Below are 144,179 nucleotides of genomic sequence, written 5' to 3'. Positions count from 1 at the left end.
TTTTTGGTTACCTGAAGATTGGATCACTTGCCTGAAAATGTAAATTAGCTGGGGTGCTACCTCAGAGCGGTGGTGCTACCTCAGAGTAGTGGTGCTACCTCAGAGCAGTGGTGCTACCTCAGAGCAGTGGGGCTACCTCAGAGCAGTGGTGCTACCTCAGAGTAGTGGTGCTACCTCAGAGCAGTGGTGCTACCTCAGAGTAGTGGTGCTACCTCAGAGCGGTGGTGCTACCTCAGAGCGGTGGTGCTACCTCAGAGTAGTGGGGCTACCTCAGAGCGGTGGTGCTACCTCAGAGTAGTGGTGCTACCTCAGAGTAGTGGTGCTACCTCAGAGTAGTGGTGCTACCTCAGAGTAGTGGTGCTACCTCAGAGTAGTGGTGCTACCTCAGAGTAGTGGTGCTACCTCAGAGTAGTGGTGCTACCTCAGAGTAGTGGTGCTACCTCAGAGCGGTGGTGCTACCTCAGAGTAGTGGTGCTACCTCAGAGCGGTGGTGCTACCTCAGAGTAGTGGTGCTACCTCAGAGTAGTGGTGCTACCTCAGAGTAGTGGTGCTACCTCAGAGTAGTGGGGCTACCTCAGAGCGGTGGTGCTACCTCAGAGTAGTGGTGCTACCTCAGAGTAGTGGTGCTACCTCAGAGTAGTGGTGCTACCTCAGAGTAGTGGTGCTACCTCAGAGCGGTGGTGCTACCTCAGAGCAGTGGGGCTACCTCAGAGCGGTGGGGCTACCTCAGAGCGGTGGTGCTACCTCAGAGCGGTGGTGCTACCTCAGAGCAGTGGTGCTACCTCAGAGCAGTGGTGCTACCTCAGAGTAGTGGTGCTACCTCAGAGTAGTGGTGCTACCTCAGAGCGGTGGTGCTACCTCAGAGCGGTGGTGCTACCTCAGAGTAGTGGTGCTACCTTAGAGTAGTGGTGCTACCTCAGAGTAGTGGTGCTACCTCAGAGCGGTGGTGCTACCTCAGAGCGGTGGTGCTACCTCAGAGTAGTGGTGCTACCTCAGAGTAGTGGTGCTACCTCAGAGTAGTGGTGCTACCTCAGAGCAGTGGGGCTACCTCAGAGCAGTGGGGCTACCTCAGAGCAGTGGGGCTACCTCAGAGTAGTGGTGCTACCTTAGAGTAGTGGTGCTACCTCAGAGCAGTGGTGCTACCTCAGAGCAGTGGGGCTACCTCAGAGCAGTGGGGCTACCTCAGAGCAGTGGGGCTACCTCAGAGCAGTTGGGCTACCTCAGAGCAGTGGGGCTACCTCAGAGCAGTGGGGCTACCTCAGAGCAGTGGTGCTATCTCAGAGCAGTTGGGCTACCTCAGAGCTGTGGTGCTACCTCAGAGCAGGCTTAACTTGAGTGACTGCTCAGTTCACTTGCCCCTAAAGGCACCGTCAATCCCTACACATTTAGACATTGCTCCATCCAGTGCCCTCTGGTTTACTGGCTGTGATGCTGACTCTGTATTGAAGAAAGAGGTTGGGTACATCTTTTCAAAATGCCTTGAATCCCACATGATCATTTCTGTGATATAGTGCTTCCAACCCCTTTGAAAAAATGTGTGTTTGAGCTACATTGCATTGGTCTATTTATTCTACATCCATTGAGACCAATCATTGGCCTGTGTGATTAACGGGGGCTGAGCTAGAACAGTATTTGTGAGACCAGGGCGGATCCCGAAAACGGTTCTTCTCACAAAAATGTTTTAAAGTCTGAATGTAATTATTTGAGCTACAAATAATTACTGCTTTACTGCGTGAACAGCAGTGGACGCATAAATTCTTCCCTAGTGACAGTAGCCGAATTTGACATGAAACTTTTTGGTGTTTTGTGTAAAAGATGTGTCTTTCCACTCACCACTATTTGGAAGCTGGAAATATCTTGCAAGTGGATAAATGTGTGCGGGTGGCCTATGAAGGAGCCCTTTGAAATTATAGTTAGACAATCAGATGAAAAAATATTGATTTGTTATGTTTATTCCACAGTAAAATGTAACATATTTGTTAAACATATAAGTTAAATTAAAAATCTTTATGACTAGGCCCACAGAGATCCTTAGGGACTGTATATGTAATTCTATGATTAAGCCCATAAAAAATGTTGGTGCACGCGTTTGATCCTGTACCTGGATATAGTATATGGTAGAAATAGTATGTAGCCTTTTCTGTAGCCTACAGGCAGGAGATAAAATGTATGACACATCAGTAAACACGGATAAATGCCGACCCCTTTTGGCCATCTTTTTTTGGTCATGTCTGGACCGGCCTTGATTTCTATGTCCACGGAAGTTGGTTTTTAGTCCGGTCCAAAACCAAATCTGAACCAGTCATAGATATCTATGTTTGGTTCAGATAAAAATTACGTCAAAACATGTTATACAGTAGCTTTGATTCGACTGATCATGTCAACATCATACTTTCAAAATGTTAGCTAGCACGCTAGCTAGCTAGGAAAGCAGTCCTCATTATGAATCACATTGCCAATGTACTGGGAAATCCTTTTCAATCCTTATCATATGAAGATACATTATGAATAAAACATCTCTGTGCTCATCGGCCATTGGACATAAACATTACACAAGAAGTCGGAAATCACAAATTCAACAATGAGTGGTTTGGAAGGAATTGATGGCTAACTGCAAGTGCCGCAAAGCAACCACTATTTTGCTTCCCCTGCCTGCTATTCGGTGGAGAGGGTGTGTGGTCCAAGTCTGGGTTTAAGGTTGGAAAACATCTGTCTGAAAGGGTCTCATTATCAAGCTTAAAAGGATAAACATTCACATGCAACACTATGGGCTAGAAAAGGTTGAAATCATTGGTCATGCATCAATCCAGCATGACTTCATCCAGAGAATGCCAGACTTTGATGACCAAGTTTGATGATGACAAAGTTTGCCTACAAGAGGGACTGCCACGCCACCTTCCTTATGTAAACTGACGGTGGTGCACCTATAGCCAATAGCCAGTTTTAGAAAACTGTCATTATTGAATATTGTAAGAGCTTTTATTGTCTGCTTCTTTGCCCCTGTTATTTATCCTACTATTCTGACTTGGTGTATAGGGGGAATACAGTAAGAACGGCCCATTCTGTTTCTGTACATTTCAAAAGGGCTGAAACAAATAGGCACATCAACTAATTCCATTTAAACTCGCTGATTAATGTCATAATCAAAATGATGGCTTCCCTCTTATCCACAAATTTTTCCCTTATGCCGTATTTTGTACATCTCAATTGTTATATTGCTTATATAGGTCTATCTCATTAGTATCTTGTTCATTATTTTAGGTCATGTTGGAATGATGCATTTAATTGTTTTGCTTACTTTGTGTATTATCATTAGCTCAGGTGTTTTTCTCCATGTAATTCCAGTTGATTTTGCGAGGGTTGTTTTGTTTGCTCAATGCGCTGTCTGTGAGTCGGTATATTTCACATAAAAGTGAATCCTCGGGATTGTATTTTCCTTCCTTTTTAGACCACAAATGCCTAATAAAATATTTCAAATTTCAGACTAACTCTCTCTCTCTCTCTCTCTCTCTCTCTCTCTCTCTCTCTCTCTCTCTCTCTCTCTCTCTCTCTCTCTCTCTCTCTCAATGTGTGTCTGTGGTGATTTAATGAAGAGTAAAGTTTAGGCCTCAACACGTTGCTGAATTTATCTGAAATAACATCTTTATTTCTGTCGGTGTCCATTTTGAAAGTACTGAAGGAATAGGCCTACATCGTCGCAGCTCGTTTGCTAATGATCAGAACAAACAATATGAATTTACTGAACATAAATGTAATGTTTGTGTATGGTTCAAAAGTCTAAACTCATGTCGGCATTCACTATTATTGAAGCAGAATGTGATTCTTATCGAGTTACACAAATCCACAAGGAAACCATATTTATTTAAGCAAGTCTGCCATATCAGCTGTTTTTATAAAATGCAGTAAATGATGCCGAATGAACTGTATTGCTGCCAGACGATGCTCAGCCTGGTCTCATAAACGTAAGTCTGGGACACTCAAATTAGTATGATATGTTAGGTTTGGTATGACACATGATTACTAAAGTCTGGGTGGATGGGTGGGCGTATAACGCGTTTGAATCTCATCATGGCTAGCTTTAGCAATTTAGCTAATTAGCAACTTCAACTACTTATTATTTATTAGGTACTTCACAACTACTTAACATGTTAACTAACCCTAACCTTAAACCTTTTAGCTAACCCTTCCCCTAACCTTAACCCTTTAACCCAACTCCTAAACTTAATCCCTAACCTAGCCTATCTAACATTAGCCAGCTAGCTAACGTTAGCCACCTAAACAGAATATGTAACATATTGTAAGTTTTGCAAGTTCGTAACATATAATACAAATTATAATTTGTAACATATCGTATGAAAATGGTACTGGACATTCACAAATGAATACATCCCATTCGAAATGTAACATATCATACTAAATAGTGGTCTTGGATTTACGTACAGGATAATACTAATTTCTCTGAGACCAGGTTGCCAGGCTCCACTGATAGTCAGGTGTATTGGTGGTAAGGATTCACTCTATGGTGCAGAAAGGAAAGCTCTGCTGTCTGGATAGCTTTATGTGGGCCCTAACAGCATGTGGGCACTGTCTGTCACCTTTATACTGCAATTAATGGATTCTTTAATGCAGTGGTGTAAAGTACTTAAGTAAAAATACTTTAAAGTACTACTTAAGTATTTTTTTTGGTATCTGTACTTTACTTTACAATTTACATTTTTGCCAACTTGTACTTTTACTTCACTACATTCCTAAAAAAAAACAATGTACTTTTTACTCCATACATATTCTCTGGCACCCAAAAGTAAATGGTTCGATTCACACCCTTATCAGAGAACATCCCTGGTCATCCTTACTGCCTCTGATGTGGTGGACTCACTAAACACACATGCATCGTTTCTAAATGTTGTGTGAGTGTTAGAGTATGCCCCTAGCTGTCAGATATATGTGTATAGGTGGCAGGGAAGTCAGGCGCAGGAGAGTCAAACGGAGTGTAAAATGGAGTCTTTTAATAAATGTCCAAGTAAAATGCTCCATAACACTAAATAGAAAACTGAATATAAACAAAGATGGGTACGAAGACCCGTCGCGCACCTATACAAAAACCACTACACTGACAATAAACTATCTCTGACAAAGACATGAGGGGAAACAGAGGGTTAAATACACAACAGGTAATGAATGGGATTGAAAACAGGTGTGTGGGAAGACAAGACAAAACCAATGGAAAATGAAAATGGATCAATGATGGCTAGAAGATCGGTGACGTTGAACGCCGAGCACCGCCCAAACAAGGAGAGGCAACGACTTCGGCAGAAGTCGTGACACTAGCGAGCTGTACATTTTTTTATTGTGTTGTCTGGTTTTCTTAAAATAAGGAATTTTTACTTTTACTTTTGATACTTATCTATATTTTAGCTATTCCATTTACTTGTATTACTTAAGTATATTTCAAACCAAATACTTTTAGACTTTTAATCAAGTAGTATTTTACTTGGTGACTTTCACTTTTACTTGAGTCATTTCCTATTAAGGTATCTTTACTTTTACTCAAGTATGACAATGAAGTACTTTTTCCACCACTGGTTTAATGTTGTGTTGTGTAGTGGCTTTGCTGGAATGTATCTCAAACAATTTGTTGAGTTTGCCCCACCAAGATGTACATGCTAAAATCGTCACTGGCAGAGCAAACTAAAACCCCCTGTTCAATATGAAAACCAAGAAACACGGAAATTACAATAGCTTCAAACTGAATGCTTTATTATGATTATATAATGAGATAATAAGCATTAAAAAGGATTCCATCCATCTCTATGAATAACCTCTGAAGCAAGATCATTAAGATCAGTGATTACTATTGACAGAGATAAAGTACTGAAAAGTATAGTTAGAGTAGTAGGTTTTAGAATGAAGGATTCTTATGAACTAATGTTGGGCAATCTCAAGCAGAAGGCTGTTCCATAAAGAGAGATCAATGAGTTAGCAAGTGAACTTTAGACAGATCCCGAACGGCCATCAGATGCAGAGGAGAGGCTAAGGTGTGCACACCATGGTGACTCCAGACTTGGAGACCACCCAAAGACGGCCCAGGTCATAGGTCACGTGGCCCATGCGCATGCACATTGGGACATTGCTCCATCCGGTGCCCTCTGGTTTACTGGCTGTGATGCCGTCTCTGTGTTGAAGAAAGAGGTTCATGTTTTAAAGCTTATCTTTAAGTACATCCATTTTTGGACTGTAATAATTGAATATAGCCATAGATTTTTGAAGAATATAACTTCTGCCTCTTGAGCTTTATTCAACCACATCAGAAGCTAAAATGTAAGCTTTTCCTCAATTGTTTGTAAACAATGTTATTGTAAACAAACAATGTATAGCTTTAAAAAACATGTTACATTTTTTTTTAAACAAATAATTGATCTGTCTTTGTATGAATTTGAGAGTGGTTATATTTCTCTAACTACATTCCTGAGCTGTTTACCAAAACAAGTGGTGGGGTGTCTGGGAAGTTGTTGTTTTTATCCCAAACTGTAGCTTCACAGGACATCCCACTTTTACATATTTTATCGTACAATGTCTACACATGTCTTTATAAGTCCTATGAATTTAGATCTGATCATATTTCACTGATTTTATTTAGGTATCTACAGTATTTTAGTTGCTTCACAAAGCATGTACAGTAAGGATAATAATTATAATTAAAGGTATACCATTATTATGCACATAGTTCAGTAGTAACCTTACCTGGTATAAACTTGGCCTGCAGAGTTGACCCCAAAGACACCACCATCAGTTGCCACCTCAATCATGGAAAGCTTGCCATCAATGTGACTCCACCCATTGTTTTGGCAGTCTTGATTCAGCTGGAAACAAACAGATACAATCAGTGTTTTAGGACAATTTCAACCGTTATAATATGAAACAGTTTTAAAATAACTGACACTCTCCAACCTCTACTACTCTGCTCCAGCTCTCACACTCTTTCCCAGATCTTACACTCATTAAGTAGATATCATCATTCTTGTTGACTGCCCAGCACCCAAAGGGTCCACAGCTGTAGTACTTCACAGCTCCTGGCAATCCTGTCCATGGAAGAGGTGAGCCTGGACCCTTGTAGCCAACTGTGGCACTACGTGTCAGACAGAATGGAGTATCGTCCATGTTGGCCCCCACAATAAACTGTTCACCTCCAGCATCCAACTGTTTCAGAAGGCCTGAAGACCACAAAGACAGACAGACGGACGGACAAGCAAACAAGGAGCACATATCTGTGAGTACTGCCAAATGACATACAAGTTTACAATTTAAAATGTTTTCAACAGCCTGATGGTATCAGGAAAGCTAAGAAGCAGGTGTCCTCTGGATAAATATTGGGTAATTCTCTCCACTAACCTGCAGCTTGCACCCAGTTACCGGCCACATACTTGTAGATTGCATAGTCCTTGTTGACACCCCAGATCCCTGCTGGTCCTACAGTGATATGCTTCAGGGAACCAGGCAGGCGGATCCATTCATCACCTACCAGGTAGTAGGGGATTTGACTTGTGTCCGTAGCAACCACTTGCCCCAGTCCTGCATCGATCTGCATCAGATTCTTGATGTTTACTACCTCCTGACAGTCCCATGCTATGGAGACAAAGACATGAGTCGAGCACACAGACAACAAGGAGGATGACATTATGGAGCAAACTTCATCAATTCCAAGTGTATCAAGCATGTTTCAGATGATGGTAACTTACCACGACTGATGGTCAGGAGACAGAGGACCAATAGGACGGCTGCAGTGACTCTCATGATGTCTTTGTAGATCTACGTATACGTTTGGTTGTACACCAGACTTCAATTGTCCCCTTGCAAGACTTTGAGCTTTTATAGCCCTGCACATACCTTTCACCAATGATGGCTTCCTGTTCCACCTGTTTAACAAAGACTTGAGGGTGTCCGGTGTCCGTCAGAGAGAAGGGTTGTGTTATTGTCACCTGATGACAAAGATCATTCCTTTGTTCTTCTCATGTTTTCTGTGTTTACATTGTAGTGTGCATTTGCCATGTTTACATTTTGAAATACAGTGCCTAGAAAGTCCACACCCAACTTGGATTTCTTCACATAGTATTTACAAAGTTTATATACGCCGAATACAACAAGTCCTTAACCAACAATGCAGTTGAAATAAATAAGTATTTAGTAAAAAATTGATAAGTAAAAAATAAAAATAAAGAAATATTAAAGAGCATCAGTAAAATAACAGTAGCGAGGCTATTTCGAGGGGGTACCGGTACAGTGTCAATGTGTGTGTTTGTGTATGTGTGTGTGTGGGGGAGGGCACAGGTTAGTCGAGGTAATTGAGGTGGCAGTCCAGCGGATGATTCTGGGTTTGTCGGATGCCAGGTGAACACTACCTGCCCGAATGTATATTGCAAACTATAAAGTTTGCTGGAGGAGAAATAATGGTCTTGGGATGGTTTTTGTGGTTTAGGCTAGGCCACACTAGGTCATATAGTTTATGTAAAGTAGTTGTGGATCATGGCAAGACCGCAATTTGCAAGTGTTGCCATAGATTTTCAATCAGACTTAACTCAAAACTGTAACTTGGCCACTCAGGAACATTCACTGTCTTCTTGGTAACTGTCACGCCCTGACCTTAGTTATCTTTGTTTTCTTTATTATTTGGTTAGGTCAGGGTGTGACAAGGGTGGTTTGTTTAGTTTTTGTATTGTCTAAGGTTTTTTGTATGTCTAGGGGTTGTCTAGTCTAGGTGTTTATATGTCTATGGTTGCCTAGATTTGTTCTCAATCAGAGGCAGCTGTCTATCATTGTCTCTGATCGGGGACCATATTTAGGTAGCCATATTCCTTGGGTATTTTGTAGGTTGTTATTATATGTTTAGTTGCCTGTTCTGCACTAGCCATATTGCCTCACATTTTGTTGTTTAGTTCTGTTCAGTGTTCTCTCTTTTACTAAAGAGTTAGAGTTCACTTACCACGCTGCGCCTTGGTCTCCTCATTTTGATGACATTAACCAATCAGTGCAGATTCGTCTTAGTCCTGTTGAAAGGTGAATTCCTCTCCCGGTGGCTGGTGTGAAGCAGACTGATCAGGTTGCCCTCTAGGATTTTTCCTGTACTTAGCTTCATCCTGTTTCTTTTCATCCTGAAAAACTCCACAGTCTTTGCCAATGTCAAGCATACCCATACCTTGATGCAGCCTCCACCATGCTTTAAAATAAGGAGGCAGTTACTCAGTGATGTGTTGTTGGATTTTCCCCAAACATAAGGCTTTGTATTTAGGCCAAGACGTGTATTCTGTTGCTGTGTTCAGTTTGTTGCCTTGTTTCATACATATCCATGTTTTGTAATATTTTGTTCTGCACATTTTGTATTTTATATTTTTTGACTCTGTAATTCAGGTCATTATTGTGGAGTCACTATAATGTTGTTGATCCATCCTCAGGTTTCTCCCATCACAGCCATTGAACTCTAGCTGTTTTAAAATGACTAACCAGTTTCCTTCCTGTCCTGCAGCTCAGTTCAGAAGGACCAATGTATCTTTGTTGTGTCTGGGTGGTTTAAAACATCATCCACAGCATAATTATTAATGTGACCATGCTTCATTCTCTTCATTCAAGGACTCAATCATGGACACTCTTACTGACAGTTGTGGCTGCTTCACGTGATGTATCGTTGTCTCTACCTTCTTGCCCCTTGTGCTGTTGTCTGCCCAATAATGTTTGTACCATGCTTTGCGCTGCTATGTTGTGTTGCTAACATGTTGTCATGTTGGGTTGCTGCCATGCTGTTGTTGTCTTAGGTCTCTATATAGTGTTGTGGTGTCTCTCTTGTCGTGATGTGTGTTTTGTCCTATATTTGAATTACATTTTACTTATGTTAAATTAAAGAGATATTCAATATCTGATTTGACATTGTTACCCAATTACCAATCACTACCCTCCTTTATGAGGCTTTTGTAAAGCTCTCTGGTCTGTATAGTTGAATCTGTGCTTGAAATTCAATACTTGACTGAGGGACCTTACAGATGTCTGTATACAGGGGCAGCAGCAGTTAGGTAGGGGGGCAGCAGCAGTTAGGTAGCGGGGCAGCAGCAGTTAGGTAGCGGGGCAGCAGCAGTTAGGTAGCGGGGCAGCAGCAGTTAGGTAGGGGGGCAGCAGCAGTTAGGTAGGGGGGCAGCAGCAGTTAGGTAGGGGGCAGTATCAGTTAGGTAGCGGGGCAGTATCAGTTAGGTAGCGGGGCAGCAGCAGTTAGGTAGCGGGGCAGTAGTAGTTAGGTAGGGGGGCAGTATCAGTTAGGTAGTGGGGCTGCAGCAGTTAGGTAGTGGCGCAGCAGCAGTTAGGTAGGGGGGCAGCAGCAGTTAGGTAGTGGGGCAGCAGCAGTTAGGTAGGGGGCAGTATCAGTTAGGTAGCGGGGCAGTATCAGTTAGGTAGCGGGGCAGCAGCAGTTAGGTAGTGGGGCAGCAGCAGTTAGGTAGTGGCGCAGCAGCAGTTAGGTAGGGGCGCAGCAGCAGTTAGGTAGTGGGGCAGCAGCAGTTAGGTAGGGGGGCAGCAGCAGTTAGGTAGGGGGGCAGCAGCAGTTAGGTAGGGGGCAGTATCAGTTAGGTAGCGGGGCAGTATCAGTTAGGTAGCGGGGCAGCAGCAGTTAGGTAGCGGGGCAGTAGTAGTTAGGTAGGGGGGCAGTATCAGTTAGGTAGCGGGGCAGCAGCAGTTAGGTAGGGGGGCAGCAGCAGTTAGGTAGGGGGGCAGCAGCAGTTAGGTAGGGGGGCAGCAGCAGTTAGGTAGTGGGGCAGCAGCAGTTAGGTAGGGGGCAGTATCAGTTAGGTAGCGGGGCAGTATCAGTTAGGTAGCGGGGCAGCAGCAGTTAGGTAGTGGGGCAGCAGCAGTTAGGTAGTGGCGCAGCAGCAGTTAGGTAGGGGCGCAGCAGCAGTTAGGTAGTGGGGCAGCAGCAGTTAGGTAGGGGGGCAGCAGCAGTTAGGTAGGGGGGCAGCAGCAGTTAGGTAGGGGCAGTATCAGTTAGGTAGCGGGGCAGTATCAGTTAGGTAGCGGGGCAGCAGCAGTTAGGTAGCGGGGCAGTAGTAGTTAGGTAGGGGGGCAGTATCAGTTAGGTAGCGGGGCAGCAGCAGTTAGGTAGGGGGGCAGCAGCAGTTAGGTAGGGGGGGCAGCAGCAGTTAGGTAGGGGGGCAGTATCAGTTAGGTAGGGAGGTAGTATCAGTTAGGTAGCAGGGCATTATCAGTTAGGTCGCGGGGCTGCAGCAGTTAGGTAGCGGGGCAGTAGTAGTTAGGTAGCAGGGCAGTAGCAGTTAGGTAGCGGGGCAGCAGCAGTTAGGTAGCGGGGCAGCAGCAGTTAGGTAGCGGGGCAGCAGCAGTTAGGTAGCGGGGCAGTATCAGTTAGGTAGCGGGCAGTATCAGTTAGGTAGCAGGGCAGTATCAGTTAGGTAGGGAGGTAGTATCAGTTAGGTAGCGGGGCAGTATCAGTTAGGTAGCAGGGCAGTATCAGTTAGGTTGCGGGGCTGCAGCAGTTAGGTAGCGGGGCAGTATCAGTTAGGTAGCGGGGCAGTATCAGTTAGGTCGCGGGGCTGCAGCAGTTAGGTAGCGGGGCAGTAGCAGTTAGGTAGCGGGGCAGTAGCAGTTAGGTAGCGGGGCAGCAGCAGTTAGGTAGCGGGGCAACAGCAGTTAGGTAGCGGGGCAGCAGTTAGGTAGCGGGGCAGCAGCAGTTAGGTAGCGGGGCAGTATCAGTTAGGTAGCGGGGCAGTATCAGTTAGGTAGCGGGGCAGCAGCAGTTAGGTAGCGGGGCAGTAGTAGTTAGGTAGCGGGGCAGTAGCAGTTAGGTAGCGGGGCAGCAGCAGTTAGGTAGCGGGGCAGCAGCAGTTAGGTAGCGGGGCAGTAGCAGTTAGGTAGCGGGGCAGTAGTAGTTAGGTAGCGGGGCAGTAGCAGTTAGGTAGCGGGGCAGTAGCAGTTAGGTAGCGGGGCAGCAGCAGTTAGGTAGCGGGGCAGCAGCAGTTAGGTAGCGGGGCAGTAGCAGTTAGGTAGCGGGGCAGCAGCAGTTAGGAATCTGTGCTTGAAATTCAATACTTGACTGAGGGACCTTACAGATGTTGTCTGTATACAGTGGCGGTTCTAGCCTGTATGGCTCCCTTGGCGAACCTCCCCTTCAATGTTAAGTTCAACATTGTTTTACATTGAGCAGAAATCATTGGGTTGATGGAGTATTCCATGTCAGCTGAACAATTACCCAATTTTAATTACAGCCATATCGAAGCTCACTGGACTTTTCCCAAGTGAAATGTTTTAAAGTGTACATTTAGGTAAGGTGTTTATGTCGTGTCTGTGACTGAACTATTTGAACATTGATTGATGATTAGTTATGGGATGCCTATTATGCTGTGTCGTTATGGGATGCCTATTATGCTGTGTAGTTATGTGATGCCTATTATGCTGTGTAGTTATGTGATGCCTATTATGCTGTGTAGTTATGTGATGCCTATTATGCTGTGTAGTTATGGGATGCCTATTATGCTGTGTAGTTATGGGATGCCTATTATGCTGTGTAGTTATGGGATGCCTATTATGCTGTGTAGTTATGGGATGCCTATTATGCTGTGTAGTTATGGGATGCCTATTATGCTGTGTAGTTATGGGATGCCTATTATGCTGTGTAGTTATGGGATGCCTATTATGCTGTGTAGTTATGTGATGCCTATTATGCTGTGTAGTTATGGGATGCCTATTATGCTGTGTAGTTATGGGATGCCTATTATGCTGTGTAGTTATGGGATGCCTATTATGCTGTGTAGTTATGGGATGCCTATTATGCTGTGTAGTTATGGGATGCCTATTATGCTGTGTAGTTATGGGATGCCTATTATGCTGTGTAGTTATGGGATGCCTATTATGCTGGGTAGTTATGGGATGCTGATTGCTCATCTAACATTGAACTATGAACATTGGAACATTGACTGAGTGCCTAGTTATTGGACACTGATGGTAGATCGAGCTATGACCATGATGTATTATGAGAGATGATGAGCTGTGACAAGGATTGCATTCTCAAATGCCTTGTTCATACAGAATGATGGATGTTTCTGCCCGCTGATAATTATTATTCCAGACATGGAGACGACCCAAAGACGACCCAGATAGTAGGTCACCTGCTTCATGCACATCAGGGATTTACATTAAAGTCTGAAAGGCACATCGACACATCGGGCAAGTCAGGAATATTTTTTGGTTACCTGAAGATTGGATCACTTGCCCGAAAATGTAAATGAGCTGTTTACACTCAGAAGTGCCTTTTAACTACACATACGGGTGGACTCATGTATTTTGGTTGTGATTTAAGAACAGGCTGAACCAGCCTGACTGCCGTATATTGTCTGTCTTTCACTAAACTTAAATGTAGAGGAACCAGAAAGATTTGTTTTAGGTTAAGACTACTGGAGTTAGTTTCAGTTGGCTTGAATTCACTTTTTTATATCACCGGCCCAATGGTGCTACCTCAGAGCGGTGGGGCTACCTCAGAGCGGTGGGGCTACCTCAGAGAGGTGGGGCTACCTCAGAGCGGTGGTGCTACCTCAGAGCGGTGGTGCTACCTCAGAGCGGTGGTGCTACCTCAGAGCTGTGGGGCTACCTCAGAGCAGTGGTGCTACCTCAGAGCAGGCTTAACTTGAGTGACTGCTCAGTTCACTTGCCCCTAAAGGCACCGTCAATCCCTACACATTTAGACATTGCTCCATCCAGTGCCCTCTGGTTTACTGGCTGTGATGCTGACTCTGTATTGAAGATAGAGGTGGGGTACATCTGTTCAAAATGCCTTGAATCCCACATTATAATTTCCGTGATTTAGTGCTTCCAACCCCTGGTGTGTTTGAGCTACATTGCATTGGTCTATTTATTCTGAATCCATTGAGACCAACCATTAGCCTGTGTGATTAACGGGGGCTGAGCTAGAGCAGTGTTTGTGAGACCAGGGCGGATCCTGAAAACGATTCCTCTCACAAAAACATCATTAAAGTCTGATTGGTTTGAGCTACGAATGATTACTGCTGTATTTTTCATTAAATAAACTTCCCTCTGAATTGTGTGCTTGTCTTGATTGTGTACAGCTTTATTTTACAGCAGTCTTACCCTGTACCTACCCTCCAAGCGGGCCGGCCCGCTCATTAGGCACGATTATGCGGCCGTCTATGGAGGCATATGGACGAGGGCGGCATTTTCTGAGCTAATCTGACCAAGACCCACCTTCCCCAACAACCCATAAAACCTCACGTAATTCTGCCCAAAAACCGTTAGGTGAGCACTGATGTCGCCCTGTGATAAGGCAGGGTTACAAAATATTTTGCTTGTTCATTCCCAGCAGCACCTCTGTTGGCATCGCTGTGACGCTCCACCAACATAAATGATGTAGCAGATAGAGACAGGGTGAGACATGAGCCATTCACAAAAACTCTAGGCTATTACACAACTTTTTATGATTACTGCATGTTAGAGACATGACAAATGAATGGCGAATGAACTTGAAAAATAATGGTATAGTCTACACTCAAATACGATGTGGTTCAACGAGAACATTGACATTTTGCCAAGGCAGAGATGAGTGGCCGGCACCGAAACGCGCAGCAACAGCAGTGGACGCATAAATTCTTCCCTACTGACAGTAGCCAAATTTGACATGAAACTTTTTGGTGTTTTGTGAAAAAGATGTCTCTTTCCACTCACCACTATTTGGAAGCTGGAAATATCTTGCAAGTGGATAAATGTGTGCAGGTGGCCTATGAAGGAGCCCTTTGAAATTATAGTTTGACAATCAGATGAAAAAATATTGATTTGTTATGTTTATGCCACAGTAAAATGTAACATATTTAAACACATAAGTTAAATAAAAAATATTTTTGACTAGGCCCACAGAGATCCTTAGGGACTGTATATGTAATTCTATGATTAAGCCCATAAAAAATGTTGGTTCACGCGCTTGATCTCGTACCTGAATATAGTATATGGTAGAAATAGTATGTAGCCTTTTCTGTAGCCTACAGGCAGGAGATAAAATGTATGACACAACAGCCTGTTTTACAAACAGTGGGGCTAACACATTATTTATACATTTCCTTTGATGGCCTACATCAGGGGTGTCAAACTCAAATACCCAGTGGGCCAAAATGTAAAACCTGAACAAAGTCACGGGCCAACATTGAACAAATTAACCTTTTAATATGGACCCAAACAAGTTTTGCTTTAACATTGAATATGGAACAAGCATCGCTTATTACCATACAATATATAATTTAATAGTGGAGACATGCAAAATCGAATTTCAAATGAAAAAACACATCAATGGCATTCATTTATTAAATAAATCAAATTTAAATAAAAATTGTATGCCTCTTTTCTATTTGCAGCCTTCTGATTTAAATACCAAAATAAACTTTTTCCACTGGCTAATAATTTTACAAATAAAATGATAATAAATCAATCAACCATTCAAGCCCATGCCTTGTAGCAAGAAAAAGTGCATAAAGAAAACGTTAATTATTGCACACTGGTCTAATCTGATGTGCCCAAGCCAGATACCTGGCATCTCTTCTTGGATGCTAGTTCATCAATGTCTGGGCTCAAGCTCTGAGCTGAAGAAATCCTCAGTATCGAGCGAAGACGTTCATCAGTCAGACGTCTCCTGTGAGTTGTTTTGGTCATCTTCATCGAGGAGAAAAGTTGCTCGCATAGATAAGTGCTGCCGAACATGGAGAGCATCTGAGCAGCTTGGGTGCTGAGCTGAGGCATTGTGTCAGGGATGAACCGTGGAAACTGTGCGGCGCCCACAGCATCATACTTTGACTTCAGCGTGTCGTTGCACTGGAGTTCAATCAGCTCCATTTGGATGTTGGTTGGTGCATTTTCCACATCAACTGCGAAGGGATTACTAAGCAGTTCAAACTTGCATTTCTGGGCATCGAAGTCGGCAAATCGCCGGCTAAACTCAGCGGCGAGAACACTGAGTTTTTCAGCAAACTGTGCGCATGGGAACACGGCGGTAGAGATCTGCGCTTTTATGGATTGGCAGCAGGGAAAATGGCAAGGGTTTCCTTGCAGCATCTGATTCTCCCACAGGCACAGTTTAGTTTTGAAGGCCCTCACTGCAGCGTACATGTCTGTGATGATGCGCCCCCGCCCCTGAAGCTGCAGGTTCAGCGCATCGAGATGGCTCGAGATGTCACAGAGAAAGGCCAGCTCACACAGGAACTTTTGCTCCCGGAGCTCTGCTGTATCCTTCCCTTTGGTTTCCAGGAATTGACATATTTCCTCACGCAGCTCGAAACATCTGTTCAGTACTTTTCCTCTGCTTAGCCATCTCACCTCTGTGTGATACGGCACGTCTGCGTATTCCGAACCACACTCCTCCAGAAAAGATTTAAACTGGCGGTGATTTAGACCTTTGGCTCTTATAAAGTTAACTACCTGTGTTACTGTGGTCATAACATGTTCCATCTTTAGGGCTTTGGCACACAGTGCTTCCTGATGTATGATGCAGTGGTAAACAGTTAGCTCACCTGCACAGTTCTCTTCCCGCATCTTCTCCCGAACCATGCCCACCAGTCCACTCTTTTTACCGCACATCGCTGGCGCACCATCTGTCGTTAATCCAACGAGTTTATCCCACGGCAGCTTTATTTCAGTTACACACACCTCCTCAAAGATTTCCTTTCCTGTGGTTGTGCCATGCATTGATTTGAATCCTAATAGCTCCTCCGTAACACACAGATTTGAGTCCACTCCACGGATGAAGACTGACAGCTGAGCAGTATCAGATGCGTCGCAGCTCTCATCCACAGCGAGGGAGAACGCAACAAAATCTTTTCCCTTTTCCATCAGCTGGTCATACAGATTGGTGGCAAGATCACATGTGCGATCAGCTACTGTGTTCCTGCTCAGGCTCACGTTTGAAAATGCTTGTTTTTTCTCTGGGCATACGAGGTCACAAACCTTCATCATGCACTTTTTCATGAACTCTCCCTCATTAAAGGGCCGGGCTGATTTTGCGATCTCTGCTGCCACTATATAACTAGCCTTTACAGCAGCCTCGCTTTGTGATGTGGCTTTTTTAAACATATTCTGTTGTGAAACCAAACTTATTTTCATCTCCTCTACTTTCTGGCTCCTTTGAGTCATGTCCAGGTCCTTGTATTTGTCATGGTGTTTCGTTTCATAGTGTCGTCTAATGTTGTACTCCTTACTTACAGCCACGTTGACTCCACAAACAAGACAAACAGGTTTGTCTTTTACATATGTAAACAGATATTCTGCCTCCCACTTGTCCAGAAAGCTCCTGTTTTCTGCCTTTCTTTTCGCCATTTTTGGGAAGGGTTAGCTCGCTGACAGTAGTAGCGTCTATGTTGCTATGACTACTGTCACAGAGGAGAGAGCGTTTCTGGGTCCTGTCCTGATTGGCGCGCGAAAACAGCAGAGCATTATGGGATTCGTAGTATTAGTGGTGAATGCGCAGTATAATACCGGCGGGCCAGCTCTAGTAGTAATTTGGTATTGTCTCGCGGGCCAAATATAATTACCCCGCGGGCCAAATTTGGCCCACGGGCCAGAGTTTGACACCCATGGCCTACATGGTAGTCTACACCCCAGTGAGCACGGGCCGACGCCAATGTCCTCTGGACGTCTTTTTTTGGTCCTGTTGGACCTGATGTTCTTTTTTTGGTGTTTCGCAATGGTAGGCCTACCATATAGATGGCTATTCATAAAACGCAGTTCCAGGCGACACTGTAGGCTACACCTCAGTAAACACGGATAAATGCCGACCCCTTTTGGACATCTTTTTTTGTTCCTGTCTGGACCTTGATTTCTATGTCCACGGAAGTTGGTTTTTAGTCCGGTCCAAACCTAAATCTGAACCAGTCATAGATGTCTATGTTTGGTTCAGATAAAAATGACGTCAAAACACGTTATACCGTAGCTTCGATTCGACTGATCATGTTCAACATCATACTTTCAAAATCTTAGCTAGTTGTAGACTCCGTCTCATGCTACCACTAGAGTGAAAGCACCGCCAGCATTCAAAAGTGACCAAAACATCAGCCAGGAAGCATAGGAACTGAGAAGTGGTCTGTGGTCCCCACCTGCAGAACCACTCCTTTATTGGGGGTGTCTTGCTAAATGCCTATAATTTCCACCTGTTGTCTATTCCATTTGCACAACAGCATGTGAAATTTGTCAATCAGTGTTGCTTCCTAAGTGGACAGTTTGATTTCAGAGAAGTGTGATTGACTTGGAGTTACATTGTGTTGTTTAAGTGTTCCCTTTATTTTTTTGAGCAGTGTATATAGTGAAAACAATAGTGGTCCTAAAACGGAACCTTGAGGAACACCGAAATTTACAGTTGATTTGTCAGAGTACAAACCATTAATAGAGACAAACTGATATCTTTCCAACAGATAAGATCTAAACCAGGCCAGAACTTGTCCGTGTAGACCAATTTGGGTCTCCAATCTCTCCAAAAGAATGTGGTGATCGAAGGTTTCAAAAGCAGCACTAAGGTCTAGGAGCACAAGGACAGATCCAGAGCCTCGGTCTGATGCCATTAAAAGGTCCTTTACCACCTTCACAAGTGCAGTCTCAGTGCTATGATGGGGTCTAAAATCAGACTGAAGCATTTCGTATACATTGTTTGTCTTCAGGAAGGCAGTGAGGTGCTGCACAACAGCTTTTTCTAACAATTTTGAGAGGAACGGAAGATTCGATATAGGCTGATAGTTTTTTATATTTTCTGGGTCAAGGTTTGGCTTTTTCAAGAGAGGCTTTATTACTATCACGTTTAGTGAGTTTGGTACACATCCGGTGGATAGGGAGCCGTTTATTATGTTCAACATAGGAGGGCCAAGCACAGGAAGCAGCTCTTTCAGTAGTTTAGTTGGAATAGGGTCCTGTATGCAGCTTGAAGGTTTAGAGGCCATGATTATTTTCATCATTGTGTCAAGAGATTTTTTCCTAAAACACTTGAGTGTCTCTCTTGATCCTAGGTCCTGGCAGAGTTGTGCAGACTCAGGACAACTGAGCTTTGAAGGAATACGCAGATTTAAAGAGGAGTCCGTAATTTGTTTTCTAATAATCATGATCTTTTCCTCAAAGAAGTTCATGATTTTATTACTGCTGAAGTGAAAGCTATCCTCACTTGGGGAATGCTGCTTTTTAGTTAGGTTTGCGACATTATCAAAAATAAATTTGGGATTTTTCTTATTTTCCTCAATTAATTTGAAAAAATAGGTTGATCGAGCAGCAGTAAGGGCTCTTTGATACTGCATGGTACTGTCTTTCCAAGCTGTTCGGAGCTGTCACACAGGCTAATGGTTGATCTCAATGGATGCAGAATAAATAGACCAATACAATGTAGCTCAAACATACCATTTTTCAAATGGGTTGGAAGCACTAAATCACAGAAATAATAATGTGGGATTCAAGGCATTTTGAACAGATGTACCCCACCTCTATCTTCAGCACAGAAACGGCATCACAGCCAGTAAACCAGAGGGCACTGGATGGAGCAATGTCTCAATGTGCAGGGATTGAGGGTAAGGATTGTCCTATTGCCTCCTGGGGCAAGTGAACTGAGCAGTCACTCAAGTTAAGCCTGCTATGAGGTAGCCCCACTGGTCTGAAAAATATTCCTGACTTGCTGATGGGCAGGTGCCTTTCAGACTTCAATGTAAATTCCTGATGTGCATTAAGCACGTGACCTACGACCTGGGTTGTCTTTGGGTCGTCTCCATGTCTGGCTTCACCATTCTTCATTCACCAAACATCCATCATTCTGTATGAACAAGGAATTTGAGAATGCAATCCTTGTCACAGCTCATCATATCTCATAATACATCATGGTCATAGCTCGATCTACCATCAGTGTCCAATAACTAGGCACTCAGTCAATGTTCCAATGTTCGTAGTTCAATGTTAGATGAGCAATCAGCATCCCATAACTACACAGCATAATAGGCATCCCATAACTACACAGCATAATCAGCATCCCATAACTAGTCATTAATCAATGTTCAAATAGTTCAGTCACAGACACGACATAAACACCTTATTTAAATGTACACTTTAAAACATTTCACTTGGAAAAAGTCCAGTGAGCTTTGAAATGGCTTAAATATTGAAGTTTGCCTTTGCAACACAAATAGCTGAGTTGGTCACACAAGAGAGTATAATTTGCTGAGACTGACAACTTTACAAAACTCTGTTGGCTGAAAATACATGTCTCATTAACATATTTCCCAGTGTGCTACCACTGAAATAACAGCAAATGTTCTTCTTACCAGTAATAAACAAATTATTCACTAGATGTGAACATGGTTTTTGGCGCATATGCAGTTGATAATGTGTTAGTTAACAAATAAAACAAGTAATCAGAGTACATTAACTTTTTAACGGATCACAAACAGTTTCTGCATGTTGATTATTGATGTTTTTTATACTTATTTTTTTGTACTATACATGGAACTAATAGAAATTGTGAAAACGGGTTTACCCTGCCTACTCTTGTGAGATTGTTTTATCTGTTTATTTGGTCTGTGGCTACTCGGGGCAGATTTGATAGAGCCCACGTTCTTGTCTTGCATGGAGAAATAGTTCTAGTTCACAAATGTCTTAGCGTGTTTGGACCATGATAGTTTGTTGGTGATGTGGACACCAAGGAACTTGAAGCTCTCAACCTGCTCCACTGCAGCCCTGTCGATGAGAATAGGGGCGTGCTCAGTCCTCCCTTTCCTGCAGTCCACAATCATCTTCTTTGTCTTGATCATGTTGAGGGAGAGGTTGTTGTCCTGGCACCTCCTCCCTATAGGCTGTCTCACTGTTGTGTCATCTGCAAACTTGATGATGGTGTTGGAGTTGTGCCTGGCACTGCAGTCATGAGTGAACAGGGAGTACAGGAGGGGACTGAGCACGCACCCTTGAGGGGCGCCCGTTTTGAGGATCAGCGTGACGGATGTTTTGTTACCTACCCTTATCACCTGAGGGCGGCCCATCAGGAAGTCCAGGATCCAGTTGCAGAGGGAGGTGTTAATTGCCAGGTTCCTTAGCTAAGTGATGAGCTTTGAGGGCACCATGGTGTTGAACGCTGAGCTGTCGTAAATGAATAGCATTCTCACATAGGTATTCCTTTTGTCCAGGTGGCAAAGGGCAGTACAATAGAGATTGCATCATCAGTATGAACATCTGAGTGGTTCTAGGGTTTCTGGGATAATGGTGTTAATGTGAGCCAGACGTGAGTGCTACGGGTTGGTAGTCATTTAGACAGGTTACCTTAGTGTTCTTGGGCACAGGGACTATGGGGGTCTGCTTGAAACATGTTGATATTACAGACTCAGTCAGAAACGGGTTGAAAATGTCAGTGAAGACACTTGCCAGTTGTTCAGTGCATGCTCGGAGTACACGTCCTTGCAATCCATCTGACCCGGTGCCTTGTGAATGTTGACCTATTTAAAGGTCTTACTCACATCGGCTATGGAGTGAGTGATCACACAGTCGTGCGGAACAGCTGATGCTCTCATGCTTGTTTCAGTGTTACTTGCCTCGAAGAGAGCATAGAAGTCATTTAACTTGTCTGGTAGTGTTGTGTTACTGGGCAGCCCGTGGCTGTGCTTCCCTTTGTAGTCTGTAATAGTTTGCAAGCCCTGCAACATTCGACGAGCGTCGGAGCTGGTGTAGTACGATTCAATGTTAGTCCTGTATTGACGCTTTGCCTGTTTGATTGTTCGCTGGAGGGCGTTGCAGGATTTCTTATAAGCTTCCAGGTTGGAATCCTGCTCCTTGAAAGCGGCAGCTCTATCCTTTAGCTCAGTGCGGATGTTGCCTGTTATCCAAGGCTTCTGGTTGGGATATGTACTGGTCACTGTGGGGACGACATCATCGATGCACTTATTGATGAAAACAGTGACTGATGTGGTGTACTCCTCAAAGTGTTAATGATTTTTTTTTTTTTTTAAACACTCAACAAAAAAAAAAAATTGAAAACAAAAGTGCATAGTTCTGTCAGGTACAATTGCGAAACAGAAAACAAGATCCCACAAAACCCAAACGGAAAATAACTTATATGTGATCCCCAATCAGAGACAACGATAGACAGCTGCCTCTGATTGGAAACCAGACCAAAACAAAGAAATAGAAAACATAGACTTTCCCACCCGAGTCACACCCTGACCTAACCAAACATAGAGAATAATAGGGATCTCTAAGGTCAGGGCGTGACAAGAGGATGGAATTATGGTCAGATTTGCCAAATGGAGGGCGAGGGAGAGCTATGTACACGTCTCTGTGTGTGGAGTAAAGGTAGTTTTGCAATGGTTGCCAGGGAAGCATATCTTTGTTTGAACTATGGCCCACGTCAACTCTAGCTGACTTCTTTACAATACAACTTTGTCCATTAGTTAGAGCGAACAACCAAAATATATGTCTTCTGCTCCGTTCTCACTCCCCCAAACTGCAGACATCACACATACAGTTGAGAGGAGCACAAGTTCAATCTGCAGTGCAGCACCCCTGGATAGAAAGCATGTTGCGGGGTTATCGGGGACTTTGCTCAAGGTCCCAACGTGTTGGAATGTTTTGAGGATGTGAACCCAGCAGCCCTCCAATTGTGAAATCAATTCCGCCTGTTTATTCCAGCGACCAGCCCGGGATTCGAACAGGACACTTTTCAGGCCACAGGTCTAATTCCTTAGCCGCTGGCTACCTACCGCAAGTACAGTATGTATTGTTGCCTGACTGTTTCAGGAGAAGAAGAAAAAAGGAGGAAACAGTTATTCTACAGAAAGAGTTAATCTGACAAATGAAGACAAATGCTATGTGTACATACTGTATAAGGTTTTAGGGTGTAGTAGAACAATTTATATGCAGTGTCTGTCAGCAGCAGCCGAAAGAGAGATCCTCTGTCTCTGGTAGTTCTGGGTTACTGCCAGACTGAGCAAAACATACAGTAGCGGTGCGAAGGTAATATCACTGGGGAAGCCAGAAAAAAGCCATATTACAACCTTTGAGATAGTTGAGTTGTTTGCTCTATAGCTTGTTAGTTCATATACCTTGACACGTGACATATATGCCTAAGGCAAAGACAGTAAGAATACACCGTGTGTCACGCACGTCGTCAGGGAAATGACCGGACCAAGGTCGACCTGACTAGGGCTATACAGGCCACTAACAAAGACAACTACCCACAACTAAGGTGGCAAAACAGGCTGCCTAAGTATGATTCCTAATCAGAGACAATGATAGACAGCTGTCCCTGATTGAGAACCATACCCAGCCAAAACATAGAAACAGAAAATATAGAAATAAAAAAAACTAGAATCACCACCCTAATCACACCCTGGCCTAACCAAAATAGAGAATAAAAGCCTCTGTATGGCCAGGGCGTGACACCGTGACAGAATAAATTCAACCACACCTTTGTTTCATCACAAAACCAGATAGCAACCTCTGTCTGGTGAAGTCCACAAAGCATATTGCACGTAACAAACAGTGACATGACTTACAGTATTTTCAAAGAAGTACATTTCATGACCACTAAACAACTACTGACTTACAACCACGTTACCGCAAGTATAACAAAATAAACAGGAGCTGCCTCCATCATTCCTGCACCATTTAAACTTCAACATTTTAACATGAAATCCCTTATGCTTAGTCTAAAACAGCGACAGCTAATATACCAAAATATATAAATAACTATTTAGTCCATTCAATGTCCAATCAATGTAATCTCACTGTGTTCTCTGGGACCTTCAATGCTGCAGAAATGTGTTGGTATCCTTCCCTAGATCTGTGCCTCGCCACAATCCTGTCTCAGAGCTCTACAGACAATTCCTTTGATATCATGGCTTGGTTTTGTCTCTGACATGCACTGTCAACTGTGGGACCAGATATAGACAGGTGTATACCTTTCCAAATCATGTCACATCAATTGAATTTACAACAGGTGGATGATCAATGGAAACAGGATGCACTGTACTCAAAACGAGTCTAGTATCAAATGGTCTGTATACTTGTGTAAATAAATATTCTTATGGCTGCAATCCCGTTAACGGGATCGATATGACAACAGCCAGCGAAAGTGCAGGGCGCCAAATTCAAACAACAGAAATCTCATCTTTAAAATTCCTTAAACATACAATTATTTTATACCATTTTAAAGGTAATCTTGCTGTTAATCCCACCACAGTGTCCGATTTCTAAAAGGCTTTACAGCAAAAGCAGCACAAACTATTATGTTAGGTAACCACCAAATCACAGAAAAACACAGCCATTTTCCCAGCCAAAGACAGGAGTCACAAAAAGCAGAAAGTAGTAGCAGGCCGTTTACTCTGGGCACCTCTGGGCACCTTATTCATCCAAGCTACTCAATACTGTCCCCAGCCATAACAAGTATTTCTATTTTTTATATTCAACAACGGTGACGAAAAAAAATCTTGCTTTGTCATTATGGGGTATTGTGTGTGTAGATGTCGTTTTGTGCCGTCTGCTTTACATAATATAAGCAAAATTATTTATACTTTTCATTTTGATAGTGTATTTAGACTATTACTCAATGACTATTTTACTGGGTGACTTTCACTTGTAGGTGTGGACTCATCTAGTGGGCTGGATCCTTGACTTTTTTACCATCAGAAGCCAGAGGTTGAGGGTAAATGGGTGCCTGTCAGGGGAGCTGGCATCATCAACAGGCTCACCTCTGGGACTTCCTCTCACCATTCCAATATATCCTGTATATTCTGTCATAGCCACTACACTTCCAAAAGGGTTGTTTGGCTGTCCCCATAGACTAACCCCCTTTGACTCAAGGTAGAACCCTTTTTGGATCCAGAAATAACTATTTTGGGTTCCATGTATGATCTCCCAAAAGAGTTCTACCTGGAACCGAAAAGGGTTCTTCAAAGGGTTTTCCTATTGGGACAGCCGAAGAACCCTTTTCGGTTCTAAATCTCACCTTTTTTTCTAAGAGTGTACGAGAACAAACTCAACCTGTTGTTTGTGGACGACTCAGTAATAGTCCTTCATGCAGTTAAAACTGCTGATGATTTTGTACATTGATGTGACAGTTTATTCTTACAATTGAATTTGACAAACACTAAAGATATGTGTATTGATTTCAGGCATTAACCCCATACCCCTCAGAACACTACCATCAAGAGCCAGGTGGTAGACAGCAGGTGGTAGACATCATGTTCTAGCTGGTCTGACGAGCATGGTCTAGCTGGTTTTGCTGGTGACAAGCCTTCACTGTATTTAGGACACATACAAGCTTATAATGGTGATGCTGTTATACTGGTGACGAAGCTGGTCAAGCTGGTCTGACCACGTCCAACAGTTTGGGTCGTATTTAGTGTTATTTCTAACCCTGGCAGTCATTCTGGATGCATATTGTGAGAAGAAAAGTTAAAAACATCCCTTTTCAAGCCAGCATGACGTGACTTGATTCTGGTGACTGGCTTATGTTGGTCACCATCAAAAACACACTGAAGTCTGGTCATCACAAAAAGACAACAAAGAGACCACGGAAACACAGCAAAGGCTGGTCACCAGCATCCTCAACAGGCTCTTCCTGGTCTAGGCTGTTTTTCTCAGCAGAGGAGGCCGCCATCTTTACACACGTGAATACTCTACACCTCAATTATTGATCACACAGCGCTTGTGATGTACTGTAGGTTGACATAGCAAACATACAGGCCTAAAGAAAGTCTACACCTCCATTTTGTTGTGTTACAAAGTGGGCTTGAAATAGATTTAATTGTATTGTTTTTGTCATGGATCTACACAAAAGAATCCATGAATACTCCATCATGTCAAAGTAAAAAAACAAATCTGAAATGTTTTACAAATTAATACCAATTAATTAACTACAATATAGTTGTTGCGTAGTAGAAGTAAAATGTGGCTTAACAAATCACATAACTGATATTGCCTCACTGTGTGAAATAATAGGGGGTTGACCCTTCCTCTGTCCCCTATACATACAGAGGCGGATTTAGGTACAGGCGACATGGGCAGCCGCCTAGGCAGCACGGGGCGCCCACACAAAAAACAAAAACAATAATATTCGGAATGGTGACATTTGCGTAATGGTTTTCTATCGCTCATTTTCAAGTCACTTAACTTTGTCAGAGTGGGTTCACTGATTCTAGTTTGTGAGCTAGGCAGGCTACTGCCTGGGAAGGTAAACCTCTCAGAAGTACGAGATGGGGAGGGGGGTAGGTTGACCTCCGGTCTCCCCACTGGAAGCCCGTGGTAGGGGGAGTTGGGGAATCTATCAAATAGCGCACCTCTAACTTTGTACAGTACTAATGCAATTAGTAATGCAATTAGTGGTGACATTTAGTTTGTGTGTTTCTTGTTTGAAGTGCAATAATCCAGTTCTCTTCTTTATAAGTGTGTTATTCTATATATGTATTTGTGTGATACAGGATTTGTGCAATTTAGTTTAATTTGTGTGTTTTTTGTTAGAAATAGTTTAATAGTGTAATAATTCAAGTCTCTTTTTTTATTTGTATTTATACACTACAATTTGTTTCTATTGGTCTTTGCTACTTCTTTTTGATATGTATAGTTTTAAATGTTATGATTATTTGTTTGTGTTGTTCCAAATGTCTGAATAAAAATGACAGTTAAAAAAAAAGACAAGGACAAAAGAAAATGTAAACACAGAAAACATGAGAAGAACAAAGGAATGATCTTTGTCATCAGGTGACAATAATACAACCCTTCTCTCTGACGGACACCGGACACCCTCAAGTCTTTGTTAAACAGGTGGAACAGGAAGCCATCATTGGTGAAAGGTATGTGCAGGGCTATAAAAGCTCAAAGTCTTGCAAGGGGACAATTGAAGTCTGGTGTACAACCAAACGTATACGTAGATCTACAGAGACATCATGAGAGTCACTGCAGCCGTCCTATTGGTCCTCTGTCTCCTGACCATCAGTCATGGTAAGTTACCATCATCTGAAACATGCTTGATCAACTTGAAATTGATCATCAAGTTCGCTCCATAATGTCATCCTCCTTGTTGTCTGTGTGCTCTACTCATGTCTTTGTCTCCATAGCCTGGGACTGTCAGGAGGTAGTAAACATCAAGAATCTGATGCAGATTGATGCAGGACTGGGGCAAGTGGTTGCAACAGACACAAGTCAAATCCCCTACTACCTGGTAGGTGATAAATGGATCCGCCTGCCTGGTTCCCTGAAGCATATCACTGTAGGACCAGCAGGGATCTGGGGTATCAACAATGCAGACTCAATCTACAAGTATGTGGCCGGTAACTGGGTGCAAGCTGCAGGTTAGTGGAGAGAATTACCCAATATTTATCCAGAGGACACCTGCTTCTTAGCTTTCCTGATACCATCAGGCTGTTGAAAACATTTTAAATTGTAAACTTGTATGTCATTTGGCAGTACTCACAGATATGTGCTCCTTGTTTGCTTGTCCGTCCGTATGTCTGTCTTTGTGGTCTTCAGGCCTTCTGAAACAGTTGGATGCTGGAGGTGAACAGTTTATTGTGGGGGCTAACATGGACGATACTCCATTCTGTCTGACACGTAGTGCCACAATTGGCTACAAGGGTCCAGGCTCACCTCTTCCATGGACAGGATTGCCAGGAGCTGTGAAGTACTACAGTTGTGGACCCTTTGGGTGCTGGGCAGTCAACAAGAATGATGATATCTACTTAATGAGTGTAAGATCTGGGAAAGAGTGTGAGAGTTGGAGCAGAGTAGTAGAGGATAGAGAGTGTCAGTTATTTTAAAACTGTTTCATATTATAACTGTTGAAATTGTCCTAAAACACTGATTGTATCTGTTTGTTTTCCAGTTGAATCAAGACTGCCAAAACAACGGGTGGAGTCACATTGGCGGCAAGCTTTCCATGATTGAGGTGGCAACTGATGGTCGTGTCTTTGGGGTCAACTCTGCGGGTAGTGTTTATACCAGGTAAGGTTACTACTGAACTATGTGTATAATAATGGTATACCTTTAATTATTGTTATTATCCTTACTGTACATGCTTTGTGAAGCAACTAAAACACTGTAGATACCTAAATAAAATCAGTGAAATATGATCAGATCTAAACTTATAGGACTTATAAAGACATGTGTAGACATTGTACGATAAAATATGTAAAAGTGGGATGTCCTTTATAGCTACAGTTTGGGATAAAAACAACAACTTCCCAGACACCCCACCACTTGTTTTGGTAAACAGCTGAGGAATGTAGTTAGAGACATGTAACCACTCTCAAATTCATACATGGAGCTACGGATGCAAAGACAGATCAATTATTTTATTTTTTTTAAATATAACATGTTTTTTAAAGTTATGCATTGTTTGTTTACAATAACATTGTTTACAAACAATTGAGTAAAAGCTTACGTTTTAGCTTATTTTGTGGTTGAATAAAGCTCAAGAGGCAGAAGTTATATTCTTCAAAAATCTATGGCTATATTCAATTATTACAGTCCAAAAATGGATGTACTTAAAAAAATGCATAAGCTTTAAAACATGAACCCCAACCCTTTCTTTAACACAGAGACGGCATCACAGCCAGTAAACCAGAGGGCACCGGATGGAGCAATATCCCAATGTCCATGCACATGGGCCACGTGACCTACGACCTGGGCCATCTTTGGGTCGTATCCAAGTCTGGAGTCACCATGGTGTGCACACCTTAGTCTCTCCTCTGCATCTGATGGCCGTTCGGGATCTGTCTAAAGTGCACTTGCTAACTCATTGATCTCTCTTTATGGAACAGCCTTCTGCTTGAGAATGCCCAACATCAGTTCATAAGAATCCTTCATTCTAAAACCTACTACTCTAACTATACTTTTCAGTACTTTATCTCTGTCAATAGTAATCACTGATCTTAATGATCTTGCTTCAGAGGTTATTCATAGAGATGGATGGAATCCTTTTTAATGCTTATTATCTCATTATATAATCATAATAAAGCATTCAGTTTGAAGCTATTGTAATTTCCGTGTTTCTTGGTTTTCATATTGAACAGGGGGTTTTAGTTTGCTCTGCCAGTGACGATTTTAGCATGTACATCTTGGTGGGGCAAACTCAACAAATTGTTTGAGATACATTCCAGCAAAGACACTACACAACACAACATTAAACCAGTGGTGGAAAAAGTACTTCATTGTCATACTTGAGTAAAAGTCAAGATACCTTAATAGGAAATGACTCCAGTAAAAGTGAAAGTCACCAAGTAAAATACTACTTGATTAAAAGTCTAAAAGTATTTGGTTTGAAATATACTTAAGTAATACAAGTAAATGGAATAGCTAAAATATAGATAAGTATCAAAAGTAAAAGTTAAAATTCCTTATTTTAAGTAAACCAGACAACACAATAAACTCTACTCTAACTCTCAAGCAACATTTATAAACGATGCATGTGTGTTTAGTGAGTCCACCAGATCAGAGGCAGTAAGGATGACCAGGGATGTTCTCTGATAAGGGTGTGAATCGAACCATTTACTTTTGGGTGCCGGAGAATATGTATGGAGTAAAAAGTACATTGTTTTTTTTAGGAATGTAGTGAAGTAAAAGTACAAGTTGGCAAAAATATAAATTGTAAAGTAAAGTACAGATACCAAAAAAATGACTTAAGTATTTTTACTTAAGTACTTTACACCACTGCATTAAAGAATCCATTAATTGCAGTATAAGGGTGACAGACAGTGCCCACATACTGTTAGGGCCCACATAAAGCTATCCAGACAGCAGAGCTTTCCTTTCTGCACCATGGAGTGAATCCTTACCACCAATACACCTGACTATCAGCGGAGCCTGGCAACCTGGTCTCAGAGTAATTAGTATTATTCTGTACGTAAATCCAAGACCACTATTTAGTATGATGTGTTACATTTCGTATGAGATGTATTCATTTGTGGATGTCCATTACCATTTTCATACGATGTATAACGAATTATAAATTGTATTATATGTTACGAACATGCAAAGCTTGGTAAGGTGGCTAACGTTAGCTAGCTGACTAATGTTAGCTAGGCTAGGTTAGGGATTAAGTTTAGGTGTTAGGTTAAAGGGTTAAGGTTAGGGGAAGGGTTAGCTAAAAGGTTTAAGGTTAGGGGAAGGGTTAGCTAACATGTTAAGTAGTTGTGAAGTACCTAATAAATAGTAAGTAGTTGAAGTAGCTAATTAGCTAAATTGCTAAAGCTAGCCGTGATGAGATTCAAACGCGTTATTCGCCCACCCATCCACCCAGACTTTAGTAATCATGTGTCATACCAAACCTAACATATCATACTAATTTGAGTGTCCCAGACTTACGTTTATGAGACCAGGCTGAGCATCGTCTGGCAGCAATAGTTCATTCGGCATAATTTACTTCATTTTATAAAAACAGCTGAAATGGCAAACTTGCTTAAATATGGTTTCTACGGATTCCTTGTGGATTTGTGTAACTCGATAAGAATCACATTCTCCTTCAATAATAACATATGCCGACATGAGTTTAGACTTTTGAACCATACAAACATGACATGTATGTTCAGTAAATTCATATTGTTTGTTCTGATCATTAGCAAACGTGCTGCGACGAGGTAGGCCTATTCCTTCAGTACTTTCAAAATGGACACCGACAGAAATAAAGATGTTATTTCAGATAAATTCAGCAACGTGATGAGTCCTTAACTTTACTCTTCGAGAGAGAGAGAGAGAGAGAGAGAGAGACTACCATTTGAAGTATTTTATTAGGCATTTGTGGTCTAAAAAAGGAAAATACAATCACGAGGATCCACTATTATAGGCTATATACCGACTCACAGACAGCGCATTGAGCAAACAAAACAACCCTTGCAAAATCAACTGGAATTACATGGGTCTGTTAATGAACATTTTGTTGAAAACAAATATTTGAATGGAAAGAGACTGTCACTGGCAAACATGGTTACAGACCCAACAACATTGTTTTGTATCCCCTCATGGTTACAGACACAACAACTAACGGTTTTCCTCCTCGTCTGAAGAGGAGGTGTAGCAGGGATCGGACCAAAATGCAGCGTGGTTAGAGTTCAACATGTTTAATATAGACCATACACGAGAACACTACAAAATCTAAAACAACAAATGTGAAAAACAAAACAGTCCTATCTGGTGCGATGACACAAAGACAGAAGACAACCACCCACAAAATACCCAAAGAACATGGCTGCCTAAATATGGTTCCCAATCAGAGACAATGACAGACAGCTGCCTCTAATTGAGAACCAATCTAGGCAACCATAGACATACAAAACTACCTAGAAAGGAAACAGCCCCATAAACATACAAAACCCCTAGACCAGACAAAACACATAAATCCCCCATGTCACACCCTGACCTAACCAAAATAATAAAGAAAACAAAGATAACTAAGGCCAGGGCGTAACAACAACATCCCCTCCTCATGGTTACAGACCCAACAACATTATATAGTATCCCCTCCTCATGGTTACAGACCTGACAACATTATAAAGTATCCCCTCCTCATGGTTACAGACCCAACAACATTATATAGTATCCCCTCCTCATGGTTACAGACCCTCCTCATGGTTACAGACCCAACAACATTATATAGTATCCCCTCCTCATGGTTACAGACCCAACAACATTATATAGTATCCCCTCCTCATGGTTACAGACCTGACAACATTATAAGTATCCCCTCCTCATGGTTACAGACCCAACAGCATTATATAGTATCCCCTCCTCATGGTTACAGACCCAACAACATTATATAGTATCCCCTCCTCATGGTTACAGACCCAACAACATTATATAGTGTTCCCTCCTCATGGTTACAGACCCAACAACATTATATAGTATCCCTTCCTCATGGTTACAGACCCAACAACATTATATAGTATCCCCTCCTCATGGTTACAGACCCAACAACATTATGTAGTATCCCTCCTCATGGTTACAGACCCAACAACATTATATAGTATCCCCTCCTCATGGTTACAGACCCAACAACATTATATAGTATCTCCTCCTCATGGTTACAGACCCAACAACATTATATAGTTTCCCCTCCTCATGGTTACAGACCCAACAACATTATATAGTATCCCCTCCTCATGGTTACAGACCCAACAACATTGTATAGTGTCTCTCCTCATGGAGAAAAACACCTGAGATAATTATAATACACAAAGTAAGCAAAACAATTAAATGCATCATTCCAACATTACCTAAAATAATGAACAAGATACTAATGACAAATATGAGCAATATAACAATTGAGATGTACAAAATACAGTATAAGGGAAAAAGTTCTGGATAAGAGTGAAGCCATCATTTTGTTTAAGACATTAATGAGCGAGTGTAATGTTCGTCGTCGGTGGAAGAAGGTGAGGACCAATGCGCAGAGTGGTACGTGTTCATCTTTTTAATAAAGTAAACTGAACACTGAATAACAAAACAACACAAAGACTGAAAACAACCACCCACAAAACACAATCGAAAACAGGCTACCTAAATATGGTTCTCAATCAGGGACAACGATTGACAGCTGCCTCTGAATGAGAACCATACCAGGCCAAACACAGAAATAGAACATTTTTTAAAAATTAACATAGACAACCCACCCAACTCACACCCTGACCATACTAAAACAAAAGACAAAACAAAGGAACTCCGGTCAGAACGTGACAGCGAGTTTAAATGGAATTAGTTGATATGCCTATTTGTTTCAGCACTTTTGAAATGGACAGCAACAGAATGGGACGATCTTATTGTATTCTCCCTATACACCAAGTCAGAACCATAGGATAAATAACGGGGGCATAGAAGCAGACAATAAAAGCACTTACAATATTCAATGATGACAGTTCTCTAAAAAGTTATCAAAGTCATCAAAGTCTGGCATTCTCTGGATGAAGTAATGCTGGATTGATGCATGGCCAATGATTTCAACTTTTTCTGGCCATAGTGTTGCATATGAATGTTTATCCTTTAAAGCTTGATAATGAGACCCTTTCAGACAGATGTTTTCAATCCAGAAACCCAGACTTGGACTTCACCCCCTCTCCACTGAATAGCAGGCAGGTGAAGCAAAATAGTGATTGCTTTGCGGCACTTGCATTTAGCCACCGATTCCTTCCAAACCACTCATTGTTGAATTTGGGATTTCTGACTTCTTGTGTAATGTTTATGTCCAATGGCCGATGAGCAAAGATATGTTTAATTTATAATGTATCTTCATATGATACGGATTGAAAAGGATTTCCCAGTAGATTGGCAATGTGATGAATAAAGAAGACTGCTTGTCTAGCTAGCTAGCATGCTAGCTAAGATTTTGAAAGTATGATGTTGACATGATCAGTCGAATCAAAGCTACGGTATAACTTGTTTTGATGTAATTTTTATCTGAACCAAACATAGACATCTATGACTGGTTCAGATTTTGGTTTCCAGACAGGAAAAAAAAAGATGTCCAAAAGGTGTCTGCATTTATCCGTGTTTACTGAGGTGTAGCCTACAGTGTCGCCTGAAACTGCGTTTTATGAATGGCCATCTATATGGTAGGCCTACCATTGTGAAACACAAAAAAAATAACTTCCGGTCCAACAGGACCAAAAAAAAACGTCCAGAGGACATTGGCGTCGGCCCGTGCTTACTGGGGTGTAGACTACCATGTACGCCATCAAAGGAAATGTATAAATAATGTGTTAGGCCCACGGTTTGTAAAACAGGCTGTTGTGTCATACATTTTATCTCCCGCCTGTAGGCTACAGAAAAGGCTATATACTATTTCTACCATATACCATATCCAGGTACGAGATCAAGCGCGTGAACCAACATTTTTTATGGGCTTAATCATAGAATTACATATACAGTCCCTAAGGATCTCTGTGGGCCTAGTCAAAAAGATTTTTAATTTAACTTATATGTTTAAATATGTTACATTTTACTATGGAATAAACATAACAAATCAATATTTTTTCATCTGATTGTCAAACTATAATTTCAAAGGGCTCCTTCATAGGCCACCTGCACACATTTATCCACTTGCAAGATATTTCCAGCTTCCAAATAGTGGTGAGTGGAAAGAGACATCTTTTTCACAAAACACCAAAAAGTTTAATGTCAAATTTGGCTACTGTCACTAGGGAAGAATTTATGCGTCCACTGCTGTTGCCGTGCGTTTCGGTGCCGGCCACTCATCTCTGCCTTGGCAAAATGTCAATGTTCTCGTTGAACCACATCGTATTTGAGTGTAGGCTATACCATTATTTTTCAAGTTCATTCGCCATTCATTTGTCATGTCTCTAACATGCGGTAATCATAAAAAGTTGTGTAATAGCCTAGAGTTTTTGTGAATGGCTCATGTCTCACCCTGGCTCTATCTGCTGCATCATTTATGTTGGTGGAGCGTCACAGCGATGCCAACAGAGGTGCTGCTGGGAATGAACAAGCAAAATATTTTGTACCCCTGCCTTATCACGTGAGCGGCATCAGCGCTCCCCTTAAAAGCCCATATGCCACTGGTTGAGAGAAATTGTCATGGTTTTTGGGCAGAATTACATGAGAATGCACATTGAGAATGCAATCCTTGTCACAGCTCATCATCTCTCATAATACATCATGATCATAGCTCGATCTACCATCAGTGTCCAATAACTAGGCACTCAGTCAGTCAATGTTCAAATGTTCATAGTTCAATGTTAGATGAGCAATCAGCATCCCATAACTACACAGCATAATAGGCATCCCATAACTACACAGCATAATAGGCATCACATAACTAGTCATTAATCAATGTTCAAATAGTTCAGTCGCAGATACGACATAAACACCTTACCTAAATGTACACTTTAAAACATTTCACTTGGGAAAAGTCCAGTGAGCTTCGATATGGCTGTAATTAAAATTTGGTAATTGTTCAGCTGACATGGAATACTCCATCAACCCAATGATTTCTGCTCAATGTAAAACAATTTTGAACTTAAATATTGAAGTTTGCCTTTGCAACACAGAGAGCTGAGTTGATCAAACAAGAGAGTATAATTTGCTGAGACTGACAACTTTACAAATCTAGGTTGGCTGAAAATACATGTCTCATTAACATATTTCCCAGTGTACTACCACTGAAATAACAGCCAAGTCTTGTCAATGTTGATATCCCCTGTAGGGTTGTGATTCGTTGAGGTTAAATGAAAAGCAACAAAGTTGGTTTCCCTCCCTGTTTCGGCAGCCTCCCTGAATCTCCATCCGACACTCTAAAATGTAGATGACTGTTTTTATCAAATTCTCTTCTTACCAGTGATAAACAAATGGTTCACCAGATGTGTCAGTTGTGTTCGATCTGATCAAATGCCACTTGTCAAAACAACAGGGTTTTTGGTGAATATGCAGTTGATAATGTGTTAGTTCAAAAAATACAAGTAATCTGAGAACATTAACTTTTCAATGGATCACAAACTGTTTCTGCATATTGATTATTGATTTTTTTTGGCACTATAAATGGAACTAACAGAAATCGTGGAAACGGGTTTGCCCTGTCTAGACTAGTGAGATTGTTGTATCTGTTTATCTGGTCTGTGGTTACTCAGAACAGGTTTCATAGAAGCCACAGTCTTGTCGTGCCTGGAGAAATATTTATAACATTCCATTCCATTTCAACATGATACTGATACAAGAGATTGGCAAAACAGCGTTGTGTTTCCCTTTAAGTTGCAACAGAATCAGTTATGTAGCAGGACAGTAGCAGGGCAGTAGCAGTTAGGTAGCAGAGCAGTAGCAGTTAGGTAGCAGGACAGTAGCAGTTAGGAAGCAGGACAGTAGCAGAGCAGTAGCAGTTAGGTAGCAGAGCAGTAGCAGTTAGGTAGCAGTTAGGTAGCAGGGCAGTAGCAGTTAGGTAGCAGAGCAGTATCAGTTAGGTAGCAGGGCAGTAGCAGAGCAGTAGCAGTTAGGTAGCAGAGCAGTATCAGTTAGGTAGCAGGACAGTAGCAGTTAGGAAGCAGGACAGTAGCAGAGCAGTAGCAGTTAGGTAGAAGAGCAGTAGCAGTTAGGAAGCAGGACAGTAGCAGTTAGGTAGCAGGACAGTAGCAGTTAGGAAGCAGGACAGTAGCAGTTAGGAAGCAGGACAGTAGCAGTTAGGAAGCAGGACAGTAGCAGTTAGGTAGCAGGACAGTATCAGTTAGGTAGCAGAGCAGTAGCAGTTAGGTAGCAGAGCAGTAGCAGTTAGGAAGCAGGACAGTAGCAGTTAGGTAGCAGGACAGTAGCAGTTAGGAAGCAGGACAGTAGCAGGGCAGTAGCAGTTAGGTAGGGGGCAGCAGCAGTTAGGTAGCAGGACAGTAGCAGGGCAGTAGCAGTTAGGTAGGGGGGCAGCAGCAGTTAGGTAGCAGGACAGTAGCAGGGCAGTAGCAGTTAGGTAGCAGGACAGTAGCAGGGCAGTAGCAGTTAGGTAGCAGGACAGTAGCAGTTAGGTAGCAGGACAGTAGCAGTTAGGAAGCAGGACAGTAGCAGGGCAGTAGCAGTTAGGTAGGGGGGCAGCAGCAGTTAGGTAGCAGGACAGTAGCAGGGCAGTAGCAGTTAGGTAGCAGGACAGTAGCAGTTAGGAAGCAGGAGAGTAACAGGGCAGTAGCAGTTAGGTAGGGGGGCAGCAGCAGTTAGGTAGCAGGACAGTAGCAGGGCAGTAGCAGTTAGGTAGCAGGACAGTAGCAGGGCAGTAGCAGTTAGGTAGCAGGACAGTAGCAGGGCAGTAGCAGTTAGGTAGCAGGACAGTAGCAGTTAGGTAGCAGAGCAGTAGCAGTTAGGTAGCAGGACAGTAGCAGGGCAGTATCAGTTAGGTAGTGGGGCAGTATCAGTTAGGTAGCAGAGCAGTAGCAGTTAGGTAGCAGGGCAGTAGCAGTTAGGTAGCAGAGCAGTAGCAGTTAGGTAGCAGGGCAGTAGCAGTTAGGTAGCAGAGCAGTAGCAGTTAGGTAGCAGGGCAGTAGCAGTTAGGTGGCAGCACTGCAGTAATTAGGTAGCATAGCAGTAGCAGTTAGGTAGCAGGGCAGTAGCAGTTAGGTAGCAGGGCAGTAGCAGTTAGGTAGCAGGGCAGTAGCAGTTAGGTGGCAGCACTGCAGTAATTAGGTAGCATAGCAGTAGCAGTTAGGTAGCAGGGCAGTAGCAGTTAGGTAGCAGAGCAGTAGCAGTTAGGTAGCAGGGCAGTAGCAGTTAGGTAGCAGAGCAGTAGCAGTTAGGTAGCAGGGCAGTAGCAGTTAGGTAGCAGAGCAGTAGCAGTTAGGTAGCGGGGCAGTAGTAGTTAGGTAGCAGAGCAGTAGTAGTTAGGTAGCGGGGCAGTAGTAGTTAGGTAGCAGGGCAGTAGCAGTTAGGTGGCAGCACTGCAGTAATTAGGTAGCAGGGCAGTAGCAGTTAGGTGGCAGCACTGCAGTAATTAGGTAGCAGGGCAGTAGCAGTTAGGTAGCAGGGCAGTAGCGGTTAGGTAGCGGAGCAGTAGCAGTTAGGTAGCGGGGCAGCAGCGGTTACGAAGTTAATCATTAGCGAGGAACCAAAAAAGCCTGTCTGAGTCCAGCCTCCCATCAACTCTTTGTTATACAGGTGAAACAGGAAGCCATCATTGCTTTTAAAGCAATGTGCAATGTGCAAAGCCCTGCAATGGGACGATTGAAGTCTGGTGTAAAATCTCAATTTATACTGTAGATCTACTGAGACATCATGAGAGCCACTGCAGCCGTCCTATTGGTCCTCTGTCTCCTGGTCATCAGTAAGTTACCATCATCTGAAACATGCTTGATCAACTTGGAATTGATCGAGATTCTATTGGTGCGATCTACCCATATGTCTTTGTTTCTATAGCATGGGACTGTCAGGAGCTGGTGGACATCAAGAATATGATACAGATTGATGCAGGACTGGGGCAAGTGGTTGCAACAGACACAAGTCAAATTTCCTACTTCCCGGTAGATGAGAAATGGGTCTGCCTGTCTGGTTCCCTGAAGCATATCACTGTAGGACCAGCAGGGATCTGGGGTATCAACAAGGCAGACTTAATCTACAAGTATGTGGCCGGTAACTGGGTGCAAGCTGCAGGTTAGTGGAGAGCATTACTAAATATTTATCCAGAGGACACCTGATTCCACAAACACATATATTTTTGTCCTCCCACTAGCCGGAATCAACTCCTTGCACATCTAGACAGCCAATACATATCTGTTGCTAGTCAAGAACTTGTTTGGTTCCTCTCACCTTTGTGATCTGTTCCTTCTCACTCCATCTGACCTGTGACCTGGGCCGAATTCCTCTCTCCTCCTTAATCCACGCCTGTCCTCCCTTATCTGTGACTGAAACCAGACATTTGCCCTGTGCTTCCCCCCTTAGGATCCATGCGATTCAACAATAACATGTTTGGACAGAATGTAAACTTTCTTCATTCCCATGTCTCAGTCAACAACTTTCCAAACACCTACAGTACCAGTCAAAAGTTAGGACACATCTACTCATTCAAGGGTTTTTCTTTAGTTGAACTATTTTCTACATTGTAGAATAATATTGAAGACATCAAAACTGTGAAATGACACATATGGAATCATGTAGTTGCCAAAAAAGTGTTAAACAAATCAAAATATATTTAATATTTTAGATTATTCAAAGTAGTATCACATAGTGATCCAAGATGGCAACCCGCCTCACCCAATGTGATACGGATCCGCTATTGTTTTTAGACAGCTAGAACCTCCATCAGAAGCTAGCCATCAGATGCTAATCAGCTAATTAGCTACTAGCTAGTTAGTCATTGTTTGCCACGGCTAGAGGCCTTTACCTCTAGCTCAGACACCAGCCGCTTTTACCCTGGATAATACCCGCCAGTCTGCTAAGTGCGATATCAACCCTGAGAATATTGGACTGCTTTTCTCCACCATTACTCCAGATTACTCCATTACTGGACCATTACTCCAGATCACCACAGCTAGCTAGCTGCTACCGACTGGCCCAGCCCCGAAGCTAGCCTTTGAGCCAGGCCCATCTCCCGGCCTGCCCAGTGGACCCTATGATCACCTGACTACACAGCTGATGCCCCCCCTACTCTTCACTAGCACGACTAGAAGCCACTACATCGCTGGATTCCTGCCGTAAGCTCTGAACCTTTGCATCGGATCATCGCAACTAGCTAGCTGCTACCGAGTGGCTATAGTGGCTAACACTATAGTGGCTTGTCCCGAAGCTAGCACCAGTTAGCCCCGAGCCAAGGGCATCTCCTGGCTAGCAAACAAAATGTTGCTATTTTTCGACCCTTTGTCGACACGGAGCCCCGACGATCCATCACGTCTGGTCTGCCGACGTAATTTAGTCCGATGTTCCCTCAACCGGCCCTTGTCGGACATCGGTGAAGACGCTTCTGCTAGCCCTGGCCTGCTAACCTTTATGAACGCAGTGTCTCCCGCTTGCTAGCGTAGTAACGACTTCCCTGTTTCATTTATTGCTGTTCACTGGACCCTATGATGCCTGGCTCCATAGCTGATGCCTGCTGGACTGTTCATTAATCACGGTACTCCATTTTGTTTATTTTGTTTACCTGTCGGCCCCAGACTTCGAACTCAGCCCCTGTGTGTAGTTAACTGACCCTCTCTGCCCATTCATCGCCATTTTACCTGTTGTTGTTGTCTTAGCTGATTAGCTGTTGCTGTCTTACCCGTTGTTGTCTTAGCTTACTCTCCCAATCAACACATGTGATTGCTTTATGCCTCACTTTATGTCTCTCTCTAATGTCAATATGGCTTGTAAACTGTTGTTTAGGGTAGTTATCATTGTTTTATTTTACTGCGGAGCCCCTAGCCCCACTCAACATGCCTCAGATGCCGCTTTTCCCCCCACAAATGGGGTGACCTCAACTAGCATATCTAGCACCTCCAGAGATGCAACCTCTCTTATGGTCACTCAATGCCTAGGTTTACCTCCACGGTACCCGCACCCTACCAAACCCCTGTCTGTACATTATGCCCTGAATCTTTTCTACCATGCCCAGAAATCTGCTCCTTTTATTCTCTGTCCCCAACGCAATAGACGACCAAATTTGATAGCCTTTAGATGTAAATCAAATCAAATGTATTTATATAGCCCTTAGATCAGCTGATATCTCAAAGTGCTGTGCAGATACCCAGCCTAAAACCCCAAACAGCAAGCAATGCAGGTGTAGAAGCACGGTGGCTAGTAAAAACTCCTTAGAAAGGCCAAAACCTAGGAAGAAACCTAGAGAGGAACCAGGCTATGAGGGGTGGCCTGTCCTCTTCTGGCTGTGCCGGCTGGAGATTATAACAGAACATGGCCAAGATTTTAAAATGTACATAAATGACCAGCATGGTCAAATAATAATAATCACAGTAGTTGTCGAGGGTGCAACAGGTCAGCACCTCAGGAGAAAATGTCAGTTGGCTTTTCATAGCCGATCATTGAGAGTATCTCTACCTGTCCTGGTGTCTCTAGAGCGTTGAAAACAGCAGGTCTGGGACAGGTAGCACATCCGGTGAACAGGTCAGGGTTCCATAGCCGCAGGCAGAACAGTTGAAACTGGAGCAGCAGCACGGCCAGGTGGACTGGGGACAGCAAGGAGTCATCAGGCCAGGTAGTCCTGATGCATGGTCCTAGGGCTCAGATCCTCCGAGAGAGAGAAAGAAAGAAAGAAAGAAAGAGAGAAAGAAAGAGAGAATTAGAGAGAGCATACTTAAATTCACACAGGACACCAGACAAGACAGGAGAAATACTCCAGATATAACAGACTGACCCTAGGCTGAGACAGGAGGGGTCAGGAGACACTGTGGCCCCATCCGATGACACCCCCAGATAGGGCCAAACAGGCAGGATATAACCCCACCCACTTTGCCAAAGCCCAGCCCCCACAACACTCGAGGGATATCTTTAACCCCCAACTTACCATCCTGAGACAAGGCAGAGTATTGCTCACAAAGATCTCCGCCACGGCACAACCCAAAGGGGGCGCCAACCCAGACAGGAAGACCGCGTCACTGACTCAACCCACTCAAGTGATCAACAGATGGTAATACTATCTGTAGATCATCTATATGAAATTATCTAAATAAAGTGTGACCACATTCACCTTTAGTCCTTGATTAACACCTTTTCATCATATATTATCAGATTTTTTTTATATATATATTTTTAACCTTTATTTAACTAGGCAAGTTAGTTAAGAACAAATTCTTATTTTCAATGACGGCCTAGGAACAGTGGGTTAACTGCCTGTTTAAAGATAATAATTAAATAATTCCACTCTGAAACCATATAATTGTCTGAAATGTATTAGAATCATAAAACTATAATCTGATGTGTGTAGTTTTAGTCAGAATTAGAACAAGGACATTTTGTTCCTTGTTAGTATGTAAACAGGGTGCAAGTGGGAAACAAATGATAAGAGGAGTTATCGACAGACGAGTTGTACTACTGTGTTCCTTACAGGACATTCTGTCTCCACGGGTGGAGGGGAGAAACTGTTAGGCTTGCAGAAAATTATGAAACATGTTGCAGATTAAACAATGTATCTGTGTAGTGGAAAAACACCGACTGTCTAAACCAGGCTTAGTTTAAGATTTGAACTTGTTTGTGGGTGTTATAAAAGACTGGGTTTGTATAATGAACTTCGGAGTGCTCCCGTGAATAAACATTTTGACTATTGTAAGGTGGGACTCTTGTCTGTTTCATTCAACCATAATCTTACAAACTCTGGGTTGCAGACTGAGTAGATTAATTGAAGTTTATGAACATTGATAACGAAATTCTCATAACAATTTTGTCCTTCGAGCCGGATTCCAATACCTGTCCCTGTCGTCCGAATGTAACACGCTGAAAACCGTGCACGGGCGGGTTGTTGACCCTTAAAATAAAGACCTGTCCCCTGACATTGGGGTTCCATAACAAGCTGGTATATTTCTAAGGTCGACAGAGACAGTGACGGAATCCAACCGACATTTCTTTCCCCAGCCTACAAGATAAGGTCAGTAAATCTTTATTCACGAATTTGGGGGAATATTTTAAGACATCTTGGACTTGATATTCTAAACACCTAGAATTATTAGAGGATATGAACTTAGGTATTCTAAACAGATTCACTGAGACGGTTTTTACTTTGTGTATTAACAATATCGATAAGATATCAGGTCCGCAAAGACCTGAGGTACATATGCACTACCATAAATAAAACTTGCTTAATAATTGAGGTCTGTGAGAAAAGGCAGAGAGGTTATTAACAAGGCATATAAAATAGGTGCTGTGAGATAGGATGGTGACTTTGTGCAAATAGGATAACTTAATAACCTCTTGGTGTTAGGGGGCAGCTTTTTCATTTTTGGAAACAAAGAGTTCCCATTTTAAACAAATATTTTGTCAGGAAAATACAGTGCCTTGCGAAAGTATTCGGCCCCCTTGAACTTTGCGACCTTTTGCCACATTTCAGGCTTCAAACATAAAGATATAAAACTGTATTTTTTTGTGAAGAATCAACAACAAGTGGGACACAATCATGAAGTGGAACGACAGTTATTGGATATTTCAAACTTTTTTAACAAATCAAAAACTGAAAAATTGGGCGTGCAAAATTATTCAGCCCCCTTAAGTTAATACTTTGTAGCGCCACCTTTTGCTGCGATTACAGCTGTAAGTCGCTTGGGGTATGTCTCTATCAGCTTTGCACATCGAGAGACTGACATTTTTTCCCATTCCTCCTTGCAAAACAGCTCGAGCTCAGTGAGGTTGGATGGAGAGCATTTGTGAACAGCAGTTTTCAGTTCTTTCCACAGATTCTCGATTGGATTCAGGTCTGGACTTTGACTTGGCCATTCTAACACCTGGATATGTTTATTTTTGAACCATTCCATTGTAGATTTTGCTTTATGTTTTGGATCATTGTCTTGTTGGAAGACAAATCTCCGTCCCAGTCTCAGGTCTTTTGCAGACTCCATCAGGTTTTCTTCCAGAATGGTCCTGTATTTGGCTCCATCCATCTTCCCATCAATTTTAACCATCTTCCCTGTCCCTGCTGAAGAAAAGCAGGCCCAAACCATGATGCTGCCACCACCATGTTTGACAGTGGGGATGGTGTGTTCAGCTGTGTTGCTTTTACGCCAAACATAGCGTTTTCAATTTTTCAAGTTCAATTTTGGTTTCATCTGACCAGAGCACCTTCTTCCACATGTTTGGTGTGTCTCCCAGGTGGCTTGTGGCAAACTTTAAACAACACTTTTTATGGATATCTTTAAGAAATGGCTTTCTTCTTGCCACTCTTCCATAAAGGCCAGATTTGTGCAATATACGACTGATTGTTGTCCTATGGACAGAGTCTCCCACCCCAGCTGTAGATCTCTGCAGTTCATACAGAGTGATCATGGGCCTCTTGGCTGCATCTCTGATCAGTCTTCTCCTTGTATGAGCTGAAAGTTTAGAGGGACGGCCAGGTCTTGGTAGATTTGCAGTGGTCTGATACTCCTTCCATTTCAATATTATCGCTTGCACAGTACTCCTTGGGATGTTTAAAGCTTGGGAAATCTTTTTGTATCCAAATCCGGCTTTAAACTTCTTCACAACAGTATCTCGGACCTGCCTGGTGTGTTCCTTGTTCTTCATGATGCTCTCTGCGCTTTTAACGGACCTCTGAGACTATCACAGTGCAGGTGCATTTATACGGAGACTTGATTACACACAGGTGGATTGTATTTATCATCATTAGTCATTTCGGTCAACATTGGATCATTCAGAGATCCTCACTGAACTTCTGGAGAGAGTTTGCTGCACTGAAAGTAAAGGGGCTGAATCATTTTGCACGCCCAATTTTTCAGTTTGTGATTTGTTAAAAAAATATGAATTATCCAATAAATGTTTTTCCACTTCCTGATTGTGTCCCACTTGTTGATGATTCTTCACATAAAAATACAGTTTTATATCTTTATGTTTGAAGCCTGAAATGTGGCAAAAGGTCGCAAAGTTCAAGGGGGCCGAATACTTTCGCAAGGCACTGTATGCTAGAATATGCATATAATTGACAGCTTTGGATAGAAAACACTCTAACGTTTCTAAAACTGTAAAGATATTGTCTGTGAGTATAACAGAACTGATGTTGCACGCGAAAGCCTGAGAAAAATCCAATCCGGAAGTGCCCCAGGTTTTGAATGCGCTGCGTTCCAATGACTCCCTATATATCTGTGAATGTACCATCAACGAGCTTACGCTTTCTATGTATTCCCCAAGGTGTCTACAGCATTGTGACGTAGTTTTACGCATTTCTGTTGAAGAATAGCCGTATGGGGGCACATTGCGTAAGTGGTCACATGGTGGCTCCGAGAGAGATTCTCGCGTAAAGTGCAGAGGTAGCCATTACTCCAATCGGTCCTAGAGAAAAATAAATTGTCCCGACGGATATATTATCGAATAGATATTAGGAAAACACCTTCAGGATGGATTCTAAACAACGTTTGCCATGTTTCTGTCGATATTATGGAGCTAATTTGGAATATTTTTCGCCATTGTGGTGACCGCAATTTCCGGGCGATTTCTCAGCCAAACGTGAAGAACAAACGGAGCTATTTCGCCTACAAAAATAATATTTTGTGAAAAAATTAACTTTGGCTGTCTACCTGGGAGTCTCGTGAGTGAAAACATCTGAAGTTCAAAGATAAACGATTTAATTTCATTGCTTTTCTGATTTCCGTGACAAGTTTGCCTGCTGCTAGCAAGGCATAATGCTATGCTAGGCTATGATAAACTTACACAAATGCTTGTCTAGCGTTGGCTGTAAAGCATATTTTGAAAATCTGAGATGACAGGGTGATTAACAAAAGGCTAAGCTGTGTTCCAATATATTTCACTTGTGATTTTCATGAATAGGAAGATTTTCTAGGAAGATTTATGTCCATTGCGTTATGCTAATTAGTGTCAGATGATGATAACGGTCCCGTTCACGGGCTGGGCGTCACTACAGGTTAAATGGTTAATTAACATGTGGTAAATTAACCATAGATCCGATTCAAAAGACATACCTAAATAAAGTGCTAAATTGAGGAGAGGCGAGGATATAAAATAGGGTTTGTGAGATAGGAGGGAAATTCTATGCGAACAAGATAACTTAAATTGTTAATTAACATGTGGTGAATTAACCATAGATCCGATTCAAAAGACAATACTGAAATAAAACAATAAAAAAGGAAGAAAGGAAAAGAAGGGAAGTCAAAAGTCACAAGGAACAACGGAAAAATAGGCTGCTAACTAGGGCCATGCGAGACATAATGTCCGATTGAAAGACAGTTCTATAGATACATTTTCAAGAAAGGAAAAGTACACATAGGTTAAGAGATACACATACATTGTGAGCATATAGTGGGAGCACACACATAGGGAATAGTGACATACACATCAATTGTGAGACACATAGATTGTGAGAAGAAGCAGAATAACAAGGAAAGGTAATTGAATAACATGGGTAGTAAATCCTCAAAGAATGTCCCGGAATTAACCGGGCAACTCTAATGGCCAAAATTGAGAAAGAAGTACAAATTTGAGAGACGTCTAGATGTAGAAAAATTTGAATGAATGATAAAGTAGATACATAAAACGTGTAGATAGTGAAGGGAAACAGCAGGTCGAGGGTTAGATACCTGGCTGTCTGAATCCCGGAAAATAAGGTAAGAAGGCAAGTGTAGAGAAAGGCTGAGAGAAAGTTACAAGAAGGATATCAGCAGCGGAAAAATTATGTGCGTGTGAGACCTAATAACTTATCAAAAGACACAATAGTAATTATTCCTAAATTCTGAGTAGGAGATAGAGTGACAAAAGTCAAGAGAGGAAAGGAAAAGAGAAGATAAGGGGACATGCAGAGAGAAAGAGAGAGGCAGAGACAACGAGAGAGAAAGGAAGAAGAATCATTGCCGGAGAAATGCCTGGACCTTTAAATTAGGGCTATTTTTGGGGAATTGTCTCGGTAGTACGATTGTCTCGATTTTACGACAACAGACAATTATAAATAGGATCATTTGCAAGGAGTCTTTATCATTTCTATAGCTTTGGTGGTCCAGAGCTATGATTAATGCCTACCATGCGGGAGACCTGGGTTTGTATCCCAGCCTATGCACCAATTGACTAAAATCTGTGTTTCTGATTGTAATTCAACTATTGATATGTTTTTCCTGGAAAGATTTGGTTGTTAGTATTTGTTTAAGATATAAACTGAACGTTTTAATAGCTTGTTTAGGTTCAATTGAAAGACTAATTCATTCTAAATAATAGCGAGACTTACTGAATCACTGAATCAGAATTACTGAATCATAGAAGAGACAGTTACCTAAATCTAATGAATTCTAAATAATAGTGGAGAGATAATTGCGATAGAGTTGTGCCCACCGAAATGTGTTTTTTATTCTTATGGATTGACTGATGTAGGTTATACATTTTTGCGATTTACATGTTAATTTTAAGTCTTGGACATTTCATAAGGGTGAAGCCGAAAGAGAAGGGAACGTTGTAAAGTTTGGTTTTACTCTTACGATAGAGGTAAGGCAGAACGTTGTTTGAGTAGGGGTTATGTTTTCACCTACTGGGAAGAATAAAATCCAAGATGGCGTAGCAGTCAGACGTATTTGTCCTTCGTCTTGTCATGTCCAATGTATATATATTTTTATATATTTTTCTTCGCATCTTTTTATATTTTTCTAAACCCTTACTTCAAAATATTCTCCTGCAACCCGCCTCACCCAATGTGGTGTGGACCTGCTTTTTCTCTAACGTATTTTTCTTTGCCTCTATTACTGGAATCTCTCCAACATAAACTAGCTAGCTAACTAGCTAGCTAACTAGCCAGCTAACGGTCATTAGCTAACCTCTAGCTTGAAAAGCTCTCACCAGATTGTACAACACGATTCAACCAGAGCATACCGGACCTATTTTTCTCTCCATATCCCCGGATTCCTATCACAAGCTCTGAACCTTCTCACCTTCCGACCTTCGCAGCTAACTTCCCCTGAATGCTAGCTGTCTAGAGCACAACGGACTGTTTGCTTACGAGGCCCATCGAATACATTCTGAAGCCACTAGCTAGCAGTCAGCTATCCTTTGCTAGCGGTCATCAGCTACTTTTATCCCGCAGAACTCTCGCCAGTCTGTACAGCACTACTCAAACCAGAGCTAGTCGGACTTATTCTTCTCGATATCTCCGGATTCCTACCGCAAGCTCTGAACCTATTTTATTTTTTTACATTTTTATTAAAATAAAAAAAAATCCACCTGGAATTATAGCAGCTAACGACCCCTGGACGCACAGCCGCTAATCTGCGGCCTGCTAGCTATCTAAAGCACATTGGACTGCTGGCTTAATTAAGAGGCCCTTCGGTCACATTTCTTCGGCCACCAGACATATTTTGCCAATTGGCCTGGTTTACCACATGGAGCCCTGCTGATCCGTCCGTTGATGTAACTTCACGAGGGGGCCACAACAGACTTCTAAGGCCTTTCTAATCCCTCTAAGGCCTTTCCGTTAGCCTGCTAGCCCCGTGCCGCTAGCTACCTGAAGCCATGCACTGGACTTGTATGATCACCCGGCTACGCATGCCTTTCCCTAAAGTCACCATGCTGTGTCGATTGCTGTTCTGGTTTGTAACTATTGTTTTATTTCACTGTAGAGCCTCTAGCACTGCTCAACACGCCTCGGCTAACAATTTAGTTCCACCCCCCACACACGCAGTGACATCACCTGGTTTAAATGCTATTTCTAGAGACAATATCTCTTTCATTATCACTATATGCACAGGTTTACCCCCACTGTATTCACACCCTACTATACCTTTATCTGTACATTGTGCCTTGAATATGTTCTACCGTGCCCAGAAATCTGCTCCTTTTACTCTCTGTTCTGAACGTACTAGGCGTCCAGTTCTGTTAGCCTTTAGCCTTTAGCCGTACCCTTAACCTACTCCTCCTCTGTTCTTCTGGTGATGTAGAGGTTAATCCAGGCCCTGCAGTGTCTACCTCCACTCCCATCCCCCAGGCTCTCTCATTTGTTGACTTCGGCAACTGTAAAAGCCTTGGTTTCATGCATGTTAACATTAGAAGCCTCCTCCCTACGTTTGTTTTATTCACTGCCCTAGCACACTCCACCAATCCGGATGTCCTAGCCGTGTCTGAACCCTGGCTTAGGAAGACCACCAAAAACCTTGAAATTTCCATTCCTAACTATAACATTTTCCGACAAGATAGAACTGACAAAGGGGGCGGTGTTGCAATTTACTGCAAAGATAACCTGCAGAGTTCTGTCTTACTATCCAGGTCTGTACCCAAACAATTTGAGCTTCTACTTCTAAAAATGTACCTTTCCAGAAACAAGTCTCTCACCGTTGCCGCTTGCTATAGACCAGTACGCACACTTCTGACAGAATCTTACACCCACCATGGAGTCAGTAGGAGCAGGTACCCCGGTCACAGGAGTCCAGGAACGCTTCCAGGAACACGCGGCTATGCTACATCGTCTCGGTGCCATGATGGATCGCGTTGTCCAGACCATGGACCGCTGGGAGAGACAGGAAGTCTGGTAGGGGCGGTCGTGTGGGAGCTGGACGCGGACATTGAGCAGGCGTTGCATACAGAGCCCGCTCCCCTCCAGTGTCCCGCCGGGCGTCAGTACGTTCCGTCTGCTGTCCGTGACCAGTTGATCTACTGGGCCCACACATCACCCTCCTCTGGTCATACAGGGATCGGTCAGACGGTGCGCTGTCTGACTGGGAAGTACTGGTGCCCCACCTTGGCTCGTGACGTGAGGGTTTATGTTTCCTCCTGCTCGGTGTGTGCTCAGTGTAAGGCTCCTAGACACCTGCCCAGAGGTAAGCTACATCCCTTACCTGTTCCACAACAGCCTTGGTCACACCTGTCAGTGGATTTTCTAACGGATCTTCCTCCCTCACAGGGAAACACCACGATCCTGGTCGTTGTGGATCGTTTCTCTAAGTCCTGTCGGTTCCTCCCTCTGCCCGGTCTCCCTACAGCCCTACACACATCTTCCGGCACTACGGGGTGCCTGAGGATATAGTGTTTGATCGAGGTCCCCAGTTCACTTCGAGAGTCTGGAGGGCGTTCATGGAATGTTTGGGGATCTCGATCAGCCTCACCTCGGGTTTCCACCCCGAGAGTAATGGGCAGGTGGAGAGAGTGAACCAGGATGTGGGCAGGTTTCTGCGGTCCTATTGCCAGGACCGGCCGGGGGAGTGGGCGGCGTTCTTGCCCTGGGCAGAGATGGTGCAGAACTCGCTCCGCCACTCCTCCATTAACCTCTCCCCCTTCCATTGTGTATTGGGGTACCAGCCGGTTCTGACACCGTGGCATCAGAGTCAGACCGAGGCTCCTGCGGTGGACGATTGGTTCAGACGCACGGAGGAGGCCTGGGAAGCCACCCATGGTCACCTCCAGCAGGCCGCGCTGCGCAAAAAGATCCCCCGGTGTTCGCAACGGGGGACGGGGTCTGGCTCTCGACCCGAAACCTGCCCGTCCGCCTGCCTTGCCGGAAGCTGGGACCGCGGTTTGTGGGTCCATTCAAAGTCCTGAGAAGAGTGAACGAGGTATGTTACAGGTTCCCCCCAATTACCATATTAACCCCTCGTTCCATGTGTCTCTCCTCAGGCCAGTGGTGGCTGGTCCGCTCCAGGCGTCTGAGTGGCTCTGCTGGCATGTATCTAAAAAAAAATTGGTTGAGTTTGCCACACCAAGATTTCGATGCTAAAATCACCACTGGCAGAGCAACCTAAAATCCCTCTGTTCAATATGATAAAAAAAAACAATAACACAGAAATTACAATAGTTTCAAAATGAATGCTTTATTGTTGCAGGAAATTATTATATAATGAGATAATAAACAATGACGAGGATTCCATCCAACCCTATTGATGACCTCTGAAGCGCAACAAAACCCATGTAGATTGTGAGCAACTTGACCGAGCCCAAGTTTTACACTACAATTAAATAGCAGCCATGGCAAAGATCTATTGAAGTGTTAATCAAAGAGTGATCAAGAAAATATCAAATCTATTTTTTTTAAATGTCAATAAGATCATTGAAGAACTGAAAATAATAGGTAGAGCAATAGGTTTTAAAATTAAGGATTTTTATTAACTAATATTTAAATTTATAAAGCAGAAGGCTGTTCCAGAAAGAGAGATCAATGAGTTAGCAAGTGAGCTTGTCAGATCCCGAACGGCCTTCAGCTACAGAGAAGAGGCTAAGGTGTGCACACCATGGTGAAGCCAGACTTGGAGACGACTCAAAGATGGCCCAGGTCATAGGTCACGTGGCCCATTGCCATGTACATTGGGATATTGCTCCATCCAGTGCCCTCTGGTTTACTGGCTGTGATGCCGTCTCTGTGTTGAAGAAAGAGGTTCATGTTTTAAAGCTTATCCATTTTTTTTAAGTACATCCATTTTTGGACTGTAATAATTGAATATAGCCATAGATTTTTGAAAAATATAACTTCTGCCTCTTGAGCTTTATTCAACCACATCAGAAGCTAAAATGTAAGCTTTTACTCAATTGTTTGTAAACAATGTTATTGTAAACAAACAATCTATAGCTTTAAAAAACATGTTAAAAATAATAAAATGTGTTCTGTCTTTGCATCCGTAGCTCCATGTATGAATTTGAGTGGTTATATTTCTCTAACTACATTCCTCAGCTGTTTACCAAAACAAGTGGTGGGGTGTCTGGGAAGTTGTTGTTTTTATCCCAAACTGTAGCTATAAAGGACATCCAACTTTTACATATTTTATCGTACAATGTCTACACATGTCTTTATAAGTATTATAGGTTTAGATCTGATTATATTTGACTGATTTTATTTAGGTATCTACAGTATTTTAGTTGTGTAAAGAGCTTCACAAAGCATGTACAGTAAGGATAATAATTATACATAAAGAATAATAATTATAAGAAATTATTGCAAGTTGAGTGGGAAACGGGTGGAACCATACACATAGATCAGTAGCAACCTTACCTGGTATAAACACTACCGGCAGAGTTGACCCCAAAGACACCACCATCAGTTGCCACCTCAATCATGGAAAGCTTGCCATCAATGTGACTCCACCCATTGTTTTGGCAGTCTTGATTCAGCTGGAAACAAACAGATACAATCAGTGTTTTAGGACAATTTCAACCGTTATAATATGAAACAGTTTTAGAATAACTGACATTCTCCATCCTCTACTACTCTACTCCAGCTCTCACACTCTTTCCCAGATCTTACACTCATTAAGTAGATATCATCATTCTTGTTGACTGCCCAGCACCCAAAGGGTCCACAACTGTAGTACTTCACGGCTCCTTGCAATCCTGTCCATGGAAGAGGTGAGCCTGGACCCTTGTAGCCAATTGTGGCACTACGTGTCAGACAGAATGGAGTATCGTCCATGTTAGGCCCCACAATAAACTGTTCACCTCCAGCATCCAACTGTTTCAGAAGGCCTGAAGACCACAAAGACAGACAGACGGACGGACAAGCAAACAAGGAGCACATATCTGTGAGTACTGCCAAATTACATACAAGTTTACAATTTAAAACATCAATTATTTTTTCAACACCCTGATGGTATCAGGAAAGCTAAGAAGCAGGTGTCCTCTGGATAAATATTGAGCAATTCTCTCCACTAACCTGCAGCTTGCACCCAGTTACCGGCCACATACTTGTAGATTGAGTCTGCATTGTTGATACCCCAGATCCCTGCTGGTCCTACAGTGATATGCTTCAAGGAACCAGGCAGGCGGATCCATTTATCACCTACCAGGTAGTAGGGGATTTGACTTGTGTCCGTAGCAACCACTTGCCCCAGTCCTGCATCGATCTGCATCAGATTATTGATGTCCACTACAGGCTGACAGTCCCAGGCTATGGAGACAAAGACATGAGTAGAGCACACAGCCAACAAGGAGGATGAAATTATGGAGCGAACTTGATGATCAATTCCAAGTTGAGCAAGCATGTTTCAGATGATGGTAATTTTCCATGACTGATGGCCAGGAGACATAGGACCAATAGGACGGATGCAGTTGCTCTCATGATGTCTCAGTAGATCTACGGTATACGTTTGGTTGTAAACCAGACTTCAATTGTCCCCTTGCAAGACTTTGCGCTTTTATAGTGTTGTGGAAAATATTTAATCAAATATTTCACCAATAGCGGAACATGTGAATTCAATTACACTTTATTACAAAGTAACAGAGCCGAGCAATTCCATGGAACAACTGACTGACTCTTCATTCTTAGTACTTGGCTTTTATACAGTCTCATCCTTACATAACATTGTCACTCCACTTTACGAATCTTGTTGTCTTACTTAGTTTCCATTCTCTCATTGGCTCAGACATTGGGGCATAGACTCTATTGGTGACGTGACATGCACACTCCTACTTGTGCCTATCACTGAATAGCTAATGTTCCTGTCCTAAAGTCTTTACAAGTTCAGGCCGGTGTTGTCTATGTATGAATAACCCATATGCGTGTCCAAAAGCTGAAATAAATCATTCACTCTACTATTATTCTGACATTTCACATTCTTAAAATAGTGGTGATCTTAACTGACCTAAAACAGGGAATTTTTACTAGGATTAAATGTCAGGAATTTCATTTCTCTTTAACAAATGATCCATGTGGACACCCCTTCAAATTTGTGGATTTGTATAAAATCAAGCAAACAGCCATGCAATCTTCATAGACAAACATTGGCAGTAGAATGGCCTTACTGGAGAGCTCAGTGACTTTCAACTTGGCACAGTCATAGGATGCCATCTTTCCAACAAGTCAGTTCATTAAATTTCTGTCCTGCTAGAGCTGCCCCGTTCAACTGTAAGTGCTGTTATTGTGAAGTGGAAACATCTAGGAGCAACAACGGCTCAGCCGCAAAGTGGTAGGCCAAACAAGCTCACAGAAGTGGAACGCCGAGTGCTGAAGCGCGGAGTGCGTAAAAATCGTTTGTCCTCGTTTGCAACACTCACTACCAAACTGCCTCTGCCAAATCTGATGGCCGAATGGTAAAGAACATCTAGCCGCTCAAGAGCACCCTTACCTGCCGATCTATAAATTATGTCTCCGTAATCTAGCATGGGTAGGATAGTCATCTGAATCAGGGTTAGTTTGGCAGCTGGAGTGAAAGAGGAGCGATTACGATAGAGGAAACAAAGTCTAGATTTAACTTTAGCCTGCAGCGTTGATATGTGCTGAGAGAAGTGCAGCCTACCGTCTAGCCATACTCCCAAATACTTGTATGAGGTGACTACCTCAAGCTCTAAACCCTCAGAGGTAGTAATCACACCTGTGGGGAGAGGGGCATTATTCTTACTTAACCACATTAACTTTGTTTTGGAGGTTTTCATAACAAGGTTAAGGGCAGAGAAAGCTTGTTGGACATTAAGAAATCTTTGTTGTAGAGCGTTTAACACAATATCCGGGAAGGGGCCAGCTGAGTATAAGACTGTATCATCTGCATATAAATGGATGAGAGAGCATCCTACTGCCTGAGCTATGTTGTTGATGTAAATTGAGAAGATCGTGGGGCCTAGGATAGAGCCTTGGGGTACACCCTCGATGACAGGCAGTGGCTGAGACAGCAGATAAACTATTGTCTGTCTTTCTCTTTGAGTCAACTACCCACTGCATTTTATGCACAGCAGTGCTAGTTAGCTGTAGCTTGTGCTTTCAGTACTAGATTCATTCTCTGGTCCTTTGACTGTGTAGACAACATCTCAGTTCATGCTGCAAGAGCTCTGATATGTTGGAAGAAGTCTTCCCGAAGTCACAGTAACTACTGTGTTAATTACAAATTACTACTAATGTACCCAGAGGAGTACGGAAGTTAGCTGTCCTCCAGCTACACCATTGTACTACCCTACAGAATGCTGTTGAGACTACTGTAGACCTTCATTTTAATCAATTATTTGGTGACGTGAATATATTTTGTATAGTTTTATCTGACAAGGAGAGTCCAGGATGTGTGTGTGGATGGGTGTGTGCGCGTGTGCGTGTGTGCTGGTGGGTGCGTGCTGGTGGGTGCCTTTAGCATAACGGGGTTGCTGGGGAAAAGCTCAATCGATCCTGAGAGAAAGAGATTTTTGCGGTTTGCTCCTGCTCGCCTCAGAAAACGGTTACTCCTGTTGGGTTGGGAGCGGGTGCAGAACCACTCCTCTCGCTCTCCCCTGTGATTCAGACTGTATCCCAGATGGCACCCTACTTCCTGTATAGTGCACTCCTTTGACTATAGCCCTATAGACCCTGGTCAAAAGTTGTCCACTACAAAATATAGTGTGCCATTTGGGACGCTGACTCAATGTGCTGTTTCATCTCCTCTCTCATCTCACCTCGTCTCACCTAATGCTGGGCACAGCCACATGATCACGGCAGACGGGAGGGACCCGATAACAGGCTTTGCTACTCTTGCCAACACTCTTACATCCTTTCTCCCTTAACAAGCCTCCTGTCCCTCTTTAGGTCTGGTTTTGTGGGATAAACGATACAGGGACACTATGTATTATACGGTTTCATACACAACATGAAGGGGATAGCAGCACACGAGATGAGGCCCATCCGCGCTACTCATCGGCTCTTTCCCAATTCATCTTTCCTCGGTTCCTCACATCCTCTTTCCTCACTGCATCCTCAAAGCGCATTGGAGAAAAAGGGCTTAGAGGAGGGACCTTGGACCTAGGCGAGGAATAACGGAACGATGAATTGCGACAGAGCCATTGTGTAGCCATTGGATAATTTAGGCCAACTATTTCCTGCCTGTGCTGGCGTCACATTCACACAGGATGTTAACTGAGATGGAGGATGCTGCTTAGTTATCACAGGGAGGGGAAGGGTCTTCGGGGAGGAGAGGGGTCCTCGCAGCATGGAGGGGAGGTGATGAGACAGCACAAACTCGTGTCTGAAAAAGCCTTACCAAAACAGAGCAAAAACTATATCTGTGGGTTTTGGGGTGACCTTTAAAAGAATTCCCTCGCGGTATCAGTCTGCGGAGCTGAGAGGAAAATACTTTTTTTTGTCTGTGTTTGAACTATCTCAAGGGAATTGATGCGACAGAATGGAATAGGTTTTCTCTTGCTATAACCTTGTGAGAAAAAAAACTATAATTCTGAGATATGCAGTATAGGAATTTGTGTGGGGGAGCATTGATGTGAGGTAGATATGTTATAGATACATGACTGTAGAAGCGCTAAATATAATATAGCCAACATACATTCAGAGTGCAAATGATTGAGACTGACAACTGTGGTAGGACTGAGGTAAAACCTGTTGTCCCTGGTGCCATTGCATTGTACTGCACCACTGACCATGCACATAATTGCATCACTGTGTTGTACAGTGCAATTTGAGACAGACACTGAGGGAGCAGACAGCAGAGGCATAAAGGCTGAGAGCCACCTAGTGGTCGACATTCTCAGCACATACAGCTGCAGTACAGCAACTCTATCAAATGTTATATACCCAGTGGTGGAAAACGTAACCAATTATCATACTTGAGTAAAAGTGAAGATACTTTAACTTGAGTCATTTTCTATTAGAGTGAGTAACCCAGTAAAATACTACTTGAGTAAAATTCTAAAAGTATTTGGTTTTAAATATACTTAAGTATTAAAAGTAAATGTAATTGTTATAATATACTGAAGTACTTTACACCACTGCATATGCAGAGGCATAAGGGCTGAGAGCCACCTAGTGGTCAACATTCTCAGCACATCCATCAAACACCATATGCCAGTAACTGTCCCACTCTCTGAACCCTAGGCCTGTACTCAGTGTGGAAATCACTGAAGCCTAAACTGATCTTAAAGGGGCTATTATTGTCCATGAGTGAGGACCCCACCAGAGACCTAACTTGTCCTCATTTGCAGATATTACACAGCCATTACACACTGCTTCCGATCACTGCGAAGTTTCACTTCGTTATGGGAGGTCACGTCCCATAGCCTGTTGATATACTGCCATGAATAATATAAATTATGCAAGTCATTCTAGAGAGTGTGGCAAGTACCATCTATGTCAATGTGGTTCTGGCCACTCAGCAAATGCATTCTGGTTATTAGCTAAATAAACTCTATATTAGTTTATTATATATACCCATGTGCTTTACCTTTCTGCTTCAGATTCCATCAGAACAACCTTCTGCAGTATGTTGAATTCTGAGTCCCCCGTTCCTACTGGCATACACACAAAATATCAAGAGGGGTCACTGTTTTTTAATTAACCTCCCCGCAACACGGCAGACTACAAACCTGCACCATAGCTACTGAACAAGATGAGGTGCTATTATTGTCATTTGCTGTGGGTGAAAGGTCATTAGAATGTTGGCTGTATGACGCACCAGGGCTCTGTGGGTTCTTCTCTTATCCATAACACAACAACAACAACCCTATGGACTGGAGCAGAGAGAGTCCACAGTAACAACAACCCTATAGACCGGAGCAGAGAGAATCTACAGTAACACCAACCCTATGGACCGGAGCAGAGAGAGTCTACAGTAACACCAACCCTATGGACTGGAGCAGAGAGAGTCTACAGTAACACCAACCCTATGGACCGGAGCAGAGAGAGTCTACAGTAACACCAACCCTATGGACTGGAGCAGAGAGAGTCTACAGTAACAACAACCCTATGGACCGGAGCAGAGAGAGTCTATAGTAACAACAACCCTATGGACCGGAGCAGAGAGAGTCTACAGTAACACCAACCCTATGGACTGGAGCAGAGAGAGTCTACAGTAACAACAACCTTATGGACCGGAGCAGAGAGAGTCTACAGTAACAACAACCCTATGGATCGGAGCAGAGAAAGTCTACAGTAACAACAACATTATGGACCGGAGCAGAGAGAGTCTACAGTAACAACAACCCTATGGATCGGAGCAGAGAAAGTCTACAGTAACACCAACCCTATGGACCGGAGCAGAGAGAGTCTACAGTAACAACAACCCTATGGACCGGAGCAGAGCAGTCTACAGTAACAACAACCCTATGGACCGGAGCAGAGAGACTCTACAGTAACAACAACCCTATGGACCGGAGCAGAGCAGTCTACAGTAACAACAACCCTATGGACCGGAGCAGAGCAGTCTACTGTAGCAACAACCCTATGGACCAGAGCAGAGCAGTCTACAGTAACAACAACCCTATGGACCGGAGCAGAGCAGTCTACAGTAACAACAACCCTATGGACCGGAGCAGAGAGAGTCTACAGTAACACCAACCCTATGGACCAGAGCAGAGCAGTCTACAGTAACAACAACCCTATGGACCGGAGCAGAGCAGTCTACAGTAACACCAACCCTATGGACTGGAGCAGAGAGAGTCTACAGTAACAACAACCCTATGGACCGGAGCAGAGAGAGTCTATAGTAACAACAACCCTATGGACCGGAGCAGAGAGAGTCTACAGTAACACCAACCCTATGGACTGGAGCAGAGAGAGTCTACAGTAACAACAACCTTATGGACCGGAGCAGAGAGAGTCTACAGTAACAACAACCCTATGGATCGGAGCAGAGAAAGTCTACAGTAACAACAACATTATGGACCGGAGCAGAGAGAGTCTACAGTAACAACAACCCTATGGATCGGAGCAGAGAAAGTCTACAGTAACACCAACCCTATGGACCGGAGCAGAGAGAGTCTACAGTAACAACAACCCTATGGACCGGAGCAGAGCAGTCTACAGTAACAACAACCCTATGGACCGGAGCAGAGAGACTCTACAGTAACAACAACCCTATGGACCGGAGCAGAGCAGTCTACAGTAACAACAACCCTATGGACCGGAGCAGAGCAGTCTACTGTAGCAACAACCCTATGGAACAGAGCAGAGCAGTCTACAGTAACAACAACCCTATGGACCGGAGCAGAGCAGTCTACAGTAACAACAACCCTATGGACCGGAGCAGAGAGAGTCTACAGTAACAACAACCCTATGGACCAGAGCAGAGCAGTCTACAGTAACAACAACCCTATGGACCGGAGCAGAGCAGTCTACAGTAACACCAACCCTATGGACCGTGGCAGAGCAGTCTACAGGAACAACAACCCTATGGACCAGAGCAGAGCAGTCTCAAAGACAGACAGTGTACCTACCATGGAGATCCTATAATTTTACTATTAAAAACGGTGTGGTTTGAGGCCTAAATGCTGATTGGCTGAAAACTGTGGTATATATATCATACCGTATACCATGGGTATGACAACACTTTCTTTTTCACTGCTCTAATTATGTTGGTAACCAGTTTATAATAGCAGTAAGGCATATAGGGGGTTTGTGGAATATGGCCAATATACCACAGCTAATAGCTGTATCCAGGCACTCTGTGTTGCATTGTGCATAAAAACAGCCCTTAGCTGTGTTATATTGGCCATATACCACACCTCCTCGGGCCTTATTGCTTAATTATACAGTAGGTGTTCTGTTTAATTCTGTGGTCTCAGCAGAGTCCAAACCTGCAAAAGATCTTTGATAGATTCACAACTCAATGCAGTCATCTTAGCAGGGGACCTGGTTGTGGCACTGGCAGTGGATGAGAGATATATATATACAGTGCCTTGCGAAAGTATTCGGCCCCCTTAAATTTTGCGACCTTTTGCCACATTTCAGGCTTCAACCATGAAGATATAAAACTGTATTTTTTTGTGAAGAATCAACAACAAGTGGGACACGATCATGAAGTGGAACGACATTTATTGGATATTTAAAACTTTTTTAACAAATCAAAAACTGAAAAATTGGGCGTGCAAAATTATTCAGCCCTCTTAAGTTAATACTTTGTAGCGCCACCTTTTGCTGCGATTACAGCTGTAAGTCGCTTGGGGTATGTCTATCAGTTTTGCACATCGAGAGACTGACATTTTTTCCCATTCCTCCTTGCAAAACAGCTCGAGCTCAGTGAGGTTGGATGGAGAGCATTTGTGAACAGCAGTTTTCAGTTCTTTCCACAGATTCTCGATTGGATTCAGGTCTGGACTTTGACTTGGCCATTCTAACACCTGGATATGTTTATTTTTGAACCATTCCATTGTAGATTTTGCTTTATGTTTTGGATCATTGTCTTGTTGGAAGACAAATCTCCGTCCCAGTCTCAGGTCTTTTGCAGACTCCATCAGGTTTTCTTCCAGAATGGTCCTGTATTTGACTCCATCCATCTTCCCATAAATTTTAACCATCTTCCCTGTCCCTGCTGAAGAAAGCAGGCCCAAACCATGATGCTGCCACCACCATGTTTGACAGTGGGGATGGTGTGTTCAGGGTGATGAGCTGTGTTGCTTTTACGCCAAACATAACGTTTTGCATTGTTGCCAAAAAGTTCAATTTTTGGTTTCATCTGACCAGAGCACCTTCTTCCACATGTTTGGTGTGTCTCCCAGGTGGCTTGTGGCAAACTTTAAACGCCACTTTTTATGGATATCTTTAAGAAATGGCTTTCTTCTTGCCACTCTTCCATAAAGGCCAGATTTGTGCAATATACGACTGATTGTTGTCCTATGGACAGAGTCTCCCACCTCAGCTGTAGATCTCTGCAGTTCATCCAGAGTGATCATGGGCCTCTTGGCTGCATCTCTGATCAGTCTTCTCCTTGTATGAGCTGAAAGTTTAGAGGGACGGCCAGGTCTTGGTAGATTTGCAGTGGTCTGATACTCCTTCCATTTCAATATTATCGCTTGCACAGTGCTCCTTGGGATGTTTAAAGCTTGGGAAATATTTTTGTATCCAAATCCGGCTTTAAACTTCTTCACAACAGTATCTCGGACCTGACTGGTGTGTTCCTTGTTCTTCATGATGCTCTCTACGCTTTTAACGGACCTCTGAGACTATCACAGTGCAGGTGCATTTATACGGAGACTTGATTACACACAGGTGGATTGTATTTATCATCATTAGTCATTTAGGTCAACATTGGATCATTTAGAGATCCTCACTGAACTTCTGGAGAGAGTTTGCTGCACTGAAAGTAAAAGGGCTGAATAATTTTGCACGCCCAATTTTTCAGTTTTTGATTTGTTAAAAAAGTTTGAAATATCCAATAAATGTCGTTCCACTTCATGATTGTGTCCCACTTGTTGTTGATTCTTCACAAAAAAATACAGTTTTATATCTTTATGTTTGAAGCCTGAAATGTGGCAAAAGGTCGCAAAGTTCAAGGGGGCCGAATACTTTCGCAAGGCACTGTATATATATATATATATATATATATATATATATATATATATATATATATATATATATATATATATATAAAGTGTCGCCAGCACGTCTGTATGCTGTAGGAGCGAACTGATAGCTTGTCAGGGTATTTTAAATTCAGTGCAGAAACTCTGTCTGGCGTTGGGGAAATCAGTGGTGAAATGGAGCCCAGGCCTGATGGACCATTACATTGTAATGTTATCTTACATGCAGCGCTGGGTTTAAAGTGCCCTGACTGTGGGAGTAGTAGAGGCCCAGCCACAGGCAAGCTCTGATACATAATATAAATGTTTACCTTAACAGCCTACACAGGGTGACTGCAAATTCCAGCAAATTGTATCGGTCTTGTTTTTGCTTCACCTGGCGTTATGTGAAAACAAAAACATTGTGTATATGTACCTGAGTGTATGAAGGAATGGCCCGAAGCGACGAACATCAGGGAAGAAAAGTGATGTGGCCATGGAAATGTGCAGCAGTGAATGAAGCAGGCCCCAACCACACTACTGCACTAGCAGTGCACCTGGAGATTGGTAACCAAACAGAAACGAATAGGACAGTCCAGACTAATGCCAGATGGGCAACTCCATCTTTAGCCAATGCGATCCTGTCTAATTTGGGAGTTTTGTGCAGAATTATAATTATAATTATTTGGCTAATAATGAAAAAAATGAACAAAACGTTTTTTTTAAATGGACCTGTCTTTTACAAATGCCCGAAGCGATATGTGGGCCCAGTCCATCTCTGTCCGAATACCATCAGGACATGGACACATGCCTGAAGAGATATGTGGACCCAGTCCATCTCTGTCCGAATATTATCAGGACATGGACACATGCCTGAAGAGATATGTGGACCCAGTCCATCTCTGTCCTAATACTATCAGATCATGGACACATGATAAATAATGAACAAAATGTCCAACATTGTTAACAAAGGATGTTGCTAGGATATTGTGTGGAATTTCCAGCCTTAGACTTGGGCAGGGGGCAGTGTTCTGGAGATAATAACATTTGGCTGTAAGGGATGAAATCACCAAGGCTCGGTCAGTGAAAATTACAGCCCTGTTTTATCACAGACCTAGATAAAGTAATGAGGCAGATGAAGATGAAGAGGGGAGGTTGTTATTTTTCTCTCCATCTCTCCACTTCCTTTCCCTTTCTTCTGCACTAATAGAAACTGGGGACATGTTTCATATGGGGGTCAGGGTAAGATGAAAACCTTGAGTACGTTGTAGCAGGAAATCCATAGGATCAATACTAATTCTCTCCAAAACAACAACTCAGCTATACTCATCAGTTTTCCATTGTGGTTGATATGGATCAGTAATTGTACTGGTTCTCAAACTGTTCCGTCAACTAAATGAGATCGTAGAAGGCATTATTTTTGTGACTACAGGGTGACATACAGTGAGAGAAAAAAGTATTTGATCCCCTGCTGATTTTGTATGTTTGCCCACTGACAAAGACATGATCAGTCTATAATTTTAATGGTAGGTTTATTTGAACAGTGAGAGACAGAATAACAACAACAAAATCCAGAAAAACACATGTCAAAAATGTTATAAATTGATTTGCATTTTAATGAGGGAAATAAGTATTTGATCCCCTCTCAATCAGAAATATTTATGTCTCCCAGGTGTCTTTTATACAGGTAACGAGCTGAGATTAGGAGCACACTCTTAAAGGGAGTGCTCCTAATCTCAGCTTGTTACCTGTATAAAAGACACCTGTCCACAGAAGCAATCAATCAATCAGATTCCAAACTCTCCACCATGGCCAAGACCAAAGAGCTCTCAAAGGGTGTCAGGGACAAGATTGTAGATCTACACAAGGCTGGAATGGGCTACAAGACCATCGCCAAGCAGCTTGGTGAGAAGGTGACAACAGTTGGTGCGATTATTCGCAAATGGACGAAACACAAAAGAACTGTCAATCTCCCTCGACCTGGGGCTCCATGCAACATCTCATCTTGTGGAGTTGTAATGATCATGAGAACATTGAGGAATCAGCCCAGAACTACACTGGAGGATCTTGTCAATGATCTCAAGGCAGCTGGGACCATAGTCACCAAGAAAACAATTGGTAACACACTACGACGTGAAGGACTGAAATCCTCCAGTGCCCGCAAGTTCCCCCTGCTCAAGAAAGCACATATACACTGCTCAAAAAAATAAAGGGAACACTTAAACAACACAATGTAACTCCAAGTCAATCACACTTCTGTGAAATCAAACTGTCCACTTAGGAAGCAACACTGATTGACAATAGATTTCACATGCTGTTGTGCAAATGGAATAGACAACAGTTGGAAATTATAGGCAATTAGCAAGACACAGGTGATAACCACAGACCACTTCTCAGCTCCTATGCTTCCTGGCTGATGTTTTGGTCACTTTTGAATGCTGGCGGTGCTTTTACTCTAGTGGTAGCATGAGACGGAGTCTACAACCCACACAAGTGGCTCAGGTAGTGCAGCTCATCCAGGATGGCACAATAATGTGAGCTGTGGCAAGAAGGTTTGCTGTGTCTGTCAGCGTAATGTCCAGAGCATGGAGGCGCTACCAGGAGACAGGCCAGTACAGTAGACGTGGAGGAGGCCGTAAGAGGGCAACAACCCAGCAGCAGGACCGCTACCTCCGCCTTTGTGCAAGGAGGAGGAGGAGGAGCACTGCCAGAGCCCTGCAAAATGACCTCCAGCAGGCCACAAATGTGCATGTGTCTGCTCAAACGGTCAGAAACAGACTCCATGAGGGTGGTATGAGGGCCCGACGTCCACAGGTGGGGGTTGTGCTTACAGCCCAACACCGTGCAGGACGTTTGGCATTTGCCAGAGAACACCAAGATTGGCAAATTCGCCACTGGCGCCCAGTGCTCTTCACAGATGAAAGCAGGTTCACACTGAGCACATGTGACAGACGTGACAGTCTGTAGACGCCGTGGAGAACGTTCTGCTGCCTGCAACATCCTCCAGCATGACCGGTTTGGCGGTGGGTCAGTCATGGTGTGGGATGGCATTTCTTTGGGGAGCCGCACAGCCCTCCATGTGCTCGCCAGAGGTAGCCTGACTGCCATTAGGTACTGAGATGAGATCCTCAGACCCCTTGTGAGACCATATGCTGGTGCGGTTGGCCCTGTGTTCCTCCTAATGCAAGACAATGCTAGACTTCATGTGGCTGGAGTGTGTCAGCAGTTCCTGCAAGAGGGAGGCATTGATGATATGGACTGGCCCGCCCGTTCCCCAGACCTGAATCCAATTGAGCACATCTGGGACATCATGTCTCACTCCATCCACCAACGCCACGTTGCACCACAGACTGTCCAGGAGTTGGCGGATGCTTTAGTCCAGGTCTGGGAGGAGATCCTTCAGGAGACCATCTGCCACCTCATCAGGAGCACGCCCAGGTGTTGTATGGAGGTCATACAGGCACTGGAGGCCACACACACTACTGAGCCTCATTTTGACTTGTTTTAAGGACATTACATCAACGTTGGATCAGCCTGTAGTGTGGTTTTCCACTTTAATTTTGAGTGTGACTCCAAATCCAGACCTCCATGGGTTGATACATTTGATTTCCATTGATAATTTTCTACAGAGGGTTCTAAATGGAACCCAAAAGGGTTCTACCTGGAACCAAAAATAGTTATCCTATGGGGACAGCCGAATAACCCTTTTTAGAACCCTTTTTTCTAAGAGTACAGAAGAAGCTGTCCCCCATGGGAATGAATGGAATTCTACAGTTGTTCATTTACATTTTTCAAGGACAAAATTACATGCATTTAAGTATTTTTGTTGTTGTAGTGTGGATAGTAACATTAGTACTTTCAAAAACCTTTACTTTACTTTAAGGAAAATGTTTATATGGACAGTATATATTTGAATGTTTAGCTTACATAATACAATTTAAAAGAATGCATGAAGGTGTCTGTAATATAATAAAAGTGGTAAAAACAGATATTAATAAATGCATTTCTATAGCTTCCAATGGTGAGGGAGTTCCAAGATGGAGGCATGGTGGCTTCAAAACAGCACCCCCTGGGACTCATCTAGTGTACATAGAAATCATTGGTATTAATCAATCAAATAAAAATATTGTTTAACTAACCTTATCTCAGATAACAAATAATGATGGCTATTTCAACTGCACACAACAGCATATTACACTAGTCCATTACACAACTTAATCTCAAGTGGAGTATCAGATCTGTTTGTGGACTCCAACAAGTGTAGCAATATGTTGAGCTGTGTACACATTATGCTGTTGGCTAACCTTAGCAAATAACCTGCTACACAAGTTATTTGCTAAGGTTAGTCAACAGCATAATGTGTACACAGCTCAACATATTGCTACACTTCTTGGAGTCCACACACAGACCTGATACTCCACTTGAGATGGTTCACGTCAAGTCAAAAGCACTCATTTTTGCAATTAATCACTATTCATAAAATGTCTTGGAGTAAGAGTGCTGAGCTATAATCAGTTTTACCTTGAGATCATAATTAATAAGATTATAAACAGGGGGAGGCTGATCCTGGGTCAGCACTACTACTATGAGAAGCTTAATTAATACAGTCCTACAGCTTTGATAGGGTCTACATCTCAGTCAATTCCTCTTTCATTTTAAAAGGACAAATGGTAACACTTCATTCATTTTATGCTTACAGTCTGATAACTCCTTAAAATAAATCCTGCTCCCTATGGGGTCATAAAAAGTATTCATACTTCATGTTTGGTAACACTTCACGAGGTGGCAGGTTGCTTAGTGGTTAGATTAGATTTTATTTACATTTGATTGGATTTGATATACTTTTCTGCTGAATGCATGCCGTTGGTACTCCTAACATTCAACACAGGCCAAATCTAGGTCTCAAATGTTATAACTTCAAAATCCTATTGTCACCATCGGTTGGTTGAATGAGGGAGAAAGAGAGCGAAAGAGAAGAGGGGTGAGTGGGTAAGAGAGGGGGAGAGAAAGAGAGAAGGAGGAGAGAGGGAGAGAGTAAGAGAGGAGGGAGGGGGCTAGAGAGAGAGGGAGAGAGAGAGAGGGAGGGAGTGAGAGAGGGAGAGAGAGAGAGAGAAAGAGAGGAAGGAGTAAGAGAGGGGGAGAGAAAGAGAGGAGGAGGAGAGAGGGAGAGAGAAAGAGAGGAGGAGGGAGGGAGTTAGAAGGAGAGAGAAAGAGAGGGAGGGCATGAGAGAGATGGAGAGAGAAAGAGAGGAGGAGGGAGTAAGATAGGGGGAGAGAAAGAGAGGAGGAGGGAGAAAGAGAGGGGGAGAGAAAGAGAGGAGGAGGGAGTAAGATAGGGGAGAGAAAGAGAGGAGGAGGGAGAAAGAGAGGGGGAGAGAAAGAGAGGAGGAGGGAGTGAGTAAGAAATGGGGAGAGAAAGAGAAGAGGAGTGAGTAAGAGAGGGGGAGAGAAAGAGGAGTGAGTAAGAGAGGGGGAGAGAAAGTGATGGAATGTAGTTGAGAGGATATCAAAACACCATCACACCAGCCCTTAAGAGCCATATTGATCTCTTGTGTGGTGAGAAAGTGCTAATGAGAGAGACAAACAATTAAGTGTGCCATTCATCATCAGTGGGCTGGGACTACCAAGACTCTGATCAAACGGGGGCCCAAGGGCACTCCTTCACCTGAGCACTTTGTCGCCCACACTAGGGCTGCAACCCAAATGGTACTTTATTCTGTATATAGTGCAACTACTTTTGACCAGGGCTCATAGGACTAAAGTAGTGCACTATGTAGGGAAAAGAGTTCCATTTGGGACGCGCCCTAGGTCTCCTCAAACAAATGGGACCAACTCGCCCAACTCTCAATAGTATGAACAGTGAAATATGGCTTGGCTCCTCACCTCAGCTCAATGATTGAATCAATGGAGTATTTGTGGCGGTGTATAACCCTAACGATCTGTGCTCTGACAGAGTAGCTGTGTTAGAGGGAGACAGGTTTCCTACGCAAGCCAGCAGCATAAATAGACTGGATTCGGTCCTTGCGCCAGCCCCAGTGATTAAAGACGTCCCCCTTTACAGTGTGTGTGCCAGAGCTCTGGTCAAAAGTAGTGCACTACAAAGAGAATAGGGTGCCATTTGGGACGCATCCTATATAATGTGCAGCCTGCGTAGCATCTGTTGGATTACGACTGAGAAGCGTTCACCTGAGGTTCGCCAAAATGTCCAAGTAACGTTGATAGGGACTGAAGTGCCTAAATGGATTCATGCAGGTTTCTATTAAAGGCTCTGAAAAACAGGTGGTGGATTTTATTAGCTCATCAACTTGGCAATATTGTTGCAATTGGACAAATTGAGAAGACATCAATGATTTGATTTGGTAAAGAATTCTAATGATGAACTGAGTGTCATAAAACCCCTCAAATAATGATAGGAAAGAGACGTTGGCCATTTCCAACGAACTGACAGGGTAATTTTTATCTGTGTGGTTCAAATGGTGGAGCGAATGGCTGGTACTGATGTAGTGAAACAGATGGAATTCTGGCTCAAGGCATCTATCTCTGTCAGGTTGTTTGTCCACTCGCAGGTTAAAGGTGACCTGGATCGTGTTCATTACGCCACACAATGAAAAAAGAAAATGACCGTTTCTTAAATCTAGGTAGTCCCTCCCTGTTTCAGTCCATTTTCTTATGTATGGTGCCTAAAGAACATGACTCAGGTCTTTAAATCTGAGGTAGGAGGGATTATTTACCCCATGCCTTGGGGTCACCCCACCCAGTACCCTACACTAAGATAAGAAAACAGGGAGTGAAGTCTGCTCCGGGGGGAAGGTTCCTGTAGGTACAGAATCACCTCATCTATTGTTTAATCTGTCATCATGGGAGATTTTGTTAACCATAACACCACCAAGCCTCCCACTGTCTCTGCTTGTTTCCCCCAAACCTAACCTTACCATTAGTAAGGAAAATGCTAAACTGACCCAAAATCAGTGTCTGTGAATGTTACCTTGCACCCATCTGTGGATGACCTTTTGACCTGTCGGGAGTAATGTACACTGCCATGTCATTAGCTGGCCAGTGGGTGGTGATCTTCCCTCAACCACAGATGCAGAGAAGTCATCCAACCGTGTAGATTATAAACCCAAACAGAAGCCCAGTGGAGCATCTGTCAACCTTAATGACGTCAACAGAGATCCAGGAAGATGGGCAAGTCTCAGCTTGTCCCTGGCAACAAGATCCTGTCGGGGGGTTATGTGTGAGGGCAATAGACAGCTCCCCAAACTACTTTGCTTGACTGACTGAGGAGAGATGTTATTCCCTACACCAGGGATGGGCAACTCCAGTCCTCTGTGGTCTGATTGGTGTTCCACTTTTGCCCCATCCTCAGCCAACACACAGGACTCCAATAATCCACTCATCTTGAACTTCAGTTTAGAATGGAATTAGTTTAATCAGCTGTGTTTGCTAGGGATGGAAAAAATGTGTGACACCATTCCAAGGACTGGAGTTGCCCTCCCTGATATAGGGCATAGGGTGCTATTTAGGAAGCATACCCCGTAAATGCCTTGATGCCTTAGGAGGAGTACAAGAAACCTGAGGTTGTCATGACAAAAGGTAATAGATGAAAGTGGAAACAGAACAACAACAGGGTTGTGTTCATTGGGGCAGTCAACTTTATAAAATGTTTTGCAACGGAAAATAAAGGTTAACCTTTCTTACTGGACAGCATTTCTATCAGTTTGATCCTAATCTGCTGATGATGCTGTTTCTCAACAGGCCTATGATGATCTCCCATTAGAAAGCTGTCCAGAGAGCCCACTGACTAAACACTTTTAGCATCATGCTAATGCACGCACTCATGAAATGCCATCCCTTCAGTTAAGATCGATCTGTGTCCCAGGCCGCTGGGCTTTTAGCAGTTCGCTAACAATGTTATAAATGGAGATGGTCAACTCAAGCTTGCTGTTTATTATGAATTACTGTAATGAGATGTGGTGAATCTATTCCCTGTTCACATCAGGCAGGTACTTTTTCTGAATCTCTCTGATGCATGTGAAGGTTTGTGTTTACCAACTAAACAGCTATTCAGGAAGTATACAGTTTTTAATATCAACCCCAAGCCAAAGTTTCTATCAACCAATGCATTTTATAATACACCCCCACACACACACACACACACACACACACACACACACACACACACACACACACACACACACCCACACACACACACACACACACACACACACACACACACACACACACACACACACATGCAAAGGTATAATATTTAAGACTGTTGGACAAGACACATGTGACTGTATATTGGTGGTTAAGAGGTAATCATTCACAAAGCCAATGGCAGATGGAACACTTGTTTGCCTCTCAAGCATGCTGTGTTTAGCAGACAGCTGTTGTGGTCCATGAAACCCCTTCTCTATGTTTGTTCCATCTGTGTTGCTATGGACACATGAAAACCAACGCTGTCACCAGGGGACAGCTAAGCCATAGTCCAGGGTTCTCCAACTCTGGGCTTGGAGAGCTACTGGGTGTGTAGGCTGTCCTTCCAGCCCTGCAGTAGGACACCTGATTCAGCTAATTATGGTCCCGAATGACGACTTTGATAAGTTGCCTTGGTCATGTCAGTCAACATTAACCCAGAGTTAAGAACACTCAGGAATACATGAAAAATTCGACCTTGCTTGTTTTCTTGAGAGGGAAGCACAGATCTATAAGTGGTTGGATTGGTGAAGATAGTTGAGTGGTAACCTTGCACACCAATCCAATCACCAACCACCAATTTACATCTGTGAAGGTAGGATTATTTCTGGAGTATTCCAACAGGGCCCAAGCCAGAGGTGCTACAACATTCATATTCCTGTCTTTGTGTGTTGGAAGAAGTGTCTGAATGCAACTCCCACCTGTACAAGGCCTATAGTGTTATCGTACAAGGCAGAAGAAGCTGCAAGCTGAATGAATGTCCAGCTGAGCACCCCAACGTTGCCACAATGATAGTTAGCAGGGAGATAAAATCACCTTGTCTGATTCCTATCGAGTCCTAGTGCTGTGCCCAGAGAAAATGACATAGTCTGCAGCTCAAATGACACCCTATTCCCATGGCCCCTGGTCAAAAGTAGTGCACTATATAGGGAATAAGGTGCAATTTGGGATGCATCCAGTTATATCACGGCAGAGTGGGCTGGGGGTACTGCCACGGTACTCTGCCACTCTGCCAGGCTTCTCCTCTATGCTCAGGACTTAATTTGTATCATAGGCATTGTGCTGCTATAATAGGATGCTACTACTGGGTTTCCATACAAATTGTATACAAACCGGATAGTAGCATCCTATTATAGCAGCACAATGCCCATTGTGCTGTGTTTTATTATGAATATTTCCCACCGATACTGGAATAACCAAAGCTGACGAGCAGAGATGCATAGTAACAGCAGTCCAGATACCAAACATTACAGTAAAGTTTATTTTATTTTTAAATGGAGCCCATCCAAAATGTCAGCAGTTGGAAGACATTTTGAGTTGTTTAAAGGACTGCAAATATTGGCTGACGCTCCTCAGACTAATGCACATTGATTTTTCACAATTCCCAGGGACCTGTTAAGGAAATGTCAGGGTGGCATTCTGAGGCAATTAGAGTGGGAGGCTGGATGCAGCCGGAAGTGCTCTCACTGTTCCACAGTGCCAAACATAATGTGACTGACCAGAGGTAATGTCTTTGGAGTTCAATCTGAATGTTATTTTAGAATGTATCAAAGATGCAAGAACGATTTGTGGCTTCTAATATTGGTGCAGAGGGGAAAACTGATGTGACATTTCATGGATAACATTTATGAGCATCTGAATGATCTATACCCAAAGAGGTGGGCAATGCCTCTTGTTGCCAGTTAACAAACTCTCTCCCTAAGTAAGCTTCATATAATAAGATGAACGTGATGATGACTTCACAGAGGACATTGAATACGATGCTTCACACAAAGTCATCCTACGTTTTTTCTTTATAACAAAAGGCAATGCCACGACACTGCCTTGGTGAGACACACAGACACACTTGTGAATACTGAGAAGAATGGGCTATCTACTGTAATGGATCCAATGACATAGCCTACGATCAGCTCTTTGGGTGACAAATAGAGCTTCTCAGAGAGAGAACAAATCCACATTGTTGTTGAAAGTATATTGCCATCCATCCATTCATCTTAAGATAGCTAGGTGGGACAACCACATATCACAGTCATAGTAAGTACACTTTCTCTCAGTAAAGTAGCTATAAACAAAGCCAGAGCTAGAAGGTGGTGGGGGGGGGGGGGGGGGTTCAAGAGCAAGTGTTGGTTCAGGAAAGTTTTTTTAACAGGGGCGAGGTGAGGAGGGAGATTATTTAAAATACTTTTTAAATAGGCAGGGTTTCAGGTGCTTTGGGAAGATGCTATCTCTCTGAAAGTAGATATATAGCATAGGCAACCAGGACCAATCAATAGCCAATTGTTCTCCTTTGCTAATTTTGCACTGTATACATTTACAATTCAATAATTGCTAATACATTAAATATGCAATCCCATGTATCTGAGAAACATTTAGTTTTTTGCAAATAAATCAAGAATATGAATTATATATTATTTCTGTAAACCTACATTTTTCAAAGTAAACAGTCTTGAAATATTGGGCGGGGATTATGTGATAACCGGGACAACTCGAGGAACTGGGAAAGCCTGAGGGCGGGACCCTGGGTATTGGGCTCCTCACGTTACAACTTTTCGCGCGGTGTCACAGGTAGAATGAGCGCCACCCACTCCTGTCCCATCTGTTTCCCTGAGCCACGCAAGCTAATTAGATGGAACCGCAGTGGGTCCGTAGTCGATACATGCAACAACAACGCCTCTGTCATTAAGGTTATTAATAGGGTTTCTAAGTGCGCGGCTATGCCACTCAAACACCATGAACAGCAGCAGTCAAACTGAACAGCACGAATCTCAGTCAAGACCGCGCGGACTGCCCCGCCAAGAATCTTTAGAGGCGTGGCTGTTGCCCCTTGCCTATTGGATAAATCAATTGTACGCGTCACAACATCTAGATGCTGATTGGCTCGACTGAGTGAAACGCATGAGAGCGCCAGAAAAAAAAGCTTTAGCGGGTGTTTTTGGTTGTAGCTATTCCTGTTCAGTAATGCAATTCCAACACAAGTAACTTCAGCGGAACAGGAGAAGTTTTACAGCTGGATATTAGAAGAAAGCCCGCTTATTTAAGAAATTAAAGTTATGTTGATTTGAGTTAAACAACGTACCACCAGTAAGTCTGTGCAATTGGAGATACTGTACGTTGGTATTGACAACTTTATCTTCTTACGCTGAAGAAGGTGAGTAAATAATAATCACTAACGTTAGCTAGCCTAGCTACAGTAAGTTAGATGACAGCCAGCAGGTAAATAATGTAGCAAGGTATTTATGTATTAAGTAAAGACAAATGTTTTGTTTATTGATTAACAGTATATATCATTTTTGTCTTGCAACCTGCTAGCTTTTAGAAAATACTTCCCAAGATTGCATCCTTTTTTTGCAAAGTGTTTCCATTGTGTACTATAGCTACAATTTAGCTATTTATTGTGTATTCGTCTTGTCAAAAGGACTTTTACAGTAGCAATATTCAATGTGTCAGAATTAGATGTGATAGTTAGCTTGTTAGCTAGCTAGATACGTCAGCTAACGTTAGGTGGGCTAAGGTCTTTGCGCCAAAATCTTCTGACCACTGATATCTTACGGCCATTTAATAGATCGATCTATTTGCTGTATTTGGCAATAGCAAAGTAGTGACTGAAATATGACTGTATGAAACTAAATAATGACCTTTCTGCACAGTTCAGAGGCAAATGAATATGATATGGCTAATTGTTTTTCAGATGGAAGTTGAATGTCTAGCTTTGAGAGATCTCATAAGTCCAAAGAAGAGCAAAGCAGACATGGAGGAAGTTGGAAGCAGAAATGATCAGAAGGTATGTTTTGATTCCAAGTCAAATGAACCCTTCAATTCCTTATTATTTATTATTCCTTATTGAAGAGACACTCGGGAAACAATCTTCAGAGTCAATTCCTCTTTTTGTGAATTTGTAGCACTGTTATATGACATGCCTGGAGTGTCTTGAAATAAGATTATTTCTCACATGAACTAAAGCAATCAATCAAATTGATTTATAAACCCCATTTTTACATCAGCCAATGTGACAAAGTGCTGTACAGACACCCAGCCTGAAACCCCAAACAGCAAGCAATGCAGGTGTAGGTGTAAAGGCACGGTGGCTAGGAAAAACCCCTAGGCCAGAACCTAGGAAGAAACCTATAGAGAAACCAGGCTCTGAGAGGTGGCCAGTCATCTTCTGGCTGTGCCGGGTGGAGATTATAACAGAACATTGCCAAGATGTTCAAAGGTTCATAGATGACCAGCAAGGTCAGATAATAATAATCACAGTGGTTGTAGAGGGTGCAACAGGTCAGCACCTCGGGAGTAAATGTCAGTTGGCTTTTCTTAGCCAATCATTCAGAGTTAGAGACAGCAGGTGTGGTAGAGAGTGAGTCCAAAACAGCAGGTCTGGGACAAGGTAGCACGTCCAGTGAACAGGTCAGGGTCCCATAGCCGCAGGCATAACAGTTGAAAGTGGAGCAGCAGCATGACCAGGTGGACTGGGGACAGCAAGGAGTCATCAGGCCAGGTAGTCCTGAGGCATGGTCCTAGGGCTCAGGTCCTCTGAGAGAAGAGAGTGAAAAAGAGAGACAGAATTAGAGGGAGCATCCTTAAATTCACACAGGACACCGGAAAGGACATGAGAAATACTCCAGATATAACAGACTGACCCTAGCCCCCCAACACAAACTATTGCAGCATAAATACTGGAGGCTGAGACAGGAGGGGTCGGGAGACACTGGCCCTGTCCGACGATACTCCCGGACAGGGCCAAACAGGCAGGATATAACCCCACCCACTTTGCCAAGGCACAGCCCCCACACCACTAGAGGGATGTCTTCAACCTACTACCCTGAGACAAGGCAGAGTATAGCCCACAAAGATCTCCCCCACAGCACGAACCCAAGGTGGGAGCCAACCCAGACAGGAAGATCACGTCAGGGACTCAGGTGACGCACCCTTCCTAGGGACGGCATGGAAGAGCACCAGTAAGCCAGTGACTCGGTCCCCGTAATAGGGTTAAAGGCAGAGAATCCCAGTGGAGAGAGAGGAACCGGACAGGCAGAGACCCCAAGGGCGGTTCATCACTCCAGTGCCTTTCTGTTCACCTTCACACCCCTGGGCCAGACTACACTCAATCATAGGACCTTCTGAACAGATGAGTCTTCAATAAAGACTTAAAGGTCGAGACTGAGTCTGCGTCTCTCACATGGATAGGCAGACCATTCCTAAAAAATGTTGCTCTATAGGAGAAACCCCGGCCTCCAGCTGTTTGCCTGCTGGAGGCCTGCTTCTTATGGCCGTAGTGTACGTATGTACTGCAGGATCACATCGGAAAGATAGGTAGGAGAAAGCTCATGTAATGCTTTGTAGGTTAACAGTAAAACTTTGAAATCAGCCCTTGCCTTAACAGGAAGCCAGTGTAGAGGCTAGCACTGGAGTAATATGATAAAAAATGTTGGTTCTTGTCAAGATTCTAGCAGCCTTGTTTAGCACTAACTGAAGTTCATGTAGTGCTTTATCCGGGTAGCCGGAAAGTTGAGCATTGCAGCAGTCAATCTAGAAGTGACAAAAGCATGGATCCATTTTTCTGCATCATTTTTGGACAGAATGTTTCTGATTTTTGCAATGTTACGTAGATGGAAGAAAGCTGTCCTTGAAACAGTCTTAATATGTTCATCAAAAGAGAGATCAGGGTCCAGAGTAACGCCGAGGTCCTTCACAGTTTTATTTGAGACGACTGTACAACCATCAAGATTAATTGTCAGATCCAACAGAAGATCTATTTGTTAATTGGGACCTAGAACTAGCAACTCTGTTTTGTCCGAGGTTAAAAGTAAAACATTTGCCACCATCCACTTCCTTATGTCTGAAACACAGGCTTCCAGAGAGGGTAATTTTGGGGCTTCACCATGTTTCATATAAATGTACAGCTGTGTATCGTCCGCATAGCAGTGTTAACATTATGTTTCCAAATGACATCACCAAGAGGTAAAATATATAGTGAACCTTGAGGAACACCGACATTTACAGTTGATTTGTCAGAAGACAAACCATCCACATAGACAAACTGTTATCTTTCCAACAGATAAGATCTAAACCAGGCCAGAACTTGTCCTTGTAGACCAATTTGGGTTTCCAATCTCTCCAAAAGAATGGTAGTCAAATGGTATCAAAAGCAGCACTAAGGTCTAGGAGCACAAGGACCGATACAGAGCCTCGGTCTGAAGCCATTTAAAAGGTAATTTACCGCCTTCACAAGTGTTGTCTCAGTGCTATGATGGGGTATGAAACCAGACTGAAGCGTTTCGTATACATTGTCTTCAGGAAGGCAGTGAGTTGCTGCGCAACAGCTTCTTACATTTTTTGAGAGGAATGGGAGATTTGATTTAAGCCTACTTTTTCAAGAGAGGCTTTATTACTGCCACTTTTAGTGAGTTTGGTACACATCCGGTGGATAGGGAGCCATTTATTATATTCAACATAGGAAGGCCAAGCACAGGAAGCAGCTCTTTCAGTAGTTTAGTTGGAATAGGGTGGTGGTATGCAGCTTGAGGCTCAGACTAGTTGTATCAATGTATCAAGAGATATAGTATTAAATACTTTTTCTTTAAAAAAAAAAAAAATGTTACCCCCTTTTTCTCCCCAATTTCGTGGTATCCAATTATTTTTAGTAGCTACTATCTTGTCTCATCGCTACAACTCCCGTACGGGCTCGGGAGAGACTAAGGTTGAAAGTCATGCGTCCTCCGATACACAACCCAACCAAGCCGCACTGCTTCTGAACACAGCGCCCATCCAACCGGAAGCCAGCCGCACCAATGTGTCGGAGGAAACACCGTGCACCTGGCAACCTTGGTTAGCGTGCACCGCGCCTGGCCCGCCACAGGAGTCGCTGGTGCGCGATGAGACAAGGATATCCCTACCGGCCATGCCCTCCCTAACCCGGACGACGCTAGGCCAATTGTTCGTCGCCCCACGGACCCATGACACCGGTCGCGGCCGGTTGCGACAGATCCTGGGCGCGAACCAAGGGTCTCTGGTGGCACAGCTGGCGCTGCAATACAGCGCCCTTAACCACTGCGCCACCCGGGAGGCCCAGTATTAAAAACTTTAGTGTCTCCCTTGATCCTATGTCTTGGCAGTGTTGTGCAGATTCAAGACAACTGAGCTTTGGAGAAATACGCAGATTTAAAGAGGAGTCCATCATTTGCTTTCTAATGATCATTATCTTTTTGTCAAAGAAGTTCATGAAATGATCACTGCTGAAGTGAAAGCCATCCTCTAATGAGTAATGCTCCTTTTTAGTTAGCTTTGCGACAGCATTAAAAAATACATTTTGGATTGTTGTTCTTCTCAATTAAGTTGGAAAACTAGGAGGATGGAGCAGCAGTGAGAGCTCTTCGATACTACACGGTACTGTCTTTCCAAGCTAGTCGGAACACTTCCAGTTTGGTGTACCGCCATTTCCATTCCATTTTTCTGGACGCTTGCTTCAGGGCTCAGGTATTTTCAGTGTATCAGGGAGCTAGTTTCTTATGACAAATGTTTTTTTGTTTTTAGGGGTGCGGCTGCATCTAGGGTATTACGCAAGATTTAATTTAGTTCCTCAGTTAGGTGGTTAACCGATTTTTATACTCTGACGTCATTGGGTAGGTGGAGGGAGTCTGGATGGGCCTCTAGGAATCTGTGGGTTGTCTGAAATTTATAGCATGGCTTTTGATGCTCCTTGGTTGGGGTCTGAGCAGATTATTTGTTGCGATTGCAAACGTAATAAAATCGTGGTCCGATAGTCCAGGATTATGAGGAAAAACATTAAGATCCACAACATTTATTCCATGGGACAAAACTAGGTCCAGAGTATTACTGTGGCAGTGAGTAGGTCCAGAGACATGTTGGACAAAACCCATTGAGTCGATGATGGCTCCGAAACCCTTTTGGAGTGGGTCTGTGGACTTTTCCATGCGAATATTAAAGTCACCAAAAATGTGAATATTATCTCCCGTGATTACAAGGTCCAATAGGAACTCAGTTAGGAACGCTGTATATGGCCCAGGAGGCCTATAAACAGTAGCTGTAAAAAGTGATTGATTAGGCTGCATAGATTTCCTAACTAGAAGCTCAAAGGATGAAAACTCAAAGGATGAAAAGTCTTTTTTTTTTTTTTGTTGTAAATTTAAATTTTCTATCGTAAATGTTAGCAACACCTCCGCCTTTGCAGGATGCGTGGGGTATATGGTCACTAGTGTAACCAGGAGATGAGGCCTCATTTAACACAGTAAATCCATCAGGCTTAAGCCATGTTTCAGTCAGGCCAGCCACATCAAGATTATGATCAGTTCATTGACTATAACTGCCTTGGAAGTGAGGGATCTAACATTAAGTAGCCCTATTTTGCGATGTGAGATATCACAATCTCTTTCAATAATGACAGGAATGGAGGTCTTTATTCCAGTGAGATTGCTAAATCGAACACCGCCATGTTTAGTTTTGCCCAACCTAGATCAAGGCACAGACACGGTCTCAATGGGGATAGCTGAGCTGACTACACTGACAGTGCTAGTGGCAGACTCCACTAAGCTGGCAGGCTGGCTATCTCATTGCGGAGCTAGAGGAGTTAGAGCCCTGTCTATGTTCATAGATGAGAGCACCCCTCCAGCTAGGATGGAGTCTGTCACTCCTCAGCAGGCCAGGCTTGGTCCTGTTTGTGGGTGAGTCCCAGAAAGAGGGCCAATTATCCTCAAATTCTATCTTTTGGGAGGGGCAGAAAAGTTTTCAACCAACGATTGAGTTGCAAGAGACTGCTGTAGAGCTCATCACTCCCCCTAACTGGGAGGGGGCCAGAGACGGTTACTCGATGCCGACACATCTTTCTAGCTGATTTACACGCTGAAGCTATGTTGCGCTTGGTGACCTCTTGACTGTTTCATCCTAACATCGTTGGTGCCGACGTGGATAACAATATCCCTATACTCTCTACACTTGCCAGTTTTAGCTTTAGCCAGCACCTTCAGATGAGCCTAAATGTCGGTAGCCCTGCCCCCTGGTAAACAGTGTATTATGATCGCTGGAAGTCTAATACTATGGAAAATGGAGTCGGCAATGACTACGGTGTTCAATTTGTCAGAGCTAATGGTGGGAGGCTTCGGCGTCTCAGACCCCGTAACGGGTTGAGGAGAGACCAGAGAAGACTCGGACTCTGACTTGTTGCTTAATGGGGAGAACCGGTTGAGCATTCCTACAGTATTTCCTTCCAGAAGCCATGAGAAAATTGTCTGGCTGCTGGGACCGTGCGAGATGATTTATATTACTATCTGTACTTATGACTCTTGCCTAATGATTGTGTCTGAAGCTTTGCTTGCAGCACAGCTATCCTCACCATAAGGTGATTGTTGTCCTGTATATTATGAGTACAGCAATTCTTAGTCTTCATGTTAATGTTACTACTTTGCTTTGGCTGGTGGAGGTTCTGTAGAACGATGTCCAGATAAAGCGTCCGGGGTGGAAAAAGTTGAATGAAAAAAGTTGAGCGAGGGGGGGAATATTCTTCATATATATATATATATGTATGTATGTATGTATGTATGTATATGTATGTGTAATATTATAAACGGTAATTAAAAAGTAAAAACCGAAGATAGTTATGTTTACGTTATTTATATGAAGTAGATCCTCCTACAAATGCAACACATTTCATATCACTCCACCCCACTTAAGTTCATAACATTGTGCTCCTTCCCAGGAGAACAGATGTGTCGAGCGAAGAAGAACCACCCCTCACAAGATGGACACCACGGCCACCATGCTGCTGTATGGCAGTAAGCCTCCCACCCCGGAACACCTCCAGAGCACCCCTGTTAAGCCTTCTGAGCGGGGGGCCCCTCCCCACGCGGACCCCTGGACCCCCACGGCCAACCTCAGGATGCTTATCAGTGCTGCCAGCCCTGACATCCGCGACAGAGAGATGAAGAAGGTGCTGTTTAGGCCCATTGAGAATGAGAGAGCAGTGGAGGATGTCGAGGTGGATGGCCCGTGCCAGGTACCCTTTGACCACTCACCGACTGCACCCCAAATGGCACCCTGTTCCCTTTATAGTGCACCACTTTTAACCAGGGCCCACAGGGCTCTGGTCAACACTAGTCAACTGTATAGGGAATAAGATGCCATTTGGGACACTGACACTGACCTCCTATACTGAATTGATGGTGATGGCCGCCTTTGGGCAAGCATTTAGTAATGTATTATGGGTAATTTGTATGGATTGAGATTAGCAAATGTTAACATATCCTACCAGCAGTTTCTGGCTATCTTGAATATACAGTGACATTATCATACTGTTGGATTTTATTGTCATCTTCCAACTGATGGATTTATAGATGCTGAAATCTTAAAAATATCATGCTGTAGTAAATTACAATTCTTGACTCAATGACTTTCTTGACAATGCTTTGTCTCTCTGATCAGTTTGATGTGGTGGACGAGGAGGAGGAAGAGGGGGAAAGGAAGCCCAGCAGGAAGCAGAAGAGCCTGGGCCTGCTGTGCCAAAAGTTCCTGGCCCTGTATCCGGACTATCCAACCTCTGACACCATCAGTATCTCATTGGATGAGGTGTCTACCAGCCTGGGTAAGAGCCAATAAATCCAGAGAGGGAGGTTACAGCTACACCTGGGTCATGTTCATCAGGGCAAGCGATGTAAAATGTTTCGCAAATGTTTCAACAGTCCCTCCCTGTTTCAGTCCGTTAAATAATAAATGCCATTTAGCAGACACTTTTATCCGAAGAAACTTAGTCATGCGTGCAGACATTATACATATGGGCAGTACCGAGAATCGATCCCACTACCCTTGTGTTACAAGCATCTTGCTCTCGCAACTCAGCTACAAATGACCCGTTGTCTTCCGTTTTATGACTAATGAACACGACCCGGCTCAGGGAGGCTGCCATAATTGGTAACCGCATAGAAAGGAAGACAATAATGGAAATAGCTCATAAAACAGATATTACATTAGCTATGTGAAATATCACACACTATTGGATTTTGGAAATGGTTGCTATGGATACCTTCCCGCAGAGCCCTCGTATCCCACTGTACCTTCCAGAATAGCACCAGGTTGTAGTAAAAACCAAGCAATGTCTGAGACTGAGGAACGTTAAGATGCAGCCAGACATGGTCTGCTGCGTCATTAAATCCTGTTGAGGTACCTTAGTTAGAGCTTTGTTTTTTAACCAGCTCACATAACAGAACACTGACATCATGTTGCTGACCCCAGTCTGACCTGTCCCTGGTGTCTGTCTGTCTTTAGGGGTGGAGCGGCGGCGGATCTATGACATCGTAAACGTCCTGGAGTCTCTGATGATCGTGGGGCGCGTGGCTAAGAACCAGTACGTGTGGTACGGGCGGCGGCGCCTGGGGTCCACCCTGGCCGAGCTGCAGAGGATGGGCAGGCGGCAGCGCTACCACCTGCACATGGAGCAGGCCGGGGAGGGTGGTCACAGAGAGGGAGCCACCACACACACCCCAGAGGAGGGAGGTGAAGGAGACTCCAGCTGTGGTGAGAGCAGAGTAGGGGGATATTGCCCCCAGACGCTGACCTTGGGTTAGTTTTACGTTGTCCTAAAGGGACAATCTGCGATTGCTACATCAGGGGCGGCTGATGGACACAGGGTTGAATTATTATAATTTGGGATGTGTGACTGAAGCTAGAAGTTTGGTGTCAATTATGCATGTATGTCAATGGGAGATTTGGAGTGCCTTCATGCTGCGTCTGCAACCCAAGTTTGGATTTGTTTGGATGTGCAGGGTGTGTGTTTGACAAAATAATTTTGTCTGATTTTCTGTCTAAATAACAAGATACTTTCTAGACCGCAATGTATTCAGGTCAACCTTCTCCATGATAGGAGTAGGGTGAAGTTGCCCCTAGACGCTGATCTTGGGTCAGTGTTGCATTTTCCGCACTAATGGTTAAGGTTAGGATTGGGGGGAATCTTCTCACGACAGGTAATGGATCACTTATACCCTGTGTCGTTATTAGTCAAACAGTCTGGTTAATTAACTTCAGCGGGCGTTTGGAGATTACTAGTTAATATGTGCCACATCAAAAGCTCAGCCGCCAAGCTTCGCTCCTGTCGCCATTCCTCTGCTGTCATCTCCCAGTTGTATTAGTGATCCATCACATTGACGAGGAGCGCTTGGTCATCACACACATTAACACAAAGAATCCCATCAGCCTTGATAAACCCGTGAGGCCGTTACCCCCCTACCCTCGTCTCCATGACGATGAGGAATGCTTTTACTGACTTGGGCTTAAAGGCAAATTCTTAAAGAAAAAATGTAACCTTTATTTAACTAGGCAAGTTAGTTAAGAACAAATTACTATTTACAATGATGGCTACCCCGGCCAAACCCTAACCCGGGACAACGCTGGGCTGTGCGTTTCAACGTGGCTAATTGGCTAACTAGGTAGCTGCATGTAGCTAGCTAACAGAATCCAAAGCTACTGTTCCCTAGAGAGGCAGTGGTTGCCTTGGACCTGGCGTCCCGTCCTGCAGAACACTAGGCCTTCCACTTCCCGTCATAACGTCCCTTTGAGAGGCGGGCAGGGTCACTTTCTCTCACTGAATAAGGAACGTTGTCGTTCGTATTCTGGTCCTGTTTGACAAGACCACCTGTTTGACAGGTAACTCAGGACTTGAATCAAATATCCATCGTTCTCTGTAACACGGACATTCAAGTAGTATTGTTATAGGAGGAGGGTGTGACATGCTGTAGGTCAGATTCAAACCCATGCTGACACTGGTATGTAAACTGCTGTCGGCAGCACTAGACCATACAAGCCACTGCAACGCCCTATTCATTAGTGCACACCATCGCAAAACGTTTTGCAACGCAAAAGCGGAAACAAGTTCAGGTAGTTCCCTCCCTGTTTCTGTCCATCTTCTTCCGTTTGCCACTTAGTGAATAGGACCCAGTATTCCCTTTAACTTTGTTCTGCTTGTCTGTTTGCAGCGGCCGCCAGCACGAGGAAAGACAAGTCCCTACGCATCATGAGTCAGAAGTTTGTCATGCTCTTCCTGGTGTCCAGGACCCAGACGGTCACTCTGGACGTGGCCGCCAAAATCCTCATTGAGGAAAGCCAGGACCCCGCCAGCCACAGCAAGTACAAAAGTAAGCATCCTATTACCTACATAGTGCACGACTTTTGACCAGAGCTCATAGGGATCTTGAGGGTTTTGCTGTGCAGTCAAAGAGCCTCTGACACAACATCAAGTCCAGGTAGTCCCTGGCTGTTTCAGTCAGTGTCTTCCCTTTGGGGCCTAATGATCACAACCCAGCCACCAAATAGCTGCAGGTTGAAGTTTCCCCTAGTACAGGTCTAGGATCAACTTCTCCTCTAATAATCCTAACCTTAAACATTAGTGGGGAAGGTGCAAAACTGACCCAAGATCAGTGTCTAGGGGCAACGTCACCTCCAGACATCCCTCCCATTGGCCTTTTTACTGTGTTGTTCGAATCTGATTCAAATCTGTCTTCAGCTAAGGTGCGGCGGCTGTATGACATCGCCAACGTCCTGACGAGTCTGGGATTGATCAAGAAGGTCCACGTCCGGGAGGAGAGGGGGAGGAAGCCTGCGTTCAAGTGGATCGGCCCGGCAGACTTCCACAGCAGACATGGTAAGATTGAATTGAAATGATTTGGGTAGTGAATAATACAGCCAGATGTGGATCCACATAGGATAGCACTTAAAAGCATTCATTAAAACACTTTTCACACAGTGGTCCTCGGTGGTAAATAACATCACTCCCATGTTGGTTCAGAAGGGCATCAGCTCAGTACATAGGGAGACCATCTATAAAACAATATTACAGTGAATGGAAATGGATGCATTATACATTTCTAATGGAACTGTCTTCACTTCTACTAAAACTACTCATAAACCTGTCTACTGACCAAGACTAACACGCTCTGGGATGAATTTCCCCTAGGCACAGATCTAGGATCAGCTTCCTCTCCTCCTGTCCTAGCCTTAACTATTAGTGTGGAAAATGATAAACTGCCCCAAGATCAGTGTCTAGGGGCAACTTCACCCTACTCCTACTGACACACAGAACTCACTGACCACTCTGTTTTTCAACAGAGGACTCAGAGGCTGTGGCGGCCATCGCTCTTCCGGAGGCCATCGCTCTTCCGGAGGCCATCGCTCTTCCGGAGGCCATCGCTCTTCCGGAGGCCATCGCTCTTCCGGGCGGCAGGAAACAGAAGCTGGCACGCCATGCCTCCTTCAATGTGGTGCCCACCTCCGTGGCCAGCCAACGCCGTGTCAACTCGGCGCCCAGCAGCCCACGCAGAGAGGTCACGGGTAAGGAGTCAGGACAGACCGCTCACATCACAACTGGTTCCCAATGAACCAGTTGTGATGTGGGTTAGAGCACATCAACTGTCAACTGTCAACCAACTACTAATCTGTTGATATGCTAGGGTTACAGGTCGGGGTAAGACTAGGATAAGGTTAAGGGCAAGCAGCTAGTTAGCTGAACATCTACCAACCATCTATTTGGGACCATTCAAATAAAGTAATACCTGTAAATGTAATTAACTCACGTCTTCCTCGGTTCTGTCCAGGTCTGCTTCCCCAGTCAGTGGACTATTCCAGAAGTTGTGTGAGCAACAGCGCTGTGTGCCGGCTGCAGTTTGGAACCTCTGTTACAGGGTAAGTAGAACACACACGGAAGGAGGCTCACACACACACACACACACCAAACATCCCAGGCTGCTACCAATCCTGTTCCTAATCACGCCATCACTTTTCATACGCCATCCAGTGGTAATAACCTTAGATTTACTGCAAACAATCTACAACTTCTGTGTTGCATTTCATGATCTATTACACTGCCTGTTGCCAAGGACTAGCTTGTTGGTTGAATGTAATGACACATCAGGTCCACTGGTATACAACAGGGCTGCCATGTGAATAAAATATATGAAGGTGTCCCAAATGGCACCCTTTATAGTGCACTACTTTTGACCAGAGCCCTATGGGAGCCCTATGTGCCCTGGTCAAAAGTAGTGCACTATATAGTGAATAAGGGGCCATTTGAGACATGGCCTATGGTGATTTAGTTGCAACTCAGGAACAGGAAACTGGGCCCTTAGAGGAAGTGATGCGTGCAAATGACCAGCTCCAGAGGCTCCGGCTTGGAGTTTTTAATAGGTCTTTAATAGCTCTCCGCAAACTGTTATTGGTCCACGTCTCACAGTTCATTTCATTTCTAAAAGGTGGTTTTCGTAATGGTTGGCTTTGAGTTTTTACTCTTACCCTGATGTTTGTTTAGGCTGGTTTAACATGTTTTACATGAGTTGGCTGCAGTGTCTCCTGGTCCTCTCGGTTTCTGACCATTTCTACTAGGGATGTGGTGGCTATTTCACCGGTGGCCAAGCCACAGCCGTCTCGAGGCTGTTGCTGCTCTAAGTGTTTTTTGGAGTGGGGATGGAGGAGTCGTAAAGGTTGCTGGTTCCAGACTGCTGAGAGGGAGTGGTTTTTGGAGTGGGGATGGAGGAGTCGTAAAGGTTGCTGGTTCCAGACTGCTGAGGGGGTGTTTTTTTTGTTGTATTTTTTACAGTTGAAATCTGGTCTGGCTAATGCACAGTCACCACATTGTTTTGTTGTTGTATTTTTTACAGTTGAAATCTGCTCTGGCTAATGCACAGTCACCACATTGTTTTGTTTTTCTGGAAAAAATAGCATTTAAGGACTTTATTACTATATGTTTCTACATTCTAATGTCCCATCTTTTTCTATAAACAGTATAATGCAAAGGTGTGAAACTCAATTCCTAGAGGACCATGTCTGATTAAGACCTAGAGAGTTCTTATCTAATTAATATCATTCATTGGAACAAAAACCCGCAGACACTCGGCCCCTCCAGGAAATGAATTTGACAGCCCTGCTACAGAGCATTTGCTTGGAGAGAATGACAGAAACATATGTCTAAGTTGGTTCCTCTGTGTCTTTGCAGTGTCTCCCACCCCAGCGGCGGACTTCAGAGCCCCGCCCACAGTGACGGCAACTCCCTGCTCTGCTCCCCGGGCCTAGCCCCCCTGGCCGTGCCCGTCCACCCAGAGGGTTCATACGTGGGAGCCCTGTCCCCCCATCCCCACCACATGGCCTATCTACCCAGCCTGTCCCAGGCCTCGGTGGTCATGCTGTACGGAGGTCCGGAGGCGCAGGATGGGCTTGACTGCCTGACCACGGAAGTTCAAAGGTCACCGGGGTCAAGGTCCAGAGAGAACATCCTGGAGAAGAGGAAGAAGGATGAAGGAGTGGAGGAGAAGAGGGAGTCACCTGAGACAGAGCTATCTGAAAAGGTGAGTTTGTGGAAAAAGTGAAATCCACAGATGTACTGTGGATCTCTGACTGACCATGAGCCTGACACGCTTCAGGTAGTCGTTGTCCATATTTCCACACTGTACCTAGGACCACCTCTGACCTTAGATCACTGTAGATCATCCTCCTCCTGCCAGACCAATCACAGTAATGTATGATCCATATTTAAAGGGGAAGTTCAGTGTTTTACTACTTAACGATAGACGGTTCCTCACCCTGAAAGTTGTGAAAAACGAAACTTCCCCTTTTTAATTAGAAGCGTGGTGATTTGACAACCGATAAGACAGGTCAGGGAGAGCGACGCCTCATACTGTAACGTCTCAGGCCTAGATTCAATCAGATCAAGTGTTAACCGGCGATAGCTGACACCCTCATAGCTGATGTGTCGGAGGTGGAACTGCATTGGCGCTGTCAAATCGGTCTTGATCATTGTCCCACTCACGTTAAAGTTCAGAAGGAGAAAGGGTAGGCTACATAGAAATAATGATGAGTTCTATCAGTGTTCAGTCTTGTAAACCAGGCTGCATGGGATTCTCATAATGCGACTCTGTGCAGTGGCAATGTCTGCTTTAGGTATAATGACGTGAGCTGCTTGTGGATTTCACAGCTCTAACGCAGTTCCACCTCTTACACCGCCAAAACAATCTCTATGCCAATGTCACATAAAGCAGATCTGATTGAATAGAACCCTCAGTCTTAATAACACACTGGTTGGTTTCCAAGGTGACCAGTACACTCTTTATGCATTGTCAATAATGAGCTTCCCAATGATGCCCTTTTGTTATTTATAAGTGACACACACTGATACGACTGCTGAGAAGTCACACACACAAACACACACACAGAACTGCCTGTCTGTCTGGACACTCCATTTATACCCACTCTAAAGATCACAGTACATAACTTTGTCCTCTGTTGGTTTAATTCAACATGTGTATTGGAAGTATCTGTGTTGCTTGCTATATGGCACCCTATTTGCTATATAGTGCACTACTTTAGTCCAGGGTCTATAGGGTAGTGCACTATGTAGGGAATAGGGTGCCACTTGGGACTCAGGCCTGATCTCATGAGGGGGGGTCAGACCAGTGAATTACCAAATGGTTTGTTTACGTACGGGAATGTTTTCTCCAAGGAGGGAGTTTCATTTTCCTCCACGGCTGTTTCCCAAATGACACCCTGTTCCCTATGGGCCCTGACCAAAAGTAGTGCACTATATAGGGAATAGGGTGCCATTTGAGAGGCAGCCCATGATTTTGTGAGGTTCATTACATGTGAAGGTGAAAGACATAACTCAGAAGAATGTGCTGTTTATGTTCAGCGATCACTTCATAATGAAAAGAGGTTTCCTCAAGTTTCTTAGCAACATTATACTGATTGATTAGAAAATTGAGAGCTTCTGCTGATGATATGAAGACATGGAAGTAGTAGAGGACGACGATATGGAGACATTGAAGTAGTAGAGGGAGACATTGAAGTAGTAGAGGACGACATTATGGAGACATTGAAGTAGTAGAGGGAGACATTGAAGTAGTAGAGGACGACATTATGGAGACATTGAAGTAGTAGAGGACGACGATATGGAGACATTGAAGTAGTAGAGGACGACGATATGGAGACATTGTAGTAGTAGAGGACGACATTATGGAGACATTGAAGTAGTAGAGGACGACATTATGGAGACATTGAAGTAGTATAGGACGACATTATGGAGACATTGAAGTAGTAGAGGACGACATTATGGAGACATTGAAGTAGTAGAGGACGACATTATGGAGACATTGAAGTAGTAGAGGACGACATTATGGAGACATTGAAGTAGTAGAGGACGACATTATGGAGACATTGAAGTAGTAGAGGGAGACATTGTAGTAGTAGAGGACGACATTATGAAGACATTGTAGTAGTAGAGGACGACATTATGGAGACATTGAAGTAGTAGAGGACGACATTATGGAGACATTGAAGTAGTAGAGGACGACATTATGGAGACATTGTAGTAGTAGAGGACGACATTATGGAGACATTGTAGTAGTAGAGGACGACATTATGGAGACATTGTAGTAGTAGAGGACGACATTATGGAGACATTGAAGTAGTAGAGGACGACATTATGGAGACATTGAAGTAGTAGAGGACGACATTATGGAGACATTGAAGTAGTAGAGGACGACATTATGGAGACATTGAAGTAGTAGAGGACGACATTATGGAGACATTGAAGTAGTAGAGGACGACATTATGGAGACATTGAAGTAGTAGAGGACGACATTATGGAGACATTGAAGTAGTAGAGGACGACATTATGAAGACATTGAAGTGGTAGAGGACGACATTATGGAGACATTGAAGTAGTAGAGGGAGACATTGAAGTGGTAGAGGACGACATTATGGAGACATTGAAGTAGTAGAGGGAGACATTGAAGTGGTAGAGGACGACATTATGGAGACATTGAAGTAGTAGAGGACGACATTATGGAGACATTGAAGTAGTAGAGGACGACGATATGGAGACATTGTAGTAGTAGAGGACGACATTATGGAGACATTGAAGTAGTAGAGGACGACGATATGGAGACATTGTAGTAGTAGAGGACGACATTATGGAGACATTGAAGTAGTAGAGGACGACATTATGGAGACATTGAAGTAATAGAGGACGACATTATGGAGACATTGTAGTAGTAGAGGACGACATTATGGAGACATTGAAGTAGTAGAGGACGACGATATGGAGACATTGAAGTAGTAGAGGACGACATTATGGAGACATTGAAGTAGTAGAGGACGACATTATGGAGACATTGTAGTAGTAGAGGACGACATTATGGAGACATTGAAGTAGTAGAGGACGACATTATGGAGACATTGAAGTAGTAGAGGACGACATTATGGAGACATTGTAGTAGTAGAGGACGACATTATGGAGACATTGAAGTAGTAGAGGACGACATTATGGAGACATTGAAGTAGTAGAGGACAACGATATGGAGACATTGTAGTAGTAGAGGACGACATTATGAAGACATTGAAGTAGTAGAGGACGACATTATGGAGACATTTTAGTAGTAGAGGACGACATTATGGAGACATTGTAGTAGAGGACGACATTATGGAGACATTGAAGTAGTAGAGGACGACATTATGGAGACATTGTAGTAGTAGAGGACGACGATATGGAGACATTGTAGTAGAGGACGACATTATGGAGACATTGAAGTAGTAGAGGACGACATTATGGAGACATTGAAGTAGTAGAGGACGACATTATGGAGACATTGAAGTAGTAGAGGGAGACATTGTAGTAGTAGAGGACGACATTATGGAGACATTGAAGTAGTAGAGGACGACATTATGGAGACATTGAAGTAGTAGAGGGAGACATTGTAGTAGTAGAGGACGACATTATGGAGACATTGAAGTAGTAGAGGACGACGATATGGAGACATTGAAGTAGTAGAGGACGACATTATGGAGACATTGTAGTAGTAGAGGACGACATTATGGAGACATTGAAGTAGTAGAGGACGACATTATGAAGACATTGAAGTAGTAGAGGACGACATTATGGAGACATTGAAGTAGTAGAGGGAGACATTATGGAGACATTGTAGTAGTAGAGGACGACGATATGAAGACATTGAAGTAGTAGAGGACGACGATATGGAGACATTGAAGTAGGAGAGGACGACGATATGAAGACATTGAAGTAGTAGAGGACGACATTATGGAGACATTGAAGTAGTAGAGGACGACATTATGGAGACATTGAAGTGGTAGAGGACGACATTATGGAGACATTGAAGTAGTAGAGGACGACATTATGGAGACATTGAAGTAGTAGAGGACGACATTATGGAGACATTGAAGTAGTAGAGGGAGACATTGTAGTAGTAGAGGACGACATTATGAAGACATTGTAGTAGTAGAGGACGACATTATGGAGACATTGAAGTAGTAGAGGACGACATTATGGAGACATTGTAGTAGTAGAGGACGACATTATGAAGACATTGTAGTAGTAGAGGACGACATTATGAAGACATTGTAGTAGTAGAGGACGACATTATTAAGACATTGAAGTAGTAGAGGACGACATTATGGAGACATTGAAGTAGTAGAGGACGACATTATGGAGACATTGTAGTAGTAGAGGACGACATTATGGAGACATTGTAGTAGTAGAGGACGACATTATGGAGACATTGAAGTAGAGGACGACATTATGGAGACATTGAAGTAGTAGAGGACGACGATATGAAGACATTGAAGTAGTAGAGGACGACGATATGGAGACATTGAAGTAGTAGAGGACGACGATATGGAGACATTGAAGTAGTAGAGGACGACATTATGGAGACATTGAAGTAGTAGAGGACGACATTATGGAGACATTGTAGTAGTAGAGGACGACATTATGGAGACATTGTAGTAGTAGAGGACGACGATATGGAGACATTGAAGTAGTAGAGGACGACGATATGGAGACATTGTAGTAGTAGAGGACGACATTATGGAGACATTGTAGTAGTAGAGGACGACATTATGGAGACATTGTAGTAGTAGAGGACGACATTATGGAGACATTGAAGTAGTAGAGGACGACATTATGGAGACATTGAAGTAGTAGAGGACGACATTATGGAGACATTGAAGTAGTAGAGGACGACGATATGGAGACATTGTAGTAGTAGAGGACGACATTATGGAGACATTGAAGTAGTAGAGGACGACATTATGGAGACATTGAAGTAGTAGAGGACGACATTATGGAGACATTGAAGTAGTAGAGGACGACATTATGGAGACATTGAAGTAGTAGAGGACGACATTATGGAGACATTGAAGTAGTAGAGGACGACGATATGGAGACATTGTAGTAGTAGAGGACGACATTATGGAGACATTGAAGTAGTAGAGGACGACATTATGGAGACATTGAAGTAGTAGAGGACGACATTATTTCAGTATATTTCATCGTCATACATTCTGTGATTTCATTCAGAAAATGCAGAAAATCTTAATGATTCCCGAAAGCGAAGCATTAAATTAAAATCTGAATCACTGCATGCTCCCTGACCAGGATAAAAGGATTCCAAGTTGTAATTAAACACAATGGCATTATCATTTTGGTGATGCATGTGATATTTGTAATTGTACAAAACCCCAGACTATTAATCTCAGCCTCTCACTTCCATTCAAATTGAGGAGCGAGAGAAGTCATGGTAGGTGTGCTCAAATCCACAGTATTTCTTACCTACCAGTAGTCTGGTACATTCACCTGAAGCAGTCACAAAATCCTCTGCAGAGGAAGCATAGCAGTTCACATTATTTGTGCTTGAAAAATTAGCAAAACAGAGCTATCATTTTTGTAGATGAGCCATGCAATTTCATGGCTCATTATTTGAGAGGGAAATGTGATCAAAGCTCATCATAAATTAATTATGGGATGCACTAGGGAGCGCTGCAGCATTGGGCTGTGGGAGGGTCACATTAAAAACTGAAGAATAGGAGCTGATCGTGGACTACAGGAAAAGGCGGGCCGAATAGGCCCCCATTAACTAGTGTAGAGTTTCAAGTGCCTTGGTTTCCACATCACCAACCAACTATCATGGTCCGAACACACCAAGACAGTCGTGAAGAGGGCACGACAACACCTTTTCCCCCTCAGGAGACTGAAAAGATTTGGCATGGGTCCCCAGATCCTCAAAAAGTTCTACAGCTGCACCATCGAGAGCATCCTGACCGGTTGCATCACCACCTAGTATGGAAACGGTTCGGCATCTGACCGTGAGGCGCTACAGAGGGTAGTGCGCACGGCCCAGTACATCACTGGGGCCTAGGACCCCCCCCCCCCCCCCTTTTGTACACTGCTGCTACTAGCTGTTTATTATTGTTGTACTCGGCGCACTTTACAAATAAAGTTTGATTTGATCTTCCTTTTCACACGCATCGGGCTCCGGGGGGAAGTTTCCCTACACTCTTAGAATGCAAATGTGCCATCTAGAACCTTATAGGGTTCTACAGGCTATACCTGTGCAGAGGGTTCTACCGGGAACCAAAAAGGGTTCTCCTATGGGGACAGCTGAAGAACCCTTTTGGGACCCTTTTCTCTAAAAATGTAGGTATATTTCTAGGATCAGCTTCCCTTCCTCAATCCTAACCATAATTATTAGTGGGGGAAATACAAAACTGACCCAAGATCAGCAGCTAGGGGCAACTTCACTCTACTCCTCTCAAAATGTCTCTTGTTTTTATTTTCCTAGAGAAGGAGAGTGGAGGGAAGGAGTGTGGAGGGAAACAGCTGTCAGATGACCACCAGCCCAAGGACCAGCTCCCTAGGACACCCAGGGGGGCTAGTCAGGGAAGAGGCCCTATTGAGAGTCCTCAGAGACGGGGAGGTGGGCAGACAGAGCCCCCACAACAACCTGGTCCGGCCTTCACACTACCTCTATGTGCCTAACTCTGCAGGTATGCTATGTTTAAAAACAACTCTGTGCCAGTCAGTCAGTGTTGCTCGGTTAATGTCTGTTATCCACACTACCTCTATGTGCCTAACTCTGCAGATATGCTATGTTAAAAACAACTCTGTGACAGTCAGTCAGTGTTGCAGTGTTGCTCGGTTAATGTCTCTTATCCACACTAGCATCATTTTTTTAGTTTGCGTCTCTGAAACATGACCTTAGACTCTGTGCCAGGATGGATATTGGACTGTACAGGTAGTGCTGATAGACTTGTTGTCTACCTCAGTCCCATGTAGGGATTTGTAGTCTTTCAAGGATAAAGGCATTGTGAGTGATGATCACGCCTATTTTTCTATGTTCTTGTGATTTTTGACTGCACCTCGTCTCCTGTTGGTTCAAGCGATGTCTACTCCCCCTCCTCATGGTTCCATAGGGCGCTGGTCAAAAATAGTGCACTAAATGGGGAATAGGGTGCCATTTTTCACAGATGACTCATCCTCATTCACCCCTCTCCCCTCCAGGTCTCAACAGTCTCAACTTCCTCCTCTCTGCTGGTCAGACGACAGGCGGCCTGACTCTACCTCCTGGCACCCTGCCCTATGTCCTTGTGTCCTCCTCCACCCTCTCCCCCTACCCACTCATGGCCAACCGGGGCGATGCCAATCTCAATTTCAACATGTCCACCATGATGTCCCCCGCCTGCTTCGTGGTGGGATCCGCCGGGCCCTACACAGTGGCCGGAGCCCCGGAGTTCAATGGGGGGGCAGTGGCGCCGGCCCTCTCCAGTCCAGAGCAGCACCCGCTGTTCGGGTCGGCACCCATACCTCCACATTCTCCCTTGGAGACCAGGCCGTCTCTGACCTTCATCCAGACAGAGGCACAGGTGAGATAGGCAGGAAGACAGACAGACAGGCAGGAAGATAGATAGATAGACAGGCGGGAAGATAGATAGATAGACAGGCGGGAAGATAGATAGATAGACAGGCGGGAAGATAGATAGTTAGACAGGCGGGAAGATAGATAGTTAGACAGGCGGGAAGATAGATAGATAGACAGGCGGGAAGATAGATAGATAGACAGATAGACAGGCGGGAAGATAGACAGGCGGGAAGATAGATAGACAGGCGGGAAGACAGACAGATAGATAGACAGGCAGGAAGATAGATAGACAGGCAGGAAGATAGATAGATAGACAGGCAGGAAGATAGATAGATAGACAGGCAGATAGATAGACAGGCAGATAGATAGATAGATAGACAGGCAGGAAGATAGATAGATAGACAGGCAGGAAGATAGATAGATAGATAGATAGGCAGGAAGATAGATAGATAGGCAGTAAGATAGATAGATAGACAGGCAGGAAGATAGATAGATAGATAGACAGGCGGGAAGATAGATAGATAGACAGGCGGGAAGATAGATAGATAGACAGGCAGGAAGATAGATAGATAGACAGGCAGGAAGATAGATAGATAGATAGACAGGCAGATAGATAGATAGATAGATAGACAAGCAGGAAGATAGATAGACAGGCAGGAAGATAGATAGATAGACAGGCAGGAAGATAGATAGATAGACAGGCAGGAAGATAGATAGATAGACAGGCAGGAAGATAGATAGATAGACAGGCAGGAAGATAGATAGATAGATAGATAGGCAGGAAGATAGATAGATAGGCAGTAAGATAGATAGATAGACAGGCAGGAAGATAGATAGACAGGCGGGAAGATAGATAGATAGACAGGCGGGAAGATAGATAGATAGACAGGCGGGAAGATAGATAGATAGACAGGCGGGAAGATAGATAGTTAGACAGGCGGGAAGATAGATAGATAGACAGGCGGGAAGATAGATAGATAGACAGGCGGGAAGATAGATAGATAGACAGGCGGGAAGATAGATAGACAGGCGGGAAGACAGACAGACAGACAGATAGATAGACAGGCAGGAAGATAGATAGACAGGCAGGAAGATAGATAGATAGACAGGCAGATAGATAGGCAGATAGATAGATAGATAGACAGGCAGGAAGATAGATAGATAGACAGGCAGGAAGGAAGATAGATAGATAGATAGATAGATAGATAGATAGACAAGCAGGAAGATAGATAGATAGATAGATAGATAGACAGGCAGGAAGATAGATAGACAGGCAGGAAGATAGATAGATAGATAGATAGATAGATAGATAGATAGATAGATAGATAGATAGATAGATAGATAGATAGATAGATAGACAGGCAGGAAGATAGATAGATAGATAGATAGATAGATAGATAGATAGATAGATAGATAGACAGGCAGGAAGATAGATAGACAGGCAGGAAGATAGATAGATAGATAGACAGGCAGGAAGATAGATAGATAGATAGATAGACAGGCAGGAAGATAGATAGATAGATAGACAGGCAGGAAGATAGATAGATAGATAGATAGACAGGCAGGAAGATAGATAGATAGATAGATAGATAGATAGATAGACAAGCAGGAAGATAGATAGATAGATAGACAGGCAGGAAGATAGATAGATAGATAGACAGGCAGGAAGATAGATAGATAGATAGACAGGCAGGAAGATAGATAGATAGATAGACAGGCAGGAAGATAGATAGATAGATAGACAGGCAGGAAGATATATAGATAGATAGACAGGCAGGAAGATAGATAGATAGATAGACAGGCAGGAAGATAGATAGACAGGCAGGAAGATAGATAGACAGGCAGGAAGATAGATAGATAGACAGGCAGGAAGATAGATAGATAGACAGGCAGGAAGATAGATAGATAGACAGGCAGGAAGATAGATAGATAGATAGATAGATAGACAGGCAGGAAGATAGATAGATAGACAGGCAGGAAGATAGATAGATAGATAGACAGGCAGGAAGATAGATAGATAGATAGACAGGCAGGAAGATAGATAGATAGATAGACAGGCAGGAAGATAGATAGATAGACAGGCAGGAAGATAGATAGATAGACAGGCAGGAAGATAGATAGATAGACAGGCAGGAAGATAGATAGATAGACAGGCAGGAAGATAGATAGATAGATAGACAGGCGGGACGATAGATAGACAGGCAGGAAGATAGATAGATAGACAGACAGGCGGGAAGACAGATAGATAGACAGACAGGCGGGAAGACAGATAGATAGACGGGAAGATAGATAGACAGACCGGCAGGTTGACAGACAGACCGTGCCTTAACCACTTCACATGGATCAGATTATATTTGGAAAGCAGTTAAATCCGGTCACATGATGTATGACCTTTTGTGTAGCAGACAAACACTGGAAATGCCACCGTCAAACTCCGTTTATCATGTTTTAACTACTCCACAGCAGTTCAGCTTTTGTTTGCTTTAGATTATCCCCGAAAGGGAAAATATAGCTTTTTTCACCTCAGCAGAGTTCATTCATCTTTTGGTCATTAAAAGACAATTAAACTCCCCAACATAGCTCTGATGACATCACTCTGTGCCTCGAGAAGACACTTCTCAGACTCCGGTTGCATCCCAAATTGGACTCTATTCCCTATAACTCACTACCTTTGACCAGAGCCCATAGGACTTTTGTCTAAAGTAGTGCATTATGTAGGGATTAGGGTACCATTTGGGACACAAGCTCACTCGTTAGACTCTTGGCGCAAAATGAAGGGACATTATTAATGATTGGACGAGCCAACGTGTTCAGCCATAACAAATGAATCAGCACACGGTCTCCCATCCCTGCTATGCACTCCCTCTCCTAACATTGATGAAATGAAGACTGTATACAAGTGGTCTGTTTCCAACAGGTGGTTCGCTTGCTCTGCTTAGAAATGCATAGCTAGGTTTCGCAGTGCACCCCCCCCCCCCCCCCCCCCCCCGTTCAAGCTGAAATGTGTCATTCGCTGGAAAACATTGTTTCTTAGAATTGAATTGAGTGGTATTTTATAAGGCTGGTATTTGGAAGAGGGGGTGAGGGGTAGATGGAATACTGTCACAGTGATACTCTACTGCCAGAGTTGATTATTCATCTGTAGTGAGATGCTCGGCAGAGGCAGCTTTCCTTAAACTGTGTGGTTTCAGGGCCTCACTCTCTTGTCTCTCCTCCACAGACACCACAGACTCCCAAGGAGGAGGCGGCAGCTGGCGGTGGCTCCAAGGCCTTCTTCCAGACGCCAGGGACCCTGGGAATGGCCACCACAACCCCCGTGGCCCGCCGACGAGGCTCCGCCCAGAGGAGGCTGGACATCAGCCAACCACTGACCAATTAGAAGTCTGGGGACCTTTTAGAGTGGCAGTGGCTGTTAGCTATAACCTGAGAGGAATGGACAAATGTTGCTCTCCGGCTAAACGTGCTCTGACTGCGCTAGCTTTGGCTTTAGTCCCCACGCTCTGACTCTCAGGGTATCTTTTCTGTATGACCGAACTGTGTTGCTTTCATACCACTGGTGCTTCGCCTTATGAATGAATGCTAGTCTATACGATACCTCCTTTAAGTGCCTCATCATGTAGGGCGAAGTTGCCCCTAGACTCTGATTTTGGGCCAGTTTGCAGTTTCCCCACTAATGGTTAAGGTTAGGATTGGGGGAAGGGAAGCTGATCCTAGGGGAAACTTCACCCTCGAGTTCCTCATGATTGGACTGTGGGACACCGATAACTATCAGAGGACACAGGGAAGCAGTGTTGTCGTCTTTTGTTTTTAGTGCCCTCCTGTGGTGGGAGTTAGGTACCACTCATATTTATTTTTCTAGTCCATCTTCCATAGAAAGATTGAGCTACCTTGGTAATCGCTCCACCCATGACTTTATTATATCCCAACGTTATTTATATATTAACTAATATATCTGTTGAGTAACAATTCTGATGATGTTACTCTACTTTTAGCACTAAGTATTTAAGAATATACTTCTGATTGTTGAGTTTCGCTGGCTCTGGAGGGATTCTGTAAAAACGGTATCTGTAGGAAAAGGGAAAACAGTTGATCATAGGTGAATGATATCTGTGGAAGCTGAAAGGTTTCCCATGATGACACAGTTCAGAAACTGGTGTTGGTAATAAGTCATGATGTCGAAGAGATATCGATACGCTTCTCGGTTGCACTTCTAGCGTGTAACTGACCTGGCTCTAAGAGAGGTTTAAAAACCACTGGTTTTCACTGTGTAAATGAGGTTTTAACTTAAACTCCACCCAAAAACGATATTTTGCTATGTGTTTCATTAGTCCATTGTTGATATAGTCCAAAATGTTTTGGGTGGAGTTTTCCTTTAAGCAGTCACAGCAACACATTGGTGAGCTTAAGGCCTATAAAATGGCTGCCAGGGTTTTTCGTACAAAGACTGGCATCTTGGCCACTCCAAAGGGTTCTGTATTTGTACAACACTCATGTGGTTTACAGGTTTCCAATTGTTGGGCTTTAAGAATGACACCAAATGCCAGCATCGCTCTCTGTCAATGTGTATGTGCTCACGCCACCACATGCCAGCATCGCTCTCTGGCAATGTGTATGTGCTCACGGCACCACATGCCAGCATCGCTCTCTGTCAATGTGTATGTGCTCACGGCACCACATGCCAGGTGAAACTAAATGTGAAATGATTTGATGATGTTACAAGATACTTGAATGACTTAGTTACCCAGCGGTGTATACTGGAGACTGGAGTGAAATATCAAAGTACTGTATTTAATGCATTAAATGACGTGCATTAGAGTTTGGCCTCTGGAATATTTTTTTTTGGGGGGGGGGGGTAATTGAGGAAAAGTTACATTACACCAAAGGGTGCTGATCATCTACTTGAACTGTAGAATACAGGAGGTTGGTGGCACCTTAACTGGGGAGGACGGGCTCATGGTAATGACCGGAGCGGAATCTGGAATGGTATCAAATACATCACACATGGCTTACATGTGTTTGATACCATTCCATTTGCTCTGTTGTGGTCGTTATGAGCCGTCCTCCAGTCAGAGGCCTCCACTGCTGTAGATGTTGTTCATGTACAGAAATCTTTCTCTTTTTTTTTAAACCAGGAATTATTTTTGTATATTGTATTCATATGTTTTTAATTATTACTTCAAAACATTGAAATGTTTAATTTAATGCCGCTTCTTATCATAAAATAATAATTACACTGCTAGTTTCTGTAGTTATCCGTCCACTGCTTTGTAGGAAACCTTTTCTAACATTACAACACATTGTTATTTTCACCGTGCTTACTACAGGCTGTATGTATGTTATGGGACAAACAGGGTTTTCTCTCTAGACATCCACAACCTTTGTAATAAAAAAGTGAAAATGTCCAACTGCTTTCCGTGTTGTCTTCATAGAATTGCAAGTGATATGAGCAACTCGTATTTCTCACCAATCGATTTTTCACCTGCAAATATAGTATTGTATATCTAGCTCTGAGCAATGACACTTCGTTTTGTCAAATTACAATTTATTTATTTATTATATTTATATTTATTTAGCCACAGGTCGTTGTGCTACACAATATAGTGAATAAGGCACTGGCACTTGGCTGCCATTGAAGGAACTGACCAATAGATGGCAGTAGATCACTCATTAAGAAACAGCATGCTCCATATCCTAGTATAAAGGGTCCTGAATGAAAACCTGCATCCTTCCTTTCTCTGAAGTATTCACTAGTCTGACATGGACATGCCTTGATTGGTCATCTATCAGATCACGTTAATTATTCTAACAGTATTCAAACAGGGCCAATGACCTCTCTCTACATCCAATCAAAGCTGTCCTAATAATAGAGGTCAGAGGTCAGGCAAACGCATCCTGTTAGTGTGACTGCAGACCAATCTGGTATTTTATTACAGGTGTAATAAACCAGGTGGGTTGCTGCCCATAGGTTCGGGCTTAGGCGTTGTATGTATTTACAACATAAACATCTGTAGATGAATCAACAGCATAGGCTGGTAGAGGCCAGGCATTAAAAAAATAATCTGTAGATGAATCAACAGCATAGACTGGTAGAGGCCAGGCATTAAAAAAATAATCTGTAGATGAATCAACAGCATAGGCTGGTAGAGGCCAGGCATTAAAAAATAATCTGTAGATGAATCAACAGCATAGGCTGGTAGAGGCCAGGCATTAAAAAATAATCTGTAGATGAATCAACAGCATAGGCTGATAGAGGCCAGGTATTAAAAAATCTATATTTCACAGCAAATGACGTCCAGTTAAGTATAACGTACTGGTATTCTCCCCCTGAAGGTACTAAACCATACACAAATACACACTTCAACTAGGAGAACCGTCATGTCATGTCTGGGCTCACCGTCACCGTCACTGTCATGTCTGGGCTCTTATTTCATTCATAATTAATAATAGAGAATGTTGAGTGAACTGCTCAGCCTTAGCCAAACATGAAACAAAAGTCTCTGTTTAGACTTCAGATAACCGTTTTGATATCTGTGGTGTTTGATATTACAATATCCGTCCTGAAGTCATCTTTCTCCATTGATGGGTAAATCCAAGAAGATCCTGGTTGCGTCATAATGACGTGTTCTGCTAGTTGGAATATCTGCAAAAGAGTAGCAGGCCAGCATCTCTGTCTGGAGGAAACAAGCAGCATACATGACTTCTAGCCAAGTTACACGGGCCTCAGCTAACACTTTATTTAGTCATATTGGGACATTTTCAACTACATGGCCAACAATTATGCAGTTCTTTGGAAGACAAGAATAATTAATTTGTTCTAGTGATTGTGGAGAGAAAATATTTTTTTTCTCTGTTTAGTTTGCAATGTAAAAAATAGAAACGGTACAATGGTGATTGTGATGTATAAAAGGAAGAGCTCTATTGATTTTGTTTTCATTGATTTTGTTAACTTGTATAAGAAACAAAGAACAAGAATCAGTGATTCTAGTTCTATGGTGATGTAATGTGATTCTAGTTCTACGGTGATGTAATGTGATTCTAGTTCTACGGTGATGTAATGTGATTCTAGTTCTACGGCGATGTAATGTGATTCTAGTTCTACGGTGATGTAATGTGATTCTAGTTCTACGGTGATGTAATGTGATTCTAGTTCTACGGTGATGTAATGTGATTCTAGTTCTACGGCGATGTAATGTGATTCTAGTTCTACGGTGATGTAATGTGATTCTAGTTCTACGGTGATGTAATGTGATTCTAGTTCTACGGCGATGTAATGTGATTCTAGTTCTACGGTGATGTAATGTGATTCTAGTTCTACGGCGATGTAATGTGATTCTAGTTCTACGGCGATGTAATGTGATTCTAGTTCTACGGTGATGTAATGTGATTCTAGTTCTACGGTGATGTAATGTGATTCTAGTTCTACGGTGATGTAATGTGATTCTAGTTCTACGGCGATGTAATGTGATTCTAGTTCTACGGCGATGTAATGTGATTCTAGTTCTACGGCGATGTAATGTGATTCTAGTTCTACGGCGATGTAATGTGATTCTAGTTCTACGGTGATGTAATGTGATTCTAGTTCTACGGTGATGTAATGTGATTCTAGTTCTTACGGTGACGTAATGTGATTCTAGTTCTACGGTGATGTAATGTGATTCTAGTTCTATGGTGATGTAATGTGATTCTAGTTCTACGGTGATGTACTGTGATTCTAGTTCTATGGTGATGTAATGTGATTCTAGTTCTTACGGTGACGTAATGTGATTCTAGTTCTACGGTGACGTAATGTGATTCTAGTTCTACGGTGACGTAATGTGATTCTAGTTCTACGGTGACGTAATGTGATTCTAGTTCTACGGTGTTGTAATGTGATTCTAGTTCTATGGTGTTGTAATGTTATGGTGACGTAATGTGATTCTAGTTCTACGGTGTTGTAATGTGATTCTAGTTCTATGGTGTTGTAATGTTATGGTGATGTAATGTGATTCTAGTTCTATGGTGTTGTAATGTTATGGTGATGTAATGTGATTCTAGTTCTACGGTGTTGTAATGTGATTCTAGTTCTATGGTGTTGTAATGTTATGGTGATGTAATGTGATTCTAGTTCTACGGTGATGTAATGTGATTCTAGTTCTACGGTGATGTAATGTGATTCTAGTTCTTACGGTGACGTAATGTGATTCTAGTTCTACGGTGATGTAATGTGATTCTAGTTCTATGGTGATGTAATGTGATTCTAGTTCTACGGTGATGTACTGTGATTCTAGTTCTATGGTGATGTAATGTGATTCTAGTTCTTACGGTGACGGAATGTGATTATAGTTCTACGGTGACGTAATGTGATTCTAGTTCTACGGTGACGTAATGTGATTCTAGTTCTACGGTGTTGTAATGTGATTCTAGTTCTATGGTGTTGTAATGTTATGGTGACGTAATGTGATTCTAGTTCTACGGTGTTGTAATGTGATTCTAGTTCTATGGTGTTGTAATGTTATGGTGATGTAATGTGATTCTAGTTCTATGGTGTTGTAATGTTATGGTGATGTAATGTGATTCTAGTTCTACGGTGTTGTAATGTGATTCTAGTTCTACGGTGTTGTAATGTTATGGTGATGTAATGTGATTCTAGTTCTACGGTGATGTAATGTGATTCTAGTTCTATGGTGATGTACTGTGATTCTAGTTCTATGGTGATGGAATGTGATTCTAGTTCTACGGTGACGTAATGTGATTCTAGTTCTACGGTGACGTAATGTGATTCTAGTTCTACGGTGTTGTAATGTGATTCTAGTTCTATGGTGTTGTAATGTTATGGTGACGTAATGTGATTCTAGTTCTACGGTGTTGTAATGTGATTCTAGTTCTATGGTGTTGTAATGTTATGGTGACGTAATGTGATTCTAGTTCTACGGTGTTGTAATGTGATTCTAGTTCTATGGTGTTGTAATGTTATGGTGATGTAATGTGATTCTAGTTCTATGGTGTTGTAATGTTATGGTGATGTAATGTGATTCTAGTTCTACGGTGATGTAATGTGATTCTAGTTCTACGGTGATGTAATGTGATTCTAGTTCTACGGCGATGTAATGTGATTCTAGTTCTACGGTGATGTAATGTGATTCTAGTTCTACGGTGATGTAATGTGATTCTAGTTCTACGGTGATGTAATGTGATTCTAGTTCTACGGCGATGTAATGTGATTCTAGTTCTACGGTGATGTAATGTGATTCTAGTTCTACGGTGATGTAATGTGATTCTAGTTCTACGGCGATGTAATGTGATTCTAGTTCTACGGTGATGTAATGTGATTCTAGTTCTACGGCGATGTAATGTGATTCTAGTTCTACGGCGATGTAATGTGATTCTAGTTCTACGGTGATGTAATGTGATTCTAGTTCTACGGTGATGTAATGTGATTCTAGTTCTACGGTGATGTAATGTGATTCTAGTTCTACGGCGATGTAATGTGATTCTAGTTCTACGGCGATGTAATGTGATTCTAGTTCTACGGCGATGTAATGTGATTCTAGTTCTACGGCGATGTAATGTGATTCTAGTTCTACGGAGATGTAATGTGATTCTAGTTCTACGGCGATGTAATGTGATTCTAGTTCTACGGTGATGTAATGTGATTCTAGTTCTACGGTGATGTAATGTGATTCTAGTTCTTACGGTGACGTAATGTGATTCTAGTTCTACGGTGATGTAATGTGATTCTAGTTCTATGGTGATGTAATGTGATTCTAGTTCTACGGTGATGTACTGTGATTCTAGTTCTATGGTGATGTAATGTGATTCTAGTTCTTACGGTGACGTAATGTGATTCTAGTTCTACGGTGACGTAATGTGATTCTAGTTCTACGGTGACGTAATGTGATTCTAGTTCTACGGTGACGTAATGTGATTCTAGTTCTACGGTGTTGTAATGTGATTCTAGTTCTATGGTGTTGTAATGTTATGGTGACGTAATGTGATTCTAGTTCTACGGTGTTGTAATGTGATTCTAGTTCTATGGTGTTGTAATGTTATGGTGATGTAATGTGATTCTAGTTCTATGGTGTTGTAATGTTATGGTGATGTAATGTGATTCTAGTTCTACGGTGTTGTAATGTGATTCTAGTTCTATGGTGTTGTAATGTTATGGTGATGTAATGTGATTCTAGTTCTACGGTGATGTAATGTGATTCTAGTTCTACGGTGATGTAATGTGATTCTAGTTCTTACGGTGACGTAATGTGATTCTAGTTCTACGGTGATGTAATGTGATTCTAGTTCTATGGTGATGTAATGTGATTCTAGTTCTACGGTGATGTACTGTGATTCTAGTTCTATGGTGATGTAATGTGATTCTAGTTCTTACGGTGACGGAATGTGATTATAGTTCTACGGTGACGTAATGTGATTCTAGTTCTACGGTGACGTAATGTGATTCTAGTTCTACGGTGTTGTAATGTGATTCTAGTTCTATGGTGTTGTAATGTTATGGTGACGTAATGTGATTCTAGTTCTACGGTGTTGTAATGTGATTCTAGTTCTATGGTGTTGTAATGTTATGGTGATGTAATGTGATTCTAGTTCTATGGTGTTGTAATGTTATGGTGATGTAATGTGATTCTAGTTCTACGGTGTTGTAATGTGATTCTAGTTCTACGGTGTTGTAATGTTATGGTGATGTAATGTGATTCTAGTTCTACGGTGATGTAATGTGATTCTAGTTCTATGGTGATGTACTGTGATTCTAGTTCTATGGTGATGGAATGTGATTCTAGTTCTACGGTGACGTAATGTGATTCTAGTTCTACGGTGACGTAATGTGATTCTAGTTCTACGGTGTTGTAATGTGATTCTAGTTCTATGGTGTTGTAATGTTATGGTGACGTAATGTGATTCTAGTTCTACGGTGTTGTAATGTGATTCTAGTTCTATGGTGTTGTAATGTTATGGTGACGTAATGTGATTCTAGTTCTACGGTGTTGTAATGTGATTCTAGTTCTATGGTGTTGTAATGTTATGGTGATGTAATGTGATTCTAGTTCTATGGTGTTGTAATGTTATGGTGATGTAATGTGATTCTAGTTCTACGGTGTTGTAATGTGATTCTAGTTCTACGGTGTTGTAATGTTATGGTGATGTAATGTGATTCTAGTTCTACGGTGATGTAATGTGATTCTAGTTCTACGGTGATGTAATGTGATTCTAGTTCTATGGTGATGTACTGTGATTCTAGTTCTATGGTGATGTAATGTGATTCTAGTTCTATGGTGATGTAATGTGATTCTAGTTCTATGGTGATGTAATGTGATTCTAGTTCTATGGTGATGTAATGTGATTCTAGTTCTATGGTGATGTAATGTGATTCTAGTTCTACGGTGATGTAATGTGATTCTAGTTCTATGGTGATGTACTGTGATTCTAGTTCTATGGTGATGGAATGTGATTCTAGTTCTACGGTGACGTAATGTGATTCTAGTTCTACGGTGACGTAATGTGATTCTAGTTCTACGGTGTTGTAATGTGATTCTAGTTCTATGGTGTTGTAATGTTATGGTGACGTAATGTGATTCTAGTTCTACGGTGTTGTAATGTGATTCTAGTTCTATGGTGTTGTAATGTTATGGTGACGTAATGTGATTCTAGTTCTACGGTGTTGTAATGTGATTCTAGTTCTATGGTGTTGTAATGTTATGGTGATGTAATGTGATTCTAGTTCTATGGTGTTGTAATGTTATGGTGATGTAATGTGATTCTAGTTCTACGGTGTTGTAATGTGATTCTAGTTCTACGGTGTTGTAATGTTATGGTGATGTAATGTGATTCTAGTTCTACGGTGATGTAATGTGATTCTAGTTCTACGGTGATGTAATGTGATTCTAGTTCTATGGTGATGTACTGTGATTCTAGTTCTATGGTGATGTAATGTGATTCTAGTTCTATGGTGATGTAATGTGATTCTAGTTCTATGGTGATGTAATGTGATTCTAGTTCTATGGTGATGTAATGTGATTCTAGTTCTATGGTGATGTAATGTGATTCTAGTTCTATGGTGATGTAATGTGATTCTAGTTCTATGGTGATGTAATGTGATTCTAGTTCTATGGTGTGGGCTGCTAGCGGCTGCAGGTGTTACTGGTGATAACAGGTGTTTCCTCATCAAAGCAGCTCCTGCAGCTGAACAGCACTTAGGCTCCCCAACATCACCTTTTGTTAACATCATAGAGACTTTAAACAAGCAGGACTCCCTGTGGACAGTATGAAACATGAGTAGAGCTCCGGGGGGTCATTATAATGGCACACTAATGCCAATCATGTGAATGTGTTGTTTTTCTCAACGGTTACCTTGGGAGAGGTCAAAAACATCTACAGCCAGGACTCACGAGTGGCGCAGCGGTCTAAGGTGAAGGTCGAGAACCATGCGTCCTCCAAAACACGACCCCGCCAAGCTGCACTGCTTCTTGACACAATGCTTGCTTAACCCGGAAGCCAGCCGCACCAATGTGTCGGAGGAAACACCGTCCAGCTGGCGACCGAAGTCAGTGTGCATGCACCCAGGCCCGCCACAAGAAATCACTAGAGCGCAATTTCTGAATTACATTTCGTATTATTTTCATTCCAGCTGAAAAGCCTTGGCCTGAGCAGTGCCAATGTAGGAGTAACAGGTTAGGCCCATGAGCCCACTCTCTGCCCACTCCTTCCAGGATTTCTACATTTGAAGCCGATTGTTTGCCCCCAAACATAGTTCCAAATCTAATCCTTTGGCAGAGACTAGAAGAAGGAAGTAAAAGTAGGTCCGTATGAAGAGGTTAAGCTGAAGGACAGGGTAGGAGTGCTGATCTAGGATATAAAATAAATATATAAAAGACCAAACTGATCCTAAATCAGCAGTCCTACGTTTGATGCATACGGCCCCAGATGGGATGTGACTCTACTGTAGGCTCCATTGTGTTCCATTCAATAGGTTAACATCATACACATTACACATAATGATTTGATAAGCTCTTCTACTAATTCACTAGTAAGCATCACTAGAGGGCTTACCAAATGGTGTGCCATAGACATTACATCTGGTTCGGGCATGATACTGGACATTACATCTGGTTCGGTCATGATACTGGACATTACATCTGGTTCGGTCATGATACTGGACATTACATCTGGTTCGGTCATGATACTGGACATTACATCTGGATCGGGCTGGGCATGATACTGGACATTACATCTGGATCGGGCTGGGCATGATACTGGACATTACATCTGGATCGGGCTGGGCATGATACTGGACATTACATCTGGATCGGGCATGATACTGGACATTACATCTGGTTCGAGCATGATACTGAATTAATTAATTGTATTTAAAGTGAACAGAGGATGTAAACATTCAAGACAGAATAAAGAGAGTTTAAGATATGATCTATGAGCTGTCAGAGGTGTATTCAATGGAAACACATTACTGTTTCTCAGAGGTGTATTCAATGGAAACACATTACTGCTTATCAGAGGTGTATTCAATGGAAACACATTACTGTTTCTCAGAGGTGTATTCAATGGAAACACATTACTGCTTCTCAGAGGTGTATTCAATGGAAACACATTACTGCTTATCAGAGGTGTATTCAATGGAAACACACTACTGTTTCTCAGAGGTGTATTCAATGGAAACACACTACTGTTTCTCAGAGGTGTATTCAATGGAAACACATTACTGCTTCTCAGAGGTGTATTCAATGGAAACACATTACTGCTTCTCAGAGGTGTATTCAATGGAAACACTACTGCTTCTCAGAGGTGTATTCAATGGAAACACATTACTGCTTATCAGAGGTGTATTCAATGGAAACACATTACTGCTTATCAGAGGTGTATTCAATGGAAACACTACTGTTTCTCAGAGGTGTATTCAATGGAAACACATTACTGCTTATCAGAGGTGTATTCAATGGAAACACTACTGTTTCTCAGAGGTGTATTCAATGGAAACACATTACTGTTTCTCAGAGGTGTATTCAATGGAAACACATTACTGTTTATCAGAGGTGTATTCAATGGAAACACTACTGTTTCTCAGAGGTGTATTCAATGGAAACACTACTGTTTCTCAGAGGTGTATTCAATGGAAACACATTACTGTTTATCAGAGGTGTATTCAATGGAAACACTACTGTTTCTCAGAGGTGTATTCAATGGAAACACATTACTGCTTATCAGAGGTGTATTCAATGGAAACACATTACTGCTTATCAGAGGTGTATTCAATGGAAACACATTACTGCTTATCAGAGGTGTATTCAATGGAAACACATTACTGCTTATCAGAGGTGTATTCAATGGAAACACATTACTGCTTCTCAGAGGTGTATTCAATGGAAACACATTACTGCTTATCAGAGGTGTATTCAATGGAAACACATTACTGCTTATCAGAGGTGTATTCAATGGAAACACATTACTGTTTCTCAGAGGTGTATTCAATGGAAACACATTACTGTTTCTCAGAGGTGTATTCAATGGAAACACATTACTGCTTATCAGAGGTGTATTCAATGGAAACACATTACTGCTTATCAGAGGTGTATTCAATGGAAACACATTACTGTTTCTCAGAGGTGTATTCAATGGAAACACATTACTGTTTCTCAGAGGTGTATTCAATGGAAACACATTACTGCTTCTCAGAGGTGTATTCAATGGAAACACTACTGCTTCTCAGAGGTGTATTCAATGGAAACACATTACTGCTTATCAGAGGTGTATTCAATGGAAACACATTACTGTTTCTCAGAGGTGTATTCAATGGAAACACATTACTGCTTCTCAGAGGTGTATTCAATGGAAACACATTACTGTTTCTCAGAGGTGTATTCAATGGAAACACATTACTGCTTCTCAGAGGTGTATTCAATGGAAACACATTACTGCTTCTCAGAGGTGTATTCAATGGAAACACATTACTGCTTATCAGAGGTGTATTCAATGGAAACACATTACTGCTTCTCAGAGGTGTATTCAATGGAAACACATTACTGCTTCTCAGAGGTGTATTCAATGGAAACACATTACTGTTTCTCAGAGGTGTATTCAATGGAAACACATTACTGCTTCTCAGAGGTGTATTCAATGGAAACACTACTGCTTCTCAGAGGTGTATTCAATGGAAACACTACTGCTTCTCAGAGGTGTATTCAATGGAAACACTACTGCTTCTCAGAGGTGTATTCAATGGAAACACATTACTGCTTCTCAGAGGTGTATTCAATGGAAACACATTACTGCTTCTCAGAGGTGTATTCAATGGAAACACATTACTGCTTCTCAGAGGTGTATTCAATGGAAACACATTACTGTTTCTCAGAGGTGTATTCAATGGAAACACATTACTGCTTCTCAGAGGTGTATTCAATGGAAACACATTACTGCTTCTCAGAGGTGTATTCAATGGAAACACATTACTGTTTCTCAGAAGCTTTGATCTCCTATTCCTCAAGCTAACTTACACCCACGACAACACATGTATCTTCATTGGTTCTACCCTCCAGTTGAGAATTCATTGCAGTTCAACCATAGAATTGAACGGGACCATTCGCCACGCATTGCCCTGGACCATTCCTAGCTTGAGCGTCACAATGGTAACAGACCCATTCAACATTATCGTCTGTGAGGTTTTCACTTGTTCATTACAGTATCGTGTTACCGGTTGGTGTCCTTGGCGTTCAATAACGACTTTCATGGAGAGCCGTTCAGAACTGTCCTTTCTCAGTCAACAGAGAGGAGAGAAAGAAATTTAAAAAAATCTTTTAAATATATATACATACACACTACCGGTCAAGAGTTTTAGAACACCTACTCATTCAACGTTTTTTCTTAATTTGTACTATTTTCTACATTGCAGAATAATAATGAAGACATCATAACAATGAAATAACACATATGGAATCCTCTAGTAACCAAAAAAGTGTTCAACAAATCAAAATATATTTTAGATTTGAGTTTCTTCAAAGTAGCCACCCTTTGCCTTGATGACAGCTTTGCACACTCTTGGCATTCTCTCAACCAGCTTCATGAGGTCACCTGGAACGCATTAAATAAACAGGTGTGCCTTCTTAAAAGTTCATTTGTGGAATTTGTTTCCTTCTTCGTGTGTTTTAGCCAATCAGTTGTGTTGTGACAAGGTAGAGGGGTTACAGAATATAGCCCTATTTGGTAAAAGACCAAGTCCATATTATGTCAAGAACAGCTCAAATAAGCAAAGAGAAAATACAGACCATCATTACCTTAAGACATGAAGGTCAGACCATCATTACCTTAAGACATGAAGGTCAGACCATCATTACCTTAAGACATGAAGGTCAGACCATCATTACCGTAAGACATGAAGGTCAGACCATCATTACCTTAAGACATGAAGGTCAGACCATCATTACCTTAAGACATGAAGGTCAGTCCATCATTACCTTAAGACATGAAGGTCAGTCCATCATTACCTTAAGACATGAAGGTCAGTCCATCATTACCTTAAGACATGAAGGTCAGTCCATCATTACCTTAAGACATGAAGGTCAGACCATCATTACCTTAAGACATGAAGGTCAGTCCATCATTACCTTAAGACATGAAGGTCCGTCCATCATTACCTTAAGACATGAAGGTCAGTCCATCATTACCTTAAGACATGAAGGTCAGTCCATCATTACCTTAAGACATGAAGGTCAGTCCATCATTACCTTAAGACATGAAGGTCAGACCATCATTACCCTAAGACATGAAGGTCAGACCATCATTACCTTAAGACATGAAGGTCAGTCCATCATTACCTTAAGACATGAAGGTCAGACCATCATTACCTTAAGACATGAAGGTCAGTCCATCATTACCCTAAGACATGAAGGTCAGACCATCATTACCTTAAGACATGAAGGTCAGTCCATCATTACCTTAAGACATGAAGGTCAGACCATCATTACCTTTAAACATGAAGGTCAGTCCATCATTACCTTAAGACATGAAGGTCAGACCATCATTACCTTAAGACATGAAGGTCAGACCATCATTACCTTAAGACATGAAGGTCAGTCAATACGGAACATTTCAAGAACTTCAAGTGCAGTTTATTCAAGTGCAGTCTCAAAAACCATCAAGCGCTATGATATCCTATTCCTCAAGCTTACTTACAACACATGTATCTATGATGAAACTGGCTCCCATGAGGACTGCCACAGGAATGGAAGACCCAGAGTTAAGTTCATTATAGATAACAACCTCAGAAATTGCAGCCCAAATAAATAAGTAACAGACATCTCAACATCAACTGGTCAGAGAAGACTGTGAATCAGGCCTTCATGGTTGAATTGCTGCAAAGAAACCACTACTAAAGGACACCAATAATAAGAAGAGACTTGCTTGGGCCAAGAAACACAAGCAATGGACAATATACCGGTGGAAATGTGTCCTTTGGTCTGAGGTCCAAATTTGAGATTTTCGGTTCCAACCATGTCTTTGTGAGACGCGTTTTGTGGGTGAACAGATGATCTCCGCATGAAGCATGGCGGAGGTGTTATGGTGTGGGGGTGCTTTGCTGGTGACACTATCTGTGACTTATTTAGAATTCAAGGCACACTTAACCAGCATGGCTACCACAGCATTCTGCAGTGATACACCTTCCCATCTGGTTTGGGCTTAGTGGGACTATCATTTGTTTTTCAACAGGACAATGACCCAACAAACCTCCAATCAATCAAATCACATTTATTTATAAAGCCCTTCAGCTGATGTCACAAAGTGCTGTACAGAAACCCAGCCTAAAACCCCAAACAGCAAGCAATGCAGGTGTAGAAGCACGGTGGCTAGGAAAAACTCCCTAGAAAGGCCAGAACCTAGGAAGAAACATAGAGAGGAACCAGGCTATGAGGGGTGGCCAGTCCTCTTCTGGCTGTGCTGGGTGGATATTATAACAGAACATGGCCAAGATGTTCAAATGTTCATAGATGACTAGCAGGGTCAAATAATAATAATCAGGCTGTGTAAACGCTATTTTACCAAGAAGGAGAGTGATTGAGTGCTGCATCAGATGACCTGGCCTCCACAATCCCCCGACCTCAACCAAATTGAGGTGGTTTGGGATGAGTCGGACCGCAGAGTGAAGGAAAAGCAGCCAACAAGTGCCCAGCATATGTGGGAACTCCTTCAAGGCTGTTGGAAAAGCATTCTAGGTGAAGCTGGTTGAGAGAATACCAAAAGTGTGCAAATCTGTCATCAAGGCAAAGGGTGGCTATTTGAAGAATCTCAAATATAACATATATTTAGATTTTATTTAATACTTTTTTGGTTACTACATGATTCCATATTTGTTATTTCATAGTTTTGATGTCTTCACTATTATTCTACTATGTAGAAAATAGTAAAAAGAAAGAAAAACCCTTTAATGAGTAGGTGTTCTAAAAGTTTTGGCCGGTAGTGTACATATATAAATAATACCAAGAAAACCCTTGAAGTGAACTGTGCCTCTGACTAAATGTCTTATCTTTCTGTAGATTTGGTTTGCCTTTCAATTCAAAGTTTTCCATCTCTGATAATACATTGACCAACTACTGCACGACAGAGTCAGAAGGTTGGAGTGAAGAAAAACAAGAACGCAGGTTGCACTAACTCATATGGCTCCCAATCGCCACATATCTGCCATCAGACAGCCTTGACATGTGTGTTTCCTAAACTCATTTCCTCTGGTCCTTTCTATACTGCACTCCCTTTTCCATACGCTGTCTAGCGTAGTCTCAGTGCCAGCTGGGAAAACGAAGTGCACAACCCATGAAAATCCCAGCCAGCTGTGGTGTTCACACAGCAACATGACAGACCTTGGGCACTATCTCAGATACTTGGCACATTCCAACCATAACACAATGGTTTGTGCTCCAAATGGCACCCTATTTCTTACATCACTACTTTTGCCCTATGGGCACTGGTCAAAAGTAATGCACTATATTAGGGATAGGGTGCAAATTTGGGACGCAGAAAAGCTATCATACAGGACACTGAGGTTTGGGACAACTGAGACAGACAGAGGGTGTAAATATTTTTGATATATGTGAGTGAACACCCAAACAATGTCCAACACTCCCACCTCTGTCTGAGGGCTGGACTCTGCCCTGAAAACAGGCCAAGCTAATTATCTGGTAGATTACGTCTCAAATGGTACACTATTCCCTATATAGTGCACTACTTTTGGCCAAAGCCCTATCATCCCTAGTAAAAAATTAGTGTACTTTATAGGGAATAGGGTGCCATTTGCGACTCTCACCGTAGTCCTGAGAGGTTGGATTTGACTACAAGGCATTGTGCATCGTCTTTGATCCACACAGAGAAAATCCTGTTGACGTCAGACTTTGACGATAGGGTGCCTCTGGGTACTGAGGCCTCAGAGAAGGGAGGATCTCTGGGTATGTTGTAACCCTGACCTCAGAGAAAGGGAGGATTCACCACTGGTTGATGACTAGACTCCTCCAGATCCAGTAACCAGGGCCAGCGTCTTAGAGTAGAAATGCTGATCTAGGATCAGTTTAGCCTTTTAGATCATAATGAACACGATCACATAGACAGGGAGAGACCTGATCCTAGATCAGCACTCTTAGACCCTTTATAAATACGGACTCTGAGATGCATTTATCATCATGGACCACTGATACTATGGTATGAGATGGGAGGCTGACTATAGATATGGACCAATGATACTATGGTATGAGAGGGGAGGCTGACTACAGATATGGACCACTGATACTATGGTGTGAAAGGGAAGGCTGACTACAGTCATCTTTTACCACTTACGAATAAATTTTACTGTAAACATACTGCCATGTCCTGCTAATATGATTCACATATGTGAGCAGAGCGAGGTTGGATGAGTGTATTAGCAGCGTGTGTGTGTGTGTGTCACATTAATCACAGAGCGGGGGATTACATAATGGATGTAACCCCTGAGACAAGTTAAATATCACCCACACCAAGCCAACCCACACCTTGATGAAGTGGAAATATCTCAGAAAAGGCCTTTGCTCAGCATTATGGTTAATTTTTACACAACAGTGTTAACTAATGGAGTAGGGTGAAGTTTATGGGACATTACACACTGACCAAAGATCAGTGTCTACGGGCAACTTCACCCCATACCATGTGAACTCATCCACAGAGGCACGACCCAGTACTACTCGGATGCTGCAGGAACATTTAAAGTACAGAGTCCCTTAAACAAAAGTTATAGCCTTGTTGTGGGTGCAGAGAGGGAGGGACTGTCTGCCTGTGAGTGTGTGCAGAGAGGGAGGGACTGTCTGCCTGTGAGTGTGTGCAGAGAGGGAGGGACTGTCTGCCTGTGAGTGTGTGCAGAGAGGGAGGGACTGTCTGCCTGTGAGTGTGTGCAGAGAGGGAGGGACTGTCTGCCTGTGAGTGTGTGCAGAGAGGGAGGGACTGTCTGCCTGTGAGTGTGTGCAGAGAGGGAGGGACTGTCTGCCTGTGAGTGTGTGCAGAGAGGGAGGGACTGTCTGCCTGTGAGTGTGTGCAGACTGGTGTCCGTTTCAAAGGGCTGCCTCTTAAGCATGTGTTTTTCTATCTAGGCTGTCTGTAGGATCCTCCTTATCTGAAGAGCATACTCCCCTGTGAGATGCCTCTGTGCCTGTCACTTTTCTGTTTCCATGACGAAGCTTCCATTATGATGTGGGAAACCTGATATTTGAACATCAGTGGATTCTAACATTCCGACATTCAATATACCATGGCTAAGGGCTGTTCTTAAGGACAACGCTGACTGCCTGGATAAACCATAAACCCTCGAGGTGCCTTATTGCTATTATAAACTGGTTAGCAACGTAATTATTGCAGTAAAAATACATGTTTTTTCATACCTGTGGTATACTTTAGAGCTGTAATTTCTGCAGGCTATTACTGGGACACTATGCAACACACCACCTCTAACCCTTATGGTTTCCTGCATGCATTCTAATTAAAACAGATATCTGGCTTAACTCAGACAGGTCTAATCACAGGTATTCTTTCATGCTATATTTCTGACATGTTGGGTTAAAAGCAATGAATGAGTAAAACAGTACAACTCTCCTCCACTGCCTGGCTAAACCACTCCCCTCTCTAAAACAACCGTGAACAGAGTAGTTTGGTGAGGACACGACGTCGAAACGCTGCGATCAAATTGAAGGATTCTCCCACAACAAATACAGGTCGGTACATTTTGTTTCTATGCAGCAGAGCTGAATCCATATTGGTGGCACGAGGAGAGTTTATTTACGTGAAACAGTTGGATTCTCCAGATAGATTGGGTCGACGACAAGTCGCTCAGGTGAAATAACTAGTTTGTTGCATAGACTTTTACTATAGTCTTGGCTCAGGCAAGTGGTTTGGTTCATATCTCAGTTGGACCGTTGATTAAACTTTTCCAAATAAATTGGCACACCTGTTTAGCCTGGTGAGTTATCTATACTGTAGCAGTTTCCTGTACTGTCTGTCTAGGTAACATCTGATGAGATTTATCAACAGAGATACAAATGGTTAAATCAAATCAAATGGTATTCGTCACATGCTTCGTAAACAACATGTATAGACGAACAGTGAAATGCTTACTTACGGGCCTTCCCAACAATGCAGAGAGAGAGAGAAAAATAACTAAATAATAAGGAATAAATCCACAATGAGTAACGATAACTTGGCGATATAACGTTACACGCAGTACTGAGTCGATGTGCAGGGGTATGAGGTAATTGATAAAGTGACTATCGGCAATAGGATAGATAAACAGTAACAGCAGCGTATGTGATTAGTAAAAATCGCTGGTGCAAAAAGGGTCAATGCAGCTAGTCCGGGTAGGTATTAGTTAGCAGTTTTATGGCTTGGGGGTAGAAGCTGTTCTGTGTCGAGTTGGTTCCAGAATTGGTGCATTGGTACAGCTTGCTGTGCGCTAGAAAATAGAATGTTCTATGACGGGTGGAGGGACAATCTTTATGGCCTTCCACTGACACCGCCTGGTGTAGAGGTCCTGGGTGCCGGGTGGCAGGCGGCTCGTACGAACTACCCTCTGTAGCGCCTAGCCGTCGGCTGCTAAGCCGTTGACCTACGGAGCGGTGATGCAGCCAATCAAGATGCTCTTAATGTTTAACCGCTCCACTACAGCCCTGTGGATGGGGGCGTGCTCGGTCCTTCATTTCCTGTATTCCACGATCAGCTCCTTTGTCTTGCTGACATTGGGGGAGAGGTTGTTGTCCTGGGACCACACTGCCAGGTCACAGACCTTCTCCCTGTAGGCCAGGGATCATCAACTAAATTCAGTCGCGGTTCAATTTATTTTTCTGAGCAGATAGTCAGGGAGGCGGAACATAATTACAAATAATTTGTAGACAGCAAATTGACCGCAAGAAGCCCAAACGGATAACATTTGACTAAAACATAATTTCAAACCTTGTTTACATTTGTTTACGATCACATATCTGTGTGGAATTACTTTGGAACATATGTTCTAAATTAAAATCAATTGGAGTTGATTTACTGTTGTTTTTAGTCTTATGTCCAACAATTGATTTAAAAAATAAATAATAATGTATTTATTTAGGGTATTCATTTTCTTGGGGGGCGAATAAAATCGTCCCGCAGGTCGCCGGTTGGGGAACCCTGCTGTAAGCCGTCTCATTGTCGTCTCGTCGGTGATCAGACCTACCACCGTACTGTCCTCTGCAAATATCCTGTATATATATGGTTGTATGTGATTCCACATACATGTAAAGGTTATACCTATTCAATAACTCTTTGGTTTTTGATTGAATAGGCTTCATTGCTCCTTTTTTCAGTTGGTTAAAAACTTCACCCAAAAATCTGCTCTCCCATGTCTCATAAAGAAGTACATAATCTGTAGATGTATTAAAAACATTGAGACACAACCAAGTGGTGAAACTCCCAATAACCTATTCATGCACATACCACAAGACTGATTTTAAATATTGGATGCAGGGCATTGAAACTCTTTTGAAAGATCAGACATTATACGCCCTGAGAGAACTTTTGATTCTCTCTCGTGTTTGGGCATGTCATGCAGTCTGTAATAACGTTGGGAGGGTGGGAACTCCACAAAGTAGCCGTCCCCGTGGGCACTGCTCTGTGGTTTCCTTCATGAAAAAGTAAGAGCACTCTTTATTTTCTTGATGGTGACATCATGGTTATGTCCCAAAAGGCATCCTATTCACTATGTAGTGCACTTCTTTTGACCAGGACCCATATCAAAAGTAGTGCACTACATAGTAATAGAGTGGGCGTTCTGGTTGTTTGTGGACCCTCTGCTTGTCATGGAATGCAGATGGAAGTGTAACATCTTAAATGATGTTTTTGTGTCTCTAATCAAATACCAGTGTAGGGCTGGTTGGTCTATAAAATGATGACATGTGACTGTCTGCATCAGTTTGTCATGTAGATTCTATGTGGCCACCACATCAGTGTTTATAGGTTACACTTGTTTTGTACAAGCCATTTGAATTAATATTTTCTAACTCCTAGAAAAACATTGTTCTGAGGTGTTGTAGAACCTATGAAACCTCCATAATGTGCTCAGCTGCCTTATTGTTTTGTCCTCACTTCAACTCAGTCACCTGTTGTTCTGTTTGGACTTCCTGAGCACAGGAGGGGTTGTTGTCTTGTGCCTGTATCTCATTGGTCCAGGAAGGTGTTTCACTGATGTTTTGTGTCAAACAGGACAGGAAGGACTAACCCGTAACTTCCTCTGTGTTTCTCCTTTCAGAGTAGGCTGAAGTTGCCCCTAGACTGTGATCTTGGGTCAATTTCCCCCACTAATGGTTCAGGTTAGGATTGTTGGAGGGGAAACTGATCCTAGATATGTACCTAGGGGAAACTTCACCCAGAGTACTTATTTTAAGTCTCACATCATGTCTCTCATCCCCTCTGCACATTTCTCTCCAATAGCACAAACATGCCAAACTGGGGAGGAGGTAACAAGTGTGGTGCATGCCAGGGGACAGTGTACCATGCCGAGGAGGTGCAGTGTGATGGGAAGAGCTTCCACAAATGCTGCTTCCTGTGCAGTGAGTGCAACCTCATTTTCTCTCCTCAGTGTTGGATCAGCCTAAGTGGCGTGCGTTCAGTAGGACGAAACATTTTGGAACGTTCTATCTGAAATATTCCACAATGTTTGGCTACTGAACGTGGTGGCCCTGTTAGTCCACTTTGTCCATGTCAAGAAACAAGCCCCAGACAATTGTGGAGCTCTGAAAGGATTGAACAGGTGTAAGGAGCCACAGAAATATGGTTGTCATTCTACCTTTCTTCCTGATAAGCCAGGTGGAAGGTTCACCTTATTGCTTAAACCTATCCCAATCAATCATTTCAGATCAGATCTACAAGTGTGTAGGGGTTAGACTAGAGCAGGGGTATTAAAATCTGACCCTACGAGGTCCAGACTACTGCTGCTTTTCTGTTCTACCTGACAATGAATTGCGCCCACCTGGGCAGCGTTTACACAGGCAGCTCAATTCTGATCTTTTCTCCACTAATTGGTCTTTTGACCAATCAAATCAGATCTTTTCACATCAGTTATTTTTCCGATCTGATTAGTAAAAAAAAATATATAATTGGAATGCCTGTGTGAACACAGCCCAGCTTTCCCAGGTCTAAATCAGTCCTTGATTAGAGGGAATAATGAACAAAAGTAATGGAACTGGATCGAGGTCCAGATCAGAGTTTGAGGGGACTTGAGGGTGTGTCTGAACAGGGCATGTGAACACACAGATAGTCAACCTCCATCTTGAATGGTCTTTTCTGTTCACTTTAATATGAATGGGAACCATGAGAAAGGAACTATACTTTGAGGAAGTCATATGACAGGGGTCAAACTGAAGTTCACCAATCTATGCAGTGTATCATGCACAATGCATTGATGTGTATCTCATCTCATAGCTCAGTAAATAGTAAGTGGACATGGTCCTACTAGCCGTTTGAGATTGTGTGTCTGTACCTCCTCAGTGAAGACGTTGTTTTGGGGACCTTGACTGGAGTGTACACACAGAGCACGTGCTGTGGATTAGCACTCTGCCATCAAAGCAAGCACAAAAACAATCTGTCCCACAAATTAACTATTTTTGTGGGTTCCTTACAAAACTGGCTTTGTTTAGAGACAGACAGACCTATAGATGAGTTAATGAGCAGTGGGAACCAATATGTGAGTCCCAAACGGCACCCTATTCCCTACATAGTGTACTACTTCTGACCAGGACTCATAGGGTAGTGTACTATATATGCATTAATAATGCACCTACCTCCAGTTTTGCTTTGTTGAACTCCTTATCATAATACATGAAGCCATGCTATTTAGATGCTATTTATCAAATGGTAGTTGTACAGAGGTAGTTGTACAGAGGTAGTTGTACAGAGGTAGTAGTTGTACAGAGGTAGTTGTACAGACGTAGTTGTACAGACGTAGTTGTACAGACGTAGTTGTACAGACGTAGTTGTACAGACGTAGTTGTACAGACGTAGTTGTACAGACGTAGTTGTACAGAGGTAGTTAGTTATACATTGATCTTGCTTGTACAGGAAGATTACGTTGTGAGAGATAATAAACTGTCTTAAACATTGTAAATGAAAATACTTTAATCTGGAGTTAAAGGTGAATTGTAGTTTCAGGTAAATGTGTGTGGGAACCACTTTACTCCTACATACTCAAACTGGAAGCCCCCATACTATTTCACCTGTATGCTTTTATAACCTGACCCGGGCCTGAGGGGGATGGTAGTGGGGACAAAATGACTTGTTTCAGATTGCACCTGATGCACATAATCTGAAAGAATGCTCTCTGTCTCACTCCGTCTTATTTCAATTCAATGGGCTTTATTGGGATGAGAAATATATGTTTACATTACTAAACCAAAGTGAAATAATCAAAGTAAACATTACTCAAAGTTCCATATGAATGTCATATGTAGTGTTGTAACTAGAACTATTTACACAAAGTACAAAAGGAAAAATAAACATATGGGTTGTATTTACAAAGGTGTTCTTCACTGGTTGTTTTCTTGTGGCAACAGGTCACTGATCTTGCTGCTGTGATGTCACACTGTGGCGCTCTCTCTTCCCCCCCCCCCCCCCTTCCTGGAATGAGGGATAATATCCCATTTAGAAACTAAATCCACCGTTGAGGAATTAAGACCTTTTTAGGGAAACTTGTGACAATTCAGTATCCCTCCAGTTACAATGCAATGTGTCATTCAGACAGCTTTATTTTTCCTTCCTATCCAGTGGTCTGCAGAAAGGGTTTAGACAGCAACAATGTGGCCATCCACGACACTGAGATCTACTGCAAGTCCTGCTATGGAAAGAAGTACGGCCCCAAGGGCTACGGCTACGGCCAGGGAGCTGGGACACTCAGCATGGACCGTGGAGAGAGACTGGGGATCAAACCAGAGGAGTACGTGTGTAGTATATACAAAGCTCTGGGGGTGGAGTTTCCCCTTGGTACAGATCTAGGATCAGCTTCCCCTCCCCCAATCCTAACCATTAGTGGGGGAAATGGAAAACTGACCCAAGATCAGCATCTAGGGGCAACTTCGCCCTACACCATATTCCTCTCTTCTGTTCAGTGGTTACTGTGTGGTTATATGGTAAATCAGGTTACAATGAAATCAAATGAAATTGTATTCTATCGCAGATTATGTGGGCAGCAAAAGCCTAGCGGTTAAGAACACTGAGCCAGGAACCGAAAGGTTGCTGGTTCGAATACCTGAGCCGACTAGGTAAATGTGTCCTTGAGCAAGGCACTTAACCCTAATTGCATCTGCTAAATGACTAAAGGGAAACCCAGCCGTTGGATTAGACCTGATGCGATTGTTCATTTATTATTAATGCATTGGTGCTGATGTGCATTTACACTGACGTATAGTTGCTCAACAGTTATCCAAATGGTTCCCTGATCATCTGAGGAATACTGTGTAAACTTCCAGAGTTCAGCCTAGGATACATTAGACTAGAGTGCATACACATCTGTCAAAATAAACTATAAACACTAAGTACTGTAATCAGGGTTTGTATTTAGAACACATCAACATAGGAGTACTGAGCTAGGATCAGATTTCCCTTTTAGATCATAATGAACAAGATGACATGAAAAGAGAGGACATGATCCTAGATCAGTACTCCTATTCTGAAATGCTTTTTGAATATGGGCCCAGACTCCTATTGCAGCATGACACTCTTTCTACATAGTTGTATTTTGGAATAACCTGATAGGCTCCTAGTCAGAGCCGTGGTAATGGCCAGTAACCTCCCAGCCAGTCAGAGCCGTGGTAATGGCCAGTAACCTCCCAGTCAGTCAGAGCCGTGGTAATGGCCAGTAACCTCCCAGTCAGTCAGAGCCGTGGTAATGGCCAGTAACCTCCCAGTCAGTCAGAGCCGTGGTAATGGCCAGTAACCTCCCAGTCAGTCAGAGCCGTGGTAATGGCCAGTAACCTCCCAGTCAGTCAGAGCCGTGGTAATGGCCAGTAACCTCCCAGTCAGTCAGAGCCGTGGTAATGGCCAGTAACCTCCCAGTCAGTCAGTCAGAGCTGTGGTAATGGCCAGTAACCTCCCAGTCAGTCAGTCAGAGCTGTGGTAATGGCCAGTAACCTCCCAGTCAGTCAGTCAGAGCTGTGGTAATGGCCAGTAACCTCCCAGTCAGTCAGTCAGAGCTGTGGTAATGGCCAGTAACCTCATCTACTGTACACACGGGGCTGTTTACCCAGTCTGGCATCAGGTGGTTGTTATGATGAAAGGGCCCCATTATGTAACCTAACCACAGGCTCCTGGGCAGCCCTGCTGACCCTCTTCTCTCTCCACACTGTCCCCGGCACAAAGCCTCCTATTCAGGGCCTGTGGGGCAGGCGGTTCCCCTTCGTTAGGGAGCGCTCCAAGGTCCCAGAGTTTACCCAGCGCCTACCCAAGCCTGACTCCTTGGTCCTGGGGACGAGAGGGGCCTGATGCACTCCCCAGAGAACCAGAGGGGATCTGTTCCCCTAACTTCTCTAATGCTGTTTGTTTGTGTATACCTTCAGGACCCAGTGTCACAGACCCACCACCAACCCCAACCCCTCCAAATTCGCCCAGAAGTTCGGGGACTCGGATAAGTGTGGCCGGTGTGGGGAGTCAGTGTACGCTGCGGAGAAGATCGTGGGGGCAGGCAAGGTGAGGGGGGGGGGGGGGGGCATAGAGTATTAAGGTTTTGAGCTAACTGTAGTGACCACCATTGATTGAAAACAGGTGGGTTTACTATTGCAAGGGGCCAATTGGATGGATTCACTGCAGGAAATTCATAAGATAGAAATCACATTTTTCTGGCTTAAGCTTTTTCATAAACTCTGGATTTGGAGGGCTGCTTTCCAGGCAGCTGGTGTAGAAGTCTGCAGTGCTGACTGACTGGCTGGGGGGATTCAGGCAGATGTAGGCCATCACGTCATGGCAGGCTGATGTGATTTTAGCTTGACTTTAAAAACTGGTGTTACGCTGCATTCTGCGGCTCACAATGAGAGGAAATGTACAGTATGTGAAGGATTATGGCAACACAGCAAGAATCCTTTGATAATCAGATCTGGTGTTGATGTTAGAACAATGCCTGTATGATTTGTACCTGTGTAGTATACTGCTGGGGAATGAAAAGCATTAGAATCTGTCCTCAATGCGCACTAGTTGATACATTCTTACAATCTAGTCAATGATATGGTCCTATTCCCCAGTAATGAATAAAGTAGTATCTTATCTCATCTTGACAGCCATGGCATAAGAACTGCTTCCGCTGTGCCAAGTGTGGGAAGAGCCTTGAGTCTACCACCCAGACAGAGAAAGATGGCGAGATCTACTGCAAAGGTGAGACATCGGGTTTCTAGATTCCCTTTCAGGCTTGGGCCTGCATGGTCACCAGTGTGAGGGAACCGTTGTAGGGTGAAGTTGCCCCTAGAAGCTGATCTTGGTTCAGTTTTAGGATTGGGGGAGGGAAAGCTGATCGTAGATCTGTACCTAGAGGACACTTCACCCCGGAGCAGCCACCAGAGCGAAGGAACCCACCCACCATAGGCAGATTACATGATTATACCTGAGGCACAAGAACTAGATGAACTAGCTGTTACATAAAAACACTGCAAAACAAAAACAGGAGCATTATACTATTAGCAGAGGGCATTGGAGGCCATGTATTCTAGCTGTGTTTGTGTGCCTGGGGTTAGGATGGAAGGCTCCGGACTTTAAGCCTTTGTTACTCTTTCCATGTCACCTGGAAATCTAACCGCTAGAATTCAAGTCATGATGCCTTAAACATTCCAAATCCATCTTCCACAATGGCTCCTCTTTCCAGATCATGCACACCAAATGGCATTGGAATGTTTTGGCTAAACAATAGACTAAGCGCTGTCCACGCACACAGTCTCATACGCACCTTAGGGGTTCTTTATTGAAGCTCAAGGGGGAATTTTAGGCCCTGCAAACACTTAACTTGTCCAGCGAATCTGACTCAGTTGTAATACCATGTAAGAACTGTCCTACAACAGTTTGTTTGCACAAAACCATTGAGCTGCTGTGTAATCATGAGTGAAGAACAAACGTTTTATCAAATGCGTTGTACAACCTGAGTATGTTCAGGGACCCAGAGTCAACTGGCAGATTGATCAGTTGGCTTTTAATGTAGCGCCCACGCAGCATTGAGATCAGGCTCGTTTTGTGCCGTTTATGTTCTGCGGTGTATTAACTCCTCATTGGATCAGCAAGCTCACAGGGAAACAGTGCATTGTAAGGTTACTTTTCTTCACCAGTGTTGTATTTAACAGCTTCCTCCATTGCAATCACCCTTTGACTGACGTAAAGTGACATGTTTTAGGATGCATCAGCATTTCCATACTCATTGTTTTCTTTGTCCCCAGCATGTTACGCAAAGAACTTTGGACCCAAAGGATTTGGTTATGGCCAGGGAGCTGGCGCTCTGGTGCATGCCTAATGATGACCACCCTCAAGACAAGGCATTTCTGACTGTGAAAACCGCTGTGCTACGTTGTTTTTTTAAAGGCTGGGGGAGGGCCATAATAGGGAGGATTTACCATTTACAAATATACAATAAATAAAAAGCTTTACCAAAAACAACTTAAGTGTGAAACATTCCTTGCAGATACATGGGGGAAGAGCTGAACTTCAAAACCGACATGTTTTGATAGCTATAATCAGAACACATTTAGCCTTCGAAGAAAACACAGGAGAGCAACACGTGTGTTTCCACATTTGAATGTATTTTATTATTAAAGCCATTAAAATTGAACCATGCCCAATATATTAACATCTGAAGCAGGGTTACGGTGATGTCCTGAAGAAGGCGGAGAGGCACTGTAGATGATCATGTGCTTTTCACATGGTGGCAGCTGGGGGAAAAATGACATTTGTTGGAAGAGCCGGTGTGAAAAGCCTGATCCCAGATCCGTTTGTGCTCTTGACAACTCCATTCCTCATTGTCAAGTCAAACATGTTTGGCATGACAATGGGTGACAAGGAATTGGCATGTGTACAAACAGTGGCACTCAGGCTAGTGTGAATATTTCTCTGGAACCGAAACAGAACCTGGATGAGCTCTATACCTGTAGGTTGTTTATGATGACCGCTGAGCTCCTTTTAGATGTAGGTGAGCCTGCAAAATGATCCACTGTGTCCCTCACTGATGTAGACATGACCACACAAGATGGTATACCTTTTAATACCACACAGGACTCTAGTTCCCAAAAGCCTGTTTTAGCACAGGCAGCACCATTGAGGACTTTTACCATTTTGAAGTAGTTAACGAAGGGTCGCATAATTCCATCCAGGTCACCACCAATGAATTATACTCGTGGGCAAACACCCAATACCTGCAGGTGGTGGTAAATCGCCAACCGTGGCGTTCAAACAACCCACTCCAGGTGGCAGTTTGCCAACTGATTAAAGTAGAAAATGTACTTAGAAAAAGGAGATCGCCTCAATGGTGCGTCCCGTGCTCTGACGTCATGATGTCTAAACCCATGCTTCATACCTCTTATCCTGGATTACAGCGTACGATGACACGCATGATTTCAGTTTAGAAAAAAATACTGTCATTATTTCCCTTGCATCTCGTACATCCAGTGGTGTAACAAACCCAGCAATATGACATAGAAAAAACCTTTACTTCCAGTATAATCCAACCACCAGCATGGAACATTAATATTACACTTCGGCAGGCTGGACCAGACTTGATATCTGGAGCCTGCAGACCGAGAAGGAGGACTTGCACTGAAGATACACACTGGATTTAAAAAACAAAAGCGAACATACCGAAGAAAGTACTTGTAAATACTGAACATTCACTATATACAGACACATGGCTATCACTGGGCAGCTTGGATGGGGGGGGGGGGTCAACAGTATGGCGACAGCCCAATGTCCAAGCATCACACATGCAGTGTAGTTTGCAGGGTTAAAATGCCTTTAGACAGCAGTGTCGGACATCACTAAAAGCTACAGTCATACAATTGGATTATAATCGGGGAGTTCTCTTTTCCATTTGGTTGGATGAAATCAACGTTTAAAAAGGAGCAGCTTCAAAACTGACAAAATAAAATCACTCACGAAGAAAACTAGATTGTTTATGTACAGATGGACATATTTGACATTTCAGTCCGTCCTTGCGCTGCCGCTGCGTAGAGACTACTAGCGGGAAATGTAATGAGCAATAACAGATGAGAACCCAGAAGGGGCAGGTCTCGGGGTTTATATACCTTTTTCTCATTGGGCCCGAGCTCCGTCAATCGGTAAACATTGAAGTGTTTGTCGGGAGTACGCCTGTATTTCTTCAGTAACGGCGAGACTAGAAACAAAAAAGGTGATCAGTGCATTGTCATAGGCAGACAAACAAAAGGACCCCCCCCCCCCACACACACAAAAAAAAAAAAAATACACACATGGAATGAACCTTTCTTGTAAACTCCCAGAACCATCCATTCAGTCTGGGATGGAATGGCCTCATCTTCCCCTGACTCTAGTTGATCTCTCACTAACACTACTCTTGTATTAGTGTGTGTGTGCTGACCTTTCTAGTGAAGGTCTCAGGGCACCATGTCAGACATCATATACAATTTGTAGCAGATGTTGTCTTGATAAAAAACAAAACAAATGTAAAATAAGATGATACTATAACATCATTTGATCTATACATAGAGTTAAAATAAATATGCTTGCATCACATTATAAGTAGGATGTCGCTCCTATCTGCACCTTCAATACCTTGTGAAAGAGACCACTGGGAACAGACCCCCCCCCCCCCCGCAACAATTGCAAATGCCATTTTATGACATACTGACAAGTTTAACAACTTTGGCAATTCTAAGCAATCCTCAGGGTGACTTGAACGATGGTACATGACCATGCCATAGTAACCATCCCTTATCAAATCCTGCTTAACAACCAATTTCTTCCTTAAAAGGCCTTCCTTCCCCAGTCTCCCTAGCCACCACAGTTCTAAAAGGAACAGTAGAGTTTTGAGCAACAATAAAAAAACTGAAAGACAAAAAAAAAATCTGCTGGGCAAGATGGATGATAAAAAAAATGGATGTGTGAAATTTATCTAAAAAAATAAGGGAAAAAAATGATACTGCCGTCAACCGTACTGCCTTCACCGCAGCATAATGACTCTAGTACAGCAAACAAATAAAGATTCCTTATTTTCGTTTTTTTTATATTCTCTTTTCTCCTCCTCTCCCTGCCGCGCCTGGCAGCGGTGCACCGTCCATGGGCAGGAGAGACGAGGGGGGACCAGCAGAGGAGAAGGCCCCCCCCCAGGAGGGGCTCAGAGGTGGTGGTGGGTACAGTAATGGAGGTGGTTTCATATAGACTAGTAGTAGGTGTTGGTCTTATGGTGGTGTCCCGTAACAGCATGCTAGTTCCTGGCTGGTTTTCTCAGTCTGAATGGGTGAGGAAGGAGGTCTGAGGGGAGTGCTCCAGAGAACAGCCTGGCTCCGATACTGAACCCTGGGGAACCCCCTCCTCCTCTTCTAGACACCGTCGCTCCACCTCTCCTCTCTTCTCGTCTACACCAGCTGGTAGCCCGACCCGGACGTCTGGTCATACTCGATTGTGTACTGTGTGGTCCAGTCTATCGCCTTGGGCCGGATCAGGCCACAGCAGCGGATCTCAAAGAAGTCTATGAGGTTCCGTACACACCCATGACTACGGAGAGGGAGAGAAATTAAAATGTTGACATCATGACCTAATAACTACTTCTTCATGTGTTAGGTATCCATTGATACAAGTAGTACACCATGTGAATCAGGTGAAGTTTTGGTAGGTAGCAGCTTTGTTAATATCAGGGGAATATTAACAAATGGGAATTCGGAGGATGATGCTAAATCATGCTAGCTACTGCCTGTAGCAAAAGTAAACAATGGATTATCGTGGATTATGTCAGTACTGGCCTACATAGACAACTCAAGGAAACATTCATTTCACCCAAACATGTAGGGCCCGTTTCCCCAGACCCAGATTAGGCCTAGTGCTGGACCATAAAACACTTTCAACAGATCTCCACTGAGAATGCTTTTTAGTCCTGCACTAGGCTTCATCTGTGCCTGGGAAACAGGCCCGTAGATTGGATGAACCATCCCTTTAAGTAAGCACCAGAATGTACCCATTGTTACCATAACGGGAACAGTCAATATTGAGGGAATAAAAAACATTAAAAGGCAACGTTGTCCTGTACTGACCCAGGATCAGGTCAGTATTTCTGGGTAGGAGGACACAGATTGGCAGAGGCTCCTGAAGGGAGGGCTAGTACTCACTTGAAGGGGCTCTCGATGGAAGTGGCCGTTACTTTAAAGTGCTTGTATCTCCTGGCGTTCATCCTCTCATTTGTGGTGATTCCCAGACCAGCAATCTGGAAGAGAGGCGGGCACACGCGTAGAACACAATGTCACAAATAGGTCAATTTTATTTATTTTGTACAACTATCTATGGTATCACAACAAAGGGTCAAGATGAGGGTCGAGGATGTAAATGCATCCCATGGACATATATGCTCCTGTCCTATGGGTCGTTCTAGCTGGCACCAGGCTTACTTTTACGTATCTCACCTGGCTAAATACAGGTTAAACATACAACCAATGGTCTCTCTAACCTGGTAGAGCTGGCACATGATCAGCACAGCCACCCACATGAAGTGGAACACACTGTTGAGGAACATCCAGAACATCCAGGGAGAGCAGGAGGCGATCTGCGTCAGGTACAGCCAGAAACCATCCTTGGTGTAGTTGGTGGCGCAGTGGATCCTCCAGTCTGGGTAGAGGGGCAGAGAGGTTAGGGAAGAACCCTAGGGTGATAGAGAAGGACTGACGATTAAACCTGATCCTCCAGTCTGGGTAGAGAGGTTAGGGAAGAACCCTAGGGTGAAGGACTGACGATTAAACCTGATCCTCCAGTCTGGGTAGAGGGGCAGAGAGGTTAGGGAAGAACCCTAGGGTGAAGGACTGACGATTAAACCTGATCCTCCAGTCTGGGTAGAGGGGCAGAGAGGTTAGGGAAGAACCCTAGGGTGATAGAGAACGACTGACGATTAAACCTGATCCCGCAGTCTGATTGACAAATGTATGAGTGATTACTTTGGCAACCTATGACTGGAAGGGTTTATAGAGTTTATAGAAATGAAATAACAGCACTAATAATTGGATTAATGGACAAATGAAAGTAGTAACCAAAATGTGGTGTACCATAACCAATAGAGATGTTATTTTGTTATCTAACAATTTCAAAGACTTTACTGAGTTACAGTTCATAGAAGGGAATCAGTCAAATGAAATAAATTCATAAAGGCCAAATGTATGGATTTCACATGACTGGGCAGTGGTGCAGCCAAACATCCTGTATACAGCTAGGTTGTTAACAGCTGTAGAATCATAAAGACATCATGGTGTGTAACTAGAATGAGAGGTGTGGTGGGGTGGTGTAACTAGAATGAGAGGTGTGGTGTGGTGGTGTAACTAGAATGAGGGGTGTGGTGTGGTGGTGTAACTAGAATGAGGTGTGTGGTGTGGTGGTGTAACTAGAATGAGGTGTGGTGTGGTGGTGTAACTAGAATGAGGTGTGGTGTGGTGGTGTAACTAGAATGAGGTGTGGTGTGGTGGTGTAACTAGAATGAGGTGTGGTGTGGTGGTGTAACTAGAATGAGGTGTGGTGGGGTGGTGTAACTAGAATGAGGTGTGGTGGGGTGGTGTAACTAGAATGAGGTGTGGTGGGGTGGTGTAACTAGAATGAGGTGTGGTGTGGTGGTGTAACTAGAATGAGGTGTGGTAGGGTGGTGTAACTAGAATGAGGTGTGGTAGGGTGGTGTAACTAGAATGAGGTGTGGTGGGTTGGGGTGTTCCACTCACAGCAGATACAGCCGTAGATCATCCAGCTGATCATGCAGAGCAGGAAGAACAGGTAACCCATGAAGTAGCGATGATTCCCACTTCCTGTTGACCGCACAATGAGAAAAGTGAGAGGGGGAGTTAAGCCTCATCTGTCTGGTCCCTCACTGTCCTCATCCCCTCCCTCACGGTCCTCATCCCTCCCTCCCTCATGGTCCTCATCCCTCCTTCCCTCATGGTCCTCATCCCTCCTTCCCTCACGGTCCTCATCTTTCCCTCCCTCCCTCACGGTCCTCCTGGCTCCTCTCCAGGTCAAGACAAATGAGAGACGTAGAGAGAGAGAAGGAGAAAGAGAGTACAGTAGGATTGAAGGAGGCCAAGTAGTTGTCAGATCTGTCAGTCGGCTCGTTGGGTCATACTCAGATACATGACCAGGTGTGTGGGTCTGCTGCCAGTCACTGTTTGGACTAAAGGATGTGAGGGGGGGGGGGGCACCTGGCCAACACACTGAGGACCTCTAGGGACTAACTGGTAGTGCGTCTACGTCGCTGCCTGTCTGAAAGGCAAGCTCCATCCTGTCAGGCTCTTACGGGACAGCATGGACACTTTAGGACCCCCTTCCTTCCATCTCAAAGTTCACAGGCAGACATGTCTGGACACGTGTCAGCTGTTCATGAGGCCATCTGTCTGGAAGTCCAAACAGTCGAGGGAAAAACAGGCAGCTGCTGCTTCACGGCTAATAGAGCTGGGCAGCGTGCACACACACACACACACACACACACACACACACACACACACACACACACACACACACACACACACACACACACACACACCTTTCTATATTCTGCCAGAACAGCTAATGAATTCATATGGGTGTCAGCTTGTTTATTTTTCTTAAAGAACCATGTGCTGCTTCTTAGGCTGGAATTCTGTGGACATAAATGACTATCAGCTGAACTAACTCCGGTTGCTGGGCTATGGGTTGTTGCTAAGCTAAATACTGCTGCTGGTGTTACACATACCGACACAGTTGCCCACCCAAGGGCAGTGGTGGTCGAACTTGGCGATACAGCGGTTGCACACAGCACAGTGTTTGGACCGGATGGGCTTCCTTATCTGTGTGGACAAATACAAATGTATTGAGGCTTGACAGAATGACAACGTTAAACCCAAACCATGCAAAACCCTTCAGTACATAATAAAATGAAGTCATTTCTTTACCAAACAAGTACTGCAGAATATGCTGAGATCCAGGCTTCCCGTCTCCGCCAGTTCAACAATAGTCTGGAGATGAGAGAGAGAGAGGTGAGAGAGAGAGAGGTGAGAGAGAGAGAGGTGAGAGAGAGAGAGAGGTGAGAGAGAGAGAGGTGAGAGAGAGAGAGGTGAGAGAGAGAGAGGTGAGAGGTGAGAGAGAGGTGAGAGAGAGAGGTGTTAACCAGAGGACCAGGCTCTGGTTAACGCGTCATGGGCGGTACACGCGTCATGGGCGGTACACGCGTCATGGGCGGTACACGCGTCATGGGCGGTACACGCGTCATGGGCGGTACACGCGTCATGGGCGGTACACGCGTCATGGGCGGTACACGCGTCATGGGCGGTGCCCGCGCCATGGGCAGTGCCAGCGCCATGGGCAGTGCCAGCGCCATGGGCAGTGCCAGCGTCATGGGTAGTGCCAGCGTCATGGGTAGTGCCAGCGTCATGGGTAGTGCCCGCGTCATGGGTAGTGCCCGCGTCATGGGTAGTGCCCGCGTCATGGGTAGTGCCAGCGTCATGGGTAGTGCCAGCGTCATGGGTAGTGCCAGCGTCATGGGTAGTGCCAGCGTCATGGGTAGTGCCCGCGCCATGGGTAGTGCCCGCGCCATGGGTAGTGCCCGCGCCATGGGTAGTGCCAGCGTCATGGGTAGTGCCAGCGTCATGGGTAGTGCCAGCGTCATGGGTAGTACCAGCGTTTACCTTTTTCTTCTGCTCCTCTGAGGCTTTGATGATCCCGGGGTCTGATTTCCAGGACTTGCCGAAGTTGTAGAACAGACAGACACTGTTCAGGAGGAAAGGCAGGTGGACGGTGGCAAACGGGAGATGTACAGAGGAGTTAAGGAGGACGGCTGATTGGCTGAAAGGTGACTACTGCTCTTAAAGGGATAGTTCACTCAAATAACACAATGATATTTTGGTTTCACATCCTGTCAGGAGTCTGGACAAGGTCAGACAGAAAATGGTTTTTATATACTTCCACACTATGAGGTTGAATAATACTGTGAAATTGTGAAAATTATGATAATGCCCTTATAGTGTAAGGGCTGTTTGAAAAGACTGCCTGAAACTTCAGCCTGCTTTGGCGTGATGGCGTTTTGGCTTGCCTGGTAACATCAAAAGGTGCTAACTTGGACAATAGACCAATAAGAAAAAGAGTTCCACAGCTCTTTGCCAATAACAGGTCGTTTTCAGTTTTCCCTACTCAGACTGCTCCCAGACAGTCCTAACAATATTCTTGCTTGAGAAATTACTATTTGTTATGACGCTATCTATTCTTTTTAACATAAAAAAAAACAAAAACAATCACATAAGGTACTTAATTGTTTGAAATTATTTGACAAAGTTAAAAACAGCTGCATTGGACCTAGACGGCTGTGCTGGCTCTGACAAGCCATAGTGACATCATCCAGACAGAGTGTGTGTCCCAAATGGCACCCTATTTTCTACCTAGTGCACTACATCGGCCAGAGTCCTATGGGCCCTGGTCTAAAATAGTGCACTATAAAGGGAATAGGGTGCCATTAGGGACGCAAAAGGACTCGCCCTCCGCCCACTCCAGCCTATGAGGAAAGCAGCTCAGTGGAAGCTTGACTCATACTCTCACCCAACCCGAGTCCCGAGTCCCTCAGACACGCGTCATCATTTGCACAGGAAACGCAATGGAGTGAGTCTAACCAAAGGGAGTGGTCAGGCTTAACCCTAAAATGCCAATGTTGATCCATACAATCTCTTGTATCTAGAACCCAAGTTTACTTTTCACAGGGCCTGTAGTCATTTAATCAGGAACTACAAATGAAAAGAATCCCATAAACCTCCTTAGGAATTACAGCTTCAGAATTGTATTTGCATAGAATGTATTCTGGTATTTAGGAAATGCCTACACCCAAGGTCTACTGGCATTCCTCTGTGCATTTTAACCACACATTAACACATCTCCCACAGTGTGGAGTTAGAATGTTGATTCTATACATGAGAGAAACATCTGATTGACTGACTAAATAAACTTTAGATTATGGAGTTGGCTTGAAGTAATTAATTATTGACTTGAGCCGTTTCAAGTCTGTATGGCCATCTAGTGATTAGGGTGTGTGTGTGTGTGTGTGTGTGTGGGGGGGGGGGGGGGGGGGAGTTAGTGGGACACAAGGACATCTGTGGGCTGGTAACGTAAACAAGGATTTCCTCAATTATAGTGGGGGTGGAGTGAAGTCACGGCATGACAAACAACTAGATTCCAGGAAGGAAACTCGGAGCCATATGGCCCCCCCAGAGCCCTACATAGGACATAGGGTGGCATTAGCATCTCGGGGCAACTTCCCCCTACAGTATGGTCTCAGCCATACTCTACAGTGCTTTCAGTCTCTAAAAGCTGAATGAGGTCATAAATCTGTATAATTATCAGCAAAAGAAGTCTGGGCGCTTTAATGACCTCTTCCTCTGTAGGTCTATCTAGCTACTTCATAAGATAAACACTTCAAATTAACTATGTGGGGCTGCATCCCAAATGGAACCCTATTAATCCCCATATAGTGTAGAGGAACATAGTGAATTTCCATATAAAGTAGTGCACTACAAAGGGAACAAGGTGACACTAGGGATTCGTGCATGGAAGTCCTTATCGCCTCACTAAATCAATGGGCCGTGATACTGTCGGCACGGAGCCGGTAATTCTTACAGTGATCGATGGAGATTCTCATATGGACGACGCTTCAATGTTTCCCTTGAGGCCTTGTTGTGTACGCCCTCCCCGTAGCAGCTATTAGTCTTTGGAATGGCTTAGGAGAAGAGGTGTTACACAAGATGGGCCAAACAAAAGGGTCACGCCAAGAATTTATCAAGCATGCTGATTTAAGGAGACTAATGGTGTTGACAGTGTCCATACAGCTCCTGGGTGAAATTTCTCCTAGGTACAGATCTAGGATCAGCTGTCCCTCCCACAATCCTAACCTTAACCATTACTATGGACATTTCAAAACTGATTCGAGATCAGCATCTCGGGGCAACTACCCCCTACACCTCTTTACAGTGTGGTGTAGGGTGGGGTGGTCAGGGTGTCACTGAACGTCATCATTGTCTGGCTGAAGACTGAATGTCCTCCTAAAAGAACACATCACAGGACCAGCTCAGTCTCCAACTAATAGACTTATACTATCTCCTCCTCCTCCAGTCTCCTACTAATAACTTCTACTCTCTCCTCCTCCTCCAGTCTCCTACTAATAACTTCTACTCTCTCCTCCTCCTCTAATCTCCTACTTATAGACTTCTACTCTTTCCTCCTCCTCCAGTCTCCTACTAATAGACTTCTACTCTCTCCTCCTCCTCCAGTCTCATACTAATAACTTCTACTCTTTCCTCCTCCTCCTCCAGTCTCCTACTAATAGACTTCTACTCTCTCCTCCTCCCCCAGTCTCCTACTAATAACTTCTACTCTCTCCTCCTCCTCTAATCTCCTACTTATAGACTTCTACTCTTTCCTCCTCCAGTCTCCTACTAATAACTTCTACTCTTTCCTCCTCCTCCTCCAGTCTCCTACTAATAGACTTCTACTCTCTCCTCCTCCCCCAGTCTCCTACTAATAGACTTCTACTCTCTCCTCCTCCTCCAGTCTCCTACTAATAGACTTCTACTCTCTCCTCCTCCACCAGTCTCCTACTAAGACTTCTACTCTCTCCTCCTCCCCCAGTCTCCTACTAATAGACTTCTACTCTCTCCTCCTCCTCCAGTCTCCTACTAATAGACTTCTACTCTCTCCTCCTCCTCCAGTCTCCTACTAATAGACTTCTACTCTCTCCTCCTCCTCCAGTCTCCTACTAATAGACTTCTACTCTCTCCTCCTCCTCCAGTCTCCTAATAGACTTCTACTCTCTCCTCCTCCCCCAGTCTCCTACTAATAGACTTCTACTCTCTCCTCCTCCCCCAGTCTCCTACTAATAGACTTCTACTCTCTCCTCCTCCCCCAGTCTCCTACTAATAGACTTGTACTCTCTCCTCCTCCCCCAGTCTCCTACTAAGACTTCTACTCTCTCCTCCTCCTCCTCCAGTCTCCTACTAATAGACTTCTACTCTCTCCTCCTCCTCCAGTCTCCTACTAATAGACTTCTACTCTCTCCTCCTCCTCCAGTCTCCTACTAATAGACTTCTACTCTCTCCTCCTCCTCCAGTCTCCTACTAATAGACTTCTACTCTCTCCTCCTCCTCCAGTCTCCTACTAATAGACTTCTACTCTCTCCTCCTCCTCCAGTCTCCTACTAATAGACTTCTACTCTCTCCTCCTCCAGTCTCCTACTAATAGACTTCTACTCTCTCCTCCTCCACCAGTCTCCTACTAATAGACTTCTACTCTCTCCTCCTCCTCCAGTCTCCTACTAATAGACTTGTACTCTCTCCTCCTCCCCCAGTCTCCTACTAAGACTTCTACTCTCTCCTCCTCCTCCTCCAGTCTCCTACTAATAGACTTCTACTCTCTCCTCCTCCTCCAGTCTCCTACTAATAGACTTCTACTCTCTCCTCCTCCTCCAGTCTCCTACTAATAGACTTCTACTCTCTCCTCCTCCTCCAGTCTCCTACTAATAGACTTCTACTCTCTCCTCCTCCAGTCTCCTACTAATAGACGTCTACTCTCTCCTCCTCCTCCAGTCTCCTACTAATAGACTTCTACTCTCTCCTCCTCCTCCAGTCTCCTACTAATAGACTTCTACTCTCTCCTCCTCCAGTCTCCTACTAATAGACTTCTACTCTCTCCTCCTCCAGTCTCCTACTAATAGACTTCTACTCTCTCCTCCAGTCTCCTACTAATAGACTTCTACTCTCTCCTCCTCCTCCAGTCTCCTACTAATAGACTTCTACTCTCTCCTCCTCCAGTCTCCTACTAATAGACTTCTACTCTCTCCTCCTCCAGTCTCCTACTAATAGACTTCTACTCTCTCCTCCAGTCTCCTACTAATAGACTTCTACTCTCTCCTCCTCCTCCAGTCTCCTACTAATAGACTTCTACTCTCTCCTCCTCCAGTCTCCTACTAATAGACTTCTACTCTCTCCTCCTCCCCCAGTCTCCTACTAAGACTTCTACTCTCTCCTCCTCCCCCAGTCTCCTACTAATAGACTTCTACTCTCTCCTCCTCCTCCTGCAGTCTCCTACTAATAGACTTCTACTCTCTCCTCCTCCTCCAGTCTCCTACTAATAGACTTCTACTCTCTCCTCCTCCCCCAGTCTCCTACTAATAGACTTCTACTCTCTCCTCCTCCCCCAGTCTCCTACTAATAGACTTCTACAACCACCGCACCACAACCACCACCGCACCACAACCACCACCTCACCACAACCGTACCACAACCACCACAAAACTACCGTACAACCACCACCGCACCACAACCACCACCTCACCACAACCACCACCGTACCACAACCACCACAAAACTACCGTACAACCACCACCGCACCACAACCACCACCTCACCACAACCACCACCGTACCACAACCACCACAAAACTACCATACAACCGCGGCTGTATCAGATTCAACCCAGATCACAACAATCAGACATTGAGACTACATGTGACCAACTGGGTACGGACCTCGGTCTACTGCGCGAGCCAAGACTGTGCTAGCCCGCTGAGCTACAGCCAAGGCATTAACTCAGAGAGCTAACGCGAGTCTTCAGGTCTCAGGCAAGGTTACCACCTCAGTTACATAACACCACTTCCCAAAGAGGCACAGTTGGACTGGAGTGAGGAGGGACTGCTTGAGTTTGTGAATGCTCTGGGGTGTAGTTTGCCTTAGGTACAGATGAGGTAGGATCAGCTTCCCTCCCCCAATCTTAACCATTAGTGGGGAAAATGCTAAACTGACCCAAGATCAGCGTCTAGCGTCAACTTCACCCTACTCCATTTAGGAATCCAGTCATCCCTTGCTGTAGCCGTCTACTGTTCTGAGCTGCCAGTTCACACTACACGATGAGGTACAGGCTACTGTTAACAGTGACTACGTGGACGTAGATATTCTTTGGATAGAACAGCCTTTCAACAAAGAGATAAGAGGCATTGAAGAGGACATCTCAATGGGCTGATTGGCTGTTGGGCAAGAGGTGAGACTGGAAAAACCTGCCTGACTATTAAATCTCAAAGCTGCATCACACAAGAGACCTGTGTATAGGTGTGAATTTCACTTACACTCATAGTGGTGGTTTATGTGAACTCTCACAGATCAATGTTCCCATGAAAGACAAACAATTGTAACCAGAGGGAAACTGGTAACAAGACGGGCCCTGTTGAAAAAGCAGGAGAGGTTACAAGGGATTGACAGAGAGGTAGACGGGGAGCAGAGCAGCAGATCCAAGGAAACGAGCATCATCATGCAGATGAAATGGACTGAAGAAGCACTCCTCTCCCATCAGCAGTCAAATGAGGCGGATAAGAGACCAACCCTCCTGACTTTAAATGGGGCATTCAGCAGTTTCAGACCCGGTAAGGGAATTTTCCATGACCAAAAAGCGACTGGAGGAGCCAACTTGGAGCTACAGAAACACATTGATCCCACAAGTCGCTTCATCGGGTCTGACTCAGTCAGCTGTGCTGCACCCTCACCAGTGGTGTGCACATCTTAACACTCAGTATTCATTAAAGACTGTCTCCACACAGAGCTGAAAGCACACTGAGTTCAGTGATACCTCTTATCTGGACAGGGGACTATTCATATGGAAAAGAGTGAGCCCAGCTTTATACAGGAGGCTTGAAACTTCAGCACCCCAGAGCACCTAGGACAACAGTTTCCCTCACTTCTTCACCGTCCACCTGTCTTATCTGGACAGGGGACTATTCATATGGAAAAGAGTGAGCCCAGCTTTATACAGGAGGCTTGAAACCTCAGCACCCCAGAGCACCGAGGACAACAGTTTCCCTCACTTCTTCACCGTCCACCTGTCTTATCTGGACAGGGGACTATTCATATGGAAAAGAGTGAGCTCAGCTTTATACAGGAGGCTTGAAACTTCAGCACCCCAGAGCACCTAGGACAACAGTTTCCCTCACTTCTTCACCGTCCACCTGTCTTATCTGGACAGGGGACTATTCATATGGAAAAGAGTGAGCTCAGCTTTATACAGGAGGCTTGAAACTTCAGCACCCCAGAGCACCTAGGACAACAGTTTCCCTCACTTCTTCACCGTCCACCTGTCTTATCTGGACAGGGGACTAATTCATATGGAAAAGAGTGAGCTCAGCTTTATACAGGAGGCTTGAAACTTCAGCACCCCAGAGCACCTAGGACAACAGTTTCCCTCACCTCTTCACCGTCCGTGAGAGAATCAGTGCAGTTTGCAGGGGAAGTGAACTATATGGGAATAGATCTAGAGGAGATAGTGTCTTGTCTGAGAAATTAGACTGCAATGTTACTCCACAAGCCTCTGAAAAGGATCCGGGGGAGGGGGGGGGGCATTATATGACTTTTTGATCCAAGTTACCACAGAAATTGTCCGGCCTCTTGTCATAATCAACAAACACAAAACAACCAGTATGGTTGCATCACAAGTGCCTCTGATGTCAACTGTGACACAAATGCAATGGTGTTTAGCATATAGAAATAATGAGTCTGCCTCCAACTGACACATTTGCATTGTCTTGTGGGCCAGAAGTTGTACACAACAGTAAAGAGCCCTTAACCAGTTAGAGCTCTAGGGGCGCTATTTCATTTTTGGATAAAAAACGTTCCCGTTTTAAGCGCGATATTTTGTCACGAAAAGATGCTCGACTATGCATATTCTTGACAGTTTTGGAAAGAAAACACTCTGAAGTTTCAGAATCTGCAAAGATTTTGTCTGTAAGTGCCCCAGAACTCATTCTACAGGCGAAACCAAGATGATGCATCACCCAGGAATTAGCAGAATTTCTGAAGCTCTGTTTTCCATTCTCTCCTTATATGGCTGTGATTGCGCAAGGAATGAGCCTACACTTTCTGTCGTTCGCCCAAGGTCTTAGCAGCATTGTGACGTATTTGTAGGCATATCATTGGAAGATTGGCCATAAGAGACTACATTTTCCAGAGGTCCGCCCGGTGTCCTTTGTCTAAATTTGTGCGTAATCTTCAGGTGCGGTCATTTTCTCCTGGGATTCAGGAGAGAAAGCATGTTTCCAAGAACGATGTATCAATGAAGAGATATGTGAAAAACACCTTGAGGCTTGATTCTAAAAAACGTTTGCCATGTTTTCAGTCGATATTATGGAGTTAATTTGGAAAAAAGTTTGCGTTTTGAGGACTGAATTTATGGATTTTTTTTGGTAGCCAAATGTGATGTATAAAACGGAGCTATTTCTAATACACAAGGAATCTTTTTGGAAAAACTGAGCATCTGCTATCTAACTGAGAGTATCCTCATTGAAAACATCAGAAGTTCTTCAAAGGTAAATGATTTTATTTGAAGGCTTTTATGTTTTTGTTAATGTTGCGTGCTGGATGCTAACGCTAATGCTAACGCTAAATGCTAACGCGAAATGCTAACTCTAGCTAGCTACTTTTACACAAATGATTGTTTTCCTATGGTTGAGAAGCATATTTTGAAAATCTGAGATGACAGTGTTGTTTACAAAAGGCTAAGCTTGAGAGATGGCATATTTATTTCATTTCATTTGCGATTTTCATAAATAGTTAACGTTGTGTTATGCTAATGAGCTTGCTGATAGATTTACACAATCCTGGATACAGGGGTTTTTTCATAGCTAAACGTGACGCAGAAAACGGAGCGATTTGTCCTAAACAAATAATCTTTCAGGAAAAACTGAACATTTGCTATCTGAGAGTCTCCTCAATGAAAACATCTGAAGTTCTTCAAAGGTAAATGATTTTTTTGAATGCTTTTCTGTTTTTTTGTGTAAATGTTGCCAGCTGAATGCTAATGCTAAATGCTACGTTAGCCATCAATACTGTTACACAAATGATTGTTTTGCAATGGTTGAGAAGCATATTTTGAAAATCTGAGATGACAGTGTTGTTAACAAAAGGCTAAGCTTGAGAGCTAGCATATTTATTTCATTTCATTTGCGATTTTCATGAATAGTTAACGTTGCGTTATGGTAATGAGCTTGAGTCTGTATTCACGAACCCGGATCCGGGATGGGGAGATCAGAAAGGTTAAGGGTGATATGATGCTCTCTGCACTGTAGTCTGAGAGGCAGGCCAATGCTCTTTAGCTGACCTCACACTCCAGTGCACTGTGGGTAATCATGACCAGAGGGGTTCCAGATGGAAGAAGGGAAAGCCCATCTGTCTGTTTGGAATAGGCTGCAGTTTGACTGACACTCTAATCGACCAATAGCCACAGGGGAGATATTCATACACTTTTGCTCTCAGTCAAAACCCATCAATTCCCAGAAGCCACCTCCCTCCCTGATGAAAGAATTGATTGTTAGGAGGTGAATATTGACACACGCAGCTGTCTTGCCAGGTGGCGCTGTGAACGAAAGGCCCTTGTACAGCACAGCAGCTCACTGATGTATCATGGTTGGAATGAGAAAAGGCAGAGGAAACCAGGAGACTCTTATTGTAAAGGATATCAATCCAGAACCAGTAGAACCAGGTCACGTACATCCAGAACTTGGTTGCCAGGTAGATTCCCAGGGGCAGGGCGCTGTGCATGGAGTGGTCAAAGAAAGACCTGAGGAGGAGGGAGGGATGGAGGGGCAATCACTGTTAGAACTCAGCAGTAAACAACATCACATCTCACAGTCCACAAAACCCTTAGAGCTGCATTTCAAAGTCAACCAGATAGAGAAATAAACCCAGCCCTAACCTGCTGGGATGTCTCAGGTTTACAGAGAAATAAACCCTGCCCTAACCTGCTGGGATGTCTCAGGTTTACAGAGAAATAAACCCAGCCCTAACCTGTTGGGATGTCTCAGGTTTACAGAGAAATAAACCCAGCCCTAACCTGCTGGGATGTCTCAGGTTTACAGAGAAATAAACCCTGCCCTAACCTGCTGGGATGTCTCAGGTTTACAGAGAAATAAACCCAGCCCTAACCTGTTGGGATGTCTCAGGTTTACAGAGAAATAAACCCAGCCCTAACCTGCTGGGATGTCTCAGGTTTACAGAGAAATAAACCCTGCCCTAACCTGCTGGGATGTCTCAGGTTTACAGAGAAATAAACCCAGCCCTAACCTGTTGGTATGTCTCAGGTTTACAGAGAAATAAACCCAGCCCTAACCTGTTGGGATGTCTCAGGTTTACAGAGAAATAAACCCAGCCCTAACCTGCTGGGATGTCTCAGGTTTACAGAGAAATAAACCCAGCCCTAACCTGCTGGGATGTCTCAGGTTTACAGAGAAATAAACCCAGCCCTAACCTGTTGGGATGTCTCAGATTTACAGAGAAATAAACCCAGCCCTAACCTGTTGGGATGTCTCAGGTTTACAGAGAAATAATCCCAGCCCTAACCTGCTGGGATGTCTCAGGTTTACAGAGAAATAAACCCAGCCCTAACCTGCTGGGATGTCTCAGGTTTACAGAGAAATAAACCCAGCCCTAACCTGCTGGGATGTCTCAGGTTTACAGAGAAATAAACCCAGCCCTAACCTGTTGGGATGTCTCAGGTTTACAGAGAAATAAACCCAGCCCTAACCTGCTGGGATGTCTCAGGTTTACAGAGAAATAAACCCAGCCCTAACCTGCTGGGATGTCTCAGGTTTACAGAGAAATAAACCCAGCCCTAACCTGTTGGGATGTCTCAGGTTTACAGAGAAATAAACCCAGCCCTAACCTGTTGGGATGTCTCAGGTTTACAGAGAAATAATCCCAGCCCTAACCTGCTGGGATGTCTCAGGTTTACAGAGAAATAAACCCAGCCCTAACCTGCTGGGATGTCTCAGGTTTACAGAGAAATAAACCCTGCCCTAACCTGCTGAGATGTCTCAGGTTTACAGAGAAATAAACCCAGCCCTAACCTGTTGGGATGTCTCAGGTTTACAGAGAAATAAACCCAGCCCTAACCTGCTGGGATGTCTCAGGTTTACAGAGAAATAAACCCTGCCCTAACCTGCTGGGATGTCTCAGGTTTAGAGAGAAATAAACCCAGCCCTAACCTGTTGGTATGTCTCAGGTTTACAGAGAAATAAACCCAGCCCTAACCTGTTGGGATGTCTCAGGTTTACAGAGAAATAAACCCAGCCCTAACCTGCTGGGATGTCTCAGGTTTACAGAGAAATAAACCCAGCCCTAACCTGCTGGGATGTCTCAGGTTTACAGAGAAATAAACCCAGCCCTAACCTGTTGGGATGTCTCAGGTTTACAGAGAAATAAACCCAGCCCTAACCTGTTGGGATGTCTCAGGTTTACAGAGAAATAATCCCAGCCCTAACCTGCTGGGATGTCTCAGGTTTACAGAGAAATAAACCCAGCCCTAACCTGCTGGGATGTCTCAGGTTTACAGAGAAATAAACCCAGCCCTAACCTGCTGGGATGTCTCAGGTTTACAGAGAAATAAACCCAGCCCTAACCTGTTGGGATGTCTCAGGTTTACAGAGAAATAAACCCAGCCCTAACCTGCTGGGATGTCTCAGGTTTACAGAGAAATAAACCCAGCCCTAACCTGCTGGGATGTCTCAGGTTTACAGAGAAATAAACCCAGCCCTAACCTGTTGGGATGTCTCAGGTTTACAGAGAAATAAACCCAGCCCTAACCTGTTGGGATGTCTCAGGTTTACAGAGAAATAATCCCAGCCCTAACCTGCTGGGATGTCTCAGGTTTACAGAGAAATAAACCCAGCCCTAACCTGCTGGGATGTCTCAGGTTTACAGAGAAATAAACCCAGCCCTAACCTGCTGGGATGTCTCAGGTTTACAGAGAAATAAACCCAGCCCTAACCTGCTGGGATGTCTCAGGTTTACAGAGAAATAAACCCAGCCCTAACCTGTTGGTATGTCTCAGGTTTACAGAGAAATAAACCCAGCCCTAACCTGTTGGGATGTCTCAGGTTTACAGAGAAATAAACCCAGCCCTAACCTGTTGGTATGTCTCAGGTTTACAGAGAAATAAACCCAGCCCTAACCTGTTGGTATGTCTCAGGTTTACAGAGAAATAAACCCAGCCCTAACCTGTTGGGATGTCTCAGGTTTACAGAGAAATAAACCCAGCCCTAACCTGTTGGTATGTCTCAGGTTTACAGAGAAATAAACCCAGCCCTAACCTGTTGGGATGTCTCAGGTTTACAGAGAAATAAACCCAGCCCTAACCTGCTGGGATGTCTCAGGTTTACAGATAAATAAACCCAGCCCTAACCTGCTGGGATGTCTCAGGTTTACAGAGAAATAAACCCAGCCCTAACCTGTTGGGATGTCTCAGGTTTACAGAGAAATAAACCCAGCCCTAACCTGTTGGGATGTCTCAGGTTTACAGAGAAATAATCCCAGCCCTAACCTGCTGGGATGTCTCAGGTTTACAGAGAAATAAACCCAGCCCTAACCTGTTGGGATGTCTCAGGTTTACAGATAAATAAACCCAGCCCTAACCTGTTGGGGTGTCTCAGGTTTACAGAAAAATAAACCCAGCCCTAACCTGTTGGGATGTCTCAGGTTTACAGAGAAATAAACCCAGCCCTAACCTGCTGGTATGTCTCAGGTTTACAGAGAAATAAACCCAGCCCTAACCTGCTGGGATGTCTCAGGTTTACAGAGAAATAAACCCAGGCCTAACCTGCTGGTATGTCTCAGGTTTACAGAGAAATAAACCCAGCCCTAACCTGTTGGTATGTCTCAGGTTTACAGAGAAATAAACCCAGCCCTAACCTGCTGGGATGTCTCAGGTTTACAGAGAAATAAACCCAGCCCTAACCTGCTGGGATGTCTCAGGTTTAGAGAGAAATAAACCCAGCCCTAACCTGCTGGGATGTGTGTGTGTGTGACGTACTTGGAAAGGAACTGCACAGTGACCCACACGCCACAGTACATGAGGCCCTTGAGGAGCCAGGAGTCGATGTCCAGGTCAGCGATGAAGCCCACCAGCCAGATCACCAGGAAGGGGGTCCCCAACATGATCTTCTGTCTGAACTCCTGGGAGAGTACCAGAGATAGAGGGAGGGAAGGATGAGAGGAAGAGGAGGAGAGGTCAAACAGGAAGGCAGCGATGCACTGTAGACTGTGTAACCTTATTACATAAACAATAGTGTCAAATCAAATCACATTTCATTTGACACGTGCCGAGTACAACAGGTGATACAACAGGGGACTAGTGTCATAGAGTGGCTGGGTGACTAGTGTCAGAGCGTGGCTGGGTGACTAGTGTCAGAGCGTGGCTGGGTGACTAGTGTCAGAGCGTGGCTGGGTGACTAGTGTCAGAGCGTGGCTGGGTGACTAGTGCCAGAGCGTGGCTGGGTGACTAGTGCCAGAGCGTGGCTGGGTGACTAGTGCCAGAGCGTGGCTGGGTGACTAGTGCCAGAGCGTGGCTGGGCGACTAGTGCCAGAGCGTGGCTGGGCGACTAGTGCCAGAGCGTGGCTGGGCGACTAGTGCCAGAGCGTGGCTGGGCGACTAGTGCCAGAGCGTGGCTGGGCGACTAGTGCCAGAGCGTGGCTGGGCGACTAGTGTCAGAGCGTGGCTGGGCGACTAGTGTCAGAGCGTGGCTGGGCGACTAGTGTCAGAGCGTGGCTGGGCGACTAGTGTCAGAGCGTGGCTGGGCGACTAGTGTCAGAGCGTGGCTGGGCGACTAGTGTCAGAGCGTGGCTGGGCGACTAGTGTCAGAGCGTGGCTGGGCGACTAGTGTCAGAGCGTGGCTGGGTGACTAGTGCCAGAGCGTGGCTGGGTGACTAGTGTCAGAGCGTGGCTGGGTGACTAGTGCCAGAGCGTGGCTGGGTGACTAGTGTCAGAGCGTGGCTGGGTGACTAGTGTCAGAGCGTGGCTGGGTGACTAGTGTCAGAGCGTGGCTGGGTGACTAGTGCCAGAGCGTGGCTGGGTGACTAGTGCCAGAGCGTGGCTGGGTGACTAGTGTCAGAGCGTGGCTGGGTGACTAGTGACAGTAGCTAATGGGGCCTCCCTATGGAGTGCTATCTAAAGATGTACCTTGACAACCTACACCATCCAGTGCGACAGCGTATGAATTTGAAAGACAACAGAAATGCAAAGTCAAGAAGCAAAACTTTGGAAAACACAAGATACAAGCATAACTAATTGGTGCTTTGTGCTCCTCCTGTCCCAACGAGCAGGGGGGTTAGATCACTTGACTTGGAGAGACTGATTAGGGCTCTGGGGTGAAGTACAGATCTAGGATCAGCTTCCATTCCCCCAAACCCAACCTTAACTATTAGTGGAGAAAATGCTGATCTGACCCAAGATCACCATCTAGGGGCAAATTCTCCTTCCGCCATGATTAGGGTCTTGACACAATCCTCATGTCTGTCCGTACAGAAAAACTGCTCGATTCCTCAGACTCCAAGAAATCACTACCTTGGATGGGCAATTACTTCAAGACAGAGGCCAGGGAAGGTCTGAATAGAGTGTTAGCTTTGGTCTGTCTGTCTCACGTCAACACGTTTTTAGGGTCTGGGATTGCTGGCTGGAAAGACAGGTGGCGGAAGGCTTTTTAGAGACAGAGGGACAATGGTGGTGTTACACATAGCCTTGCATGCTTACACAAATAAGTGTATGTGTGTCTGAGTGAGTGTGTGAGCCTGCATGCTTGTGTATGTCCACTCAGTCTCCTCCCTGGTCTCTACCTTGTCCATCTTCAGCTTCTTCAGGTAGCCAGGACTGTCGTAACCCTTGGCCTGCCGAGCCTCCTGTAAATGGTTGACCATCCAGACGTTTTTCCTCTGCTTGGCCAGGTCCAGCGGCGTCTCACCCTGGAGGAATACAGAGGAATACAGCCAGAGGATCACCACGGTAACAAACCAGCTAATCACCACGGTAACAATCCAACACAGAGAGAGCCTAATTCAGACAGCTAGATAGTACCAGATCATAGGACAGCTGAGGACACAGGAACAAAGGATGGACACTAAACAGTAGGATAGGAGAAAGACCACAGGATGGACACTAAACAGTAGGATAGGAGAAAGTATGGACACTAAACAGTAGGATAGGAGAAAGGATGGACACAAAACAGTAGGATAGGAGAAAGGATGGACACTAAACAGTAGGATAGGAGAAATACCATAGGATGGACACTAAAGAGTAGGATAGGAGAAATACCATAGGATGGACACTAAAGAGTAGGATAGGAGAAAGACCATAGGATGGACACTAAACACTGGTGGTGTTCTGGGTATTCTAATTGGCCACACTGGATAATAATGCTCCAGCTTTCAAGTTATGTCAGGACAGCTATTAAAGGCTAACCAGATACAGGACAGCTATTAAAAGGCTAACCAGATACAGGACAGCTATTAAAAGGTAACCAGATACAGGACAGCTATTAAAAGGTAACCAGATACAGGACAGCTATTAAAGGCTAACCAGATACAGG

The 144,179-nt window shown here is 43.7% G+C and overlaps 6 protein-coding genes and 1 long non-coding RNA gene across 12 annotated transcripts in view; 4 read left to right on the top strand and 3 right to left on the bottom strand.

Moving 5' to 3' along the window:
* Positions 1 to 5,736: 5,736 nt before the first annotated feature.
* On the bottom strand, positions 5,737 to 7,912 carry LOC118936327 (fish-egg lectin-like). The gene is made up of 5 exons (XM_090201022.1): positions 7,737 to 7,912; positions 7,390 to 7,623; positions 6,994 to 7,211; positions 6,742 to 6,860; positions 5,737 to 6,172 (listed from the first exon to the last, which is right to left on the bottom strand). The coding sequence occupies exons 1-5, from the start codon at positions 7,789 to 7,791 to the stop codon at positions 6,031 to 6,033; spliced, it is 768 nt and encodes a 255-aa protein (XP_090057148.1). The 5' UTR covers positions 7,792 to 7,912; the 3' UTR covers positions 5,737 to 6,030.
* Positions 7,913 to 26,817: 18,905 nt separating this feature from the next.
* Positions 26,818 to 29,010, top strand: LOC149978167 (fish-egg lectin-like). The gene is made up of 5 exons (XM_090201021.1): positions 26,818 to 26,979; positions 27,096 to 27,329; positions 27,508 to 27,725; positions 27,860 to 27,978; positions 28,575 to 29,010. The coding sequence occupies exons 1-5, from the start codon at positions 26,925 to 26,927 to the stop codon at positions 28,714 to 28,716; spliced, it is 768 nt and encodes a 255-aa protein (XP_090057147.1). The 5' UTR covers positions 26,818 to 26,924; the 3' UTR covers positions 28,717 to 29,010.
* Positions 29,011 to 37,857: 8,847 nt separating this feature from the next.
* Positions 37,858 to 40,686, top strand: LOC149978166 (uncharacterized). The gene is made up of 2 exons (XR_016486892.1): positions 37,858 to 38,091; positions 38,930 to 40,686. It is a non-coding gene; the product is annotated as an uncharacterized LOC149978166 (long non-coding RNA).
* A 9,142-nt stretch (positions 40,687 to 49,828) lies between these two features.
* LOC149978165 (fish-egg lectin-like) lies at positions 49,829 to 52,296 on the bottom strand. Of its 2 annotated transcripts, none has more exons than XM_090201019.1 (4): positions 51,683 to 52,296; positions 51,278 to 51,495; positions 51,026 to 51,144; positions 49,829 to 50,396 (listed from the first exon to the last, which is right to left on the bottom strand). In XM_090201019.1, the coding sequence occupies exons 1-4, from the start codon at positions 52,008 to 52,010 to the stop codon at positions 50,297 to 50,299; spliced, it is 765 nt and encodes a 254-aa protein (XP_090057145.1). In that variant the 5' UTR covers positions 52,011 to 52,296; the 3' UTR covers positions 49,829 to 50,296. The 2 variants fall into 2 exon arrangements, with proteins under 2 accessions (XP_090057145.1, XP_090057146.1); XM_090201020.1 differs by having other exon boundaries at positions 50,117 to 51,144; positions 51,683 to 51,917; positions 52,034 to 52,096.
* An 18,648-nt stretch (positions 52,297 to 70,944) lies between these two features.
* On the top strand, positions 70,945 to 97,495 carry LOC110500963 (transcription factor E2F7). The gene is made up of 13 exons (XM_090201018.1): positions 70,945 to 71,551; positions 72,092 to 72,184; positions 78,113 to 78,409; positions 78,835 to 78,994; positions 79,675 to 79,923; positions 81,378 to 81,536; positions 81,905 to 82,042; positions 82,507 to 82,728; positions 82,992 to 83,079; positions 84,386 to 84,734; positions 91,017 to 91,221; positions 91,736 to 92,097; positions 95,314 to 97,495. The coding sequence occupies exons 2-13, from the start codon at positions 72,092 to 72,094 to the stop codon at positions 95,470 to 95,472; spliced, it is 2,481 nt and encodes an 826-aa protein (XP_090057144.1). The 5' UTR covers positions 70,945 to 71,551; the 3' UTR covers positions 95,473 to 97,495.
* A 15,101-nt stretch (positions 97,496 to 112,596) lies between these two features.
* Positions 112,597 to 122,231, top strand: crp (c-reactive protein, pentraxin-related). 4 transcript variants are annotated; one of them, XM_090198968.1, is made up of 7 exons: positions 112,597 to 112,906; positions 113,236 to 113,305; positions 116,046 to 116,164; positions 118,374 to 118,542; positions 120,161 to 120,290; positions 120,875 to 120,968; positions 122,015 to 122,231. In XM_090198968.1, exons 3-7 carry the CDS (start codon positions 116,053 to 116,055, stop codon positions 122,086 to 122,088), a joined length of 579 nt encoding a protein of 192 aa, XP_090055094.1. In that variant the 5' UTR covers positions 112,597 to 112,906; positions 113,236 to 113,305; positions 116,046 to 116,052; the 3' UTR covers positions 122,089 to 122,231.
* Positions 122,232 to 122,357: 126 nt separating this feature from the next.
* The window catches only part of LOC110500964 (palmitoyltransferase ZDHHC17), a 53,163-nt gene continuing 31,341 nt past the window's right edge, over positions 122,358 to 144,179 (bottom strand). For both annotated transcript variants that reach the window (XM_090201017.1, XM_090201016.1), the window contains 10 exons: positions 143,431 to 143,556; positions 141,632 to 141,774; positions 138,285 to 138,385; positions 129,443 to 129,567; positions 128,711 to 128,773; positions 128,512 to 128,605; positions 127,508 to 127,591; positions 126,259 to 126,416; positions 125,924 to 126,018; positions 122,358 to 125,315 (listed from right to left, as the gene is read on the bottom strand). In XM_090201017.1, the coding sequence (XP_090057143.1) occupies positions 125,177 to 125,315; positions 125,924 to 126,018; positions 126,259 to 126,416; positions 127,508 to 127,591; positions 128,512 to 128,605; positions 128,711 to 128,773; positions 129,443 to 129,567; positions 138,285 to 138,385; positions 141,632 to 141,774; positions 143,431 to 143,556 (1,128 nt within the window). In that variant the 3' untranslated portion in view covers positions 122,358 to 125,176. The remainder of the gene's footprint in view (positions 125,316 to 125,923; positions 126,019 to 126,258; positions 126,417 to 127,507; positions 127,592 to 128,511; positions 128,606 to 128,710; positions 128,774 to 129,442; positions 129,568 to 138,284; positions 138,386 to 141,631; positions 141,775 to 143,430; positions 143,557 to 144,179) is intronic.

Source organism: Oncorhynchus mykiss, chromosome 15, assembly GCF_057628025.1.
Source record: "Oncorhynchus mykiss isolate SJ-2025 chromosome 15, ASM5762802v1, whole genome shotgun sequence".
In the NCBI taxonomy this organism is placed as follows: domain Eukaryota; kingdom Metazoa; phylum Chordata; class Actinopteri; order Salmoniformes; family Salmonidae; genus Oncorhynchus; species Oncorhynchus mykiss.
The sequence above is the reverse complement of the archived record's forward strand: the minus strand, read 5'-3'. Positions and strand labels throughout refer to the sequence as shown.

Excerpts from the sequence above, each read along its gene's own strand:
- LOC118936327 (XM_090201022.1), bottom strand. The coding sequence starts at position 7,791 with ATGAGAGTCACTGCAGCCGTCCTATTGGTCCTCTGTCTCCTGACCATC. Across the intron at positions 7,624-7,736 it reads TCTCCTGACCATCAGTCGTG|CATGGGACTGTCAGGAGGTA; the intron begins GTAAGTTACCAT and ends TTGTCTCCATAG. Across the intron at positions 7,212-7,389 it reads TAACTGGGTGCAAGCTGCAG|GCCTTCTGAAACAGTTGGAT; the intron begins GTTAGTGGAGAG and ends TGTGGTCTTCAG.
- LOC149978167 (XM_090201021.1), top strand. The coding sequence starts at position 26,925 with ATGAGAGTCACTGCAGCCGTCCTATTGGTCCTCTGTCTCCTGACCATC. Across the intron at positions 26,980-27,095 it reads TCTCCTGACCATCAGTCATG|CCTGGGACTGTCAGGAGGTA; the intron begins GTAAGTTACCAT and ends TTGTCTCCATAG. Across the intron at positions 27,330-27,507 it reads TAACTGGGTGCAAGCTGCAG|GCCTTCTGAAACAGTTGGAT; the intron begins GTTAGTGGAGAG and ends TGTGGTCTTCAG.
- LOC149978165 (XM_090201019.1), bottom strand. The coding sequence starts at position 52,010 with ATGCTTGCTCAACTTGGAATTGATCATCAAGTTCGCTCCATAATTTCA. Across the intron at positions 51,145-51,277 it reads ATGATATCTACTTAATGAGT|CTGAATCAAGACTGCCAAAA; the intron begins GTAAGATCTGGG and ends GTTTGTTTCCAG. Across the intron at positions 50,397-51,025 it reads GCCGGTAGTGTTTATACCAG|AGACGGCATCACAGCCAGTA; the intron begins GTAAGGTTGCTA and ends TCTTCAACACAG.
- LOC110500963 (XM_090201018.1), top strand. The coding sequence starts at position 72,092 with ATGGAAGTTGAATGTCTAGCTTTGAGAGATCTCATAAGTCCAAAGAAG. Across the intron at positions 83,080-84,385 it reads TTTGGAACCTCTGTTACAGG|TGTCTCCCACCCCAGCGGCG; the intron begins GTAAGTAGAACA and ends GTGTCTTTGCAG. Across the intron at positions 92,098-95,313 it reads TCATCCAGACAGAGGCACAG|ACACCACAGACTCCCAAGGA; the intron begins GTGAGATAGGCA and ends TCTCCTCCACAG.
- crp (XM_090198968.1), top strand. The coding sequence starts at position 116,053 with ATGCCAAACTGGGGAGGAGGTAACAAGTGTGGTGCATGCCAGGGGACA. Across the intron at positions 118,543-120,160 it reads CTGGGGATCAAACCAGAGGA|GACCCAGTGTCACAGACCCA; the intron begins GTACGTGTGTAG and ends GTATACCTTCAG. Across the intron at positions 120,969-122,014 it reads TGGCGAGATCTACTGCAAAG|CATGTTACGCAAAGAACTTT; the intron begins GTGAGACATCGG and ends CTTTGTCCCCAG.